The sequence below is a fragment of the Pinus tabuliformis genome, chromosome 1_1 (genome assembly GCF_031772625.1).
Source record: "Pinus tabuliformis cultivar Carrire ecotype Pingquan chromosome 1_1, CPIR1, whole genome shotgun sequence".
NCBI lineage: Eukaryota > Viridiplantae > Streptophyta > Pinopsida > Pinales > Pinaceae > Pinus > Pinus tabuliformis.
In genome coordinates, this window is record NC_142297.1 from 934,427,248 (window position 1) to 934,571,426 (window position 144,179).

Sequence of the window (144,179 nt, forward strand, 5' to 3'; positions counted from 1 at the left end):
TATTCTACAATCATTCATGACAAGACGACATCAAATCCATAAATAACCTATTCTACCATGATGCATTGTTTTTTGTTTTAGGGTGCAGGTGACCGAGAGAGAGGACAAGGCTCCAAAACAAAGTAGAGTAGATGTGAGGCCGTGATGCGAGGCTCTGGGGCACTTTCGGGGAAAAATATGCAGAGGTCATTGAGAGGCTCGGTTGAGAAGTCTGGGACAACAGTGACATATGCGGGAGATGGCTCAGCTGGGAGGCAGAGTTGCACAATTTTTCTGGGGAGGCAGTGAGGGCAGTAGGAAGCAGTGGTAGTGAAAACTGTGCAATTTTCAGCAGGAGATCGGGATAAGGGTGCGGGAACTTGCTTGTCAGAACTACAAAGATCTGGGAGGCAGTCAAGCAGGACATGTCTGTGCAGTTTCCGGTTTGAGCGGGGTGACGAGTGTTGAAGAATATAGGGCATGCATAATTGCATTGATTCTTCATAACATGATAACAATTTGTGAAGTATTTATTTATTTATTTTTTTATCTTAGCTTGTTGTTTACTTCATTATTGGTATGTGAATGTTAACTTCATGAAACTTATATGAAAACAAAAAAGACAAGTACACAACTAATTGGCTTTCTGCAAGGGCCAAAACCTCTCCTTCTTGGAGAGGAAAACCCATGTGTAAATTTTTCTTATAGAGATTCCATTTACGAATACCAAGACCATGACTCTTGACACACACTCTGCCTCTCCAAGACCAAGATATCAATCTTCCTTTCTATCGTTGTCAAGATCATCCTTATTGTTTATGTCATAATTATTTCTCTTCCAAGATCTTCATTGCTGCTGCAAAATTGTTGAGAACATTATGCAGAATGACTGCACCTTGATATGATTTGTTTCACCTTCCTTGAGATCTTGAATGCACTTCACTGCACTGTAAGATCAATCTCTTCATCTCTTACCTTTCACTAAACCAATTCTCTTTACTGTAGTGATCATAGTTCTTTTCATATTTGAGACTGCATCTGAGATATATGCTCACATTGAGATCACTAGAAGGCAGATCTAAGTACTGTGATATCATTGTGACTGTACATTGATTTTCACAAGTGTATATAGCAACATTGAGATTTATTTCATCATGATTATAATGTCGTCAAGGTCATTGCATTTTCTATTCTTGTTGTGACATAGACAAATCCATATACTAGGTCAAGAATGTAACTCTTGTCCCTCTTGATTATTGTTCTCATCATGCCAAGGCTGCAACATCACTTGGAGTTTTACCATTGTTGTTCCATACACCTAGAATGCTACAAGAGAGCCACCTAGATATGATGGTAGGACTACTCCTTCAATCTAAAGGTATGCCGAGAGGGTGACAAGCCTTGATCCTGTTGCTCCTTAACCCATTCGAGGAGGCAGCTTGATCCCTTAGACACACCTTTCCTCAATGCGGATCTGACTACAACTTCTCTCTCCATGACTGCGACTTCCCTCTTCATGACTGCGGCTCCATGCCTTGACTGCAGCTTCATGGCCTCATGATTGTGGCTTCAACTTCTCATGACTGTGACTCCATACCTTCACTGCGGCTTTATGTCCTTATGAATGTGGCTTCACCTTCTCATGATTGTGGCTCCATGCCTTGACTGCGGCTTCACCTCTATGCGAGTTTTGTCCTTGCTATTTGCGGATACCCCAACAGGGTATTTATAGTAGTTTTCATCATATATTTGAGCCGACGTGAACCACGAACCATTGTGACTATAGTTCCAAGACGACCTGTCGTATTTATGTATTTAATTCATTTATTTTGAGCCAACATAATCATCTCTCTCTTTCTTTGCTTGCATACTTCGAAAGGCTTGTTTTGAGGCATTGATATTGGTCTTGGAGGGTTGTTAGACAACTTTGAATACTTGTACATATTTACATAAACTCATGAAGAGTTTCTATACACATGACATGATTCTATGATATTTAAATAAATTCTAAAGACATCAAGAAGACGTCTTTCACCTAGTGACACTTCTTGCTCATGAAACCCATGTAGCAAGATTACAAAAATAATTTATTTCCTTTTATTATATCAAATACAAAGATCATGTCATTGTGAAAACTGAAACTAGTTACACTTTCTTCAACACTCCCTCTTAACTAGGGAGGTATTCATAATGGTACTTGGTCATCATCAATCTGAAGAATCTCTCATAAGAAGAATCGAATTTGCAATCCATTTGTTATAGCATCATTTCAACCAACAATGTTTCCCTTTAGCAAGGCCTTGACTAACATCTCTATCTCTCACTTAGATGAGAGCACATAATGTTGGTGACACCAATGATTGATAGACACACATCATCATTGTCTCTCTTAAGGTTATTACTAGGACTATTCTTATCTTGGGTTCCCAACCCTCAAGAATATCGGTCCTCTTGCCCACTCTTGTCTGTGATTCCCTACCACATCCTTAAAGAGTGTCAGAAGCTAGATGATTACACAATCCTCCATTCTTTCTTCCAAACTAAAGACAAGAATGTTGTGTCTAACTCTCGCTCTTAATCAAGGATGAGTTCCAAGTTTCTATTTTCTCATAAACTTGCTTGAGTTCCTTTGCTTCATAGAACCTTACTTGGGCAATGAATCTAAATATTCTCCTTTAATTTCGAAGACACCTCCTGAGGGCAAGTTGGGGTTTATTTTCCTCTTGGCACCACGAGACAATGTCCATTCAGCTTATGGTTCGACTCCCAATATTTGCAGGTGCAATCATCTTGCCCTGACTGGGGTTTCTCTTATTGGAAACTCGCAACATCCAGCTAGCTTGAGCTTAGCTTTATCACTTCCGTCAACTACATTTACCCATTTGTTGCATGGGAAAATACATTTTGAGGAACCTGGAACTCCAGGTGTCCTCTGTTGTAGTAGAACATAAAATAAAATTGTAACCCATAAGCACATTTTGATTTAATGTACGGAATGAAATTCTGGTTCTGTTTCTTGCAATACTTGTCCTTTAACAGCAATGAAATTATGGTTTGGAGGTCTTATACATGTTTCTTACTATCTATTGATATCTAAAAGAAGGCGACATTCTGTTTTAAAGTTAGCATTAGTCAAATTTTTCGGATTTTGTGATCTTTGTGTTTCATATCTAATTTTGTAGATAGTTCTCTGTTTGACCTTGCAGAACAGGCTTATATTTTACCGAAGATCCTTGACATGTCCCTTGAAATTTTGATTCGGCCCCATGATCTATTTTATGTGAGTGAGTCGAAATATTTAGATTGCTTTGCCACATATTCGTTCATGACCAAGCACTATACCACTAGTTCTAAGAAGCATGCACAATTACATTGATTCTTCGTAACATGATAACAATTTGTGAAGTATTTAATTTTTTTTAGCTTAGCTTGATGTTTACTTCATTATTAGCATGTGAATGTTAACTTCATCAAACCGCTATAAAAAAAAGAGACAAGAACACAAATGTTTGTCTTTCTTCCAGGGCCAAATCCTCTCCCTCTTGGAGAGGAAAACCCATGCGTAAATTCTTCTTATAGAGATTCCATTAATGAATACCAAGACCATGACCCTTGACACAAATTCTGCCTCTCCAAGACTAAGATATCAATCCTCCTTTCTCTCACTATAAAGATCATCCTTATTGTTGATGTGATCATTATTGCTCTTCTAAAATCTTCATTGTTGTTGGAAGATTGTTGAAAGCATTATGCATAATGACTGCACCTTGATATGATTTTCTTCACCTTCCTTGAGATCTTGACTGCACTTCACTGCACTATAAGATCAAGATCTTCATCTCTTACCTTTGATTGAACTAATTCTCTTTATTGTATTGATCACAACTCTTTTCATATTAGAGATTGCATATGAGATATATGCTCACATCAAGATCACTAGAAGGTAGATCTAAGTACTGTGATATCTTTGTGACTGTACATTGACTTTCACAAGTGTTTCTAGCACCACTTTCCTTACAGATAGTTATTTCATCATTATTATAATTTCATCAAGATCATTGAATTTTCTATTCTTGTTGTGACATAGACATATCCATATACTAGGTCAAGAATGTAACTCTTGTCACTCTTGATTATTGTTCTCATCATGCCAAGGCTGCAACATCACTTGGAGTTTTACCAATGTTGTTCCATACACCTAGATTGCTGTAAGAGATCCACCTAGATATGATATCAAGACAGCTCCTTCAATCTATAGGTATGCTGAGAGAGTGACAAGCCTTGATCCTGCTACTCCTTAACCCATCCGAGGAGGAAGCTTGATCCCTTAGACATACCCTACCTCAATGCGGATCTAACTGAAACTTTTGTCTCCATGACTGCGGCTTCCCTCTTCATGACCACAGCTCCTCTTCTATCTTACTGCGACTTCATGTCCTCACGACTGTGGCTTCACCTTCTCATGACTGTGACTCCATACCTTGACTATGGCTTTATGTCACTATGACTACGGCTTCACCTTCTCATGACTGTGGCTCCATGCCTTGATTGCGGCTTCACCTCTATGCGAGTTTAGTACTTGCTATTTGCGGATACCCTTATAGGGCATTTATAGTAGTTTTCATCATATATTTGAGTCGACATGAGCCACGAACTGTTGTGACTATAGTTCCAAGCTAACATGACTTATTTATGTATTTAATTCATTTATTTTGAGCTGACATGATCATTTCTCTCTTGCTTTCCTTGCAGACTTCAGAAGGCTTGTTTTGAGGCATTGATCTTGGACTTGGAGCGTTGTTAGACAAATTTGAAGACTTGTACATATTTACATAAACTCCTGAATATTTTCTATACACATGACATGAATCTTTGATATTTAAATAAATCCTACAGACATCAAGAAGAAGTCTTTCACTTAGTGACACTTCTTACTTATGAAACCCATGTAGCAAGACTACAAAAATAATTTATTTTCTTTTATTACAATAAATAAAAATATCATGTCATTATGAAGAGCGAACCTAGTTTCACTTTCTTCAACACCGAGCAACAGATGGACTGCTTGACAAAACTTCACAATTTTCAGGAGAAGGGGCAAGCAGGCCCATAGGGGGATTTCTTGACAAAACTGCACAACTTCTTGGTACAATACAGTGACAGGGAGTGGGTGCCTATCCCTCATGTCTACAAAATTTCCTCAAGGAGTGCAGGCAGGCAGGTGGACAATGTCTGTGCATTTTTGGGGATGAGTTCAGCCCTGGGTCACTGCTTAGTTCAAATTCTCTAGTTGACCAGTGGGAGGTTTTATGGATAGGTTTGCGGGAAGCATAGACTGAGATGGATTATTGGGTAACTTATGCGTTGTTCTGGGTGACAGTCAGCTAGGTTGATTCCATAATTATGCAATGCAGACTCCCTGGAGGATAGACTAAAGATCTACGATTTTCTGGGCAATAACATTTGGCCACTGAGGGCTGAGACTACACAGTGTAGCTCAATGGAGTTCCGGCGGATAGAGGGTGGTCTGTTCGACAAATTTTTGGAAAAATGGTTGTGTATGAGTGAGTGAAATCGTGTATGTATTACCGTGCAAATACACACTCAACAAGACTCAATGACAAGAACCTAAAACCAACAAGACAACATGTCTCAGCATGACCCTCTGCGTGACTGTCAAATGGTAAAAGCGACAAGTGGGACACCTGGGGTAGACCTTCGGATGATCATGATGACACTTGAGCGACAGTTCTTACAACATCATGTGTGAGTACGATAGATGTTTACATAGCGAAAAAAACTCAAACACACAAAGACAAACCTTCAACATCACGAGAACAAGGTCGCAAACATGACATAGAAATTAACATGATGAAGACAATAGTTGTTCAAACAACTAAAAAGGAAGCAAGACATGTAGAGGGAACACATGAAATTACTTTTGTTGTTTTCACACAAGCATGTTACTGTAGACAAGATGATATGACAATGAAAAGAAGTCCTGCAAACTAAACTAAGAGGTGTACTTTGAAAGGTGTTCTTTACTTACCATACTTACCCTTGAGATGATCATGCATCCAACAGAGTTTGCATGTAGTCCTGATCTTTTTCCATAACTTAGCCTTTTGGTACATCTCCTCAACTCCTTGGGAGTGATCTCAGCATGTCACCTTTTCCTGTAGTCACTGAGAGATAGATCAACACAGTTTCAATGGCCAGTGATTGTTGTCAGGATGAAGCCCTAGGAGGTCCATCTCCGCAGTTTCTGCATGCAAGATAGACATGACAACTTGGACAACACTGCACAGTTTTGAGGCATAGGACATTGTTATGGGTTTGGGTCCTGGGAGGACACCCCTGCACAGTTTCTGAGGGTAATGCAACCGGGGTAGCTAAGAGGCAATACTGTAGAGTTTCTGTGGCAGGTTCTCAGAACATCAAGTGGACAGTGGATTCACAACTGTGGGTTAGTCTTCCGAAATTGGTAGCGGTGGATGTATCACGCAGGGATATAACCCTAGACGCGACTTTCAGGTTGTTTCTTTTTGAGAGCTTAAAGGTTCTGTGCACATTGAATTATGGAGAGTAGTCACTGCGCTTGCGATGTTTGTGGTGATTGATGATGTGACTGTAATTGTTGATCTTGCGAGGGTAGAAGTTGCAATGCATGAAGGCAGTATCGAGTTCCGTTGGATCTTGTAGGGTTGTGTCGAGAGGGGTACAACCAGAAGCAACAAAGGTACATTTCCCTTTGCATGAATTTCTTAATATTACTTGTTCATAAGTGATCTTATTAAACAAAAATTCCCAATTTATAGGTCAGTAGGTCTCTTTTTGCCTTGCAGTACATTGCCCTTAGCATAAATTTTTCAACCTTACTTGTTCATAAGTGATCTCGTGAAACCAACATTCCCAATATATAGGTCAGTCGGTCTCATTTCGCCTTGCATTCTGCACAACTTTCTCAATTTAATTTTCCATGGATGATTCTGTGAAATCAATCATTGCTATTAGCTACACTTGTTAGTTGTGTGCATTTGGGGATTCAGTTCGCTTCAACACTTGTCCAATTACATGTTGAAAGGCTCAATCAGGCTGTCCACAAGTGAATTTTATGTGTTCTTCTATGGGCCATAGAAAATTTATTAGTCAATGTAGATGTTGCTAAAGTGTCCAATGCATATGTTGCCAAAGCCGTTGCTATGGAAGGGGGCATTAGCATTTTCATAGTCTTTTGTTAGGTCCCCTAATAGATGGGTTGTTGAGGAAGCTGTGGGGGACTGTCGAACCTGTCTGTAGGAGAAGAGCACAAGGTGTTGACTATATTCTCTTTGTTTATTTTTTAATCTAAAAACTAAAAGTTAAAAAGTGAATCTTTATTTTCCCCTTTATCAATCAACATGCCTTCATTGTGCATGTTGGTGGTGCTGCCTACTGATTATATGCATTGGAAGTGCAATGAAAATTATAGTTGTCATTATTGATGGGCAAAACTAGGATGTTTGACTAAATACTAAATTTTGGTATCATCCAAATAATAACAAGTTTTCTTCCTCCTCTCCAAATAACCCATGAAGCTCATGTTTTTTTTTTTTCTTTCTTTCGCTCAGGGTGCTATTGAAAAGGTAGGTGGCATAAGGAAATTGGTGGATCTTGTATTCAAATGGTCTTCTGGCAGGAAAAGGGTTATGGTGAGCTACAAACTTTGATTTCCAGAACTTGACACATAAAACTCTGAAACTAACAATGATTTGTATCTTTAAGAGTTCTCTTTTATGACAATAGAGTTGTGGTAAATCATTCTAGCACATAGATAGGTCTTTTTTTTTGTCTCTGCTTCGCACAAAAAGTGTGCAAATAAACCTCATAGTCTCGAATGATGTCTTGATGGAAGATGTATTTTCTCTACTTTTGTTTGAGAAACAAATATTACTTACTTTGTATAAGATTCAATCTCTAAATAGGTTTTGAAGAGAAATGAAAAGTAAGCCAGACTATTTGAATTCATTTTAGGGACACTCTTTGTAGAATGTGCCTATCATTACTCCTTTCAGGGTTTGAATCATTAAGGATTGGAGCAGGAAAAAATAGGAGCATGGAAAAATAGGGAAGAAAAACCTATGTAATGCAAGGAGAGAGTTAGCAGCTGGGGACTCGGTTGTACAAGGGTGGGAGCCTGGCCTTGCCTAGACAACATAAGGAGGGATACAAAAAAGCAGGTATCTATATATATATAACCACAGGTTAGTGTCGGAAACCTATAGAATATTTAGGGCAATAAACTCTCTTTGTTATCGTTGTCTTTGCGTGTTGCTATAGGCAAGGATTTTAGCAAAAAGTTTGTAACTAGTTCCCATGTTGTTGCATATCTTATGCCATTTGCACATCAAATTTCCTTGTCGTGGTACTGGATTCCCTGCAGTTGTGCTGTTTTGATAACGAATTTCCTTACTGTTGTACTGAACACTTGCTATTGCATATTTGTTACTATTTGCATAACCGATTCTGTGGGGTTAACTAACCTTATGCTACAACCTTTTACTGTTTTCATATCGGATTATGTGGGGGTAGATAACTCTTGGCCTCAAAAAATAGGATCCACCAAGAAAATTTCCATGCACAGGTATGTGCAAGGCTTCACAACATAGAAAGAATCATTCCAAACCATCCATGTCAAAATAGAAAGAGCTATGCCCACAAAAGCATAGCCCCCATTGGTAACGAGCTCTAAAATTTGAAGTGCATATAATGACAAATTTAATATCCAACCGAGGACCCAATACTTAATGCTTCGGGACTGAACTTCCCAACTGTACCTGTCGTGAGATCACAAAGGACTACATAAGTTCCAAAAATGCCAGAAAGGGAATATATAAGTTCAGAGAATTTATATTGTGGATATCACAGATAGGTGTCTAGTGTGTGAGAACACCTGGGATATACTCAGCTAACTTGTCCAGTGCTTCTATCCCTTGCTGATATTATGTGCCACTTACCCCAAATTTTTCCCCATATGCACTTAATTTATCATTAACAAACCTCATAAAGTGCATGGTTCAATGGATTGGTGTTGTGTTCTATGGTGGTCATTGTATTTCAGGATGTGTACTGAGGTATTTTTGTAGCATAGATTGTAAAGAAACATGGAATTCTTAAACGGGATGTTGTAAAGGAACATGGAATTCTTAAATGGGCTGAATTAAAGGGATAGACTGAACTATAAACTAGTACTGGTCTCGTGGTGGGGATAGAAAACCCGAGTAAAATTAGGGTGCAGACAACATATTTGGAATCCGTATTGCCTAGAGGGTGGAGACATTGATCTTTGGAATCCCTGTTGCCTAGAGGGTGGAGACATTGATCTTTGGAATCCCTGTTGCCTAAGGGGTGGAGACATTGATCTCTAGATCCCCTTTCTAATTAAAGGGTGGAGACATTTATCTCTGGAGTCCCTTACTGATTAATTGGTGGTGGCCATACATCCTTGGAGTCCCTCAACAACAATTGGGGGAGGAGATTGCCTCTAGAATCCCAGCAAGGGTCTAAAAAGCTGTATAGGGTGGAGGCAGTATAAACCTCTGGAATGCTTGGTTTGGTCCCAACCTTGAGGGTGGCAGCTGCATTATCTGCAGACTGTCAAAGGATGGGAGGAGAACTAGGGACATTATGCTCATGGAATCAAACAACTTAAGATCAAAGTCATGTTAAGACAAGTACTCTGCTATTGGGGGTTGGTTAAATTTTTATACTGGTAACTTGACAGAATTTATCTTCTGTTTTGGGTGATCTGGTAACACTTATATTATATGTTTACTGTGGGCTCTTGATAAATGGCCTTCTATACTTACAATTTGAAATTCTTTGCATATAGACAAGTAAGATAGCAAGTGAATCTTGCAACCTTAAAATTCTGCAGCCATCCACTTGTGTCACACGGTCTCTATATATAATCTGTGGATAAATTCCTATTGTAATAAGAATTTCACATGGGATGCTACTACCTCCCCTGTACCCATAGTCTCAACGTATGCTGGTCACTTACTGCTATGAAAGTGGCTACTGAACAAATGCTGCTCTTCCCTTATACTATATCTAGAACTACCAATTTGCGCTGTGCTCAATTCCTGTAGCAGTTGCAAAACAGTTAACCATGGTTGACTACATTTTGCTTGAGTTTCTCCTTGTATAGTGACAGAGCTTAAGAAAATGCCTTTGTACTGGTTAACAATCTCTAGAGTCACTTTGGGGAAGAAATTTGGAGTGTATAGTATGCGGTGTAAACATGCTATAGCTGTATGGGTGGACCATATTGTCCTCACTGTTATAGAGAGCTGAATTTTTGCATCTAGAATTCAGGGATTGAGGTGAGTGAACTGCAATATTGTGTGGTAGTCTCATAAGGTGAAGAAGAAAGAAAACACATCTAATGAGGGATTTCGACATCTGTTATCTGAGGGTACAACAATGTAATATTTCCCTTTTGGAAAAAACAATTCTCTGCCCCTCAATTTGCTGTGGTTCACTGTGTTTGTCTTTAATGAGTTTTGTTAAATAGTTTAGGAGCATATGGTTGTAGGTTCATTTTCTTCATTTATTACTAGAGCACTTGCAAGGCACTCCCACACTCTACCAAATAACAAAATAAGCTTCAGATTTAGACTTCAACAATGAGTACACATTCAATGGGTTACCATTCCATGCAAATTAGGCATTTTACACAGTGGAAAAGTTACACAGTGGTGAGTTTACGAACCAATGCAACACCCCAAATGTGTTGTAGGTGCTTCTTTAGTAATTCATTGCAAAACAAACCAATACCATGGATAAATGGGAAATAAAGAATTTCAACATGCTAATCTGATGTGTATTGATTTGGAGTTACATTATAGACTGATATCAAATTTGAGTAAAAATAAAGCTTGCATTTCACTTTATAACCATGCATAAATCGGAAATAAAGAATATCAACATGCTAATCTGATGTGTATTGATCTGTAGCTGCATTATAAACTGACATCAGATTTGAGTAAAAACAGATTTTGCATTTAACTTAGCCATATAGACACAATAAATGAGATAAAGGGAACCTAAAATACACGGCGAAATTCCAAGGTAGCAAGCAGTCTTGTTCTTTATGCAAACCCCTGTGTGAAAAGTGGAAGAATTCCTTCAATCTTCTGTCACTTCCTTGTGTAAATATCAGTTTTCCATTGAGATAGTTCCTACAATCCTATAGGGATGAATACGTTGCCCAGAACTCAGTTTCAATCCATGAAATGATGGCATACACAATCAGCAGTAGATGTACAAATAGTAGGGTGCTTGGCTTCCAATATTCACTGAAATATCCCCTTGGAATCTTTTTTCTTCTCCTTGTTTTTGCACAGGTCACACATCCAGCTAAATGGATGCCTCCAGCAAGGTAACAAGGTCACTAGAGGCCCCACACAGTTTTGAAACTCTTGCCTCTTGCCTGAAGATAATCTCTAAAGAATTTCTGATCTGGTCATGACTGTGAATGTGTGACAGTGAGGCCTTTCTTGAGGCAAATGCAACCCTTGAAATTACCCAAATAATTCCTCCACAACTTCAGTTTTTTGGCACACGCAATGTTTCTCTTAAGGAAGAATTACAACTGTTGATGTGAGATTTTGAGGTGAACTAAGCCGGGGACTTTCCACCTCAATACAAAATTTTGAAGTTCTCCATTTGAGAATTCTGCTAAAAATGTTGATGTGAACATCACATACAAGTCAGATCCCACCCAATGGGCCATTTAGTAAGGGGGCGGTGGTGCTTGTTGGTTTTTTAGAAGAGCCACTTGAGTATATGACCTTGTCTTCAACAATATTTACCACTTCTCTAGAACCTGATATTGGTCGTCCAATAGGTTTCCATCACTCTCATATTGAAGGCGAAGGTAGAAGTCACCAAGACAAATGCCCATAGTTGAGCACCTCCTTGCCTAAAGACTTATATAATAGGAAACCAATCAATGATATACCTCTTTTTACTTTGGTTCATTGTGGTCAACATGTTTGAATCTAGGGTTATTTCTTTATGAAGTCATTTACATTATCGAAATATCTAAATGCAATTTTTTTTAACAAAGTGTATAATTTTTAATACATGTAATTAAACATATAATTTTCAGACATTGCTCTTTTTATTATTTTCATTTCTAAAGACTGCTCTTGTTAGAATTGGCCATTTAGGAAGGGGGCGGTGGTGCTGGTTGGTTTTTTAGAAGAGCCACTTGAGTATATGACCTTGTCTTCAACAATATTTACCACTTCTCCAGAACCTGATATTGGTCGTCCATTAGGTTTCCATCACTCTCATATTGAAGGCCAAGGTAGAGGTCACCAAGACAAATGCCCATAGTTGAGCACCTCCTTGCCTAAAGACTTATATAATAGGAAACCAATCAATGATATACCTCTTTTTACTTTGGTTCATTGCGGTGAACATGTTTGATTCTAGGGTTATTTCTTTATGAAGTCATTTACATTATCGAAATATCTAAATGCAATTTTTTTTAACAAAGTGTATAATGTTTAATACATGTAATTAAACATATAATTTTCAGACATTGCTCTTTTTATTATTTTCATTTCTAAAGACTGCTCTTGTTAGAATTTCCATTTTCCAATTTGCATACAAGGAATTAACTTTTGTCAACTCTATTTCCAAATTTCCACATGAGGATGGTTTATCTTTAGATGGTGACAAATGGCATTGGGTGGTTGGAATTATGGTTTCAGTTACTTTTGTGAAGTTGTTCCTCGTAATGTATTGTCGAAGTTTTAGTAATGAGATTGTGAAGGCATATGGTCAAGATCATTTCTTTGGTGTGATCACCAACACAATTGGTCTAATTTCTGCTATTCTTGCAAGTACTTTGTACTGGTGGATAGATCCTACTAGAGCAATTGTGGTAGGCAGTTCTTTGACCTTTTGCTTTACAGTGCATAGTTTGCAACTTTTCACATGTTATGATTATCTATTTTGTTGAGTGTGTGCCATGGTTTCTTGGCATTGGCTACTGAAGAGTAGTTTGTCTTCCAATAAGTCATCCTCTCCTTTTTATAATCAAAGTCCACTTGTTTAATAAGAAAGTGTTGTTGTTTTTTCATTATCATGATATATCTTTGCATTTAGTAGCAACATAGATGACATTTTTAGCACATGTTCTCGGTCATCAGTACTCTTCACTATCATAAACAATGGCTGGTGTGGAACTCCCAAGCCATAGAGGGCCCTGAATAATTGTGGAGCTAGGATGGAGCCATGAATCTATCCTTCAGTGTGGTAATCTAAGCGTAAGCGTTAATAAACTTTCGGTAATATCCAGTATGACCCAACATTGCGTGCAACTACTTGACACTCTGTGGGGCCTCCAAATTGACTATCACTGTGATCTTGGCAGGGTCCACCATCAGCCCTTGCTTGCACACTACATGACCTAGTAGAATTCCAAAGGGGACACAAAATAGACATTTCTTCAGATTGAGCATGATCTGATATCATTGGCATGTATCCAACATTAAGCGTAGACTGGCTACATGGCACTTTACTAACCCAAACACTTTCCAGTCATCAAAATACACCTGCAAGAATTTTTTAATGAATTCTTTGAACACCGCGATGACTACGCGATAGAATATCATCGGTGCGTTCTTGAGTCCAAATGGCATTACCGTGTATTGGAAACAACCCCATTCTGTCGTGAAGGTCGTTTTCCTCCTATCTTCTAGTGCAATCTTGATCTGATGGTACCCAAAGAACCCATTAGTGAATTAATAGGCCCCCTTCCTTCCAACATTGTCCAATACTACATTTGTAAATGACGTTAGGAAAGGATCATGGATGCATGCATCATTAAGCTTTCTGGGATCTACGCAAATCCTTATCTTCCCCTTTTATTTATTTTCGTGAATCACCATTGGGCTCACCCAATGGGATTCCTCCACTGGTTCGATAATACCAGCCCCAAGCATCTTTTCCAATTCTAAGTGAAACTTTTCCTTATATTTGGGATTCAGGCGATACAATCTCTTCTTAATAGGCTTTGCGTTCGAATTTAAAGTTATCTTCATCACACCCAAATTGCCTATGATGCCTTTCAATTCTGAAAATTTTGAAAGAAAAAGAGCCTGGTACTCGCAGAGTAACTCACCAACTTTATCTACTGTGGCATCATCCTAGTAATCCCCGATTTTCTTAAATTTTGGCTCTGCATCAGTCCCAATGTTCACTTTCCTACTCTTCAATGCTGCTGTGATGTCCAAATTTTCTATTTGCGGACCTTCAACCTCACGATCGCCTTCTGCCTCTGGGATATTAATATTTTTGGGATCTTCGTCCTCCCCTTCAGCAGTCATATTATAGCATTCCAGCACATGGCACTGTTGGGTGCTCCAATCTGGTTGAACCAATTCCAAAGGGTCCTACGAAATCCTGAAGATCGCCTCCTTAATATCCTCAAAGCTGAATGTTAATAAGAAACCTTGCTGTAATATATACCACTCCATAGTGTCGTGGCAGAGCTCCATTTCTAGGTACAAATTCATAGGGATTATATCCAAAGTATGATAGAATAAGTGCACCCATTCCTGCTGTGGTTCTATCCCATAGGATTTAGTCCATTTTTCCAAATGATCGTGCGGATCATTCCTCCCATCATATTTCTCAGTTAATCACACTTTATGTTGACCAAATTGCAACCTCATCATACTCTTGTAATCATGCCATTCATCAAAACTGTCCTTGTGCGTACCCCACCATCGTGCGGGCATAGCGTGCAACGCAAAATCTAGTGCTTGAGAGTGATGATCCTCAGTGACTTATCTTTCAAAGGAATCCAAAAAATTGTTTACATCAGTTAAACCATCATAATAGGGTAAATTTCTTACCTTTGATGACACATATCATAGCAATTTAGTCATCATGTTACATCACAACGTAGATACTCCATGCAACCTATTATGCCAATGCTCCAATTCTTCATCTGAAACTGATGTACAGGAGCATTCACGGTCCCATGCAATCTGTCCATCACCTGTTGGGTTAATCTAGTCTTGATATTGCGTTGTTATTTTGTAAATATGATCCAAATCATCATCACTTTTTTCATAGTCACGGACCGGTTCAATATAACGCGGTCCTTCTAAAGGGTCCAATGGTACTACAATGTGGAGTGATTTTCTTTCAAATGACATGGTTCACTTCTTCAAGTTGATGAACCCGTTCATATCAATGGCCCAATCAATTCCTAGGAGCGCAGGGTATGGATTACTATCATCAATGTTATCTATTACTTCAAAGTCATCCAGTGCACTCGTACCATCTATATTTACGGCGACTCCCTCTAGTCATCCCATAAGGGTAATATTCTTTTGGTTTTCCATCCTCAGTTAAATCATAGACCATTCCAATGCAGGCCTCCCCATTCTCTCCCATTTCTATTTAGGAAAAGCATTCGCATCAGACCCTAGATCCAAGATAACTTGATCCATTTCATAGTCTCGTATCTGTGCGGTGAGCCTCATCTTGTGCCCTGTCCTTCTCTTATGTTTGCCAATATATCGGGCTACGCATTGTCCCTCCGTAGTATTTTCCTTATTAGTGCACTTGTTTATCAACTCCTGTAGCCCCTTCACAACCTGGCTATCGCGCAACAGTTTCATACAGGTCTCCAAGAATATTGTGAGTACAAAGGGATCAACCTTTGCCGGTGCACTGGTTTCTAATACTTTAAGCACTCAATAAAGAAATTCTAAAATTACGGAAAGCACCTAATGAATCCGATGAGCACTTTTACACGCACTTTCATAATCTTGCTTACCAATTTCTTGAAGATGAAATTGATTGGGAATTTCTTCATGGAATATTTAAGTATCTCCTTTTCATATATGAAAATCTAAAATTTTTAGAATCATTAAATACATCCGAGCAGACCTCGGTGTTAGACCTGCCAAATCTAAGACAGACAAGGTCATTGTAACAAGTGACTATCTATCCTCTTCTCACCAAACATCTCTAACTCTGCAGTATGAGGTGGGAGAAGGTGCTTGCACATCTGTTGATCTATAACATATTCCCACCCAACCCACTCTTAATGTTTGCGCATATTTGTCTTGCAAGCCTATTGGTTGTCACGTGGACTCGTTCTGCCAACATCCATCCCCGCATTCCATTGATCCTGAGGGGAAGGAAATCACCTGGGTTTTAGCAAGAAAATTAGAAGAATCTCAAAAGAAAATTTCCCAATAAGTCTGAGCGACAGAAATACCTACAACCTGCTTGTAAATACATTAACAATGAACAATAGTGTGAAAGGAAAATTTGGAGGGTTGAACAATATCTGAGAATGGGGAAACTTACAGTGGAGTATTTTGCTGAAATTACAGCCTACATGGTTATCTGCACAGTAGGGAAATCCCTTGAGCACCGAAACCCTAACTTGATTTGCAGAGCTAAACCTCCATATTGGAAAATGCAGACTGGCTCGGGAGTAGTGTCAGTAGAGGAGGAGGGTAGTTCATCTAACTACTACATCATTTGTGAGCCGTTGGTTCCAGAGAAACTCATGGAAGCCCTTGATCGAGCATCGCACTGGTCTTGAGGAGCCCTAATAGTTGTATACACAAGGGATTCGAGAGTATTTGTTATGTCGAGGGAAACTTGTGTACAAGATTTAATTTTATTAAGTATGCCAGATAAGAAAATCCAATCGACTTTTAACAGTCAAATCCATGCACACTTGATAAAATGCATAAATGATCTTCTCTTCATAGCTGTCCTATTTGATGATCCCCCTCATCAACAAAAGTCAACACATTAATTATGACCTATTCCTCTGAGATACTTATTTCTTACATCTTTCCTGTATTATATTTCAAAATGTGTATTCACTTGCAAAAGAAAATTTGTTTTACACGACTTGATTCTTGCCTGTAACAATTATTTACACCTACATTAATTACCCAGTCAATGTCATCCTCTGTTTCTTCTTCATCACCATCAGCATCATTGTCATTGTCATCTGCATCATCATCATATGTTTCTGTCCCATGGCCCCAACCTTCATTATCTGTATCTTCCTGGTCTTCTTCTTTTGTCTCTTCACTATCTTCTCGAGGATGTCCCTTCCGAGGATATTTTGATTCCACAATTGCTCTGGAACTGGTTTTCGTATTTAAATCAACAACTGCTACATTCAAAAACTTTCTATGAAGATTTGTTGCAGAACATGTCTTTGAATTAACCCGAAGTCTCCCTCGCCCGGACCTTGTCATGATGCCATGATGCTTGCTTGTGTCCGTAGGTTAGCCTTACATGAAACCATGTTTGGTTCTCGAGACAAGCTGGGAAAATCTAAGAGGACTTGTACAACTATCAACACTTGGTTATCTATTGTCCTCTCTCTTTATGAAGAGCTTGTTCTCTTCAATCGATGATGCCTTGATGGTAAATACATTATGTTCAGAATGAGTCTTTGTGAAAACACAACGCTTGCACTATTAACTGGTACTGCCTACTCTAATTGGTTCTTTTGGGTTAAACCTTGTCAGCTCAGTCAAGTAGAGTAAGGTGCAGGGGAAAACCTTAAAAAGTATGTTAGAGGTATATATGACATACTTCTCTAAAGGAACAACCTCTTCTTCTCTCAATAAGTCGGGATTCCTCTTCCGCCTCTGAAACAAATAAGTGCCTATGCATAGTTCTTCGAAAAATGAAAAAAATGAAAAATGAATATGGCAAAAGAAGAGAAAGGATTCTTGTACATAGAGATGATACAAGATCGAAGTACTGACTAGGTTCCCTAACCGTGGAGCGATTCTTATGTTCTTGCATGACTCTATCAGGGTACTATCCAGGCCTACTCGCAATGAAGAAACACTAGGGATGAAACTTACACTCTGATAGTTATATTACTTGTGCATCCATATACTCCTCATCCCCAATCGAAACAACTAAGTTGAATTGGCTTGGAATGTTTGTTGATCGATTAAGAGAAAGATAGGGACTGCATCTTTCACACAAGCTAGTGTGGAAGCCATCACAATCAAAGAATCGATCAATACTTCCCAAAGGGTTAGACTCGCTTTTCACGAAACAAGGTCCATATAGAGAGCTGGATTTCTAGTAGCGTGTCGTCAATGTTGTAGAAGCTACAACCATCCTCCAAAATTTTGGCTCGCATGCAAATTTCAGAGCCTACCTTACATCCTGCGATCGATCGTCCTTGGTCACTAGTTCATAAGCTAATGATCTCAAGCTTCCCCTCCTTGATCTTAAGAGTTGTTCATGTTCTCAGATTTATGCAACATGTGTCATATTTTGGCATAGGGATTATGGTTTATCATGCAAAGGGAATGTTGTTTCACTTCAAGGGAAATCTTGTGTGTAGGATTTATTTTCATTACGTAGACACGTTTCACATTCACTTCACGCACTATTATCACGAAGGTTGTTGCATCAAATAGAGTATGTTTTATACATTCTATATGGTCTACATTGTATCACTAAGTGTTTGTGTGTGATCATAGTCGAGTCCTATCACTTTTTACATCTATTTCACTGATCTCATAGTTAGCCAATTTCCCGAGCAATCTAGCCTCATCCAGCCTCGCAAAACTGTGCACTTTGCTTCTACAACCATCAAGTTGCCTCCTCGGATGGGTTAAGGAGCAACAGGATCAAGGCTTGTCACCCTCTCGGCATACCTGTAGATTGAAGGAGTAGTCCTAACATCATATCTAGGTGGCTCTCTTGTAGCATTCTAGGTGTATGGGACAACAATGGTAAAACTCCAAGTGATGTTGCAGCCTTGGCATGATGAGAACAATAATCAAGAGGGACAAGAGTTACATTCTTGACCTAGTATATGGATTTGTCTATGTCACAACAAGAATAGAAAATGCAATGACCTTGATGAAATTATAATCATGATGAAATAAATCGCAATGTTGCTATATAAACTTGTGAAAGTCAATGTACAGTCACAATGATATCACAGTACTTAGATCTGCCTTCTAGTGATCTCAATGTGAGCATATATCTCAGATGCAGTCTCAAATATGAAAAGAACTGTGATCACTACAATAAAGAGAATTGGTTTAGTCAAAGGTAGGAGATGAATATATTGATCTTACAGTGCAGTGAAGTGCATTCAAGATCTCAAGGAAGGTGAAACAAATCATATCAAGGTGCAGTCATTATGCATAATGTTCTAAAAAATCTTGTAGTAGCAATGAAGATCTTGGAAGAGAAATAATTATGACATAAACAATAAGGATGATCTTGACAGTGATAGAAAGGAGGATTGATATCTTGGTCTTGGAGAGGCAGAGTGTGTGTCAAGAGTCATTGTCTTGGTATTCGTAAATGGAATCTCTATAAGAAAAATTTACACATGGGGTTTCCTCTCCAAGAAGGAGAGGTTTTGGCCCTTGCAGAAAGCCAATTAGTTGTGTTCTTGTCTTTTTTGTTTTGATAGAAGTTTCATGAAGTTAACATTCACATGCCAATAATGAAGTAAACATCAAGCTAAGATAAAAAAAATAATAAATTACTTCACAAATTGTTATCATGTTATGAAGAATCAATGTAATTATGCATGCCTTAGATTCTTCAACACCCGACACTCCGCTCAAACCGGAAACTGCGCAGACATGTCCTACGTGACTACCTCCCAGATCTTTGTAGTTCTGACAAGCAAGTTCCCGCACCTTGATCCCGATCTCCTACTGAAAATTGCGCAGTTTTCACTACCACTGCTTCTTACTGCCCTCACTGCCTCCCCAGAAAAATTGTGCAACGCTGCCTCCCAGCGGAGCCATCTCCCGCATATGTCACTGTTGTCCCAGACTTCTGAACCAAGCCTCTCAGTGACCTCTGCATAGTTTTCCCTGATAGTGCCCCAAAGCCTCGCATCATGGCCTCACATCTGCTCTACTTTGTTTTAGATCCTTGTCCTCTCTCTTGGTCACCCGCACCCTGAAACGAAAAACAATGCATCATGGTAGAATAAGTTATTTATGGATTTGATGTCGTCTTGTCATGAATGATTGAAGAATAAGGTACATGGATGAGACATGGCGCGACGAAGAATGAGATGAATAAGGATTGCATGCTAGAAGAATTGCTCGTAGTTCGATGAACACACAAAGAATACCAAGCACAAAAATAAGGATACACATGCACATGCATGAAACATCAAGTGAACACCAAGACCATTGAAGACTCTCGACACTTTATCATGTGAAGGTGAAGCTATGATACACCATGAGAACACTCATCACTCAACAGTACACCAAGTCGACACGAACAACATAGCTAGCATGTGCATCCCGACAATGTCATGTCGAGTTGTGTGATGAGTTGCCTCGACCACATCACTACTTTGGGTCATAACTGTAATCAACGTACTGTCACGTGGAAGTCAAAGAGACCCACGAATGGAGTCAAAGAGTCATGTAAGTCGAACATTCATGAGGGAAGTCAAACAGTGACAAGGGTCAGTTTCAGCCTTGGCTATATATACCCCTCATTTGTACATGCAATGGACTTTTCCACCTTGAATCCTCCCACATAGCCTTAAGAATCTCTAGTCTTTTCTTTGAGGAGCAAGTAGTGGCTCCAATGCATTTTGACACAGGAGTGGTGCTATGGTACAGGTGTTGTCCTTGATGGCAACTCTCTTTGGTGACAGATCTCAGTTCAGGTGCTCAGAATGAAGGAAATCTTGTATACGCAAGTTCACCTTGCCAAACACGCGTATACACGCGGGTTATACGTTCAGAAGTCGCATATGCGTATACATGCACTTTTATGCACAGAAAAGCGCGTACATGGTGGGAAACTTATTTTTGGTCCATGGTTGTTAGTCCTTGGAATTTGAACCTATGGTTTTGGACCATGGTATCTCATCAGAAGTGTTGACCCCAGGTTTTGGGCCCTTGGTATTGGTTTACTATGGTTTTGGACTGTGGTATTGTGGAAGGCCTAAAACTATAAAAGAGGAAGGAGATCATGTGACAAGGGATCATCTGAATTATTATTGAATATCTGATAATGTATGAGATCTGGAATGTTGGTGATTGGGTTATGGTGCAGATCTAGATCTGAATGAAGGAGGAACCTGAGCGCAAGAAGGATACGGACTATTGATGGATCAAAATCTCAAGGCTTGAACATTGGTATCTCTGTATGATTTTGATCTGTTATATGTGGTGCACTCTTGATCTATAAATCTGGGTTAACTGATGTCTGAATGCTTAAAAGAATAAATTATCCTTTATAGATCTGTACGCAGGTTCAGTGAATTGCAGGTGCGTATACACACTTTTTCTGTGAATGAAAGAAGCGTATACGTAGGTTGGTTGTGGTACAGAGGCGTATACTCGCAGGTTGTTGAACAGTGAAGTAGCGTATATATCTTGATTTATGTTCTAGCTGCTTCTGTTTTATTACTGTAGTGTTCTGGGTTCAGAATTGGTGTTTGATTACAGTTACTGTGTTCTGGGTACAGCGATCAGAGAAGTGTTTATTTGGTTCAGCTTTTGATTGGTGAAAAGGAGTTTGGGTTATGCAGAAATTCCTGATGTTTGATTGATGTTACTTGTGGATCCAGTCTGAAAATTAATGAAACGAGGTCCCTGAAAGCAAAGAGAAGGTTGCAGCCTTCTGCAGGTAGGAGCCTGCATACTAGTATCTCAAGCTAGTACAAGAACTTAGGGGGTTGGAGCTCCCTTCCAGGAAAGCTGGAGAATGAGAGAGAGTTGTAGCTCTCTGCAGGTTGCAGCCTGCGTACTGGTAAAGACTGCACCAGTACAAAACATTGTAAAGAGAAGTTTCTAATTAAAAAGAAGATAGAGATGAATTGCAGCAGGGGGTTTTCACCCACATTGGGTTTCCTCCTTATATCTTGTGTTCTTGTGTGTGACTATCTTCTGCTCTATTTCTGGTACTGTTTATTTGCTTCTGATACACATATTAATAACTGACATCTGAAAGATAAATCAAATTATAAGTCTACTTTGTATACGCGGGTTTCTTTATCTGTAGTTACGTATATACGCGGTTTTTATTAACAGAAGTAGCGTATATCATCTGGAATTGAAAAGGAAATATTTGACTTGATAATACTGATTCACCCCCCCCTCTCAGTATTATTTCCAACAATTGGTATCAGAGCAGGTCCTTCAGAAGAAGCTTGATCGCTTGAAGGAAGATCATTCATCATGAGCAACTACGAGAGGGAAGCATCAATCAGGCCACCAGTTTTTGATGGGACAAACTTCGTATATTGGAAGGTAAGAGTTACTACCTATCTTCAATCATTGGGTACAGAAGTCTGGGATACCATAGATACAGGATATACTTTTCCAGCAGCAACTCCTACAGATCCGGCTGAGAAGAAGAAATATGAAACAAATGCAAAGGCGGTCAATACTCTATTGGGATGTCTATCTCAATCAGAATTCGTGAAAGTTATGCAGTTAAAATCAGCAAAAGAAATATGGGACAAGACTGTCCTAAGCTATGAAGGAAATGATCAGGTAAAACGAGCAAAACTTCAAACCCTCAGGATTCAGTATGAAAATCTCAAGATGTATAATGATGAAAGTGTGGCTAACTATTTTATTCATGTAGATGAGATTGTTAATTGTATGAAAAATTTGGGTGAAGAAATAAAAGAGGCTGTTGTGGTTGAAAAATTTCTAAGATCTTTGTCCCCTAGGTTTGAATCTAAAGTTTCTGCAATAGAAGAAAAAGAGAATCTACAAAGCCTTAAAATGTCACAGCTGCACGTAATTCTAACTGCTTATGAAATGAGGAAAGGAGGACCATCAGACAGGAGAGAAGTTGCCTTCAAGGCTTCAGGCAAAGGCGAGTACTATGAGTCAGGACACGTGTCAGAAGAAGAAGAAGAATCAAATTTTGTCAGTAATCTTCAACGGGGTACTGGACGGTTCCGAGGTAAGTTACCTTTCAAATGCTTTGCTTGTGGAAGAGTCAGTCACTATGCTGCCAAATGTCCTCACAAGGATAAGATTGACAAAGGGAAGGAACCTGTTAGATGGAACAAGAAACAGAATGCAAATAAGAAAAGATATTACACTCATGAAGATAGTGATGGACTTTCAAATAGTGACGAAGATGAATGAGGTAATAAGTATAAACTTTTAATGGATTTTGAAGATGATGACTACATGGATGCTATAGATGTAGAAGGTTATTATAAGGAGATATCTAATCTCAAAATTTGCTTAGAAGAGAAAAGTGCGATTATTGATTCTCTGCAATGTCAACTGGCTAAAAGGGAAAAACATCTTAAAAAATTGGAATGTGAAATTGTTGGTCTTAGAAAGGAGATTGAGAAAACAAAAGCTATTAATCTTAAATTTGTTAAAGGATCTGAGACTCTGGATGAGATTATCAATGTGCAGCGTTCTCCACTAATCAAGACAGGTCTGGGATATAATGAAGAAACTTCTCAAGCATCCACCTCCAAAAGTTATCTTGATGCAGCAAGGAGGAGCGAGCAAAGGCCTAATAGAAATCATCAGGTATATCAGGGACAGTTTACCTCAAGAACAAACAAAGACTATCAAGAAAATCGGGGGCAAGCTACCTTAAGGACAAATAGAAGCTACAATCAGCCTCAGGTAAAATCTTCCCAATTTGCCTCAAGAATGGATGTCAGTAGAAACTACAATCGGTTGGATGATAGATTTGATAATCGCAGGAGTTTCTTCAATGGCCAATGCTTCTCTTGCCATAACTTTGGTCACAAAGCAGCCCAATGTGTTGCCTATAAGACAATCATGACTAGAGAAGCTCAAAAACAAAGGAATATGACTGGGATCACGAAAAGGACTTATAACAACTTTTCAGCCCTTGAAAATGATGTTGAATGTTCTATTTGTAATAACTTTGGTCATAAAGATTCTGAATGCAGGAGCAGGTTTTCGAAGACAACTCAGAAGGAACAAACCTCAAGTGCCAGAACATGGAGAATGAAGGAACCACAACCAGAAAGATGTGGGATAGCCTTTTATGCAGAAGGACAAGAAAATCTATGGTATATCGACAGCGGATGTTCGAAGCATATGACAAGTGATAAAGAAAAACTTGAATCATATACTGCATTAGAAAAAGGAAAGAAGGTTTCTTTTGGAAACGATACCCCTGTAGCCATAAAAGGAAAAGGCACTGCTTAGTTGAAAGAAAAGGTCAAGGCTGGAAATGTTTTGTATGTTGATGGCTTGAAGCATAATCTACTGAGTGTTAGTTAGACGTACGATCAAGGAACTGAAATAATATTTCGATCAAATGGATGTAGTGTTCGTGATCTTGATACAGGAGAAACAGTGATCAAAGGCAGAAGAACTCCAAATAATCTATACATATTTGAAGAAGGACAACAACAATGCTATTTAAGCAAGGATGATGAACACTGGTTATGGCACCGGAGGTTGGGGCATCTAAGCTTTTCACAAATAAGGAAAGCATGCAAATACCAGGCAGTTCGTGGTCTTCCAGATATCAAAATTCCATACAACACTATATGCAAATCATGTCAGTTTGGTAAGCAAACCAGAACTAACTTTCCTGAGAAGGAAGGATCAGCTAGCAGGCCTCTTGAGCTAGTCCATACAGATTTATGTGGTCCATTTAGGACAAGGTCACCTCGAGGAGAAGAATACCTTATATTATTCATTGACAACTTCTCCAGGTTTGTTTGGTTAGGACTTATGAAGCACAAAGACGAAGCATTTGAAAAACTCAAATCCTTCAAAGCCTTGGCTGAAAATGAATCAGATTACAAAATTAAGTGCCTTAGGTCTGACAGAGGTGGGGAATTTACCTCAAATGAATTTTTTGATTTCTGTGAAGAACATGGAATAAGAAGGGAATTCTCTACAGCTAGGACTCCTCAGCAAAATGGAGTGGCGGAAAGGATGAACAGAACAATCCAACAAATGGCTCGTGCTATGCTTGATGAGTCTGGAACTCTCGCAACCTTATGGGGTGAAGCTGCATATTCTGCGGTTTTTATTCTCAACAAAACAAATGTCCGAGTGAACGGCACTCAAACTCCTCATGAGCTCTGTTATGGTGAGACTCCTTCGGAAAAGAATTTCAAAATTTTTGGGAGCAAATGCTATATTAAGAATACTGATGAGTAGCTTGGCAAACTTGAACCTAGAGCAGATGAAGGCATTCTCCTTGGTTATTCTCCCTATAGCAAAGCATATAAGTGTTACAATAAAAGACTTGGAAGAATTGTTGACAACATTGATGTAGTGGTTGATGAAAAAGGATACATCCCTAGGGAAGTGAATCATGAAAATATCAATGAGGATGAAGACTACTCTCCAAATCAGACAGATGATGAAGAAGAACCCCAAGAGGCACCAGAGGAACAGATAAGGATAGAAGAGAAGACTCCATCCAGGTACGTTCAGAGGAATCATCCAGAATCTCAAATTTTGGGGCAGAAAGAAGCAGGTATACAAACAAGAAGAACAATAGCAAAAGCTTCAAGCTATTGGCATTGCTCTCTTCCACTAAACCGAAAAATGTAAAAGAAGCATGCAAAGATGAGTGTTGGGTTAAGGAAATGGATGAAGAGCTTGAGCAGATCGAAAAGAATAACACTTGGGAGTTGGTTCCTGGACCAAAAGACAAAAATGTCATAGGAACAAAATGGATCTTCAAAAATAAGTTGAATGAAAATGGGGAAGTGATTAGAAACAAGGCCAGACTTGTTTGTAAAGGGTATGCTCAACAGGAAGGAATAGACTTTGAAGAAATTTTTGCTCCTGTTGCTAGACTTGAGGCCATCAGAATGTTCCTTGCTCTCTCTAGCTTCCAGAAGTTCAAAGTATTTCAAATGGACGTAAAATCAGCCTTTCTGAATGGAGACTTAGAAGAAGAAGTGTACATAGAGCAACCAGATGGCTTTATCCTTGGGAATGATCCAAATCTTGTATGCAGACTTAAAAAGGCTCTCTATGGCCTTAAACAAGCTCCAAGGGCTTGGTACTACCGCTTGGACAAATACCTTCATCAACAAGGTTTTTCAAAAGGATCAGCAGATAGCAATCTTTATATAAAAATTGAAAATGACAAATTGCTAATACTTGTTGTGTATGTAGATGATATTATCTTTGGCAACAACGAAGAAGGTATGAGTCAAAGCTTTGCCTTGGTGATGCAGAAAGAATTCGAAATGTCTTTTCTCTGAGAACTGACATACTTTCTTGGATTGCAAATCCAACAAAATGAAGGCGGTAGCTTCTTGTCTCAAATCAAGTACCTCAAGCAGATTCTGAAGAAGTATGGCATGGAAGATTCAGAACCAGTATGTAGCCCCATGGTTACAGGATGCAACCTCAGTGCAAATGATGAATCGGTGGCAGTGCATCAACCAACCTATAGATCCATGATTGGAAGTCTACTTTATTTGACAGGTACCTGATCAGGTGCTCATGTCCTAAGTGTCGTAAAAATGCTCAAAATTTAAAGTGCTCAGAACTGGTTCAAAGTTGAATGACTGGAAAGTGCTCGTCCTCCCGATTCCGACGCCGCAAACGGTTCGAAAAACGGTCGCCGTATGAGGAAGATATGGCAAAAAGAATAATTGGTCCATAACATTAGAAAATTTAATTTTAAAAAAAAAATAATTAAAAAAGGAATATTCCGCAGAATATTCCAGGGAATATTCTAGGGAATATTCCCTTTTCGGTCACCAATCAGAGGTTGTATTCTTGAAGAATGCAATAGTTTGAAACATGCTTTGCAAGAAGAAGGTGTGCATAAGCATGCACTTGAACAAGGGAGTGGTGAAAGCTCTAAAACCATTGAAGGGATTGATGGTGTTCCAAAAGGAGCTTCTTCTTCATTTGATTCACCTCGTGCAATTACTGCACATTTTATTGACACAGTTGAACTTGATGTGGTACCTTTTGATATAGCAGGAATTATTTTGGGAATTCCTTACTTGTTTGACAGGAAATCTATCTTTCATCGCCATGAAAACAAATATCATCTGTTCAAATATGGCAAGGAGTTCATTGTTAGAGCTCATCGCAGGAAGACAAATATAGCGATGGTGAATGCAGGACAGGTAAAAAGGCTGGTCAATTCAAGTAAGAATTTTGTTCTTATTATGATTAAACCCAAGGTTGATGTGAATCATGAGTCATTTGACAATTGTGATCCAAAACTTAAATCAGATCTGTATGATGTAGTTGATGCATATCATGAGATGTTTCAGGAGCCAACAAGTTTGCCTCCTAAGAGGGAGATTCAGCATGAAATCCATTTGCATCCAGATTGTCCTCTTCCAAACATAGGCATGTACCGCATGTCTGTTATGGAGAATGCTGAAATAAAGAAGCAAATCAAGGACTTGTTGGACAAGGGTTTCATAAGGCCAAGTACTTCGCCATGTGGATCACCGATTGTATTGATTCCAAAGAAAGATGGCACTTGGCGTATGTGTGTTGATTTCAGGGCCTTGAACAAGATAACAGTAAAGAATTGTTACCCACTCCCAAGGATAGATGATTTGCTAGACCAGCTAAAAGATGCTCGATATTTCACTAAGCTAGACTTGCGCAGTGGATATCATAAAGTAAGAATTGAAGAAAGTGACATTTGGAAGACAGCCTTTAAAACCAAACAAGGACTCTTTGAGTGGCTTGTGATGCCATTTGGTTTGTGCAATGCACCTGCAAATTTCATGCGGGTAATGGATGATGTCTTGCGTCCTTTTCTTGATGATTTCATTATTGTCTACTTAGATGACATCTTAATTTTCAGCAAGTCTAGAGAAGATCATGTCATGCATGTTAAGAAAGTACTTGATGTTTTGAAGAAGAATCAGTTATTTCTTAAAATGTCAAAGTGTGAATTTGGAAAGACTTCTTTGGTTTATTTGGGACACATAGTAGGAGGAGGTGCTTTGAGAATTGATCCTGCTAAGATTGAGGCTATTGTGAAGTGGCCTACTCCCAAATCCATAACAGAGGTAAGAAGTTTTTTGGGTGCAGCTCAATATTGGAGGAAGTTTATCTCTAACTTCTCTTCTATAGCAGCTCCTATGCATGCAGTGACAAGTGTGAAGCATGCTTTCCAATGGGGAGGCAAGCCGCAAAAAGCTTTCGAATCTTTGAAAGAGAAGATTAGTTTAGCTCCAGTCCTTGCATTACCGGATTTGAGACAGCCATTTGAGATACAAACCGATGCTAGTGATTATGCTATGGGTGCAGTTCTTCTACAGCATGGTAAGCCTATTGCTTTTCATTCTGAAACTTTTAATGGTGCTGTTGTAAATTATCCTACATATGATAAGGAGTTGTATGCATTGGTACAAAGCGTCAAAAAGTGGAAACACTATTTGATGGGCAAAGAAACTATTATACATACCGACCATCAGCCCTTACAGTACTTGCAATCACAAAGCAAGTTACAACAGTCACGACACTTCAGATGGATGGGCTTCTTGCAACAGTTCCATTTGGTAATAAGGTACAAGAAAGGTACTTTGAATAAGGTTGCTGATATGCTTTCAAGGCCTATTATTGGTGCTGTTACTTTACTTAAGAATGATTCCATTGTACATGATAGTTACATAGAACAATATGCATCTGATGATGACTTTAAAGATGTGTATGCTAACTTGAGTAAAGGGAATCATGTAGAGGAAAATGATTATCACATGCATAACAATTTGCTGTTTCATTTGGGCAAGTTGTGTATACCATAGGGGGAGAGGATAAATGTCATAAGAGAAGCTCATTCTTCTCTTATTGCTGGCCATTTTGGTGTGAGCAAAACAGTTGCACATCTACAGAGGTATTGCTATTGGCCTCGCATGGTAGATTCTGTTTCAAGGTTCATAAGAGGTTGTTCATTATGTGCTACAAGCAAGCCTAGCAATAGGAAGTTTGGTTTGTATACTCCTTTGCCGGTACCTTCTAGACCATGGGAGAGCATCTCTATGGATTTTGTAGGAGGTTTGCCAAAATCTCGAAAGCAGCGTGATTATTTGTATGTAGTAGTTGATCGTTTCAGCAAAATGTGTATACTTATGCCTTGTAAGAAAACTATAACTGCTGAACAAACTGCTGAATTATTTTTTCATCATGTATGGATTCACTTTGGTTTGCCTACTTCCATTATTAGTGACAGGGATTCCAGATTTGTGGGGAATTTTTGGTCCAACCTATGGGAGATGATGGACACAAAGTTGAAGAAAAATACTGCTTTCCATCCGCAAACAGATGGACAAACCGAAGTTGTGAACAGAACCATTGTGCACCTCTTGAGAGGTTATTGCAGCAAGCATCCCAAGCTTTGGGATGAACATTTGCACTACATACAACATGCTTACAACCGTGCCAAGCACTCTTCCACAAACACCTCACCGTTTGAAGCTTGTTTTGGTTACTTGCCAAAATCACCTCTTGATTTCATTCTTGAGAAAGATGTTGCCATTGAGGGACATAGTGATATTGACAAAGCTCGTTCATTCATTGAGAGAATTCAACAAATACATCAGCAAATTCAAGAACATCTTGAGAAGAGTCAAGGCAAGTACAAGGAAAGACACGACAAGCATAGAGTCGATCACAAGTTTCAAGAAGGGGATGAGGTATGGCTGTACATTAGTAAGGAAAGGATGCAAGGAGAAGGTAAAAAGCTGAAGCCTATTCGTTATGGTCCATTCAAAACCTCAAGAAGCTGCCATCTATAGAAGATTTCTCGCCAGAATTTTTAGATGAGCTGAAAGAAGATACAATCCTTCACAGAAGGACACGCACTTCAAGGAGGGGCAGTGTAGATTATGTTTGGGTTGGTTTCAAAGGCAGCAAACCGAACAAGGCAAAGTGGATGGAGGTGGACAGAGTGAGGGAGCTGTACCCTCACCTCTTTAACAGGTAGTTGAAGGCTTTTGGGGTCCAAAAGCTTCCCAATGGGGAGGCGTGATCAGGTGCTCATGTCCTAAGTGTCGTAAAAATGCTCAAAAATTAAATTGCTCAGAACTAGTTCAAAGTTGAACGACTGGAAAGTGCTCGTCCTCCCGATTCCAGCGCCACAAACGGTTCGAAAAACGGTCGCCGTATGAGGAAGATATGGCAAAAAGAATAATTGGTCCATAACATTAGAAAATTTAATTTAAAAAAAATAAAATTAAAAAAGGAATATTCCGTAGAATATTCCTTGGAATATTCCAGGGAATATTACCTTTTCAGCCACCAATCAGAGGCTGCCACGTGGCAGGCCTGGAGGGTGCCACGTGGCCCCAGATGACGTCAGCAAACCTTTTTTGGGCGCATTTTAAAAAAGTTTGGCATGGGCCGGGTTTGAACCCATGACCTCTACCTTGTCACTACAAAGGCTTACCAACGCGCCACCAACGGCTCATTTGTTCAATGGGCGGAGCAATATTGTAATAAAGTTTGAAATGGTAATGGGCGGGAAAATTAAGGGGGCCAGCCCCTAAGCGCCAGCCCCCGCACACCATATGACCGGGTGCCCAGAACCGTGGGCTAACCCCTAACCTCCGGCGCGAAATCCGATGTTAACCGCCACCCGAAATCTGTGGTCACATGCGCATTTATTAAACTGCAGTTACAGTTGGCGGATCAGTTGGCGGTGGCGCCAAATTTGGCGGCCGCTCCATATTTGGCGGGCCTAACTGGCCGTAACTAAAGTTAACTGGGGTTTTGTTAGGCCAAACTGGCAGTTGGGAGTAAATGGCCATAACTTTTGCTAGGAAAGTCGGTTTTGGACGTTTTTTTTTTTTGATTTTGGGTAATTTCGACCTTCTGAAGCCATGGGTGTAGGTCTTACAGCCATCAGAGGTCATTTGCAGACGTTTTGAAGCCGTGGAAGTTCTAGGAGCCACTAGGGCCTAGTATTGGGAAGACTGTACAGGGTTGCAGGTATCCATTGGAGGTGATCCAATAGTCAATCCTGAAGGATTAAAGTGTTCTGAATCCATTTCTACCATCTATTTCTCCTGTAGATGCTTCTATTCAGCTGTATTTTCAATTTGAGCATTTAATAAAAACAAGGACAAGCCCGGTTGGGAGCTTTGGACCCAGCAGACGTAGCCCTGGAGGGGGTGAACTGCTTTATCAACTTCTTTTGCATATGTGGTTGATTTATTTTGCAGAACAAATTCATTTTAATGTGTTAAACAGTAAAAGGAAATAACTCTGCTATGCTTGAATGGGTCATGAACAACTGAAAATTTCATGTGTTTTCTTTCTGCAAGACATGGAAATCTTTTAAACATGTTTAATTCTGAATTGAATACCTTGAAAACAAATTTCAAGTAGTTTCAAATTCAGATCAGTACCCGACCAGACATCATGCATGCAATGGGAATAGTTGGAAGATTTCAGGCAAATCCAAAGGAAACTCATCTTCAGGCAGTCAAGAGAATCTTCAAGTACTTTCAAGGAACTCAAAACTATGGCTTATGGTACCTTAGAGATACAGATCTCACACTTCATGCTTACACAGATGCAGATTGGGCTGGAAGCGTGGATGACAGGAAGAGCACAAGTGGTGGTGCATTCTTTATGGGTTCCAAATTAGTATCTTGGTTCAACAAGAAACATAGTTTGATTGCTTTATCTACAGCTGAAGCGGAATATGTGGCTGCTGCATCTTGTTGCACTCAACTTCTTTGGATGATGCAAACCTTGCAGGATTTTCAAATCACTTGTACTCCACCTGTCTCTATCTTATGTGATAATACAAGTGCAATAAGCATTTCAAAGAATCCTGTCATGCATTCAAAGATCAAGCACATACCTATCAAATATCGCTTTCTTCGGGAACAAGTTCTTGAGAAAAAAGTCAAGTTGGAGTATTTTCCTTCCAAGGAACAAATTGCTGATATCCTTACCAAACCACCGCCCAGGGAAACTTTTGAATATCTCAGATAGAATCTGGGAGTAGTTAATGCTTCATTCTGCTGTTGAAGCTTGTCTGTTTCAAAGAAAAGTTGGTGTACACGAGTTGGATGATGGGAATCCGCGTACATACGCAGATTTATGCAGGTGCAGTCGTGTATATGGAATTCTGAAGAAAATCAGCAAGAACAGTCTCTGGTTGAAGAGAGTCTGATATGGGTCTGTCAGAGACCATCAGGCACAAGTTCAGGGGGAGCAAATAATATTCTAACAAGGCATTGTCGGCATTACCTTAGAAGCTCTTGGTTCTAGTACTCAAGCTGTTTTTGTTTCAAGTGGATCAGCTGCAGAAAGGAGAACAGAAGAAGAACATGGTTGCTGATATATACAATGATTGTTAGATGTTGCTGATAGTAGTTATTGGTGATTTGCATAGTCTTGATATTTCGTTTCTATGTCATGTATATCTTTTTTATCAAGGTCATGTAACGGCCTATTTTGGTTTCCCCACTATGCCTGGGATGATTGATGCAATGTGATTGGTTGTCATATGTAAATTTCTGATGTATCCCCACTTGGTTGGGTGGATGATCCCCACTTGGTTGGGTGATGGATGTATGTATTGAGTCTTTTGGTGATAGGAAGGTCTTTCATAATGAATATGTATTGGTTCTTCTTGAAGAACATCCTTTGCAAATCTTGCCTACAGTCAGGGGGAGCATGCTTAGCATAGCAGAGAAAAAATATCTACATGTACTCAGGGGGAGCATAGCCCTTTGCCCTTGATGACAAAGGGGGAGAATGACTTTGAGGATCTTGGGGTTGCCATCAAGTCCAAAGGGGGAGATTGTTGGCATTTTGGCACAGGAGTGGTGCTATGGTACAGGTGTTGTCCTTGATGGCAACTCTCTTTGGTGACAGATCTCAGTTCAGGCACTCAGAATGAAGGAAATCTTGTATACGCAGGTTCACCTTGCCAAACACGCGTATACACGCGGGTTATACGTTCAGAAGTCGCGTATGCGTATACACGCACTTTTATGCACAGAAAAGCGCGTACATGGTGGGAAACTTATTTTTGGTCCATGGTTGTTAGTCCTTGGAATTTGAACCTATGGTTTTGGACCATGGTATCTCGTCAGAAGTGTTGACCCCAGGTTTTGGGCCCTTGGTATTGGTTTATTATGGTTTTGGACCGTGGTATTGTGGAAGGCCTAAAACTATAAAAGAGGAAGGAGATCATGTGACAAGGGATCATCTGAATTATTATTGAATATCTGATAATGTATGAGATCTGGAATACTGGTGATTGGGTTATGGTGCAGATCTAGATCTAAATGAAGGAGGAACCTGAGCGCAAGAAGGATAAGGACTATTGATGGATCAAAATCTCAAGGCTTGAACATTGGTATCTCTGTATGATTTTGATCTGTTATATGTGGCGCACTCTTGATCTATAAATCTGGGTTAACTGATGTCTGAATGCTTAAAAGAATAAATTATCCTTTATAGATCTGTACGCAGGTTCAGTGAATTGCAGGTGCGTATACACGCTTTTTCTGTGAATGAAAGAAGCGTATACGCAGGTTGGTTGTGGTACAGAGGCGTATACTCGCAGGTTGCTGAACAGTGAAGTAGCGTATATATCTTGATTTATGTTCTAGCTGCTTCTGTTTTATTACTGCAGTGTTCTGGGTTCAGAATTGGTGTTTGATTACAGTTACTGTGTTCTGGGTACAATGATCAGAGAAGTGTTTATTTGGTTCAACTTTTGATTGGTGAAAAGGAGTTTGGGTTATGCAGAAATTCCTGATGTTTGATTGATGTTACTTGTGGATCCAGTCTGAAAATTAATGAAACGAGGTCCCTGAAAGCAAAGAGAAGGTTGCAGCCTTCTGCAGGTAGGAGCCTGCATACTAGTATCTCAAGCTAGTACAATAACTTAGGGGGTTGGAGCTCCCTTCCAAGAAAGTTGAAGAACAAGAGAGAGTTGTAGCTCTCTGCAGGCTACAGCCTGCGTACTGGTAAAGACTGCACCAGTACAAAACATTGTAAAGAGAAGTTTCTAATTAAAAAGAAGATAGAGATGAATTGCAGCAGGGGGTTTTCACCCACATTGGGTTTCCTCCTTATATCTTGTGTTCTTGTGTGTGACTGTCTTCTGCTCTGTTTCTGGTACTGTTTATTTGCTTCTGATACGCAGATTAATAACTGACATCTGAAAGATAAATCAAATTATAAGTCTGCTTTGTATACACGGGTTTCTTTATCTGTAGTTGCGTATATACGCGGTTTTTATTAATAGAAGTAGCGTATATCATCTGGAATTGAAAAGGAAATATTTGACTTGATAATACTGATTCACCCCCCCTCTCAGTATTATTTCCAACAAGCTAGCATGTGCATCATGACAATGTCATGTCGAGTTGTGTGATGAGTCGCCTCGACCACATCACTACTTTGGGTCATAACTGTAATCAATGTACTGTCATGTGGAAGTCAAAGAGACCCACGGATGGAGTCAAAGAGTCATGTAAGTCAAACATTCATAAGGGAAGTCAAACAGTGACAAGGGTCAATTTCACCCTTGGCTATATACCCCTCATTTGTACATGCAATGGATTTTTCCACCTTGAATCCTCCCACATAGCCTTGAGAATCTCTAGTCTTTTCTTTGAGGAGCGAGTAGTGGCTCCAATGCCCCACTATTGGGGTTAGTGATGTATGGTGTAGGAATGTGTCTTGGAACTTTCACTTAATTCAGAAGCCTGTCATAGGCCATCACGTTTTCACACATGTATTTTATTCGTTTGTAAGACTATTCTTTGGACGCTTGTAACGCATGTTGCTTTAACTTGTCCTAAGATACTTGAACTATTTTGGTTGTTTTAGTGCATATGCTGTTGGAAATGTGTTATATCAGTTGTTATCATTGTCTCGCCCGTGTCGACTACTCCATCGGACACTAGATAGACTCATTCTTGTAAACTTGTTATAACCATCATCACACTCGTGTGGACTACTCTGTTGGGTGTTGTACGTGATATCTGTTCACTTTGTGTTTGTGACTGCCGCATCCGTGTAGACTACTCCAAGGGAAGTGGTGCAGATCCTATTATGTTGTGTGTCTCTAACTGAGTTAAGACTATTCCCTTTTGACTTGAGACTCACTCTCACCCTTCCGCTCTGCAGTGAAAGAAATTTGACACAAGCGACACTAAGCACTCACCAGGCACATGAACCTCACTGTTTGAAGACTAAGTATACCACTCTCATGTGCTGACAGGCAAGAGCTAAGGCATATCTTTAAGATAATGAAAACCATGCCATCATACCAGATGGGACTCCTACAACAAACGATGTGAGGACTAGTTGTGACTTCATACTGGGGAGATCACTTGAATGTTGGTGGATATATCATTGTCAACACCACCATAATTTAAGCAAGTATTTACATACAAAATGGATAAGAATAAGATGTAAAAAATATATTTACAAGAGTTACTTCCCGACATTATATATGTTTTCTTTAGCACTTATCTAGGCTTAAAATTGTAAATGTGTAGACTTACTAGTGGTTACTACCCACCAAAATTTATGCAAGTTCTTGTATTTGAGCCAACAATTTACTTATTGACTTGACATCTCATTTTATTAGTTACTACCAAAGCAAGATTGTAGAATGATTTATTTGTCAACCATTATTAATTTGGCATTGACCAGTGTACTAACTTGAATTGCACAAGCAAAGGTGCCCAGCAAAACAAAATTACAACATAACAAATTGAATTTTATTATTTTTGTTACTTTTGACTTTTTATTATTAATTTTGCTAAGATTTAAGTGTTTACACTACAAGATATCCACCATACTAAGATCTATATTAATTTTAATCTTTTATTATTTTTTAATTGAGCATACATATAAATGTTAAATGTTAATGTTAAAGGTTAAACATTTATGCCTACACATCTACTCCTATATTGAGTTGTAGAGCACCTCTCAACACAACAATGTAATTGCATGAACCAAGGTTTATAAACAATTATTTAAATATAGTGCACCACATTTAAACCAAATACAATGTATGTGGCAACCAAATTTCACAATATGCAATATTTAAAAGGGTGCGTGACCGACCCTTCCACCCCATTAGAGGTGAGGGTCCCATGACTATTCATATGATTTTTTACCAATGAATGTTTGGATATGTATATAAATATTACTACAAAGATTTTATAATATGAAAATGTGATCCACCTCATCGCCCACTGGGGGTCAATATCCCATGATTAAGTATACCTTTCTTACGAAGCCCCACCGGACGTATAAAGTGTGGGTGCACTTTGCGATGTGCTCTCGATTTAGCACCACCACAAACTTTATTCGGGTAAAAAGCCCTAGTGGACGTATAAAGTGTGGGAAGCCCTAGTGGATGTATAAAGTGTGGGTGCGCTTTGCGATGTGCTCACACAACCAATTTACCACCACCACGAACTTTATTTGGGTCTGTGTTAGTACATTTATATATATAGTGATGTACTGAAGGTGGATATGAAGGGAGAACGAATTTGGTGGTCTGCCCCTACCCTATTTTGGGTCTAGGGGTGGAAGTCTAGCGACAAAATAGATTTAACGTAACCTTGGTCTGCCGAATGTAAAAAGGCAACATGCAGTATAGGAGGGTATCACCCAATTTCCCATTGGGGTCCTAGGGTGGAGGTCGAGTGATAAAACGAATTAAATATATTCCCAATCGACAGGATTACGTAAAATCGAGGTGTTGCTCAACTCACCCTTTTAAATAAATCACTTGCGTTGATTATATTGATATCACAGGGTATATAGATATATCGTAAATCATATGTTAAACATACATATCCCACAAAATGTATATATACAACAAATTCATGTCGCAATTATGATTTCATGCTACATACATTATCAAATTTCGGCGATGCACATTAACATAGTTTTGTGTGTATATATATATATATATATATATATATATATATATATATCAGTTTTAGCCTATATATCTTAAATAAATGTACAAGAGACCTGGTTGAGTCTATAAATATTATAAACATGAAAATACCCAACCTCAATTAAAATAATCCATTTTAATTTATATGCCTATCCACAAGATGTTATTATTCTAGGAGAAGTGATATGTTTAGTTTAGTTTATGTGTATATATGTCGAATGAAATTTAGTTTATTATAGACTAGCTTCTAAGACACTTAACTATATTTATAGAAACTTAATTATATTTATTCAAATTAAAAATATATATATAATTTTAAAGTAATATATGATTATGTAAATAGTTTTAAAATAAAATAATTTATATTTTTTTATTAATTATAATATAGTTTAAATAATCTTTATGAAAATAAAATAATATTAAATATTTTTAAAATTATTTTGACATAGTAATTGAAGTGAAATATTTTATGAGAAAGAGATACACATATTAAAAAAGAAAGTTGGTTTTAAATTTCCTATATATTTGACATCTTTAACTAATCTGTATAAATATGTAACAAAAAAATTTAAAAGTATTTTCAATGTGGAAACATGGTTATTCCAAATGAAAATTTCCTATAAATAGTGGCTGAAACTTGTCAATAGTGAATAATCCTTTAGAACAACCCTAAAAGTGTGATAGGTGAATTGTAAAAAGGGTTACAACCTTTCTCAAATCATATAACTATCTACTCAAAGTTATGGAAATATCTTTTATGTCCAAATTTACCAAATAAAAATTTCAAAACACTCTTTAAGAATTGTATGAGATAAAAAAAATCCCACATAAAAAATAATTTAATTTTTTTTTTCAATATATTAAAAATTTAAATTATTTCAAAATAAGCAAGAAATTAACTTAATATTATTTTAGCTAAATTTATTTTTTAATATTTTAAAATTTTGAATTTTCAAAATGAGTAAAAATATTGAAAGGTTGCTAATATTATTTTAAACCATCTTTCATAGGTTTTAAATTACTTGAAGATATCTCGAAAAACTATGAACTACCTTGAAAATTGTGAAAAAGAATCATAGCTATTTTGTTATTATTTTAAACTATCTTTCACAGGTTTTAAATTACTTGAAGATATCTGGAAAAACTATGAACTACCTTGAAAATTGTGAAAAAGAATCATAGCTATTTTGTTATTATTTTAAACCATCCTTCACACGTTTTCTAAAAACTATGAACTACTTTGAAAATTGTGAAAAAGAATCATAGCTATTTTGTTATTATTTTAAACCATCTTTCACAGGTTTTAAATTACTTGAAGATACCTATAAAAGCTATGAACTACCTTGAAAATTGTGAAAAAGAATCATTGCTATTTTATTATTATTTTAAACCATCTTTCACAGGTTTTAAATTACATGAAGATATCTCGAAAAACTATGAACTACCTTGAAAATTGTAAAAAAGAATCATAGCTATTTTGTATTGCTGGGAGGAACATCCCTGAGATATTGGGCCATCCTTCCGAAGGTTCTCAGGAAGGAGGATATTTGTGAATGAGGTTGAAATCAATTTATTCCGCATCTTATAGATGGAACTATTTCCTATACTTGCTCCAGGGAGGAACTATTTCCTATGCTCGGGAAGGACCTAGGCACTGAACCTTAGCCCTACTTGTTACGTCACTAAGAAGCTTTCTTTTTAGTCGAAAATGAGTAGTCTAACTAGGTGGAGGAATTGCTCGGACGGCCAAAAGAGGTCGGAATCCGGGCAAATTTTTTTTCTAAAAATCTTGTAGAGGCAATGTTTGAATCATGTTTTTTGTTGTGGAAATGGATTCAACACCATCAAAAACATCTAGGACACTTAAAATTTTGAAGTTTAACAACTATAACTTGGATTTACAAAAATCCTTGCCGGATTTTCTCTAAATATGACCGGAATTTCCATAACTTTCTGGGCAACTCCTCTGCCTCATTAGACTATGTGGAAAACTGAGCCATATGAGCCACCTTGAAAATAGTGAAAATAAATAAAAAAGATTAGAATAACGATAATCAACCCCTGCTCCTAGATAGTCAAACATCACATCCTATAATGAATTAGTATATCGTGAAACTCTCGAACTCATCATAAGATAATTATGAAACCAAATCCAGTGTTTGACCAGCTCAATTCTGTCAAAAGCATTGACGCATTACAACATGAAAGGAGATAAATATAATAGTAAGGCATCGCCTTCGCCTTATTTTCACCTTGGTTCCATAATGCTCAATGAAAGATTACAACCTGCATAGTGGACTGACGCATTACAACATGAATGGAGATAAATATAATAGCAAGGCATCGCCTTCGCCTTATTTTCACCTTGGCTCCATAATGCTCAATCAAAGATTACCACCTGCATAGTGGACATTAGATGGTGCTGCTACTTCCAACGACGGAGTGTTGCTTGACATGTTGTTAGGGTATCGCATAGGAGTAGTTGTCGCATGTTCAGCTTGGTGGGGTGGGGCTAATACACTCTGCTCATCTACGAAAGTAGGGCTTGTGGGTGAAGGAATATGTTCTTCCCCACCTGTCAACATCGACACCACCTGTGACATTGAAGGCCTCAATGTTGCACTTGCTTGGGTGCATAGAAGACCAATTTTAATCACTCTATTCCTTTCTTCCCATGAGTAACTACCCTCCAATGTGGGATCCACAACTTCTAATGCTCTCTCTGCGTTATACAGTGTCCACGTCTGCTAGTTGACCAATATCCACAAAACCATAAAACATTGGTTAGCAAGGAATCATAGTTGTTGGACATTTTAGAAAATGTTTACTTTAAAGATGAGGTGAGGTCTACATGTGCCATACAGCTTCAGTGAGAAACTCCGTGTCTTGAGGTACACTGTAGTACTTCTTTCTTCCGCTGATAATCTCGAGGAGAAGCACTCCAAATCTGAATACATCTGCTTTCTCGGTCAACTGCTCGTGTAAGGCGTACTCAGGCACAATGTAACCACTGCACAATCAAATCTCCATCTCTTAACCCTCTTAAAATTATATGATCCTTTCTCTATTGTAATTGATTAATATCTCGTAATTTATTAAATAGAGTTTGGGACATCATGAGATTGAACTGTAGAGAGACTTCTTAGAAAGTTCCTGCATCCCTGGTGCTAACGTGGCTCTCATCTTCTGCAAATAGTCTGGCTAAGCCAAAGTCTGCTATTTTGGGTCGGTATTTATTGTCTAGTAAGATATTGCTTGCTTTGATATCTGTGTGGATGATTCGAATCTTAGACTCCTCGTGAAGATAGGTAAGCCTACGCATAGTTCCAACAATGATTTCATACCTCTCTCTCCAATTAAGTAAATGCCGTTTTGTTGTATCTACAATTATTGCGTCACATATAGTAAAGGAATTAGCAATGTACTACGCAAACTCGAACAATTCTAGGATTGAAGCAGAGATTAATTAGCAGTGAAAGAGCAAGCGAGAACAAACCAAATATAATCTTGTCGAGATTACTGTTGTGGAGGTATTCGTAAACTAGCAGCCTTTCTGATCTTTGAACAGAGAAACCAAGCAATCTCACTAGATCCCTGTGCTAAACACGAGTTATCAGATTTGCCTCATTCAGAAATTCGTTGTCTCCTTGCCTTGAACCTATATTCTGTCGTTTATTTGCAACCTCTCTCCCATCAGGTAGAACCCCCTGAAGATCAATGAATTCAAACTTATATTTTGTTCTCCATTATAATTGACTTGGACCTGCTACCAACTTGTATGTAATTCAATGGAAGGTAGTGATCCTAGGCCCTTACCTTGAAGATGGATCCAAACCCTCCTTCACCAAGTTTGTTTTCTGCTTTAAAATCAGAGATAGCCTGTCTTAGAGTATCGTATTTGAAAATGAGTTCCAGATTTGCTAAAGGAGGCGATAAGGTAACTTCTCCTTCCTCACCTGCGGAAGCAATTACAGGTGTCTATTTAAGTAATGAAATAGGTGAAGAGTTCACCATATAGAAGCTAATAAGATCCACACTAAATGATTGAGCAATTTAGGAATATCTGGTTCGTGAAATCTGTTCCCAAAGTTTTGGGCGAAAGCGAAAGAGACCCATGGCTGCAATTAACCCAACTGAAGTAGCCATTGTGCCCAGAGTTATCCCAAGCACATTATGTTTTTTGCCTTCTGCCAATTTTCACACAAAGCATCATGAATAAATTGGCCATCTTAAATTTCACCAAAATGTACAAAACTAGTTTATAACTTTATTCTTATCATTGTAAAATATTGGGCTTGTTAAATTTCACCACAATGTACGACTAGTTTGTAACTTATTGTTATCATTGTAAAATATGTGAAGGATGACACTGGATGATGTAGCGGGTGGTGAGGGGATAGGAGCTGTAACACGAAATGTAACCATTAAATTGGGCCTCATGTTTAATTTCACCAAAATGTACAAACATCATTATAGAATGTAAACGCTATGTGAAGGAACATACCGGATGATGGAGTCGAAGTCGATAAAAATGGATAAATCTCGTAACGCAGATCGCAGCCCATAGTATGGAATTGTGCTCCGACTGTTTCGTTTCGGCATGGCCATGGATTTGACTGATCAAAGTTTATACTTGAGAGAGAAGATAAGCAAGACTTGCAGCTCGCTCACAACAGATCTCTCCAACACTGGGCTAAGCTATAGATCAGCTGCGAAGGCGAAGACGCTGCTAGGAATGCATATGCAGCAAAAAGGCTAGCACTCCCCACGGTTGTTTCGCTAATATTCGAGAGCACGTTTAAAGCAGTAGACTCGAACTTCTCTGGCTGGTTAGTGCTATATTGTTGGTTGCATGCACAAGCATAAGGGTGGATACCCTCAGCACTATAACTGTAAAAATAATGATCGTCATAACTTATGAAGCAGCCATCTATTAGAATGAATCCAGAAGTACTGTTTTGACATTTATTAAGAAGTATTGCTTTTACTGTCGATGCGCAGTATTGGCAGTGAGAGGAAGTTAAATCTCCCCTGCACTGGAGAAGCCCATAAACAGAATCATTGTTGTTTTTCCCAGGCTCAACATTAGAGGTAGCGAATAGAGTTGTGGAAAAGTTGAGCACCAATGATTCCAAAACCTGGTTAAGATGATGCTGGAAGGAGATACCATTTGTATACTGGCTCTTGTTCCCACAACCATAGGCATCTAGAACAAATTGACGGACCAAGACATCCGGAACAAATTGACCGACCGAGAGGTGCAGACACGTACATAAGAGTGAAGATGAGTAGCATGCTTCTGCTTAATTGTTTAATATTAAGTCTTGCTTATTTGCTCTCTCAAGTATAAAATTTGATCAGTCAAATCCATGGCCATGCCGAAACGAAACAGTCGGAGCACAATTCCATACTATGGGTTGCGATCTGCATTACGAGATTTATCCATTTTTATCGACTCCAACTCCATCATCCGGTATGTTCCTTCACATAGCGTTTACATTCTACAATGATGTTTTGTACATTTTGGTGAAATTAAACATGAGGCCCAATTTAATTGTTACATTTCGTGTTACAGCTCCTATCCCCTCACCACCGGCTGCATCATCCGGTATCATCCTTCATATATTTTACAATGATAACAATAAGTTACAAACTAGTTTCGTACATTGTGGTGAAATTTAACATGCCCAATATTTTACAATGATAAGAATAAAGTTATAAACTAGTTTTGTACATTTTGGTGAAATTTAAGATGGCCAATTTATTCGTGATGCTTTGTGTGAAAATTGGCAGAAGGAAAAAAACATAATGTGCTTGGGATAACTCTAGGCAGAGTGGCTACTTCGGTTGGGTTAATTGCAGCCATGGGTCTCTTTCACTTTCGCCCAAAACTTTGGGAATGGATTTCGCGAACCAAAGATTCCTAAATTGCTCAATCATTCAGTGTGGATCTTATTAGCTTCTATATGGTGAACTCTTCGCCTATTTCATTACTTAAATAGACACCTGTAATTGCTTCCGCAGGTGAGGAAGGAGAAGTTACCTTATCGCCTCCTCTAGCAAATCTGGAACTCATTTTCAAATATGATACTCTAAGATAGGCTACCTCTGATTTTAAAGCAGAAAACAAACTTGGTGAAGGAGGGTTTGGATCCGTCTTCAAGGTAAGGGCCTAGGATCATTGCCTTCCATTGAATTACATACTAGTTGGTAGCAGGTCCAAGTCAGTTATAATGGAGAACAAAATATAATTTTGAATTCATTGATCTTCAGGGGGTTCTACCTCACGGGAGAGAGGTTGCAATTGAACGGCAGAATATATGTTCAAGGCAAGGAGACAACGAATTTCTGAATGAGGCAAATCTGATAACTCGTGTTTAGCACAGGAATCTAGTGAGATTGCTTGGTTGCTCTGTTCAAAGATCAGAAAGGCTACTAGTTTACGAATGCCCCCACAACAGTAATCTCGACAAGATTATATTTGGTTTGTTTTCGCTTGCTCTTTCACCGCTAATTAATCTCTGCTTCAATCCTGGAATTGTTCGAGTTTGTGTACGTACATTGCTAATTCCTTTACTGTCTGTGATGCAATAATTGTAGATACAACAAAACGACATTTACTTAATTGGAGAGAGGTATGAAATCATTGTTGGAACTGCGAGCAGGCTTGCCTATCTTCACGAGGAGTCTGAGATTCGAATCATCCATAGAGATATCAAACCAAGCAATATCTTACTAGACAATAAATACCGACCCAAAATAGCAGACTTTGGCTTAGCCAGATTATTTGCAGAAGATGAGAGCCACGTTAGCACCAGGGTTGCAGGAACTTTGTAAGAAGTCTCTCTACAGTTCAATCTCATGATGTCCCAAACTCTATTTAATAAATTACGGGATATTAATCAATTACAATAGAGAAAGGATCATATAATTTTAAGAGGGTTAAGAGATGGAGATTTGAATGTGCAGTGGTTACATTGCGCCCGAGTATGCCTTACGCGGACAATTGACAGAGAAAGAAGATGTATTCAGCTTTGGAGTGCTTCTCCTCGAGATTATCAGTGGAAGAAAGAAGTACTACAGTGTACCTTAGGACACGGAATTTCTCACTGAAGCTGTATGGCACATGTAGACCTCACCTCATCTTTAAAGTAAATATTTTCTAAAATGTCCAACAACTATGATTCCTTGCTAACCAATGTTTTATGGTTTTGTGGATATTGGTCAACTAGCAGACGTGGAGACTATATAACACAGAGAGAGCATTAGAAGTTGTGGATCCCACATTGGAGGGTAGTTACTCATGGGAAGAAGGGAACATAGTGATTAAAATTGGTCTTCTGTGCACCCAAGCAGGTGCAACATTGAGGCCTTCAATTTCACAGGTGGTGTCGATGTTGACAGGTGGGGAAGAACATATTCCTTCGCCCACAAGCCCTACTTTCGTAGATGAGTAGAGTGTATTAGCCCCACCCCACCAAGCTGAACATGCGACAACTACTCCTATGCGACACCCTAACAACATGTCAAGCAACACTTCGTCGTTGGAAGTAGCAGCACCATCTAATGTCCATTATGCAGGTGGTAATATTTCATTGAGCATTATGGAGCCAAGGTGAAAATAAGGTGAAGGCGATGCCTTGCTATTATATTTATCTCCATTCATGCTGTAATGCGTCAGTCCACTATGCAGGTTGTAATCTTTCATTGAGCATTATGGAGCGAAGGTGAAAATAAGGCGAAGGCGATGCCTTGCTATTATATTTATCTCCATTCATGCTTTAATGCGTCAGTGGTTTTGACAGAATTGAGTTGGTCAAACACTGGTTTTGGTTTTATAATTATCTTATGATGAGTTCGAGAGTTTCATGATACACTGAATCATTTTAGGATGTGATGTTTGACTATCTAGGAGCAGGTGTTGATTATCGTTATTCTAATATTTTTTATTTATTTTCACTATTTTCAAGGTGGCTCATATGGCTCATAGTTTTCTGCGTAGTCTAATGAGGTGGAGGAGTTGCCCGGAAAGTTATGGAAATTCTGGTCATATTTAGAGAAAATCCGGCAAGGATTCTTGTAAATCCAAGTTATAGTTGCTGAACTTCAAAATTTTAAGTGTCCTAGATGTTTTTAATGTTGCTGAATCCATTTCCACAGTCAAAAATATGATTCGAACACTGCCTCTACAAGATTTTTAGAAAATAATTTTCCCGGATTTCGACCTCTTTTGGCAGTGCGAGCAATTCCTCCACCTAGTTAGACTACTCATTTTCGACTAAAAAGAAAGCTTCTCAGTGACCTAACAAGTAGGGCTAAGGTTCAGTGCCTAGGTCCTTCCCGAGCATAGGAAATAGTTCCTCCCTGGAGCAAGTATAGGAAATAGTTCCATCTATAAGATGCGGAATAAATTGATTTCAACCTCATTCACAAATATCCTCCTTCCCGAGAACCTTCAGAAGGATGACCCAATATCTCAGGGATGTTCCTCCCAGCAATACAAAATAGCTATGATTCTTTTTCACAATTTTCAAGGTAGTTCATAGTCTTTCGAGATATCTTCAAGTAATTTAAAACCTGTGAAAGATGGTTTAAAATAATAATAAAATAGCTATGATTCTTTTTCACAATTTTCAAGGTAGTTCATAGCTTTTAGAGGTATCTTCAAGTAATTTAAAACGTGTGAAAGATGGTTTAAAATAATAACAAAATAGCTATGATTCCTTTTCAGAATTTTCAAGGTAGTTCATAGTTTTTAGAGATATCTTCAAGTAATTTAAAACCTGTGAAAGATGGTTTAAAATAATAACAAAATAGCTATGATTCTTTTTCACAATTTTCAAGGTAGTTCATAGTTTTTCCAGATATCTTCAAGTAATTTAAAACCTGTGAAAGATAGTTTAAAATAATAACAAAATAGCTATGATTCTTTTTCACAATTTTCAAGGTAGTTCATAGTTTTTGGAGATATCATCAAGTAATTTAAAACCTGTGAAAGATGGTTTAAAATAATATTAGCAACCTTTCAATATTTTTACTCATTTTGAAAATTCAAAGTTTTAAAATATTAAAAAATAAATTTAGCTAAAATAATATTAAGTTAATTTCTTGCTTATTTTGAAATAATTTAAATTTTTTAAATATTTAAAAATGATTTTAGATTATTTTTTATGTGGGATTTTTTTTTATCTCATACAATTCTTACGAGTGTTTTGAAAATTTTATTTGGTAAATTTGGACATAAGAGATATTTCCATAACTTTGAGTAGATAGTTATATGATTTGAGAAAGGTTGTAACCCTTTTTACAATTCACCTATCACACTTTTAGGGTTGTTCTAAAGGATTATTCACTATTGACAAGTTTCAGCCACTGTTTATAGGAAATTTTCATTTGGAATAACCATGTTTCCACATTGAAAAATACTTTTAAATTTTTTTGTTACATATTTATAAAGATTAGTTAAAGATGTCAAGTATATAGGAAATTTAAAACCAACTTTCTTTGTTAATATGTGTATCTCTTTCTCATAAAATTATTTCACTGCATTTACTATGTCAAAATAATTTTAAAAATATTTAATATTATTTTATTTATATAAAGATTATTTAAACTATAATATAATTAATAAAAAAATATAAATTATTTTATTTTAAAACTATTTACATAATGATATATTACTTTAAAATTATATATATTTTTTAATTTGAATAAATATAATTAAGTTTCTATAAATATAGTTAAGTGTCTTAGAAGCCAGTCTATAATAAACTAAATTTCATTCGACATATATACACATAAACTAAACTAAACATATCACTTCTCTTAGAATAATAACATCTCGTGGATAGACACATAAATTAAAATGGATTATTTTAATTGAGGTTGGGTATTTTCATGTTTATAATATTTGTACAATGTTTAATTAATGTAATTACATGCAAACGTATTTAGTTTTTATTTTTCTTTTTATTATAGCTTTGTGGGTTGGTTTAAATGATATATTAATTTTTAAATTTGGTATTCTAATTTGTATGTAATATGATTTGTAATACTTGTGTGTACAAGTATAAAACGGTCCAGGTCTCTTAGTTATATACTTTTATTAATTTGTGATTTAGAGTGATATTACGTGGTGAAACATGTATACACACAAGTGTGCAAGCTAATGAACTCGTCACTATGTATTCCAGTTATGACTATGTATTCCAGCTATGTGATATATGGGTTAAAAATGAATTGAGCTTTATCATTCAATTATGCAATATTTATATCATATTGGTGTATACATAGAAAGGTTGGCCTAGGTTTTATTCTTGTTATTCGTGAAATATATATACATGTACAAACTAGTGCATTTACAAAAACTATTCATATTACGTACAATACAATTGGTTGGTTGAGTTCTTGTTGTTAAAACACCTTTGCCATTGAGAGTTTATGAGTTGAATTCTCTAACATCTTTCAGGTCAAGCTCGGTAGCATTAATCCTATGTTAACATATATGTCAAACCAAGTTAACATATATAGGCTAAAATTGATATATGTATATATATATGTATATATATATATATATATATATATATATATATGTATGTATGTATGTATGTACGTATATATATATATATATATATATATATATATACATACATACATACATACATACATACATATATATATATATATATATATATATATATATATATATATATATATACATATATACATATATACATACATATATATATATATATATATATATACACACACACACACACACATAAAACTGTGTTTATGTGCATCGCCGAAATTTGATAATGTATGTAGCATGAAATCATAATTGCGACATGAATTTGTTGTATATACACATTTTGTGGGATATGTATGTTCAACATATGATTTACGATATATCTATATACCCTGTGATATCAATATAATCAACCCAAGCGATTTAAAGGGTGAGTTGAGCAAGACCTCGATTTTACGTAATCCTGTGGATTGGGACTATATTTAATTCGTTTTATCACTCGACCTCCACCCTACGACCCCAATGGGAAATTGGGTGAGACCCTCCTATACTGCGTCTTGCCTTATTCCATTCGGCAAACCAGGGTTACGTTAAATCCATTTTGTCACTAGACTTCCACCCCTAGACCCAAAACAGGGTAGGGGCAGACCACCTAATTCGTTCTCCCTTCATATCCACCTTTAGTACATCGCTATATATATAAACGTACTAACACAGACCCAAATGAAGTTTGTGGTGGTGGTAAATTGGTTATGTGAGCACATCGCAAAGCGCACCCACACTTTATACGTCCACTGGGGCTTTTTACCTGAATAAAGTTTGTGGTGGTGCTAAATCGGGAGCACATCGCAAAGTGCACCCACACTTTATACGTCCGGTGGGGCTTTGTAAGAAAGGTATACACAATCATGGGATACTGACCCCTAGTGGGCAATGGGGTGGATCAAATTTTCATATTATAACATCTTTGTAGTAATATTTATATACATATCCAAACATTCATTGGTAAAAAATCATATGAATAGTCATGGGACCCTCACCTCCGATGGGGTGGAAGGGTGGGTCACGCACCCTTGTAAATATTGCATATTGTGAAATTTGGTTGCCACATACATTGTGTTTGGTTTAAATGTGGTGCACTATGTTTAAAAAATTGTTTATAAACCTTGGTTGATGCAATTACATTGTTGTGTCGAGAGATGCTCTACGACTCAATATAGGAGTAGATGTGTAGGCGTAAATGTTTAACCTTTAACATTAACATTTAACATTTATATGTATGCTCAATTAAAAAATAATAAAAGATTAAAATTAATATAGATCTTAGTATGGTGGATATGTTGTTGTGTAAATAATTAAATCTTAGCAAAATTAATAATAAAAAGTTAAAAGTAACAAAAATAATAAAATTCAATTTGTTATGTTGTAATTTTGTTTTGCAGGGCACCTTCGCTTGTGCAATTCAAGTTAGTACACTGGTCAATGCTAAATTAATAATGGTTGATAAATAAATCATTCTACAATCTTGCTTTGGTAGTAACTAATAAAATGAGATGTCAAGTCAATAAGTAAATTGTTGGCTCAAATACAAGAACTTGCATAAATTTTGGTTGGTAGTAACTACTAGTAAGTCTACACATTTTCAATTTTAAGCCTAGGTAAGTGCTGAAGAAAACATATATAATGGCGGGAAGTAACTCTTGTAAGTATATTTTTTACATCTTATTCCTATCCATTTTGTATGTAAATACTTGCTTAAATTATGGTGGTGTCGACGATGATGGATCCACCAACATTCAGGTGATCTCCCTAGTATGAAGTCACAACTAGACCTCACATCGTTTGTTGTAGGAGTCCCATCTGGTATGATGGCCTGGTTTTCATTATCTTAAAGATATGCCTTAGCTCTTGCATGTCAGCACATGAGAGTGGTATACTTAGTCTTCAAACAGTGAGGTTCATGTGCTTGGTGAGTGCTTAGTGTCGCTTGTGTCAAATTTCTTTCACTGCAGAGCGGAAGGGTGAGAGTGAGTCTCAAGTCAAAAGGGAATAGTCCTAACTCAGTTAGAGACACACAACACAAATTTCTTTCACTGCAGAGCGGAAGGGTGAGAGTGAGTCTCAAGTCAAAAGGGTATAGTCCTAACTTAGTTAGAGACACACAACACAATAGGATTTGCGCCACTTCCCTTGGAGTAGTCTACATGGATGCGGCAGTCACAAACACAAAGTGAACAGATATCACGTACAACACCCAACGGAGTAGTCCACACGAGTGCGATGATGGTTATAACAAGTATACAAGAATGAGTCTGTCTAGTGTCCGACGGAGTAGTCGACACGGGCGAGACAACGATAACAACTGATACAACACATTTCCAACAGCATATGCACTAAAACAACCAAAATAGTTCTAGTATCTTAGTACAAGTTAAAGCAACATGCATTACAAGCGTCCAAAGAATAGTCTTACAAACGAATAAAATACATGTGTGAAAACGTGATGGCCTGTGACAGGCTTCTGAATTAAGTGAAAGTTCCAAGACACATTCGTACACCATACATCACTAACCCCAATAGTGGGGCATTCGAGCCACTACTCGCTCCTCAAAGAAAAGACTAGAAATTCTCAAGGCTATGTGGGAGGAGCCAAGGTGAAAAAGTCCATTGCATGTACAAATGAGGGGTGTATATATAGCCAAGGGTGAAATTGACCCTTGTCACTGTTTGACTTCCCTCATGAATGTTCGACTTACATGACTCTTTGACTCCATCCGTGGGTCTCTTTGACTTCCACGTGACAGTACATTGATTACACAGTTATGACCTAAATTAGTGATGTGGTCGAGGCGACTCATCACACAACTCGACATGACACTGTCAGGATGCACATGCTAGCTATGCTATTCGTGTCGAGTTGGTGTGCTGTTGAGTGATGAGTGTTCTCATGGTGTATCATAGCTTCACCTTCGCATGGTAAAGTGCCCTGAGCCTTCAATGGTCTTGGTGTTCACTTGATGTTTCATGCATGTGCATGTGTATCCTTATCTTTGTGCTTGGTATGCTTTGTGTGTTCATCGAACTACGAGCAATTCTTCTAGAATGTGATCCTTATTCATCTCATTCGTCGTCGCGCCATGTCTCATCCTTGTACCTTATTCTACAATCATTCATGACAAGACGACATCAAATCCATAAATAACATGTGTATCCTTATCTTTGTGCTTGGTATGCTTTGTGTGTTCATCGAACTACGAGGAATTCTTCTAGCATGCGATCCTTATTCATCTCATTCATCGTCGCGCCATGTCTCATCCATGTACCTTATTCTGCAATCATTCATGACAAGACGACATCAAATCCATAAATAACCTATTCTACCATGATGCATTGTTTTTTGTTTCAGGGTGCAGGTGACCAAGAGAGAGGACAAGGCTCCAAAACAAAGTAGAGTAGATGTGAGGCCGTGATGCGAGGCTCTGGGGCACTGTCGAGGAAAAATATGCAGAGGTCATTGAGAGGCTCGGTTGAGAAGTCTGGGACAACAGTGACATATGCGGGAGATGGCTCAGCTAGGAGGCAGAGTTGCACAATTTTTCTGGGGAGGCAGTGAGGGCAGTAGGAAGCAGTGGTAGTGAAAACTGCGCAATTTTCAGCAGGAGATCTGGATTAGGGTGCGGGAACTTGCTTATCAGAACTACAAAGATCTGGGAGGCAGTCAAGCAGGACATGTCTGCGCAGTTTCCAGTTTGAGCGGGGTGTCGGGTGTTGAAGAATCTAGGGCATGCATAATTGCATTTATTCTTCATAACATGATAACAATTTGTGAAGTATTTATTTATTTATTTTTTTATCTTAGCTTGTTGTTTACTTCATTATTGGTATGTGAATGTTAACTTCATGAAACTTTTATGAAAACAAAAAAGACAAGTACACAACTAATGGGCTTTTTGCAAGGGCCAAAACCTCTCCTTCTTGGAGAGGAAAACCCATGTGTAAATTTTTCTTATAGAGATTCCGTTTACGAATACCAAGACCATGACTCTTGACACACACTCTGCCTCTCCAAGACCAAGAAATCAATCCTCCTTTCTATCGCTGTCAAGATTATCCTTATTGTTTATGTCATAATTATTTCTCTTCCAAGATCTTCATTGCTGCTGCAAGATTGTTGAGAACATTATGCATAATGACTGCACCTTGATATGATTTGTTTCACCTTCCTTGAGATCTTGAATGCACTTCACTGCACTGTAAGATCAATCTCTTCATCTCTTACCTTTGACTAAACCAATTCTCTTTACTGTAGTGATCATAGTTATTTTCATATTTGAGACTGCATCTGAGATATATGCTCACATTGAGATCACTAGAAGGCAGATCTAAGTACTGTGATATCATTGTGACTGTACATTGACTTTCACAAGTGTATATAGCAACATTGAGATTTATTTCATCATGATTATAATGTCGTCAAAGTCATTGCATTTTCTATTCTTGTTGTGACATAGACAAATCCATATACTAGGTCAAGAATGTAACTCTTGTCCCTCTTGATTATTGTTCTCATCATGCCAAGGCTGCAACATCACTTGGATTTTTACCATTGTTTTCCCATACACCTAGAATGCTATAAGAGAGCCACCTAGATATGATGGTAGGACTACTCCTTCAATCTACAGGTACGCCGAGAGGGTGACAAGCCTTGATCTTGCTGCTCCTTAACCCATTCGAGGAGGCAGCTTGATCCCTTAGACACACCTTTCCTCAATGTGGATCTGACTACAACTTCTCTCTCCATGACTGCGACTTCCCTCTTCATGACTGCGGCTCCATGCCTTGACTGCAGCTTCATGGCCTCATGACTGTGGCTTCAACTTCTCATGACTGCGACTCCATACCTTCACTGCGGCTTTATGTCCTTATGAATGCGGCTTCACCTTCTCATGACTATGGCTCCATGCCTTGACTGCGGCTTCACCTCTATGCGAGTTTTGTCCTTGCTATTTGCGGATACCCCAACAGGGTATTTATAGTAGTTTTCATCATATATTTGAGCTGACGTGAACCACGAACCGTTGTGACTATAGTTCCAAGACGACCTGTCTTATTTATGTATTTAATTAATTTATTTTGAGCCGACATAATCATCTCTCTCTTTCTTTGCTTGCATACTTCGAAAGGCTTGTTTTGAGGCATTGATATTGGTCTTGGAGGGTTGTTATACAACTTTGAAGACTTGTACATATTTACATAAACTCATGAAGAGTTTCTATACACATGACATGATTCTATGATATTTAAATAAATCCTAAAGACATCAAGAAGATGTCTTTCACCTAGTGACACTTCTTGCTCATGAAACCCATGTACCAAGATTACAAAAATAATTTATTTCCTTTTATTATATCAAATACAAAGATCATGTCATTATGAAAACTGAAACTAGTTACACTTTCTTCAAAACTCCCTCTTAACTAGGGAGGTATTCATAATGGTACTTGGTCATCATCAATTTGAAGAATTTCTCATAAGAAGAATCGAATTTGCAATCCATTTTTTATAACATCATTTCAACCAACAGTGTTTCCCTTTAGCAAGGCCTTGACTAACATCTCTATCTCTCACTTAGATGAGAGCACATAATGTTGGTGACACCAATGATTGATAGACACACATCATCATTGTCTCTCTTAAGGTTATTACTAGGACTATTCTTATCTTGGGTTCCCAGCCCTCAAGAATATCGGTCCTCTTGCCCACTCTTGTCTGTGATTCCCTACCACATCCTTAAAGAGTGTCAAAAGCTAGATGATTACACAATCCTCCATTCTTTCTTCCAAACTAAAGACAAGAATGTCGTGTCTAACTCTCGCTCTTAATCAAGGATGAGTTCCATGTTTCTATTTTCTCATAAACTTGCTTGAGTTCCTTTGCTTCATAGAACCTTACTTGGGCAACGAATCTAAATATTCTCCTTTAATTTCGAAGACACCTCCCGAGGGCAAGTTGGGGTTTATTTTCCTCTTGGCACCACGAGACAATGTCTATTCAGCTTATGGTTCGACTCCCAAGATTTGCAGGTGCAATCATCTTGCCCTGACTGGGGTTTCTCTTATTGGAAACTCGCAACATCCAGCTAGCTTGAGCTTAGCTTTATCACTTCCGTCAGCTACATTTACCCATTTTTTTCATGGGAAAATACATTTTGAGGAACCTGGAACTCCAGGTGTCCTCTGTTGTAGTAGAACAGAAAATAAAATTGTAACCCATAAGCACATTTTGATTTAATGTATGGAATGATATTCTGGTTCTGTTTCTTGCAATACTTGTCCTTTAACAACAATGAAATTATGGTTTGGAGGTCTTATACATGTTTCTTACTATCTATTGATATCTGAAAGAAGGCGACATTCTTTTTTAAAGTTAGCATTAGTCAAATTTTTCGGATTTTGTGATCTTTGTGTTTCATATCTAATTTTATAGATAGTTATCTGTTTGACCTTGCAGAACAGGCTTATATTTTACCGGAGATCCTTGACATGTCCCTTGAAATTTTGATTCGGCCCCATGATCTATTTTATGCCAGTGATTCGAAAGATTTAGATTGCTTTGCCACATATTCATTCATGACCAAGCACTATACCACTAGTTCTAAGAAGCATGCACAATTACATTGATTCTTCGTAACATGATAACAATTTGTGAAGTATTTAATTTTTTTTATCTTAGCTTGATGTTTACTTCATTATTAGCATGTGAATGTTAACTTCATCAAACCGCTATAAAAAAAAGAGACAAGAACACAAATGTTTGTCTTTCTTCCAAGGCCAAATCCTCTCCCTCTTGGAGAGGAAAACCCATGCGTAAATACTTCTTATAGAGATTCCATTAATGAATACCAAGACCATGACCCTTGACACACATTCTGCCTCTCCAAGACTAAGATATCAATCCTCCTTTCTCTCACTGTCAAGATCATCCTTATTGTTGATGTGATCATTATTGCTCTTCTAAGATCTTCATTGTTGTTGGAAGATTGTTGAGAGCATTATGCATAATGACTGCACCTTGATATGATTTTCTTCAGCTTCCTTGAGATCTTGACTGCACTTGACTGCACTATAAGATCAAGATATTCATCTCTTACCTTTGATTGAACTAATTCTCTTTATTGTAGTGATCACAAATCTTTTCATATTAGAGATTGCATATGAGATATATGCGCACATCAAGATCACTAGAAGGTAGATCTAAGTACTGTGATATCTTTGTGACTGTACATTGACTTTCACAAGTGTTTCTAGCACCACTTTCCTTACAGATATTTATTTCATCATTATTATAATTTCATCAAGATCATTGAATTTTCTATTCTTGTTGTGACATAGACATATCCATATACTAGGTCAAGAATGTAACTCTTGTCACTCTTGATTATTGTTCTCATCATGCCAAGGCTGCAACATCACTTGGAGTTTTACCAGTGTTGTTCCCTACTCCTAGATTGCTATAAGAGATCCACCTAGATATGATATCAGAACAGCTCCTTCAATCTATAGGTATGCCGAGAGAGTGACAAGCCTTGATCCTGCTACTCCTTAACCCATTCGAGGAGGAAGCTTGATCCCTTAGACATACCCTACCTCAATGCGGATCTAACTGAAACTTCTCTCTCCATGACTACAGCTTCCCTCTTCATGACCACAATTCCTCTTCTTCCTTACTGTGACTTCATGTCCTCACGACTGTGGCTTCACCTTCTCATGACTACGACTCCATACCTTGACTGTGGCTTTATGTCACTATGACTACGGCTTCACCTTCTCATGACTGTGGCTCCATGCCTTGATTGCGGCTTCACCTTCTCATGACTATGGCTCCATGCCTTGATTGCGGCTTCACCTCTATGCGAGTTTAGTACTTGCTATTTGCGGATACCCTAATAGGGAATTTATAGTAGTTTTCATTATATATTTGATTCGACATGAGCCACGAACTATTGTGACTATAGTTCCAAGCTGACATGACTTATTTATGTATTTAAGTCATTTATTTTGAGCTGACATGATCATTTATCTCTTGCTTTCCTTGCAGACTTCAGAAGGCTTGTTTTGAGGCATTGATCTTGGTCTTGGAGCACTGTTAGACAAATTTGAAGACTTGTACATATTTACATAAACTCCTGAATATTTTCTATACACATGATATGAATCTTTGATATTTAAATAAATCCTACAGACATCAAGAAGAAGTCTTTCACTTAGTGACACTTCTTACTTATGAAACCCATGTAGCAAGATTACAAAAATAATTTATTTTCTTTTATTACAATAAATAAAAATATCATGTCATTATGAAGAGCGAACCTAGTTTCACTTTCTTCAACACCGAGCAACAGATGGACTGCTTGACAAAACTTCACAATTTTCAGGAGAAGTGGCAAGCAGGCCCACAGGGGGATTTCTTGACAAAACTGCGCAACTTCCTAGTACAATACAGTGACAGGGAGTGGGTGCCTATCCCTCATGTCTACAAAATTTCCTCAGGGAGTACAGGCAGGCAGGTGGAAAAGTCTGTGCATTTTTGGGGATGAGTTCAGCCTTGGGTCACTGCTGAGTTCAAATTCTCTAGTTGACCAGTGGGAGGTTTGATGGATAGGTTTGTGGGAAGCATAGACTGAGATGGATTATTGGGTAACTTATGTTGTTTTCTGGGTGACATTCAGCTAGGTTGATTCCATAATTATGCAATGCAGACTCCCTGGAGGATAGACTCAAGATCTACGATTTTTTGGGCAACAGCATTTGGCCACTGAGGGCTGAGACTATGCAGTGTAGCTCAATGGAGTTCCGGCGGATAGAGGGTGGTCTGTTCGACAAATTTTTGGAAAAATGGTTGTGTATGAGTGAGTGAAATCGTGTATGTATTACCGTGCAAATACACACTCAACAAGACGCAATGACAAGAACCTCAAACCAACAAGACAACATGTCTCAGCATGACCCTCTGTGTGACTGTCAAATGGTAAAAGTGACAAGTGGGATAGCTGGGGTAGACCTTCGGATGATCATGATGACACTTGAGCGACAGTTCTTACAACATCATGTGTGAGTACGATAGATGTTTACATAGCGAACAAAACTCAAACACACAAAGACAAACCTTCAACATCACGAGAACAAGGTCGCAAACATGACATAGAAATTAACATGATGAAGACAATAGTTGTTCAAACAACTAAAAAGAAAGCAAGACATGTAGAGGGAACACATGAAATGACTTTTGTTGTTTTCACACAGGCATGTTACTGTAGACAAGATGATATGACAATGAAAACAAGTCCTGCAAACTCAACTAAGAGGTGTACTTTGAAAGGTGTTCTTTACTTACCATACATACCCTCGGGATGATCATGCATCCAACAGAGTTTGCATGCAGTCCTGATCTTTTTCCATAACTTAGCCTTTTGGTACATCTCCTCAACTCCTTGGGAGTGATCTCAGCATGTCACCTTTTCCTGTAGTCTCTGAGAGATAGATCAACACAGTTTCAATGGCCAGTGACTGTTATTAGGATGAAGCCCTAGGAGGTCATCTCCGTAGTTTCTGCATGCAAGATAGACATGACAACTTGGACAACACTGCATAGTTTTGAGGCATAGGACACTGTTATGGGTTTGGGTACTGGGAGGACACCCCTGCACAGTTTCTGAGGGCAGTGCAACCAGGGTAGCTAAGAGGCAACACTGCAGAGTTTCTGTGGCAGGTTCTCAGAACATCAAGTGGACAGTGGATTCACAACTGTGGGTTAGTCTTCCGAAATTGGTAGCGGTGGATGTATCACGCAGGGATATAACCCTAGTTGCGACTTTCAGGTCGTTGCTTTTTGAGAGCTTAAAGGTTCTGTGTGCATTGAATTATGGAGAGCAGTCACTGTGCTTGCGATGTTTGTGGTGATTGATGATGTGACTGTAATTGTTGATCTTGCGAGGGTAGAAGTTGCAATGCATGAAGGCAGTATCGAGTTCCATTGGATCTTGTAGGGTCGTGTTGAGAGGGGTACAACCAGAAGCAACAAAGGTACATTGCCCTTTGCATGAATTTCTTAATATTACTTGTTCATAAGTGATCTTATTAAACAAAAATTCCCAATTTATAGGTCAGTAGGTCTCTTTTTGCCTTGCAGTACATTGCCCTTTGCATAAATTTTTCAATCTTACTTGTTCATAAGTGATCTCGTGAAACCAACATTCCCAATATATAGGTCAGGCGGTCTCGTTTTGCCTTGCATTCTGCACAACTTTCTCAATTTAACTTTCCATGGATGATTCTGTGAAATCAATCATTGTTATTAGCTACACTTGTTAGTTGTGTGCATTTGGAGAGTCAGTTCGCTTCAACACTTGTCCAATTACATGTTGAAAGGCTCAATCAGGCTATCCACAAGTGAATTTTATGTGTTCTTCTATGGGCCATAGAAAATTTATTAGTCAATGTAGATGTTGCTAAAGTGTCCAATGCATATGTTGCCAAAGCCATTGCTATGGAAGGGGGCATTAGCATTTTCATAGTCTTTTGTTAGGTCCCCTAATAGATGGGTTGTTGAGGAAGCTGTGGGGGACTGTCGAACCTATCTGTAGGAGAAGAGCACAAGGTGTTGACTATATTCTCTTTGTTTATTTTTTAATCTAAAAACTAAAAATTAAAAAGTGAATCTTTATTTTCCCCTTTATCAATCAACATGCCTTCATTGTGCATGTTGGTGGTGCTGCCTACTGATTATATGCATTAGAAGTGCAATGAAAATTATAGTTGTCATTATTGATGGGCAAAACTACGATGTTTGACTAAATACTGAATTTTGGTATCATCCAAATAATAACAAGTTTTCTTCCTCCTCTCCAAATAACCCATGAAGCTCATGTTTTTTTTTTCTTTCTTTCGCTCAGGGTGCTATTGAAAAGGTAGGTGGCATAAGGAAATTGGTGGATCTTGTATTCAAATGGTCTTCTAGCAGGAAAAGGGTTATGGTGAGCTACAAACTTTGATTTCCAGAACTTGACACATAAAACTCTAAAACTAACAATGATTTGTATCTTTAAGAGTTCTCTTTTATGATAATAGAGTTGTGGTAAATCATTCTAGCACATAGATAGGTCTTTTTTTTGTCTCTGCTTCGCACAAAAAGTGTGCAAATAAACCTCATAGTCTCGAATGATGTCTTGATGGAAGATGTATTTTCTCTACTTTTGTTTGAGAAACAAATATTACTTACTTTGTATAAGATTCAATCTCTAAATAGGTTTTGAAGAGAAATGAAAAGTAAGCCAGACTATTTGAATTCATTTTAGGGACAATCTTTGTAGAATGTGCCTATCATTACTCCTTTCAGGGTTTGAAGCATTAAGGATTGGAGCAGGAAAAAACAGGAGCATGGAAAAAAAGGGAAGAAAAACCTAGGTAATGCAAGGAGAGAGTTAGCAGCGGGGGAATCGGTTGTACAAGGGTGGGAGCCTGGCCTTGCCTAGACAACATAAGGAGGGATACAACAAAGCAGGTATCTATATATATATGGCCACAGGTTAGTGTCTAAAACCTATAGAAAATTTAGGGCAATAAACTCTCTTTGTTATTGTTTTTCTTTGCGTGTTGCTGTAGGCAAGGATTTTAGCAAAAAGTTTGTAACTAGTTCCCCTGTTGTTGCATATCTTATGCCATTTGCACATCAAATTTCCTTGTCGTGGTACTGGATTCCCTGCGGTCATGTTGTTTTGATAACGAATTTCCTTACTGCTGTATCGAACCCTTGCTATTGCATATCTGTTACTATTTGCATAACCGATTCTGTGGGGTTAACTAACCTTATGCTACAATCTTTTACTGTTTTCATATCGGATTGTGTGGGGGTAGATAACTCTTGGCCTCAACAAATAGGATGCACCAAGAAAATTTCCATGCACAGGTATGTGCAAGGCTTCACAACATAGAAAGAATCATTCCAAACCATCCATGTCAAAACAGAAAGAGCTGTGCCCACAAAAGCATAGCCCCCATTGGTAACGAGCTCTAAAATTTGAAGTGCATATAATGACAAATTTAATAGCCAACTGAGGACCCAATACTTAATGCTTCGGGACTGAACTTCCCAACTGGACCTGTCGTGAGATCACAAAGGACTACATAAGTTCCAAAAATGCTAGAAAGGGAATATATAAGTTTAGAGAATTTATATTGTGGATATCATAGATAGGTGTCTAGTGTGTGAGAACACCTGGGATGTACTCAGCTAACTTGTCCAGTGCTTCTATCCCTTGCTGATATTATGTGCCACTTACCCCAATTTTTTCCCCATATGCACTTAATTTATCATTAACAAACCTCATAAAGTGCATGGTTCAATGGATTGGTGTTGTGTTCTATGGTGGTCATTGTATTTCAGGCTGTGTACTGAGGTATTTTTGTAGCGTAGATTGTAAAGAAACATGGAATTCTTAAACGGGCTGTTGTAAAGGAACATGGAATTCTTAAATGGGCTGAATTAAAGGGATAGACTGAACTGTAAACTAGTACTGGTCTCGTGGTGGGGATAGAAAACTCGAGTAAACTTAGGGTGCAGACAACATATTTGGAATCCGTATTGCCTAGAGGGTGGAGACATTGATATTTGGAATCCCTGTTGCCTAGAGGGTGGAGACATTGATCTTTGGAATCCCTGTTGCCTAAGGGGTGCAGACATTGATCTCTGGATCCCCTTTCTGATTAAAGGGTGGAGACATTTATCTCTGGAGTCCCTTACTGATTAATTGGTGGTGGGCATACATCCTTGGATTCCCTCAACAACAATTGGGGGAGGAGATTGCCTCTAGAATCCCAGTAAGGGTCTAAAAAGCTGTATAGGGTGGAGGCAGTATAAACCTCTGGAATGCTTGGTTTGGTCCCAAGCTTGAGGGTGGCAGCTGCATTATCTGCAGACTATCAAAGGATGGGAGGAGAACTCGGGACATTATGCTCATGGAATCAAACAACTTAAGATCAAAGTCATGTTAAGACAAGTACTTTGCTATTGGGGGGTGGTTAAATTTTTATACTGGTAACTTGACAGAATTTATCTTCTGTTTTGGGTGATCTGGTAACGCTTATATTATATGTTTACTGTGGGCTCTTGATAAATGGCCTTCTATACTTACAATTTGAAATTCTTTGCATATAGACAAGTAAGATAGCAAGTGAATCTTGCAACCTTAAAATTTTGAAGCCATCCACTTGTGTCACACGGTCTCTATATATAATCTGTGGATGAATTCCTATTGTAATAAGAATTTCACATGGGATGCTACTACCTCCATTGTACCCATAGTCTCAACATATGCTGGTCACTTACTGCTATGAAAGTGGCTAATGAACAAATGCTGCTCTTCCCTTATACTATATCTAGAACTACCAATTTGCGCTGTGCTCAATTCCTGTAGCAGTTGCAAAACAATTCACCATGGTTGACTGCATTTTGCTTGAGTTTCTCCTTGTATAGTGACAGAGCTTAAGAAAATGCCTTTGTACTGGTTAATGATCTCTAGAGTCACTTTGGGGATGAAATTTGGAGTGTATAGTATGCGGTGTAAACATGCTATAGCTGTATGGGTGGACCATATTGTCCTCACTGTCATAGGAATTCCAGCATGGGTAAAGTTGCTCGATAAGCCTATATATGGTGGAGGCCATTACCTTCATTACTTTAGCGTCCTTGGACATAAGTTATACATCATTTGTAGATGATGAAAATTTGTTGACATGTAGTGTGACCCCCTCTTGTTGAGTTAGTGCAGCAAGTAATGTAAACGATGAGGACTTGAGTCCAAGAAAGACCTATCGGGTTTCTCCACTGCATGATTTTGAAATCTATTAACCATTGCACTCACCACAAAATTGCTTATAAAGACCTTATACTCTCGTGAAGACCAAATCGGGTCACATTGATAATGGTTCCTCAGAATGAGACCCTATGAATAAGATAGATAATACTTAATAATGCTTACATCTTAAGGGGGTCTATATTTGTAATGATTTAGGTGATGTATTTGTTCATTGATTAAAATGCTAGTGTTGTTAAACTCAGCTGAATACTAAACTCTAGGATCCCGTTGGTCTGAAAATGGATGGTGAGGGTCTGAACAATTTCTTGGCGGATTCCCGCGGTGACATGAAGACAATCTGTAACAAAGTCCTTGCAGCGCTGAGATATGCGGTGAACTCGACCAAGATGATTCTACAACCCTCAGGTTGTGTTTATGTGGACGATACTACCGATAAATGGTATACATACATTCGGGAGCTGAGACATGCTTGCCATTTTCTCTTGAATGACGTTCGTTTCATTTTATCCCTGTATAAGGTGTTGTCGGAGATGGAAAAAGACTCAGAATATTGCTCTACTGCATGGAAATCTAAACTCAAATTTGAGGTTGAATCCTAGATAAGTATTGTTGAGGCATGTGCATTCCTGCAGCTCTTGGTTTCTTACAGAATTTTGAAGGAATTTAAGGATGATGACCTTTGTGAGATAGTCTTTCACATTTTCTATCATCCGGAGTTTTTCGAGCTCTGCCATGCACTTCAAATCAGTCACAAAATACATTTTCTATGACCTGAAGTTTTTTGAGCTCTGCCATGCATTTTAAATCAGTCATAATATACTAGGTTGGTGGACATTTTTTTTTTTTTGGTTTCAGTCGACCTTTAGGTTCAGTTTAGTTTTTGTATTTGGGAAAGGTTTTCTTAAGATTCCATTGTTAGTTCTTGCTGTATAAAATTATGAAATTCACTATTTTGTGGGATTTCATGTGTTTTTCCCATTTTTCTTTCTATACTGGTTTGTTTGAGTCATTATTTGTTCTGAAAGCAATATTTGTTTTGTTTGCATTGAGGCTTATCAGTTTATAACATATTTTTAGATCTTGCACATTCTCGGATGTGGTAATTTTGTCTGCTGGTCAAATTGACACAACTATGTCTTTAGGGTGTTGAGTCAACTTGAGACCTCGGTGACATGTTAAAGTTCATTGGTTTGACCAAATGACTAAAACCCACTCGAGACCTTGTAATCTGGTATAGCTCACTACTACACATGACCTACAAAATAACCTGGGATTTTGACAAATCCCCGTGGATCTTTCCATTTGATGTTTTCGACTAGGAAGATATGGTAATCCTCTGGTTCGGGGTGGAACAATGTGCTTGAAGAAATGAAAATGATGGCTACCATTGAGACAGACAGTTGCTTCCGATAATAGGCATAACATATTAGCATGTTTCAGCGTTGTGTGTCATGGCACAGTGCTTGCATGATATGTTATGGAGATGGAGTGGTGAGGCAAATGGCTCGGCCTTGTGTACAATATCTTCTAAGGTTTTTGACCATATCTAGGGCTTCCTCTAAAATCTACAGTACTGCGCCAACTCGGCCTAACAGTCCTCAAACACCTATGCAAATCCTCCTCTAGAAGCCCTATACTCATGCGCTACAACTCGACCTTTATATCAGAGTTGTTCCAGGGTTGTGTTGCAATACACAAGATATTTCGGCCTGTTCACAGAGAGATTACACCTCAACACATGCACATAATCTGCCTCTCTAACTTGGCTTGGCCCAATCCAAACACAAGAAAGATGGGTCCATAGCTCTTTAAAACATTTTGGACCAGAACAATGCATCAAAATGAGTGGGCCCATAGCTCTTTAAAACACTGAAACAGAGGAGGGAGGGCAAATGATAGTCCATAGCAATGCTTCAAAACAAATGAGCCTGCTATTTTTGAAAACAATTGAAATAGAGGGAGGATGATGGTGGTGATATTAACATGTACATCTACTAAACGCACTTCACTTATATCAATCTTTGAGTTGAGACTTGAGAGGTTGTCTCGTTGGCATCCTTTGGATGAACTACACACAGAAACAGTTACACAATTTGGAAGAGTAGGTTCTTCTCACCAAAACATGTAATGATTTGGATGAGTAGTTGATCATAAAAGTACTAATTAATAAATCCTTTAAACTAGGCCTTTTAAAATGACCATATCAAATCATCAAAACTTAATAGGCATGAATGAGATAGAGAACATTCTGTTGGATATTTGAATTCATCCAATTATAACATTCTATGGGCGCTCTGAGGATGAAAGCAATCACAGATCATTCTCAGCAAATGTGTCTATCAGTTTTTTGTTCGAAAGGTAAATTAATGATGGATTAATGGAGCGAGTGGGGTCTAGGACTCGACCAAATTAGCTTTTAACTGCTTTCAGATACCTTTCTGGTGGTCATTCTGGTTCTCTCTGGGACTGGCACTGGCAGATCAGAGTGCTTTTGTTTGCTTCTGGTGTGTGTGAAAAGGGTATAAGGTTGGGGTTTGAGGTTTCGAGGCCTTATAATGCAAGTTCTAAAAGGTTGGGCACTATATAGATCTTTTGAGATAATTTAGATTACTACAAAACTAAAGATTTTGCGGTGTATAGAGAGCTGAATTTTTGCATCTAGAATTCAGGGATTGAGGTGAGTGGACTGCAATATTGTGCGGTAGTCTCATAAGGTGAAGAAGAAAGAAAACACATCTAATGAGGGATTTCGACATCTGTTATCTGAGGGTACAACAATGTAATATTTCCCTTTTGGAAAAAAACAATTCTCTGCCCCTCAATTTGCTGTGGTTCACTGTGTTTGTCTTTAATGAGTTTTGTTAAATATTTTAAGAGCATATGGCTGTGTAGGTTCATTTTCTTCATTTATTACTAGAGCACTTGCAAGGCACTCCCACACTCTACCAAATAGCAAAATAAGCTTCAGATTTAAACTTCAACAATGAGTACACATTCAATGGGTTACCATTCCATGCAAATTAGGCATTTTACACAGTGGAAAAGTTACACAGTGGTGAGTTTACGAACCAATACAACACCCCAAATGTGTTGTAGGTGCTTCCTTAGTAATTCATTGCCAAACAAACCAATACCATGGATAAATGGGAAATAAAGAATTTCAACATGCTAATCTGATGTGTATTGATCTGGAGTTGCATTATAGACTGATATCAAATTTGAGTAAAAATAAAGCTTGCATTTCACTTTATAACCATGCATAAATCGAAAATAAAGAATATCAACATGCTAATCTGATGTGTATTGATCTGGAGCTGCATTATAAACTGATATCAGATTTCAGTAAAAACAGAGTTTGCATTTAACTCAGCCATATAGACACAATAAATGAGATAAAGGGAACCTAAAATACACGGTGAAATTCCAAGGTAGCAAGCAGTCTTGTTCTTTATGCAAACCCCTGTGTGAAAAGTGGAAGAATTCCTTCAATCTTCTGTCACTTCCCTGTGTAAATATCAGTTTTCCATTGAGATAGTTCCTACAATCCTATAGGAATGATTACGTTGCCCAGAACTCAGTTTCAATCCATGAAATGATGGCATACACAATCAGCAGTAGATGTACAAAAAGTAGGGTGCTTGGCTTCCAATATTCACTGAAATATCCCCTTGGAATCTTGTTTCTGCTCCTTGTTTTTGCACAGGTCACACATCTAGCTAAATGAATGCCTCCAGCAAGGTAACAAGGTCACTAGAGGACCCACATAGTTGTGAAACTCTTGCCTCTTGCCTGAAGATAATCTCTAAAGAATTTCTGATCTAGTCATGACTGTAAATGTGTGACAGTGAGGCCTTTCTTGAGGCAAATGCAACCCTTGAAATTACCCAAATAATTCCTCCACAACTTCAGTTTTTTGGCACACGCAATGGTTCTCTTAAGGAAGAGTTACAACTGTTGATGTGAGATGTTGAGGTGAACTAAGACGGGGACTTTCCACCTCAATACAAAATTTTGAAGTTCTCCATTTGAGAATTTTGCTAAAAATGTTGATGTGAACATCACATACAAGTCATATCCCACCCAATGGGCCATTTAGGAAGGGGGCGGTGGTGCTTGTTGGTTTTTTAGAATAGCCACTTGAGTATATGACCTTGTCTTCAACAATATTTACCACTTCTCTAGAACCTGATATTGGTCGTCCATTAGGTTTCCATCACTCTCATGTTGAAGGCAAAGGTAGAAGTCACCAAGACAAATGCCCATAGTTGAGCACCTCCTTGCCTAAAGACTTATATAATAGGAAACCAATCAATGATATACCTCTTTTTACTTTGGTTCATTGCGGTGAACATGTTTGAATCTAGGGTTATTTCTTTATGGAGTCATATACATTATCGAAATATCTAAATGCAATTTTTTTTTAACAAAGTGTATAATGTTTAATACATGTAATTAAACATATAATTTTCAGACATTGCTCTTTTTATTATTTTCATTTCTAAAGACTGCTCTTGTTAGAATTGGCCATTTAGGAAGGGGGCGGTGGTGCTGGTTGGTTTTTTAGAAGAGCCACTTGAGTATATGACCTTGTCTTCAACAATATTTACCACTTCTCCAGAACCTGATATTGGTCGTCCATTAGGTTTCCATCACTCTCATATTGAAGGCGAAGGTAGAATTCACCAAGACAAATGCCCATAGTTGAGAACCTCCTTGCCTAAAGAATTATATAATAGGAAACCAATCAATGATATACCTCTTTTTACTTTGGTTCATTGCAGTGAACATGTTTGATTCTAGGGTTATTTCTTTATGAAGTCATTTACATTATCGAAATATCTAAATGCAATTTTTTTTTTAAGAAAGTGTATAATGTTTAATACATGTAATTAAACATATAATTTTCAGACATTGCTCTTTTTATTATTTTCATTTCTAAAGACTGCTCTTGTTAGAATTTCCATTTTCCAATTTACATACAAGGAATTAACTTTTGTCAACTCTATTTCCAAATTTGCACGAGGATGGTTTATCTTTAGATGGTGACAAATGGCATTGGGTGGTTGGAATTATGGTTTTAGTTACTTTTGTGAAGTTGTTCCTCGTAATGTATTGTCAAAGTTTTACTAATGAGATTGTGAAGGCATATGGTCAAGATCATTTCTTTGGTGTGATCACCAACACAATTGGTCTAATTTCTGCTATTCTTGCAAGTACTTTGTACTGGTGGATAGATCCTGCTGGAGCAATTGTGGTAGGCAGTTCTTTGACCTTTTGCTTTACAGTTCATAGTTTGCAACTTTTCACATGTTATGATTATCTATTTTGTTGAGTGTGTGCCATGGTTTCTTGGCATTGGCTACTGAAGAGTAGTTTGTCTTCCAATAAGTCATCCTATCCTTTTTATAATCAAAGTCCACTTGTTTAATAAGAAAGTGTTGTTGTTTTTTTCATTATCATGATATATCTTTGCATTTAGTAGCAACATAGATGACATTTTTAGCACATGTTCTCGGTCATCAGTACTCTTCACTGTCATAAACAATGGCTGGTGTGGAACTCCCAAGCCATAGAGGGCCCTGAATAATTGTGGAGCTAGGATGGAGCCATGAATCTATCCTTCGGCGTGGTAATCTAAGCGTAAGCCTTAATAAACTTTCGGTAATATCCAGTATGGCCCAACATTGCATGCAACTACTTGACACTCCGTGGGGCCTCCAAATTGACTATCACTGTGATCTTGGCAGGGTCCACCATCAGCCCTTGCTTGCACACTACATGACCCAGTAGAATTCCAAAGGGGACACAAAATAGACATTTCTTCAGATTGAGCATGTTCTGATATCGTTGGCATGTATCCAACATTAAGCGTAGACTGGCTACATGGCACTTTACTAACCCAAACACTTTCCAGTCATCAAAATACACCTGTAAGAATTTTTTAATGAATTCTTTGAACACCGCGATGACTGCGCGACAGAATATCATCGGTGTGTTCTTGAGTCCAAATGGCATTACCGTGTATTGGAAACAACCCCATTCTATCGTGAAGGTCGTTTTTCTCCTGTCTTCTAGTGCAATCTTGATCTGATGGTACCCAAAGAACCCATTAGTGAATTAGTAGGCCTCCTTCCTTCCAACATTGTCCAATACTTCATCTGTAAATGACGTTAGGAAAGGATCATGGATGCAGGCATCATTAAGCTTTCTGAGATCTACACAAATCCTTATCTCCCCCTTTTATTTATTTTCGTGAATCACCATTGGGCTCACCCAATGGGATTCCTCCACTGGTTCGATAATACCAGCCTCAAGCATCTTTTCCAATTCTAAGTGAAAATTTTCCTTATATTTGGGATTCAGGTGATACAATCTCTTCTTAATAGGCTTTGCATTCGAATTTAAAGTTATCTTCATCACACCCAAATTGCGTATGATGCCTTTCAATTCTGAAAATTTTGAAAGAAAAAGAGCCTGGTACTCGCGGAGTAACTCACCAACTTTATCTACTGTGGCATCATCCTAGTAATCCCCAATTTTCTTAAATTTTGGCTCTGCATCAGTCCCAATGTTCACTTTCCTACTCTTCAATGCCGCTGTGATGTCCAAATTTTCTATTTGCGAACCTTCAACCTCACGATCGCCTTCTGCCTCTGGGATATTAATATTTTTGGGATCTTCGTCCTCCCCTTCAGCAGTCATATTATAGCATTCCAGCACATGGCGCTATTGGGTGCTCCAATCTGGTTGAATCAATTCCAAAGGGTCCTATGAAATCCTGAAGATCGCTGCCTTAATATCCTCAAAGCTGAATGTTAATAAGAAACCTTGTTGTAATATATCCCACTCCGCAGTGTCGTGGCGGAGCTCCATTTCTAGGTACAAATTCATAGGGATTATATCGAAAGTATGATAGAATAAGTGCACCCATTCCTGTTGTGGTTCTATCCCATAGGATTTAGTCCATTTTTCCAAATGATCGTGCGGATCATTCCTCCCATCATATTTCTCAGTTAATCGCACTTTATGTTGACCAAATTGCAACCTCATCATACTCTTGTAATCGCGCCATTCATCAAAACTGTCCTTGTGCGTACCCCACCATCATGCGGGCATAGCGTGCAACGCAAAATCTAGTGCTTGAGATCGATGATCCTCAGTGACTTATCTTTCAAAGGAATCCAAAAAATTGTTTACATCAGTTAAACCATCATAATAGGGTAAATTTCTTACCTTTGATGACACATATCATAGCAATTTAGTCATCATATTACATCGCAACGTAGATACTTCATGCAAACTATTATGCCAATGCTCTAATTCTTCATCTGAAACTAATGTACAGGAGCATTCACAGTCCCATGCAATCTGTCCATCAGCTGTTGGGTTAATCTAGTCTTGATATTGCGTTGTTATTTTGTAAATATGATCCAAATCATCATCACTTTTTTCATAGTCACGGATTGGTTCAATATAGTGCGGTCCTTCTAAAGGGTCCAATGGTACTACAATGCGGAGTGATTTTCTTTTAAATGACATGGTTCACTTCTTCAAGTTGATGAACCCGTTCATATCAATGGCCCAATCAATTCGTAGGAGTGCAGGGTATGGATTACTATCATCAATGTTATCTATTACTTCAAAGTCATCCAACGCACTCGCACCATCTATATTTACGGCGACTCCCTCTAGTCATCCCATAAGGGTAATATTCTTTTGGTTTTCCATCCTTAGTTAAATTAGAGACCATTGCGGTAAGTAAAGAACACCTTTCAAAGTACACCTCTTAGTTGAGTTTGCAGGACTTCTTTTCATTGTCATATCATCTTGTCTACAGTAACATGCATGTGTGAAAGCAACAAAAGTCATTTCATGTGTTCCCTCTACATGTATTGCTTTCTTTTTAGTTGTTTGAACAACTATTGTCTTCATCATGTTGATTTCTATGTCATGTTTGTGACCTTGTTCTCGTGATGTTGAAGGTTTGTCTTTGTGTTTGAGTTTTGTTCGCTATGTAAACATCTATCGTACTCACACATGATGTTGTAAGAACTGTCGCGCAAGTGTCATCACGATCATCCGAAGGTCTACCCCATGTGTCCCACTTGTCGCTTTCACCATTTGACAGTCACGCAGAGGGTCATGCTGAGACATGTTGTCTTGTTGGTTTGAGGTTTCTTGTCATTGAGTCTTGTTGAGTGTGTATTTGCATGGAAATACATACACGATTTCACTCATTCATACACAACCATTTTTCCACAAAAATTTGTTGACCGGACCACCCTCTATCCGCCAGACCTCCATTGAGCTACACTGCGTAGTCTCAGACCTCAGTGGCCAAATGCTGTTGCCCAGAAAATCGTAGATCTTGAGTCTATCCTCCAGGGAGTCTGCATTGCATAATTATGGAGTCAACCTAGCTGACTGTCACCCAGAACAACGCATAAGTTACCCAATAATCCATCTCAGTCTATGCTTCCCGCAAACCTATCCATCAAGCCTCCCACTGGTCAACTGGAGAATTTGAACTGAGCAGTGACCCAGGGCTGAACTCATCCCCAAAAATGCACAGAAGCTATTCACCTGGCTGCCTACAGTCCCTGAGGAAATTTTGTAGACATGAGGGATAGGCACCCACTACCTGTCACTATATTGTACCAGGAAGTTGTGCAGTTTTGTCAGGAAATCCCCCTGTGGGCCTGCTTGCCAGTTCTCCTAAAAATTGTGAAGTTTTGTCAAGCAGTCCATCTGCTGCTTGGTGTTGAAGAAAGTGTAACTAGGTTCGCTCTTCATAATGACATGATATTTTTATTTATTGTAATAAAAGGAAATAAATTATTTTTGTAATCTTGCTACATGGGTTTCATAAGAAAGAAGTGTAACTAAGTGAAAGACTTCTTCTTGATGTCTGTAGGATTTATTTAAATATCAAAGATTCATGTCATGTGTATAGAAAATATTCTGGAGTTTATGTAAATATGTACATGTCTTCAAATTTGTCTAACAGCCCTCCAAGACCAAGATCAATGCCTCAAAACAAGCCTTCTAAAGTCTGCAAGGAAAGCAAGAGAGAAATGATCATGTCAACTCAAAATAAATGAATTAAATACATAAATAAGTCATGTCAGCTTGGAACTATAGTCACAACAGTTCGTGGCTCATGTCGGCTCAAATATATGATGAAAACTACTATAAATGCCCTATTAGGGTATCCGCAAATAGCAAGTACTAAACTCGCATAGAGGTGAAGCCGCAATCAAGGCATGGAGCCATAGTCATGAGAAGGTGAAGCCGTAGTCATAGTGACATAAAGCCACAGTCAAGGTATGGAGTCGCAGTCATGAGAAGGTGAAGCCACAGTCATGAGGACATGAAGTCACAATAAGGAAGAAGAGGAGCTGTGGTCATGAAGAGGGAAGTCGCAGTTATGGAGAGAGAAGTTTCAGTTAGATCCGCAATGAGGTAGGGTATGTCTAAGGGATCAAGCTTCCTCCTCAGATGGGTTAAGGAGTAGCAGGATCAAGGCTTGTCACTCTCTCGGCATACCTATAGATTAAAGGAGCAGTGGTGATATCAGATCTAGGTGGATCTCTTGCAGTAGCCTAGGTGTAGGGGACAACATTGGTAAAACTCCAAGTGATGTTGCAGCCTTGGCATGATGAGAACAATAATCAAGAGTGACAAGAGTTACATTCTTGACCTATTATATGGATATGTCTATGTCACAACAAGAATAGAAAATTCAATGATCTTAATGAAATTATAATAATGATGAAATAAATATCTGTAAGGAAAGTGGTGCTAGAAACACTTTTGAAAGTCAATGTACAATCACAATGATATCACAGTACTTAGATCTACCTTCTAGTGATCTTGATGTGAGCATATATCTCATATGCAATCTCAAATATGAAAAGAGTTGTGATCACTACAATAAAGAGAATTAGTTCAATCAAAGGTAAGAGATGAAGATCTTGATCTTATAGTGCAGTGAAGTGCAGTCAAGATCTCAAGGAAGGGGAAGAAAATCATATCAAGTTGCAGTCATTATGCATAATGCTCTCAACAATCTTCCAACAACAATGAAGATCTTAGAAGAGCAATAATGATCACATCAATAATAAGGATGATCTTGACAGTGATAGAAAGGAGGATTGATATCTTTGTCTTGGAGAGGCAGAGTGTGTGTCAAGGGTCATGGTCTTGGTATTCATTAATGGAATCTTTATAAGAATTTACGCATGGGTTTTCCTCTCCAAGAGGGAGAGGATTTGGCCCTGGAAGAAAGACAAACATTTGTGTTCTTGTCTCTTTTTTTTTATAGCAGCTTGATGAAGTTAACATTCACATGCTAATAATGAAGTAAACATCAAGCTAAGATAAAAAAAAAAAATACTTCACAAATTGTTATCATGTTACGAAGAATCAATGTAATTGTGCATGCGCTAGATTCTTCAACATGGTATCAAAGGGATTGGTTCAACAGTCAAGAAAAGGGGTAGAAAATAGGCCTTTAGAGGTCAAGGTAGCAATCTAGCTAAAGGATCCACAATCAAAGAACGATACCAAGATACAAGAATCAGTCTACACTAGCAAATCTACAACAAAGGGATTGAAGGACAACAGTCAAAGTATGAATCATTCATGGCAATGACTTTGGTGACTCTCACAGTTCTTACAACAATGATCTCAATGGTCTTGACAACTCGGACTGTCAAAAGCCTAATGTTCAAGGGCATACAAAATCGATCATCTACAACATTCAACCTCAATGCTGCAAGGACTAGATGTTCAAGTCAATTATTCTTGAAGGACTTGAAGTATATCTACCTCAACAACAACCAACATGATCAAGGTGAAGATCTTGTCTTCACGTATCAAGTAAGTGTCTTTTATTCTATAATCAAGTTTTGGTTTATTGACTTCATCAATGCAAGAAACTCTATGGGTTAGAAAAAGTTCTTGTAGTAGGATTGACATAATATTCATGAAGAAGTGAAGTTAGTATACCATGGTCCCCTTTGAAGTCATAAGGGTATACTCTTTGAAATTAAGTGCAAAAGGTGCCAAGGAATGAAGAGACACCTTCATGAGATCTCAATTGAGAGATTTAAGAAAATGATAAATAGATGATCATCATTGATAAGCAAGGTAACTGATGTCCATAAACAAGAAAGCTACCCCTATCAATAGTCTATGGTCTCTATTTCAGATAGAGAAAGTCAAGTTGAATAGGATACAAATAATTGTAGAGGAAAGGTTGAAAAGATAAGCACTAATAGATGGAGAAAGATGATGAAAGGATAAACGGAAAGAGGGAGTAATGGATCTCCACTACAGATGAGATGGTGCCCCTCTCAAAAGTATCCTATCAGAAATCCCTGCTAAAATGAACATAGTAAAAAGATGCATCGTGGCATCATGAAAGCAAGAGCTCGTATGGCAACATGAAGAACATAGCTCTTGGGAATCTCATTATATATTGAAGGAAAGGAAGAATTCATCCAGGACAAAGTAAGCATTTTCAAGATGGGACATACTAGATCCTAAAGGATCTCTGACATAAACTTTAGCGAAGGATCTCCTAGTTCGAGAAGGCAACAAATTTCTTGTCATAAATTCCAAATCTTGGAACTCATGAGATGGTGATTCAATGACATGGAGAATCAAGCAGATCAAGGGACCTAAAGGAAAAAAGAGATATGTATGATTGTATTTGTATTTGCATTTGATATTGTAATGTCATGATACATGGTTGCAGATAAAATGGATCAAGCATGATCAAAAGGGGATAGATCTCCTCCTCTGAAAGGATGCAGAAAGATATAAGTTAGACTAAATTAAATCAACATAATATGTCGTCATAATATAGTATGAGGTAGTTGGTGACCACTGAATAACTATGAGTGTTCCTGGGAACAAAAGACATGAGGATGGAAGAGATCGTGAAACATGCAACCATGACAAAGGCATCCAACATCCAGAGGATCTGGAAGTCTTGACCAGGAAACCTCCCAAAATGGTGTGAAGACTTTGATGGAAGTTTGAAAGATGAGGACCCTTGACAATAGATATCATTGGGAGATGTGTCAACATGAATGCAGGATGATTGATACCTACAAGAAGATGTCACTAGAAGATGGCCATCACCAGAAGGTAATATGTGATTTATTTTTTATGTTTGACCTCTTGGAAAAGTCTGGGTATGTGTGCAGGATCAAGGAAAGAAGAGTTGTGAAGGATGTCACAACTATGTACCTTGTGATCTAGAGTAATCACTGTTGAAGAAAAGTGAAGACAAATGAGCTTATGAAGAAATCCCCAGATGTAAAGCCAAGGAGGATACTTTCCGGGAAAGAAGGAATGACATGACGGAGGAAATTGATGGATGGTTGAACCCTCCATGTGAATAAATTGTTGACATCAAAGTCTTGGATCATTAGTCAACTAGAATACCCTATAAAGTACTGATGATAGAGTCCCTGGGTAAGAGGGAGCTCTGGGAATTTACTATGAAGCAAAGGAACTCGAGCAAGTTTGTGAGAAAATAGAAACTTGGAACTCATCCTTGATTAAGAGGGAGACTTAGATACGACATTCTTGTCTTCAATTTGGAAGAAAGAGTGTAGGATCGTGTAATCATCTAGCATTTGACACTCTTTAAGGATGTGGTAGGGAATCACAGACAAGAGTGGGCAAGAGGACCGATATTCTTGAGGGCTGGGAACCCAAGATAAGAATAGTCCTAGTAATAACCTTAAGAGAGACAATGATGATGTGTGTCTATCAGTCATTGGTGTGACCAACATTATGTGCTCTCATCTAAGTGAGAGATAGAGATGTTAGTCAAGGCCTCGCTAAATGGAAACAATGTTGGTTGAAATGATGCTATAACAAATGGATTGCAAATTCGATTCTTCTTATGAGAAATTCTTCAGATTGATGATGACCAAGTACCATTATGAATACCTCCCTAGTTAAGAGGCAGTGTTGAAGAAAGTGTAACTAGTTTCGGTTTTCATAATGACATGATATTTTTATTTGATATAATAAAAGGAAATAAATTATTTTTGTAATCTTGCTACATGGGTTTCATGAGCAAGAAGTGTCACTAGGTGAAAGACGTCTTCTTGATGTCTTTAGGATTTATTTAAATTTCATAGAATCATGTCATGTGTATAGAAACTCTTCATGAGTTTATGTAAATATGTACAAGTCTTCAAAGTTGTCTAACAACCCTCCAAGACCAATATCAATGCCTCAAAACAAGCCTTTTGAAGTATGCAAGGAAAGAAAGAGAGAAATGATTATGTCGGCTCAAAATAAATGAATTAAATACATAAATAAGTCATGTCGGCTTGGAACTATAGTCACAACGTTTCGTGGTTCACGTCGGCTAAAATATATGATGAAAACTACTATAAATACCCTATTGGGGTATCCGCAAATAGCAAGGACAAAACGCGCATAGAGGTGAAGCCGTAGTCAAGGCGTGGAGCCACAGTCATGAGAAGGTGAAGTCGCAGTCATAAGGACATAAAGCCGCAGTGAAGGTATGGAGTCACAGTCATGAGAAGTTGAAGCCACAGTCATGAGGCCATGAAGCTGCAGTCAAGGCATGGAGCTGCAGTCATGAAGAGGGAAGTCGCAGTCATGGAGAGAGAAGTTGTAGTCAGATCCGCATTGAGGTAAGGTGTGTCTAAGGGATCAAGCTGCGTCCTCGGATGGGTTAAGGAGCAGCAGGATCAAGGCATGTCACCCTCTCGGCATACCTTTAGATTGAAGGAGTAGTCCTAACATCATATCTACGTGGCTCTCTTGTAGCATTCTAGGTGTATGGGACAACAATGGTAAAACTCCAAGTGATGTTGCAACCTTGGCATGATGAGAACAATAATCAAGAGGGACAAGAGTTACATTCTTGACCTAGTATATGGATTTGTCTATGTCACAACAAGAATAGAAAATGCAATGACCTTGATGACATTATAATCATGATGAAATAAATCTCAATGTTGCTATATAAACTTGTGAAAGTCAATGTACAGTCACAATGATATCACAGTACTTAGATCTGCCTTCTAGTGATCTCAATGTGACCATATATCTCAGATGCAATCTCAAATATGAAAAGAACTGTGATCACTACAATAAAGAGAATTGGTTTAGTCAAAGGTAAGAAATGAAGATATTGATCTTACAGTGCAGTGAAGTGCATTCAAGATCTCAAGGAAGGTGAAACAAATCATATCAAGGTGCAGTCATTATGCATAATGTTCTCAACAATCTTGTAGCAGCAATGAAGGTCTTGGAAGAGAAATAATTATGACATAAACAATAAGGATGATCTTGACAACGATAGAAAGGAGGATTGATATCTTGGTCTTGGAGAGGCAGAGTGTGTGTCAAGAGTCATGGTCTACACATGGGTTTTCCTCTCCAAGAAGGAGAGGTTTTGGCCCTTGCAGAAAGCCAATTAGTTGTGTTCTTGTCTTTTTTGTTTTCATAGAAGTTTCATGAAGTTAACATTCACATGCCAATAATGAAGTAAACATCAAACTAAGATAAAAAAAAAATTAAATACTTCACAAATTGTTATCATGTTATGAAGAATCAATGTAATTATGCATGCCCTGGATTCTTCAACACCCAACACTCCGGTCAAACCAGAAACTGCGCAGACATGTCCTGCTTGACTACCTCCCGGATCTTTGTAGTTCTGACAAGCAAGTTCTTGCACCTTGATCCCGATCTCGTGCTGGAAATTGTGCAGTTTTCACTACCACTGCTTCCTACTGCCCTCACTGCCTCCCCAGAAAAATTGTGCAACTCTGCCTCCCAGCTGAGCCATCTCCCGCATATGTCACCATTGTCCCATACTTATCAACCGAGCCTCTCAGTGACCTCTGCATAGTTTTCCTCGATAGTGCCCCAGAGCCTTGTATCACGGCCTCACATCTGCTCTACTTTGTTTTAGATCCTTGTCCTCTCTCTTGGTCATCTGCACCCTGAAACGAAAAACAATGCATCATGGTAGAATAGGTTATTTATGGATTTGATGTCATCTTGTCATGAATGATTGCAGAATAAGGTACATGGATGAGACATGGCGCGACGACGAATGAGATGAATAAGGATCGCATGCTAGAAGAATTGCTCGTAGTTCGATGAACACACAAAGCATACCAAGCACAAAAATAAGGATACACATGCACAAGCATGAAACATCAAGTGAACACCAAGACCATTGAAGACTCTCGGCACTTTATCATGTGAAGGTGAAGCTATGATACACCATGAGAACACTCATCACTCAACAACACACCAAATCGACACGAACAACATAGCTAGCGTGTGCATCCTGACAGCGTCATGTCGAGTTGTGTGATGAGTCGCCTCGACCACATCACTACTTTGGGTCATAACCATGTAATCAATGTACTGTCACGTGGAAGTCAAAGAGACCCACGGATGGAGTCAAAGAGTCATGTAAGTCGAACATTCATGAGGGAAGTTAAACAGTGACAAGGGTCAGTTTCACCCTTGGCTATATATACCCCTCATTTATACATGCAATGGACTTTTCCACCTTGGCTCCTCCCACATAGCCTTGAGAATCTCTAGTATTTTCTTTGAGGAGCGAATAGTGTCTCCAATGCCCCACTATTGGGGTTAGTGATGTATGGTGTACGAATGTGTCTTGGAACTTTCCCTTAATTCAGAAGCATGTCACAGGCCATCACGTTTTCACACATGTATTTTATTCGTTGGTAAGACTATCCTTTGGATGATTGTAATGCATGTTGGTTGTTTTAGTGCATACGCTGTTGGAAATGTGTTGTATCAGTTGTTATCGTTGTCTCGCCCGTGTCGACTACTCCGTCGGACACTAGACAGACTCATTCTTCTAAACTTGTTATAACCATCATTGCACTCGTGTGGACTACTCCGTTGGGTGTTGTACGTGATATCTGTTCACTTTGTGTTTGTGACTGCCGCATCCGTGTAGACTACTCCACGGGAAGCGTTCTAGATCCTATTGTGTTGTGTGCCTCTAACTAAGTTAGGACTATTCCCTTTTGACTTGAGACTCACTCTCACCCTTCCGCTTTGCAGTGAAAGAAATTTGACACAAGCGACACTAAGCACTCACCAGGCACATGAATCTCACTGTTTGAAGACTAAGTATACCACTCTCATGTGCTGAAAGGCAAGAGCTAAGGCATATCTTTAAGATAATGAAAACTAGGCCATCATACCAGATGGGACTCCTACAACAAACGATGTGAGGTCTAGTTGTGACTTCATACTGGGGAGATCACCTGAATGTTGGTGGATCCATCATTGTCAACACCACCATAATTTAGGCAATTATTTACATACAAAATGGATAAGAATAAGATGTAAAAAATATACTTACAAGAGTTACTTCCCGACATTATATATGTTTTCTTTAGCACTTACCTAGGCTTAAAATTGTAAATGTGTAGACTTACTAGTGGTTACTACCCACCAAAATTTATGCAAGTTCTTGTATTTGAGCCAACAATTTACTTATTGACTTGACATCTCATTTTCTTAGTTACTACCAAAGCAAGATTGTAGAATGATTTATTTATCAACCATTATTAATTTAGCATTGACCAGTGTACTAACTTGAATTCCACAAGAAAAGGTGCCTTGCAAAACAAAATTACAACATAACAAATTGAATTTTATTATTTTTGTTACTTTTAACTTTTTATTATTAATTTTGCTAAAATTTAAATGTTTACACTACAACATATCCACCATACTAAGATCCATATTAATTTTAATATTTTAATATTTTTTAATTGAGCATACATATAAATGTTAAATGTTACTGTTAAAGGTTAAACATTTATGCCTACATATCTACTCCTATATTGAGTTGTAGAGCACCTCTCAACACAACAATGTAATTGCATGAACCAAGGTTTATAAACAATTATTTAAATATAGCGCACCACATCTAAACCAAACACAATGTATGTGGCAACCAAATTTCACAATATGCAATATTTACAAGACTGCGTGACCCACCCTTCCACCCCATTTGAGGTGAGGGTCCCATGACTATTGATATGATTTTTTACCAATGAATGTCTGGATATGTATATAAATATTACTACAAAGATGTTATAATATGAAAATGTGATCCACCCCATCGCCCACTGGGGGTCAGTATCCCATGATTGTGTATACCTTTCTCACAAAGCCCCACCAGACGTATAAAGTGTGGGTGCGCTTTGCGATGTGCTCTCGATTTAGCACCACCACAAACTTTATTCGGGTAAAAAGCCCCAGTGGACGTACAAAGTGTGGGTGCACTTTGCGATGTGCTCACATAACCAATTTACCACCACCACAAACTTTATTTGGGTCTGTGTTAGTACATTTATATATATAATGATGTACTGAAGGTGGATATGAAGGGAGAATGAATTTAGTGCTCTACCCCTACCCTGTTTTGGGTCTAGGGGTGGAAGTCTAGCGACAAAATGGATTTAACGTAACCCTGGTCTGCCGAATGGAATAAGGCAAGATGTAGTATATGAGGGTCTCACCCAATTTCCCATTAGGGTCCTAGGGTGGAGGTCGACTGATAAAACGAATTAAATATAGTTCCAATCCACAGGATTACGTAAAATCGAGGTGTTGCTCAACTCACCCTTTTAAATAAATCACTTGGGTTGATTATATTGATATCACAGGGTATATAGATATATTGTAAATCATATGTTGAACATACATATCCCACAAAATGTATATATACAACAAATTCATGTCGTAATTATGATTTCATGCTACATACATTATCAAATTTCGGCGATGCACATTAACACAGTGTTGTGTGTATATATATATATATATATATATATATATATATATATATATATATATATATATATATATATATATATATATATATCAGTTTTAGCCTATATATCTTAAATAAATGTACAAGAGACCTGGTAGAGTCTATATATATATATATATCAATTTTAGCCTATATATGTTAACTTGGTTTGACATATATGTTAACATAGGATTAATGCTACCGAGCTTGACCTGAAAGATGTTAGAGAATTCAACTCATAAACTCTCAATGGCAAAGGTGTTTTAACAACAAGAACTCAACCAATTGAGCTAACTGACCAATTGTATTGTAACCTCGCCAATTGTATTGTATGTAATATGAATAGTTTTTGTAACCGCACTAGTTTGTACATGTATATATATTTCACGAATAACAAGAATAAGACCTAGGCCAAACTTTCTATTTATACACCAATATGATATAAATATTGCATAATTGAATGATAAAGCTCAATTCATTTTTAACCCATATATCACATAGCTGGAATACATAGTCATAATTGGAATACATAGTGACGAGTTCATTAGCTTGCACACGTGTGTGTATACATGTTTCACCACGTAATATCACTCTAAACCACAAATTAATAAAAGTATATAACTAAGAGACTTGGACCATTTTATACTTGTACACACAAGTATTACAAATCATATTACATACAAATTAGAATACCAAATTTAAAAATTAATATATCATTTAAACCAACCCACAAAGCTATAATAAAAATAAAAACTAAATACATTTGCATGTAATTACATTAATTAAACATTGTACAAATATTATAAACATGAAAATACCCAACCTCAATTAAAATGATCCATTTTAATTTATATGCATATCCACCAGATGTTATTATTCTAGGAGAAGTGATATGTTTAGTTTAGTTTATGTGTATATATGTCGAATGAAATTTAGTTTATTATAGACTGGCTTCTAAGACACTTAACTATATTTATAGAAACTTAATTATATTTATTCAAATTAAAAAAAAATTATAATTTTAAAGTAATATATGATTATGTAAATAGTTTTAAAATAAAATAATTTATATATATTTTATTAATTATAATATAGTTTAAATAATCTTTATATAAATAAAAAAATATTAAATATTTTTAAAATTATTTTGACATAGTAATTGAAGTGAAATAATTTTATGAGAAAGAGATACACATATTAACAAAGAAAGTTGGTTTTAAATTTCCTATATACTTGACATCTTTAACTAATCTTTATAAATATGTAACAAAAAAAATTAAAATTATTTTTCAATGTGGAAACATGGTTATTCCAAATGAAAATTTCCTATAAACAGTGGCTGAAACTTGTCAATAGTGAATAATCCTTTAGAACAACCCTAAAAGTTTGATAGGTGAATTGTAAAAAGGGTTACAACCTTTCTCAAATCATATAATTATCTACTCAAAGTTATGGAAATATCTCTTATGTCCAAATTTACCAAATAAAATTTTCAAAACACTCTTTAAGAATTGTATGAGATAAAAAAAATCCCACATAAAAAATAATTTCAAATTATTTTTCAATATATTAAAAATTTAAATTATTTCAAAATAAGCAAGAAATTAACTTAATATTATTTTAGCTAAATTTATTTTTTAATATTTTAAAAATTTGAATTTTCAAAATGAGAAAATATATTGAAAGGTTGCTAATATTATTTTAAACCATCTTTCATAGGTTTTAAATTACTTGAAGATATCTCGAAAAACTATGAACTACCTTGAAAATTGTGAAAAAGGATCATAGCTATTTTGTTATTATTTTAAACTATCTTTCACAGGTTTTAAATTACTTGAAGATATTTGGAAAAACTATGAACTACCTTGAAAATTGTGAAAAAGAATCATATCTATTTTGTTATTAATTTAAACCATCTTTCACAAGTTTTAAATCACTTGAAGATATCTCTAAAAACTATGAACTACCTTGAAAATTGTGAAAAAGAATCATAGCTATTTTGTTATTATTTTAAACCATCTTTCACAGGTTTTAAATTACTTGAAGATACCTCTAAAAGCTATGAACTACCTTGAAAATTGTGAAAAAGAATCGTAGCTATTTTATTATTATTTTAAACCATCTTTCATAGGTTTTAAATTACTTAGAGATATCTCGAAAAACTATGAACTACCTTGAAAATTGTGAAAAAGAATCATAGCTCTTTTGTATTGCTGGGAGGAACATCCCTAAGATATTGGGCCATCCTTACGAAGGTTCTCGGGAAGGAGGATATTTTTGAATGAGGTTGAAATCAATTTATTCTGCATCTTATAGATGGAACTATTTCCTATACTTGCTCGAGGGAGGAACTATTTCCTATGCTCGGGAAGGACCTAGGCACTGAACCTTAGCCCTACTTGTTACATCATTGAGAAGCTTTCTTTTTAGTCGAAAATGAGTAGTCTAACTAGGCGGAGGAATTGCTCGCACTGCCAAAAGAGGTCGGAATCCGGGCAAATTATTTTCTAAAAATCTTGCAGAGGCAGTGTTTGAATCATATTTTTGATTGTGGAAATGGATTCAGCACCATCAAAAACATCTAGGACACTTAAAATTTTGAAGTTTAGCAACTATAACTTGGATTTACAAAAATCCTTGCCGGATTTTCTCTAAATATGACCGGAATTTCCATAACTTTTTGGGAAACTCCTCCACCTCATTAGACTACGCAGAAAACTATGAGCCATATGAGCCACCTTGAAAATAGTGAAAATAAATAAAAAGGATTAGAATAGCGATAATCATCCCCTGCTCCTAGATAGTCAAACAGCACATCCTATAATGAATCAGTGTATCATGAAACTCTCGAACTTATCATAAGATAATTATGAAACCAAATCCAGTGTTTGACCAGCTCAATTCTGTCAAAACCACTGACGCATTACAGCATGAATGGAGATAAATATAATAGCAAGGCATCGCCTTCGCCTTATTTTCACCTTGGCTCCATAATGCTCAATGAAAGATTACAACCTGCATAGTGGACTGATGCATTACAGTAGAAGTTAAAGTAAACATCAAGTGGAGGGTAGTTACTCATGGGAAGAAGGGAATAGAGTGATTAAAATTGGTCTTCTGTGCACCCAAGCAGGTGCAACATTGAGGCCTTCAATGTCACAGGTGGTGTCGATCTTGACAGGTGGGGAAGAACATATTCCTTCGCCCACGAGCCCTACTTTCGTAGATGAGCAGAGTGTATTAGCCCCACCCCACCAAGCTGAACGTGCGACAACTACTCCTATGCGACACCCTAACAACATGTCAAGCAACACTCCATCGTTGGAAGTAGCAGCACCATCTAATGTCCACTATGCAGGTGGTAATCTTTCATTGAGCATTATGGAGCCAAGGTGAAAATAAGGCGAAGGCGATGCCTTGCTATTATATTTATCTCCATTCATGCTGTAATGCGTCAGTCCACTATGTAGGTTGTAATCTTTCATTGAGCATTATGGAGCGAAGGTGAAACTAAGGCGAAGGCGATGCCTTGCTATTATATTTATCTCCATTCATGCTGTAATGTGTCAGTGGTTTTGACAGAATTGAGCTGGTCAAACGCTGGATTTGGTTTCATAATTATCTTATGATGAGTTCGAGAGTTTCATGATACACTGATTCATTATAGGATGTGATGTTTGACTATCTAGGAGCAGGGGTTGATTATTGTTATTCTAATCTTTTTTATTTATTTTCACTATTTTCAAGGTGGCTCATATGGCTCATAGTGCGTGGTCTAATGAGGTGGAGGAGTTCCCCGAAAAGTTATGGAAATTCCGGTCATATTTAGAGAAAATCCGGCAAGGATTTTTGTAAATCCAAGTTATAGTTGTTAAACTTCAAAATTTTAAGTGTCCTATATGTTTTTGATGGTGCTGAATCCATTTCCACAATCAAAAATATGATTCAAACACTGCCTCTACAAGATTTTTAGAAAAAAATTTGCTCGGATTCCGACCTCTTTTGGCAGTCCGAGCAATTCCTCCGCCTAGTTTTACTACTCATTTTCGACTAAAAAGAAAGCTTCTTAGTGACGTAACAAGTAGGGCTAAGGTTCAGTGCCTAGGTCCTTCCCGAGCATAGGAAATAGTTCCTCCCTGGAGCAAGCATAGGAAATAGTTCCATCTATAAGATGTGGAATAAATTGATTTCAACCTCATTCACAAATATCCTCCTTCCCAAGAACCTTTGGAAGGATGGCCCAATATCTCAAGGATGTTCCTCCCAGCAATACAAAATAGCTATGATTCTTTTTCACAATTTTCAAGGTAGTTCATAGTTTTTCGAGATATCTTCAAGTAATTTAAAACCTGTGAAAGATGGTTTAAAATAATAATAAAATAGCTATGATTCTTTTTCACAATTTTCAAGGTAGTTCATAGCGTTTAGAGGTATCTTCAAGTAATTTAAAACCCGTGAAAGATGGTTTAAAATAATAACAAAATAGCTATGATTCTTTTTCACAATTTTCAAGGTAGTTCATAGTTTTTAGAGATATCTTCAAGTAATTTAAAACCTGTGAAAGATGGTTTAAAATAATAACAAAATAGCTATGATTCTTTTTCACAATTTTCAAGGTAGTTCATAGTTTTTCCAGATATCTTCAAGTGATTTAAAACTTGTGAAAGATAGTTTAAAATAATAACAAAATAGCTATGATTCTTTTTCACAATTTTCAAGGTAGTTCATAGTTTTTCGAGATATCTTCAAGTAATTTAAAACCTGTGAAAGATGGTTTAAAATAATATTAGCAACCTTTCAATAGTTTTACTCATTTTGAAAATTCAAAGTTTTAAAATATTAAAAAATAAATTTAGCTAAAATAATATCAAGTTAATTTCTTGCTTATTTTGAAATAATTTAAATTTTTAATATATTGAAAAATAATTTTCAATTATTTTTTATGTCGGATTTTTTTTTTTTTTTATCTCATACAATTCTTAAGAGTGTTTTGAAAATTTTATTTGGTAAATTTGGACATAAGAGATATTTCCATAACTTTGAGTAGATAGTTATACGATTTGAGAAAGGTTGTAACCCTTTTTACAATTCACCTATCACATTTTTAGGGTTGTTCTAAAGGATTATTCACTATTGACAAGTTTGAGCCACTGTTTATAGGAAATTTTCATTTGGAATAACCATGTTTCCACATTGAAAAATACTTTTATATTTTTTTGTTACATATTTATAAAGATTAATTAAAGATGTCAAGTATATAGGAAATTTAAAACCAACTTTCTTTGTTAATATGTGTATCTCTTTCTCATAAAATTATTTCACTGCAATTACTATGTCAAAATAATTTTAAAAATATTTAATATTATTTTATTTATATAAAGATTATTTAAACTATATTATAATTAATAAAAAAATATAAATTATTTTATTTTAAGACTATTTACATAATCATATATTACTTTAAAATTATATTTTTTTTAATTTGAATAAATATAATTAAGTTTCTATAAATATAGTTAAGTGTCTTAGAAGCCAGTCTATAATAAACTAAATTTCATTCGACATATATACACATAAACTAAACTAAACATATCACTTCTCCTAGAATAATAACATCTGGTGGATAGGCATATAAATTAAAATGGATTATTTTAATTGAGGTTGGGTATTTTCATGTTTATAATATTTGTACAATGTTTAATTAATGTAATTACATGCAAACGTATTTAGTTTTTATTTTTATTTTTATTATAGCTTTGTGGGTTGGTTTAAATGATATATTAATTTTTAAATTTGGTATTCTAATTTGTATGTAATATGATTTGTAATACTTGTGTGTACAAGTATAAACGGTCCAGGTCTCTTAGTTATATACTTTTATTAATTTGTGATTTAGAGTGATATTACGTGGTGAAACATGTATACACACACGTGTGCAAGCTAATGAACTTGTCACTATGTATTCCAGTTATGACTATGTATTCCAGCTATGTGATATATGGGTTAAAAATGAATTGAGCTTTATCATTCAATTATGCAATATTTATATCATATTGGTGTATACATAGAATGTTTGGCCTAGGTTTTATTCTTGTTATTCGTGAAATATATATACATGTACAAACTAGTGTGGTTACAGAAACTATTCATATTACATACAATACAATTGGTTAGTTAGCTCAATTGGTTGAGTTCTTGTTGTTAAAACACCTTTGCCATTGAGAGTTTATGAGTTGAATTCTCTAACATCTTTCAGGTCAAGCTCGGTAGCATTAATCCTATGTTAACATATATGTCAAACCAAGTTAACATATATAGGCTAAAATTGTTATATATATATATATATATATATATATATATATATATATATATATATATATATATATATATATATATATATATATATATATATATATATATATATATATATATATATATATATATATATATATATACAAAACTGTGTTAATGTGCATCGCCGAAATTTGATAATGTATGTAGCATGAAATCATAATTGCGACATGAATTTGTTGTATATATGCATTTTGTGGGATTTGTATTTTCAACATATGATTTACGATATATCTATATACCCTGTGATATCAATATAATCAACCCAAGCGATTTATTTAAAAGGTTGAGTTGAGCAACACCTCGATTTTACGTAATCCTGTGGATTGGGACTATATTTAATTCGTTTTATCACTCGACCTCCACCCTAGGACCCCAATGGGAAATTGGGTGAGACCCTCCTATACTGCATCTTGCCTTATTCCATTCGGCAGACCAGGGTTACGTTAAATCCATTTTGTCGCTAGACTTCCACCCCTAGACCCAAAACAGGGTAGGGGTAGACCACCTAATTCGTTCTCCCTTCATATCCACCTTCTGTACATCACTATATATATAAATGTACTAACACAGACCCAAATAAAGTTTGTGGTGGTGGTAAATTGGTTACATGAGCACATCGCAAAGCGCACCCACACTTTATACGTCCATTGGGGCTTTTTACCCGAATAAATTTTGTGGTGGTGCTAAATCGGGAGCACATCGAAAAGTGCACCCACACTTTATACGTCTGGTGGGGCTTTGTAAGAAAGGTATACACAATCATGGGATACTGACCCCCAGTGGGCGATGGGGTGGATCACATTTTCATATTATAACATCTTTGTAGTAATATTTATATACATATCCAAACATTCATTGGTAAAAAATCATATGAATAGTCATGGGACCGTCACCTCCGATGGGGTGGAAGGGTGGGTCACGCACCCTTGTAAATATTGCATATTGTGAAATTTGGTTGCCACATACATTGTGTTTGGTTTAAATGTGGTGCGCTATGTTTAAATAATTGTTTATAAACCTTGGTTGATGCAATTACATTGTTGTGTCGAGAGGTGCTCTACAACTCAATATAGGAGTAGATGTGTAGGCGTAAATGTTTAACCTTTAACATTAACATTTAACATTTATATGTATGCTCAATTAAAAAATAATAAAAGATTAAAATTAATATAGATCTTAGTATGGTGGATATGTTGTAGTGTAAACATTTAAATCTTAGCAAAATTAATAATAAACAGTTAAAAGTAACAAAAATAATAAAATTCAATTTGTTATGTTGTAATTTTGTTTTGCAGGGCACCTTCACTTGTGCAATTCAAGTTAGTACATTGGTCAATGCTAAATTAATAATGGTTGATAAATAAATCATTCTACAATCTTGCTCTGGTAGTAACTAATAAAATGAGATGTCAAGTCAATAAGTAAATTGTTGGCTCAAATACAAGAACTTGCATAAATTTTGGTGGGTAGTAACTACTAGTAAGTCTACACATTTACAATTTTAAGCCTAGATAAGTGCTGAAGAAAACATATATAATGGCGGGAAGTAACTCTTGTAAGTATATTTTTTACATCTTATTCCTATCCATTTTGTATGTAAATACTTGCTTAAATTATGGTGGTGTTGACGATGAACTTGCATAAATTTTGGCGGGTAGTAACTACTAGTAAGTCTACACATTTACAATTTTAAGCCTAGATAAGTGCTGAAGAAAACATATATAATGGCGAGAAGTAACTCTTGTAAGTATATTTTTTACATCTTATTCCTATCCATTTTGTATGTAAATACTTGCTTAAATTATGGTGGTGTTGACGATGATGGATCCACCAACATTCAGGTGATCTCCCCGATATGAAGTCACAACTAGACCTCACATCGTTTGTTGTAGGAGTCCCATCTGGTATGATGGCCTGGTTGTCATTATCTTAAAGATATGCCTTAGCTCTTGCATGTTAGCACATGAGAGTGGTATACTTAGTCTTCAAACAATGAGGTTCATGTGCCTGGTGAGTGCTTAGTGTTGCTTGTGTCAAATTTCTTTCACTGCAGAGCGGAAGGGTGAGAGTGAGTCTCAAGTCAAAAGGGAATAGTCCTAACTCAGTTAGAGACACACAACATAATAGGATCTGAGCCGCTTCCTGTGGAGTAGTCTACACGGATGCGGCAGTCACAAACACAAAGTGAACAGATATCACGTACAACACCCAACGGAGTAGTCCACACGAGTGCGATGATGGTTATAACAAGTTTACAAGAATGAGTCTGTCTAGTGTACGACGGAGTAGTCGACACGGGAGAGACAACGATAACAACTGATATAACACATTTCCAACAGCATATGCACTAAAACAACCAAAATAGTTCAAGTATCTTAGTACAAGTTAAAGCAACATGCATTACAAGCATCCAAAGAATAGTCTTACAAACGAATAAAATACATGTGTGAAAACGTGATGGCCTGTGACAGGCTTCTGAATTAAGTGAAAGTTCCAAGACACATTTGTACAACATACATCACTAACCCCAATAGTGGGGCATTGGAGCCACTACTCGCTCCTCAAAGAAAAGACTAGAGATTCTCAAGGCTATGTGGGAGGAGCCAAGGTGAAAAAGTCCATTGCATGTACAAGTGAGGGGTATATATAGCCAAGGGTGAAATTGACCCTTGTCACTGTTTGACTTCCCTCATGAATGTTCGACTTACATGACTCTTTGACTCCATCCGTGGGTCTCTTTGACTTCCACATGACAGTACATTGATTACACAGTTATGACCCAAATTAGTGATGTGGTCGAGGCGACTCATCACACAACTCGACATGACAATGTCGGGATGCACATGCTAGCTATGCTGTTCGTGTCGAGTTGGTGTGCTGTTGAGTGATGAGTGTTCTCGTGGTGTATCATAGCTTCACCTTCAGATGGTAAAGTGCCCGGAGTCTTCAATGGTCTTGGTGTTCACTTGATGTTTCATGCATGTGCATGTGTATCCTTATCTTTGTGCTTGGTATGCTTTGTGTGTTCATCGAACTACGAGCAATTCTTCTAGCATGTGATCCTTATTAATCTCATTCGTTGTCGCGCCATGTCTCATCCATGTACCTTATTCTACAATCATTCATGACAAGACGACATCAAATCCATAAATAACCTATTCTACCATGATGCATTGTTTTTTGTTTCAGGGTGCAAGTGACCGAGAAAGAGGACAAGGCTCTAAAACAAAGTAGAGCAGATGTGAGGTCGGGATGCGAGGCTCTGGGGCATTGTCGGGGAAAAATATGCAGAGGTCATTAAGAGGCTCGGCTGAGAAGTCTGGGACAACAGTGACATATCTAGGAGATGGCTCAGTTGGGAGGTAGAGTTGAACAATTTTTCTGGGGAGGCAGTGAGGGCAGTAGGAAGCAGTGGTAGTGAAAACTGCACAATTTTCAACAGGAAATCGGGATAAGGGTGCGGGAACTTGCTTTTCAGAACTACAAAGATCTGGGAGTTAGTCAAGCAGGACATGTCTGCGCAGTTTCCGGTTTGGGCGGGGTGTCGGGTGTTGAAGAATCTAGGGCATGCATAATTGCATTGATTCTTCATAACATGATAACAATTTGTGAAGTATTTATTTATTTATTTATTTATCTTAGCTTGATGTTTACTTCATTATTGGTGTGTGAATGTTAACTTCATGAAACTTCTATGAAAACAAAAGAGACAAGTACACAACTAATTGGCTTTCTACAAGGGCCAAAACCTCTCCTTCTTGGAGAGGAAAACCCATATGTGTAAATTTTTCTTATAGAGATTCCATTTACGAATACCAAGACCATGACTCTTGACACACACTCTGCCTCTCCAAGACCAAGATATCAATCCTCCTTTCTATCGCTGTCAAGATCATCCTTATTGTTTATGTCATAATTATTTCTCTTCCAAGATCTTCATTGCTGCTGCAAGATTGTTGAGAACATTATGCATAATGACTGCACCTTGATATGATTTGTTTCACCTTCCTTGAGATCTTGAATGCACTTCACTGCACTGTAAGATCAATCTCTTCATCTCTTACCTTTGACTAAACCAATTCTCTTTACTGTAGTGATCATAGCTCTTTTCATATTTGAGACTGCATCTGAGATATATGCTCACATTGAGATCACTAGAAGGCAGATCTAAGTATTGTGATATCATTGTGACTGTACATTGACTATCACAAGTTTATATAGCAACATTGAGATTTATTTCATCATGATTATAATGTCATCAAGGTCATTGCACTTTCTATTCTTGTTGTGACATAGACAAATCCATATACTAGGTCAAGAATGTAACTCTTCTCCCTCTTGATTATTGTTCTCATCATGCCAAGGCTGCAACATCACTTGGAGTTTTACCATTGTTGTCCCATACACCTAGAATGCTACAAGAGAGCCACCTAGATATGATGGTAGGACTACTCCTTCAATCTACAGGTATGCCGAGAGGGTGACAAGCCTTGATCCTGCTGCTCCTTAACCCATCCGAGGAGGCAGCTTGATCCCTTAGACACACCTTACCTCAATGCGGATCTGACTACAACTTATCTCTCCATGACTGCGACTTCCCTCTTCATGACTGCGGCTCCATGCCTTGACTGTAGCTTCATGGCCTCATGACTGTGGCTTCAATTTCTCATGACTGCGACTCCATACCTTCATTGCAGCTTTATGTCCTTATGACTGCAGCTTCACCTTCTCATGACTGTGGCTCCATGCCTTGACTGTGGCTTCACCTCTATGCGAGTTTTGTCCTTGCTATTTGCGAATACCCCAACAGGGTATTTATAGTAGTTTTCATCATATATTTGAGCCAACGTGAACCACGAACCGTTTTGACTATAGTTCCAAGACGACATGACTTATTTATGTATTTAATTCATTTATTTTGAGCCGACATAATCATCTCTCTCTTTCTTTGCTTGCATACTTCGAAAGGCTTGTTTTGAGGCATTGATATTGGTCTTGGAGGGTTGTTAGACAACTTTGAAGACTTGTACATATTTACATAAACTCATGAAGAGTTTCTATACACATGACATGATTCTATGATATTTAAATAAATCCTAAAGACATCAAGAAGACGTCTTTCACCTAGTGACACTTCTTGCTCATGAAACCCATGTAGCAAGATTACAAAAATAATTTATTTCCTTTTATTATATCAAATACAAAGATCATGTCATTATGAAAACCGAAAATATTTACACTTTCTTCAACACTCCCTTTTAACTAGGGAGGTATTCATAATGGTACTTGGTCATCCTCAATCTGAAGAATTTCTCATAAGAAGAATCGAATTTGCAATCCATTTGTTATAGCATCATTTCAACCAACAGTGTTTCCGTTTAGCAAGGCCTTGACTAACATCTCTATCACTCACTTAGATGAGAGCACATAATGTTGGTGACACCAATGATTGATAGACACACATCATCATTGTCTCTCTTAAGGTTATTACTAGGACTATTCTTATCTTGGGTTCCCAGCCCTCAAGAATATCGGTCCTCTTGCCCACTCTTGTCTATGATTCCCTACCACATCCTTAAAGAGTGTCAGAAGCTAGATGATTACACAATCCTCCATTCTTTCTTCCAAACTAAAGACAAGAATGTCGTGTCTAACTCTCCCTCTTAATCAAGGATGAGTTCCAAGTTTCTATTTTCTCGTAAACTTGCTCGAGTTCCTTTGCTTCATAGAACCTTACTTGGGCAACGAATCTAATTATTCTCCTTTAATTTCGAAGACACCTCCTGAGGGCAAGTTGGGGTTTATTTTCCTCTTGGCACCACGAGACAATGTCTATTCAGCTTATGGTTCGACTCCCAAGATTTGCAGGTGCAATCATCTTGCCCTGACTGGGGTTTCTCTTATTGGAAACTCGCAACATCCAGCTAGGTTGAGCTTAGCTTTATCACTTCCGTCAGCTACATTTACCCATTTGTTGCATGGGCAGAAAATAAAATTGTAACCCATAGCCACATTTTGATTTAATGTACGGAATGAACTTCTGGTTCTGTTTATTGCAATACTTGTCCTTTAACAACAATGAAATTATGGTTTGGAGGTCTTATACATGTTTCTTACTATCTACTGATATCTGAAAGAAGGCGACATTCTGTTTTAAAGTTAGCGTTAGTCAAATTTTTCGGATTTTGTGATCTTTGTGTTTCATATCTAATTTTATAGATAGTTCTCTGTTTGACCTTGCAGAACAGGCTTATATTTTACCGGATATCCTTGACATGTCCCTTGAAATTTTGATTCGGCCCCATGATCTATTTTATGCCAGTGAGTCGAAAGATTTAGATTGCTTTGCCACATATTCATTCATGACCAAGCACTATACCACTAGTTCTAAGAATCTTGTGGTTACTATCACCACAATAAATGTATATTGTATTTTAGAGGAGACAAGAATTGCATATTGCCCTTTGGGACACTCCAAAAATATTTTCATGCACCCTATTTTTCTAACACTCTAGTCTGCTTTATGACCTTAATTCCCATTCCATGTTCATCCATGTGGATGCACTTTATGATGTTCTAGGACAACCTAATGTCCTTGTCAACTCCCTGTCATCTTCATTGTCATGTTTTTTAGGACTTGTGTATCCAACAAAAAATTTGGGAGATCAATGCCATCAAGGTAGAAAATCAAAGGGTTTTCAAGTCATTTATTTAGGGTTCCCACTAGCATAGTCCCACCATATGATCCACCCAATCCCTAAATTGGGGTCTAGTGCTATTTCAATTAATTATTAGATGGTCGTGGTGGGCCATAATTCCAAGTTAAATGTTACGACTCTTCATAGGATATTATTGGAGATACATGAGGAGACACCTCTTTGGCTTAAGGAAGGATTTTGACTTCAATATCGAACCATGAACCATATCCTCAACATTTTTCCCATCAACCATATCCTCAACATATCGAACCAACAATCAAGAAGACAGCTGAGGTGAAGCATGGGCACCCTCTCTTGCCCACCTTATTTAGGATATATATCAATCTATGAATGCCTCTACACTCTACCAACTGTTCATCAATAAAATTTTGGGAATTCCCACTGTCCACGAAGATGGATACACGTTGTCCCTACACTGTGCCTTTGATTGCCAAAATTACAAAATTTGGATTTTCGATGTCTGAAAATGCAAAATTGGGAATTAGAGCACTCAAGGGTAGCATTTTCTGTTGGATTATTTTAGACTTACACCCAAATTGCGCACAAACATCTTAAGGTAATCCTCATGAATAGAAAAATTAAACAGTAATCCTCATTAATTAATAAGGTTACCTTAACTATTGATGAGGACACTAAATGATTAAACAATCACACACATTATATCACTATAGATGAGGGTATTTTCAAACATTTTTTTAAGGCCAAATTGATATTTTGTCTTAAAATCCTAAATTATTATTTTAATTATTTTAATTTAAAAATTAAAACCATTTTAATTGTCGTAAGTTAGAAATTAAGACAATTCGTTCAATTAACTTATAAATTAAAACAATTCGTTCAAAGAGTAGTGGAAAAATTATGAAAAAGAAGAGGGAAGTAAACACAATGAGGGTTGGAGATAGGTAATTGTTACAAACAGGTCAAACGAGGAGCGGGAGGTTGACTAGTCGACTCTTCCGACGAAACAATTTTTGCATTGTTTCCCCTCTTGAATTACAGGGACAGGTCCAACCTCACCTCCTATTGCAGGGGTTTTTATAGGGCTAGCCTCGCCACCTTTTGCAAGGGTTGTGATAGGGCTAGCCTCGCCTCCATTTGTAGGGGTTTTTAGGTTCTTTGTCATGCATATGGACTCTACGACTGCATCTAACAAATTGAGTTGTGTAAGCTTCTAGGGAGATGGTTCCGGGAAAATGGTCATAAACCTGGAGGCATAAAAACTCCAGGAGATGAATGTGATGAATGCGAAGATGTGTTGTGACCCCATGTATGCATCGCTTTCCATGCTAGCAACCCTCCTCTAGGGTTCAAGAGCCTGCAGCTAGGGCCAGATTTATGCGAGAAAATTGTGAGTGATGTCATAAGATGTTGTGGCCCTCTATTGCCTGAGGCTTAAGCAACTCTGGATGTCAGGGCTGGGGGACGTGGATAGGGTTGCTGTCGGGGAACTTATTAAGCATTGTCGCAATATTTCAGAGCTTAGATCCTTTAATTGGATGAACGCTGATGAGACGACGCTATAAAATGTGACATCTCTTCGGTTTTTGTCTATGGTAGGTTCTTGGAACATCAAGTGGACAGTGGATTCACAATTGTGGGTTAGTCTTCCGAAATTGGTAGCGGTGGATGTATCATGCGGGGATATAACCCTAGATGCGACTTTCAGGTCGTTGCTTTTTGAGAGCTTAAAGGTTCTGTGCGCATTGAATTATGGAGAGCAGTCACTGCGCTTGCGATGTTTGTGGTGATTGATGATGCGACTGTAATTGTTGATCCCGCGAGGGTAGAAGTTGCAATGCATGAAGGCAGTGTTGAGTTTCGTTGGATCTTGTAGGGTCGTGTCGAGAGGGGTACAACAAGAAGCAACAAAGGTACATTGCCCTTTGCATGAATTTCTTAATATTACTTGTTCATAAGTGATCCTATTAAACAAAAATTCCCAATTTATAGGTCAGTAGGTCTCTTTTTGCCTTGCAGTACATTGCGCTTTGCATAAAATTTTCAATCTTACTTGTTCACAAGTGATCTCGTGAAACCAACATTCCCAATATATAGGTCAGTCGGTCTCGTTTTGCCTTGCATTCTGCACAATTTTCTCAATTTAATTTTCCATGGATGATTCTATGAAATCAATCATTGCTATTATCTACACTTGTCAGTTGTGTGCATTTGGAGAGTCAATTTGCTTCAACACTTGTCCAATTACATGTTGAAAGGCTCAATCAGGCTATCCACAAGTGAATTTTATGTGTTCTTCTATGGGCCATAGAAAATTTATTAGTCAATGTAGATGTTGCTAAAGTGTCCAATGCATATGTTGCCAAAGCCATTGCTATGGAAGGGGGCATTAGCATTTTCATAGTCTTTTGTTAGGTCCCCTAATAGATGGGTTGTTGAGGAGGCTATGGGGGACTGTCGAACCTGTCTGTAGGAGAAGAGCAGAAGGTGTTAACTATATTCTCTTTGTTTATTTTTTAATCTAAAAACTAAAAATTAAAAAGTGAATCTTTATTTTCCCCTATATTAATCAACATGCCTTCATTGTGCATGTTGGTGGTGCTGCCTACTGATTATATGCATTGGAAGTGCACTGAAAATTATAGTTGTCATTATTGATGGGCAAAACGAGCATGTTTGAATAAATACTAAATTTTGGTATCATCCAAATAATGACAAGTTTTCTTCCTCCTCTCCAAATAACCCATGAAGCTCATGTTTTTTCTTTTCTTTCGCTCAGGGTGCTATTGCAAAGGTAGGTGGCATAAGGAAATTGGTGGATCTTGTATTCAAATGGCCTTCTGGCAGGAAAAGGGTTATGGTGAGCTACAAACTTTGATTTCCAGAACTTGACACATAAAACTCTGAAACTAACAATGATTTGTATCTTTAAGATTTCTCTTTTGTGATAATAGAGTTGTGGTAAATCATTCTAGCACATAGATAGGTCTTTTTTTGTCTCTACTTCGCACAAAAAGTGTGCAAATAAACCTCATAGTCTCGAATGATGTCTTGATGGAAGATGTATTTTCTCTCCTTTTGTTTGAGAAACAAATATTACTTACTTTGTATAAGTTTCAATCTCTAAATAGGTTTTGAAGAGAAATGAAAAGTAAGCCAAACTATTTGAATTCATTTTAGGGACACTCTTTGTAGAATGTGCCTATCATTACCCCTTTCAGGGTTTGAATCATTAAGGATTGGAGCAGGAAAAAACAGGAGCATGGAAAAAAAGGGAAGAAAAACCTAGGTAATGCAAGGAGAGAGTTAGCTGCTGGGGAATCGGTTGTACAAGGGTGGGAGCCTAGCCTTGCCGAGACAACATAAGGAGGGATACAACAAAGCAGGTATATATATATATATATATATATATATATATATATATATATATATATATATATATATATATATAGCCACAGGTTAGTGTCGGAAACCTATAGAAAATTTAGGGCAATAAACTCTCTTTGTTATTGTTGTCTTTGCGTGTTGCTGTAGGCAAGGATTTTAGCAAAACGTTTGTAACTAGTTTCCCTGCTGTTGCATATCCTATGCCATTTGCACATCAAATTTCCTTGCCATGGTACTGGATCCCCTGCGATCGTGTTGTTTTGATAACGAATTTCCGTATTGTTGTATCGAACCCCTTGCTATTGCATATCTGTTACTATTTGCATAACCGATTCTGTGGGGTTAATTAACTTTATGCTACAATCTTTTACTGTTTTCATATTGGATTGTGTGGGGGTAGATAACTCTTGGCCTCAACAAATAGGATGCACCAAGAAAATTTTCATGCACAGGTATGTGCAAGGCTTCACAACATAGAAAGAATCATTCCAAACCATCCATGTCAAAACAGAAAGAGCTATGCCCACAAAAGCATAGCCCCCATTGGTAACGAGCTGTAAAATTTGAAGTACATATAATGACAAATTTAATAGCCAACCGAGGACCGAATACTCAATGCTTCGGGACTGAACTTCCCAACTGGACCTGTCGTGAGATCACAGAGGACTACATAAGTTCCAAAAATGCCAGAAAGTGAATATATAAGTTCAGAGAATTTATATTGTGGATACCATAGATAGGTGTCTAGTGTGTGAGGACACCTAGGATATACTCAGCTAACTTGTCCAGTGCTTCTATCCCTTGCTGATATTATGTGCCACTTACCCCAATTTTTTCCCCATATGCACTTAATTTATCATTAACAAACCTCATAAAGTGCATGGTTCAATGGATTGGTGTTGTGTTATATGGTGGTCTTTGTATTTCAGGCTGTGTACTGAGGTATTTTTGTAGCTTAGATTGTAAAGAAACATGGAATTCTTAAACGGGCTGTTGTAAAGGAACATGGAATTCTTAAATGGGTTGAATTAAAGGGATAGACTGAGCTCTAAACTAGTACTGGTCTCGTGGTGGGGATAGAAAACCCGAGTAAACTTAGGGTGCAGACAACATATTTGGAATCCCTATTGCCTAGAGGGTGGAGACATTGATCTTTGGAATCCCTGTTGCCTAGAGGGTGGAGACATTGATCTTTGGAATCCCTGTTGCCTAAGGGGTGGAGACATTGATCTCTGGAGCCCCTTTCTGATTAAAGGGTGGAGACATTTATCTTTGGAGTCCCGGACTGATTAATTGGTGGGGGCCATACATCCTTGGAGTCCCTCAACAACAATTGGGGGAGGAGATTGCCTCTAGAATCCCATTAAGGGTCTAAAAAGTTGTATAGGGTGGAGGCAATATAAACCTCTGGAATGCTTGGTTTGGTCCCAAGCTCGAGGGTGGCAGCTGCATTATCTGCAGACTGTCAAAGGATGGGAGGAGAAATAGGTACATTATGCTCATGGAATCAAACAACTTAAGATCAAGGTCATGTTAAGACAAGTACTCTGTTATTGGGGGGTGGTTAAATTTGTATACTGGTAACTTGACAGAATTTAACTTCTGTTTTGGGTGATCTGGTAACACTTATATTATATGTTTACTGTGGGCTCTTGATAAATGGCCTTCTATACTTACAATTTGAAATTCTTTGAATATAGTCAAGTAAGATAGCAAGTGAATCTCGCAGCCTTAAAATTTTGAAGCCATCCACTTGTGTCACACGGTCTCTATATATAATCTGTGGATGAATTCCTATTGTAATAAGAATTTCACATGGGATGTTGCTACCTCCCCTGTACCCATAGTCTCAACGTATGCTGGTCACTTGTTGCTATGAAAGTGGCTAATGAACAAATGCTGCTCTTCCCTTATACTATATCTAGAACTACCAATTTGGGCTGCGCTCAATTCCTGTAGCAGTTGCAAAATAGTTCACCATGGTTGACTGCATTTTTCTTGAGTTTCTCCTTGTATAGTGACAGAGCTTAAGAAAATGCCTTTGTACTGGTTAACGATCTCTAGAGTCACTTTGGGGATGAAATTTGGAGTGTATAGTATGCGGTGTAAACATGCTATAGCTGTATGGTGGACCATATTGTCCTCACTGTCATAGGAATTCCAGCATGGGTAAAGTTGCTCGATAAGCCTATATATGGTGGAGGCCATTACCTTCATTACTTTAGCGTCCTTGGACATAAGTTATACATTATTTGTAGATAATGAAAATTTGTTGACATGGAGTGTGACCTCTTTTGTTGAGTTAGTGCAGCAAGTAATGTAAACGATGAGCACTTGAGTCCAAGAAAGACCTATTGGGTTTTTCCACTGCATGATTTTGAAATCTATTAAACATTGCTCTCACCACAAAATTGCTTATAAAGACCTTATACTCTCGTGAAGACCAAATTGGGTCACACTGATAATGGTTCCTAAGAATGAGACCCTATGAATAAGATAGATAATACTTAATAATGCTTACATCTTAAGGGGGTCTATATTTGTAATTATTTAGGCGATGTATTTGTTCATTGATTAAAATGCTAGTGTTGTTAAACTCAGCTGAATACTAAACTCTAGGATCCTATTGGTCTGAAAATGGATGGTGAGGGTCTGAACAATTTCTTGGCGGATTCCCGCGGTGGCATGAAGACAATCTGTAACAAATTCCTTGCGGTGCTGAGATATGCGATGAACCCGGCCAAGATGATTCTACAGCCCTTAGGTTGCGTTTATGTGGACGATACTATCGATAAATGGTATACATGCATTCGGGAGCTGAGACATGCTTGCCATTTTCTCTTGAATGTCGTTCGTTTTGTTTTATCACTGTATAAGGTGTTATCGGAGATGGAAAAAGACTCAGAATATTGCTCTACTGCATGGAAATCTAAACTCGAACTTGAGGTTGAATCCTAGATAAGTATTGTTGAGGCATGTGGATTCCTGCAGCTCTTGGTTTCTTATGGAATTTTGAAGGAATTTAAGGATGATGACCTTTGTGAGATAGTTTTTCACATTTTCTATCATCTGGAGTTTTTCGAGCTCTGCCATGCACTTCAAATCAGTCACAAAATACATTTTCTATGACCCGAAGATTTTTGAGCTGTGCCATGCATTTTAAATCAGTCATAAGATACTAGGTTGGTGGACATTTCTTTTTTTTTTGGTTCCAGTCGACCTTTAGGTTCAGTTTAGTTTTTGTATTTAGGAAAGGTTTTCTTAAGATTCCATTGTCAGTTCTTGCTGTATAAAATTATGAAATTCACTATTTTGTGGGATTTCATGTGTTTTTCCCATTTTTCTTTCTGTACTAGTTTGTTTGAGTCATTATTTGTTCTGAAAGCAATATTTGTTTTTTTTGCATTGAGGCTTATCAGTTTATAGCATATTTTTAGATCTTGCACCTTCTCAGATGTGGTAATTTTGTCTGCTGGTCAAATTGACACAACTATGTCTTTAGGGTGTTGAGTCAACTTGAGACCTCGGTGACATGTTAAAGTTCATTGGTTTGACCAAATGACTAAAACCCACTCGAGACCTTGTAACTTGGTATAACTCACTACTACACATGATCTGCAAAATAACCTGGGATTTTGACAAATCCCCGTGGATCATTCCATTTGATGTTTTCAACTAGGAATATATGGTAATTCTCTGGTTCGGGGTGCAACAGTGTGCTCGAAGAAATGAAAATGATGGCTACTGGTGAGACAGACAGTTGCTTCCCATAATAGGCATAACATATTAGCATGTTGCAGTGTTGTGTGTCATGGCACAGTGCTTGCATGATATGTTATGGAGATGGAGTGGTGAGGCACATGGCTCTCATGTGAGGGCCCACATGGTCCACTGAGGTCATCTACTTTAAAAATTTTGATTTGATATCTGATTTTTCCTTTCATGAATAGATACAAGCTTTGGCTTCTTTAAAAACTTAGTTTCGAGCTAGTGGTTGTTCGCCCTTGACTAGGCTTTGATATGCATGCCCCACAGTAATTGTACAGAACTAGTAGCCATCTAGTGCCTTATAAGTAATGGAAGATCTACTTCAAATGTTGTCTAGTTGCTGCAACTGTCTAATATCTCCATCATCCCTGTGGACAACACTGTTGTAGGGTGACATCTTGGTTATACATTTCAGACAACACCCCATCGCTTCTCAATACAATACCGTGTCTACTCATCACACTAGGTTACACTTCATTTTAGGATCATCACTTATACCAGGTGATGTTCCAGCCATGGGATTAATTATCTTAGTTATCTTCTTCGATATGAAATCTAACTTCCCATAACTGTCTGTCAAACCATAGCCTTGTCTTTAATTTAGGATAAAGCCCACAGACTTTCATATCTATCATCAGAGCAGGTAGAGGTTGATCATAGTAATAGAAATCAAAACATTTCATCCATATTCTCTGTCCACAAATTGTGGGATAATTTTGAGGAACATATTTCTTATGGTACCCTCATGCAAACCAGGGAGTAACATCTTGCTCCTATTGGGCACACACGTCCTTCTTGGGATCACTTGAGAATCCCAAACTCTCAAGATAAAGCTGCCAAAGTGAAGTCCATAATCCAAAGTAACCAATTCATCATCTCCATATTGCAATATCCATTTCTGGTGTGTTTGATCATTGTTGAAAGTAGAGACACATTAAAATCCAAATAAAAATATTTTGGGATCCCCATCACCTCTGGACTGAATGGTCCATTTTCAACAACTCTCGTATTCCCAACAATTTCATCGTAAGTAACAACATCTTGAGAATGTCCATTTCTTCCATAGAGAAGAGAGATGGCAACCAAGATTTCAGGGTCTCTTTGAGGAACTTCAGTGGACTATTTGATTAAATAGTCTGCTCCTCACTAAAATTTCCAGTAATCTTTGTTGCCAAGCCATCTATGATATATGATAACTGAACATAAACAAATTCATCCCGTTCACCCTCTCCTTTTACCTTACAATTTGTTTTGAGAAAACCTTTCTCACAATTTCTAGAACAAGAAAAATCCTATCATTACATGTTGTACAGTGCTTTGAACTTCTGCAATTTCCCTGATTGAAGAAATTACATGCTGGTTGAAGAAATTGTCAAAGAAAAATGCTATTATTCTACAACATGAATAGCATGAACATGGTGAAGAATGTGAAGTCCATTGTCCACTTCCTCCCTCTCTACTGCTCCAAAGATGACCAGATGTTGCGAAATGCACCATTCCATTCCTAATATGATCAATGTAACCTTGTGAAATCCTTTTGCAATTATGGCAATACCATGACATCGCAGAGATTCAGAGAGGTTGATTTCATGTCGAGAAGAGAGTTTACCTAGGCATCCTCTAGATAAGGGCTTCACGAAAGTAATTAAAGGTGATCGTTACTTGCATTATTATATCTTGAACATAGCTATCGTTGTGACCCAGAAACATGACCTCCATAGAAATTACCATTTCAGCTTTTTGTCTGTGACAAAGATTAATAGACAGAACTATAAATTAGTTGAAAGGAATCCAATGGCAGTATGAGACCTCGTTATGGTGAGTGAAGTAATTATTTGATATGGCGATGGTAGTGGATCCCATAATTGCATCGATTAGGCCGTCGTTACAGTTGGAAAGAGAACAATGGTCTATCCAGATATAATGTCTCCAAAAATTGAAATGCCATTGCCATCTGTCAGCGTTCTCCAACCATAATGCTCAAGGGAATCCCTCACCAAGGCATTTCCTGTTTGAATGCGGTTGTGGATGCTGATACCATGAATGATGATGTTGGTCACATACTGTATCGTTATGCAGGCACCGTGGGCGTGGACATCGGCACATCTGCCATCAATGGTCTCGAAACTATTCATGATGAGCTCTTCTTTGTGCTGAATGACCATGTCACTCTCAAATATGATCCAGAGCGGCTCGTCTTGAATAATAGTGTAGCGGAGAGCACCAGGTTTGGGATTCAAAACATCGTTGTCACTGGAATAGGTTACTACATAGTATTGACCGCCCTTTCCTCCCATGGCATTCCAGCCAAAGCCAATAACACAATCTGCAAGCTTTTGCCTATTCATTTGCCAATTTGGTTCACAGTGCCAGCAATCATCTTTTGGATTACTTGTTCCACAGAACAAGTAGCTCAGCTCTCTTCGAGAATCATTGATACTTCTGCATCACATGCCACTCACATGCATAAAATCAGTAAAATTTTATAAGCAATACTCTGCATTTCAGATACTCAATTGAAATCAATTAGTATAGATGTCATTCTCATCGTTTTCAAATATATAGCTGGAGATTGAAAAAATTTAAATGGGGCACTTACTTATGGACCAATTTAACTACTTGTTCAGGACTCTGTACTGAAAAAAAAAAGAATTATGTTTCTGTTGTCGTGTCTGCCTTGTTGCTTGTATAGTGGGGTGCCCTCTAGGGAAACCCATGATGTTGTCCACAATTCAGTGAGTTTTTGTTGCGAACAATTTGGAGCCAGGATTTGAAGGCAGACTATTACTGCAAGTAGAAATAGAAAATATAACTGACTCTGGATAGTCATTTTCATCCTAGAAGCTCAGGAAATCATAGCTCTCAATGCAGAAAAATTCTTCACCATGTTTATCTCTGAGAAATAGTCCCACAAAGAAGTATCTTTCTTCTGAAGATTCTTGATCTACTTGCAGATCTGAAAATTAAAAACAGAGAATAACAGAACAGACTGTAGACACAAACACTGGAATAACACAGGTCTGCAAACAATACCACTACTTTATTATGAAGAAGAGATGAGCATTTTATAAACAATGCAATCATTCTCTTTATTACAAAAGATAAAATCAAACTGCATAATTAGATAAAGCCAATATATTTTAGATGTTTCCTTTTTTCCTAGTTTTTCAGATGTTTCCCTCTTTTCTATTCTTGGATGTTTCCAATGAAATAGTACGCTTTTTCTTGGTTGCCCAATCAATGAGATGTTGCTGATTTTTGTGTCCTTTCTGGTTGCCCAATTCCTCCCTCTTTAGATCAGGAAGCATCTCGGCTTCCTCCACCAACTGAGGGAAATTGCGTTGCAATGTTTCTGCATTGATCCATTTTGCCTGTGCTGGTGTGTGTCCCTTCCGACCAACCAAATATGAGAAGTATGGCTAATGTCGTGTATCCCGTTTCTTGAAGTCCAGAATTGTATCTTTGAGCAGAGGAGGATGAAAATCTGGAATATTATCAACCGGATGATGAATTGTAACAGATTCCTCAAGGAGAGGTGGTTCAAATAATTTGAGATTATTAACATTAAGAACATCGTGGATGCCAAGCTGGGAAGGCAAGTCCAAGCGATATGCATTTTGTCCAATGCGTTCCGGAACAGTATATGGGCCATATCTCAGAGGGTGCAGCTTATGATGCTGGCCCTTGAAGCGTTGCTTGTCCAACAAGAGCCACACACGATCTCCAGGTTGAAAAGACAAGTGTGTTCGCTACTTGTCATGTCTCTGTTTGGCACGATCTTGGGCTGCTTGCAAAGCAGCAGTTACTTGAGCTTGGCGTTGAGAAATGGAGTGTATAAAATGATGCGCTGATTTTTGTTCCTATAAATCATTTGCCATCTCTGCATATTCCTCATTCACAGCATGTACCACTGCATCAATCAGGCTTTGTTTGTTTTGCTGACTACGAACTGCAACATTTCCAAAGTCTACATATGCAATACGTCCATCACGCATGGCAAAAATGTTCCCAGGATGTGGATCTCCATGAAACAACCCAAATTCTAGCAGCTGTCTCAGAGCAGCACTCACACCAACAGTGAGAAAATTAGGTATGCGGATGCCAACTTCTTTAATAGCTTGTGGATCAGTGCAACGGATGCCATCAATCCATTCCATCACAAGAACCCGTGAACCAGAAAGTTCTTTGTATACTCGAGGAATCTTAACTGTTGGATCATCTTTGAAGTTCTCCAAGAAGTCCTCAATGTTACGTGCCTCAAGTGTATAGTCAAGCTCTTCAAGTAGCTTCTCGCCAAATTCATCAACAATAAGCTCCGCATTACAACCAAGTTTCTCAAGACTAATGCCATTCAAAAATGAAGCTAGAGTTCGAAAAAGGAAAAGATCCCTATATATGATAGGTTCAATTTCTGGCCTCTGTACCTTTATAGCAACCTCTTCGACTGAGCCACGAAGAGTGGCACGATAAACCTGTCCTAAACTTGCTGCTGCTATAGTCTGAGAAGATATTTTGCTAAATATCTGTTCAAGAGGTACACCGACCTCTTCTTCTATGATTGTAAAAGCAATCTTATTTGGAAACGAAGGAACATCATCTTGGAGAATGCAAAGTTCATTCATATAATCTTCACGAACAATATCAGATGTGTTTGCCAAAACCTGGCCAGCTTTGACAAAAGAAGGTCCCAAATCACATAGCAAATTCCGAAGTTGCTCTGCACGTAATGGAACTATCTCTAGACCCCTCCCAACAAGTCGATCATAGAAAAGGGTGATCCAATATAGCCCTAGTTTCGAGAGGATCTCTACTCCATGACCAAAAAGTGAGAATACTGCCCCTCTTGAGCCTAAAACTTTTTCCCTAACCATTTCTGGAGTATATTTTCGAAAAGGAAAGCAGACACCTCGTTCAAGATCGAGCACCTCCATAGCTTTGCTAGATTTTTCTTGTGAAAATCTCATCATAGAATTACCTTTTTCTCCTCTTTTCCGCAATGGTACCTTATTTCTTGATGCAACTTCTTGAGAACTAGAACTTGAATTGGATGCTGCATAAACCAGAATCTTTCTTTTTTGTCTTGCAGGTGCCAACTTTTCTGTCTTCTGACTGTAAGTGCTTGTTTTTACATCTAGATAGTTGTCAACAAATATTTGATAAAACAAGTTGCGAAGATGACTGTTGCTACTAGCAGAAGACCCATTGAAGTCCCTGTGCACAAACACTGCATACCTGTTGTCTGAATATGACGAGGATGACGTCTGAATATGACCGGATGTCAACAATTCTTCAATTTGGCGTTCTATCTCAGTTACCTCTCAAGGAGCAAGGCGATAAGATGGGGCATTGGGTAAGGAAGCGCCAGGAATAAGATCAATGTGGTGTTCAACAGAGCGTGCTGGAGGCAGCCCTGTGGGTTGGGTGAAGACATCTGCAAATTCATGGAGTAGAGGAGCCATTGAAGGAGGGACTGGATTGGTGAGGTTGTCTGGCTTGACGGGGTGAACCAAGCACAAAGAAACATCTTGGTTTAAATTGACTCTTAGAATGGGAGCTTTGCCAATGGAAGGTTGTGTTGATGTGCTAGCTGAGGATGTAAGCACATAGGTGCGCCCATCATGCTGCAAGTGGTATTGGTGATCTGTAGCATGATAAACAGCATGTCGAGCCTCTTGGTATGGAATTCCTAGCAATAAATCAGCACAATCTAGAGGAGAAACATCACATACAACAGTATCACGAAAAGGTCCAATAGCAAAGGTGACAGCACAACATTGTGAGATGGTAAGACGAGGACCGTCCTTTCTGACCCAACCGAGTTGATACGGGTGGGGGTGAGGAGTGGTGGGAAGGCAAAGGCGTTCAACTAAGTCTTGTGACACAAGATTCTTTTGACTCCCATTGTCAAGAATAAGCGTGGCCAAGTCATGTTTGATTTGACAATTATGGGTAAAAAAAGGCATAACAGAGGTGTTTGTTGCATTAGCAGTCATGAGGATGAGAGAGGGGTCCACTTCTATCGAATTTTCGAGAGAAACAGCTGGAAGTGGGGTAGTGGCCTTTGGTTGTTCGACCTCTGTAAAAAGAGTTTTCTGGGGGCGGAGATTTTTCAATACTCGACAATCTGCAGAAGCATGTGAGTTGGTCTTGTGAAATGTGCACCAGGGGGTGCGGTGAGGTGTGGGGGATGAGGCAGAGGCGACATTAGAAGAATCAAAGGAAGATGGACCATTTCTAGCTTGAGGATATCGGATTTGAGTACCCACTTTGCGTTCCACTGCCAGGGCCCGAATAAAGGCCTTGTCTAATGAAGCACTATCAAACAATTCAACTTCACGACGAAGAAGCATTAGCAAACTAGAATTAAATTTGATAATTAGTACCTCGTCTGGATCGGATATATGGAGTTGAATGCGCAACTTGCAGAAGACATCAATGTAGGCTTGCATTGATTGATTGGGTAGTTGTTGAAGCTGCAACCATTTGGCAAGGAGATTTTGTATATATCCTAGAGGATAGAAGCGTTCACGTAAGGCCTCGCAAAAGAGATTCCAAGATGTGATAGGCGTCGATTTGGTCTCGGCTTGTTCTCCAAGTTCCACAACCAAGAACATATTCTCAAGATGAGTATCCCACCATTTTTGTGCTAGGCCTTCCAATTGTAGACTGGCGATCTGAAGTTTCATCTCCTCGTCCATTGTTGGACAGGTTCTAAAATAGTTGGAGAGGCTGCGGATCCAAGAATCAACAGTCTCACCATTCATTTGCCCTGAGAATTTGGGCAGTTGAAAGCGTGTATCAAGCTGCATTTGCCCTGGAGGGCGTTGTCGTTGTTGCAGCGTAATTAGCTCTTGAAGAGCCCTAGCTAAATCATTCACTAGCGAGTTCATGATTTTCATCCACTGAATGGAGTGAAATGTATGACCCTTTAAAAAAAAAAAAAAAAAAAAAAATCTTCGAACAGGTGGATGGCTTCCAAGATCTTATGCTCTGATACCAATTGATCTACTTGCAGATCTGAAAATTAAAAACAAAGAATAACAGAACAGACTGTAGACACAAACACTGGAATAACACAGGTCTGCAAACAATACCACTACTTTATTATGAAGAAGAGATGAGCATTTTATAAACAATGCAATCATTCTCTTTATTACAAAAGATAAAATCAAACTGCATAATTAGATAAAGCTAATATATTTTAGATGTTTCCTTTTTTCCTAGTTTTCAGATGTTTCCCTCTTTTCTATTCTTGGATGTTTCCAATGAAATAGTACGCTTTTTCTTCGTTTCCCAATCAGTGAGATGTTGCTGATTTTTGTGTCCTTTCTGGTTGCCCAATTTTACACCCTGTTTATCTCTGAGAAATAATGCCACAAGGAAGTATCTTTCGTCTATACTCGCAGCAGTGCTCTAGGGCTACAACAACTGTGGATTTTGAAAACATGAAAATGGCTAGAGATTATAAAATGCTAGTGTTCTCCCAACGGGGGAGAGTCTGAAATTCAAGGATGTGTGCTACTGTAAGCGTGGAACAGTGTCCTTATCTACAATGCTGGTATACTGGTCTTGAATTGAGATTGGGATTTGGGATTTATGTTTCCTTTCATGATTTTCACAGAGCTCTGCAGATTAATTGTATTAAATGATGCTGATGTCTGGTCAGTCCGTAAGCCCATTAAATCAAAATGGAAAAAATTGATGCTAACAGAAAAAAGACCTAAAGTAGCATCCCAGAATTGTTTAATCAGCCAGAGGTTTATGCCCCCATAACTTTTTAATCCTTTCTGGCTTACTAAAGCTGGGACAAAGATGTTTCTCTCATAATACTGTAACCATTCTCTTGACACCCAGTAAGAAGAGCAGGGAAAGACCATTGTGGCAACTAATGCTCTGGGAAGAAATAACTATTCAGAGGAAAAGGTATCGCTTACTGGTTACTTCTTTAAAGTTTTCATTTGTAGGTTTCTTAGTATTCCAGTTAATAGTTCTAGCGCCGACTTGCCGATCTTTCAATCTTTCGGATGCTTGAATTGTATACGGAGGGACCAATATAGAGATAGAATAGCAGTTTCAGAGTTAGATAGGCCGCCTACAGAGTTTAGAGACACACTCATGCGATTATTCTTTAGGTCACAGAGAGGTCATGCAATTAATCTTTAGTTCACAGCGAGGTCATCGCCGATCTGATTCCGAGGCATCGAATTTGCATGCAATATATTTTATGTACAAGAAACATATAAGAAACGTTGTATCTATTTTTGGGTGCCCTTTTCTGTGAGAAATGGGTTCGTTTCCTCAATAAACATGATCCTTGATATGCAGGCACAAAGAAACCATGAAATGAAGACCAGACTTAGGGCTTGGAGCTGTCCTTTTATCTCTGATTTGGCCCACTGTCAAATCACAGAACTAGGGCCCAATAACTAGCCCTCTTGACTGCCCTTTTACTCCTCCAAAAGTCAATTCTTAGGGCATAAAATGTACAACCCTCTTATTGTGACAAATCTTGTTGGAATTTTGGCACAGGTGTGGCGCTATGGTACAGGTGTTGTCCTTGATGGCAACTCTCTTTGAAGACAGATCTCAGTCCAGACTACAAGAATGAAGAGAAATTTCATATACGCAGGTTCATTAAGCCCAAGTTGCGTATACACGCTGGTACGCTATATACTAAGTCGCGGATACGCAGGCTCGCTATATACGAAGTCGTGTATACACGCAGTTTCATGAACAGAAAAGAGCGTACATGTCGAGAAGCTTTCTTTTGGTCCGTGGTAGTTAGTCCTCGGTACTTGAGCCTATGTTTTTGGACCAAAGTATCTCGACAGTCGTGTTGATTCCGAGCTTTGAAGTTGATGGTATTGTGTTACTATGGTTTTGGACCGTGGTATTGTGAAGGGCCTAAGGCTATATAAGGAGAAGAAGATCATTAGGCAATTGTATCGAAAAGTCTTGAATATCTAATGAAGAAAGAGATCTAGTATGCAGGTTCTGGGTTAATGATACATTGCTTGATCTGAGCTAAGGAGAGATCACACCGGTTGATGTAAGACTAGATCTAAGGATAGATTGGGATCAAATTGTTTGAAATGAACTATCTTTATATGGTTGATTATGCATATTTTTAGATCTGCATACTGATGCAATGTTATGTTCTGGGTATGACTGATGTCTGGTACAGCTGCAAAGTTTTAAGAAAATACTTTTAGATCTGTACGCATGTTGGATTCGGTAAAAGCGCGTGTATACGCGGGTTTGTTTCATTGAAGTAGCGTATATCTTTTGAAGCTTAATTTTTGGGGTTGCAGTTGGGTCTGACTGTTATTGCAGAGTTCTGTAGTCTGCTCTGTGTTCTGGTGACTGGGTGTTGACAGGGTTTCAGTGGTTCAGTGATTCAAAGATTGATGATGCTAGTATTGGTTGTTTTATGCTTCAATGATTTGTGAATGAATCGTGGTATTCAGATTGTAATGTTGTGCTTCAGGAGTATCCAGTCTGAAAATTGATGAAAAGTGGTACCTGAAGGAAAGAAGATTGTAGGCCAGCACCTACGTACTAGTATCTTAGCTAGTACAAGAGCAAAGGGGGTTGGAGCTCCCTTCCAGGAGAGTCTGGAAAACGAGAGAAGGTTGTAGCCTTCTGCAGGTTGTAGCCTGTGTACTGGTATAAGGCTGCACCAGTACAAAAGATTGTAAACTGAAGTTTCTGATTAAAGAAAGATAGAGATGACTTGCAGCAGGTGGTTTTCACCCACATTGGGTTTCCACCTTATATCTTGGTGTTCATGTGTGTGGATTTTGTGTGATGATCTGTTCTGTTATACTGCACCTGTTTACTGTTAAAATGGTTAATAATGTTCTGATGCATTTACTGAAGATAAGCTAACTGAATCATAAGATTTCTGGATATACGCTAGTTGCTTTAGACACAGCAGCGTGTACACGCGGGTTCACTTAACTGAAGTAGCGTATATGTTTCTGAATATGAAGTTGAAAAAGTTTTATTGATCTGATAATACTGATTCACCCCCCCCTCTCAGTATTATTTCCAAGAAATCTGCCACTTGTCCACAACACTTAGGGCCACCTAAATAGCCACTAACAGTCTAATCATTGTACTTAGTCTGCTTTAGAACTTTCCAAAAACAAACCTACAAGCTATAGCAAAATATCAACATGAAAGACATACAACATACCTCTCTAGGACACCATCATCTACCCTCAAATACTTGGCCCTATGCACAATATATTCTAAGGTTTTTGGCCCTGTCAATGGCTTTCTGTAACAGCTACAGTGCTGCCCCAACTCGGTCTAATAGTCCTCAAAGACCTACGCAAATCCTCCTCCAAGAGTGCTAACCCTTAGGGTCTTAACCATTGTCTACTTTTTTCCTCTATACTACTCCAAAGATGAACAAACTTAGGGCTTGGAGCTGCCCTCTTGTCTCTGATTTGGCACACTGTGAATCACAAAACTAGGGCCCAATAACTAGCCCTCTTGACTACCCTTCTCCAAAATTCAATTCTTAGGGCATACGCTGTACAACCCTCTTGTTGTGACAAATATGCCACTTGTCCACAACACTTAGGGTTACCCAAACAACCACTAACTGTCCTCTAACCACTGTACTTAGGCTGCTTCAAAAATTTCCAAAAGTAGACCTACAATCCCTAGCAAAACATTAACATGAAAGACATACAAATACCTCTCTTGGACGTCATCATCTGCCCTAAAATACTCGGCCTTGTGTACAATATCTTCTAAGGTTTTTGACCCTATCTAGGGCTTCCTCTAAAATCTACAGTACTACCCCAACTCAGCCTAACAGTCTTCAAACACCTATGCAAATCCTCCTCTAGAAGCCCTATACTCATGCGCTACAACTCGGCCTTTATATCAGAGTTGTTCCAGGGTTGTGTTGCAATACACAAGATATTTCGGCCTGTTCACAGAGAGATTACACCTCAACACATGCACATAATCTGCCTCTCCAACTTGGCTAGGCCCAATCCAAACACAAGAAATATGGGTCCATAGCTCTTTAAAACATTTTGGACCAGAACAATGCATCAAAATGAGTGGGCCCATAGCTCTTTAAAACACTGAAACAGAGGAGGGAGGGAAAATGATAGTCCATAGCAATGCTTCAAAACAAATGAGCCTGCTATTTTTGAAAACAATTGAAATAGAGGGAGGATGATGGTGGTGATATTAACATGTGCATCCACTAAACGTACTTCACTTATATCAATCTTTTAGTTGAGACTTGAGAGGTTGTCTGGTTGGCATCCATTGGATGAACTACACACAGAAACAGTTACACAATTTGGAAGAGTAGGTTCTTCTCACCAAAACATGTAATGATTTGGATGAGTAGTCGATCATAAAAGTACTAATTCATAAATCCTTTAAACTAGGCCTTTTAAAATGACCATATCAAATCATCAAAATTTAATAGGCATGAATGAGATAGAGAACATTCTGTTCGATATTTGAGTTCATCCAATTATAACATTCTATGGGCGCTCTGAGGATGAAAGCAATCACATATCATTCTAAGCAAATGTGTCTATCAGTTTTTTGTTCGAAAGGTAAATTAATGATGGATTAATGGAGCGAGTGGGGTCTAGGACTCGACCAAATTAGCTTTTAATTGCTTTCAGATACCTTTCTGGTGGTCATTCTGGTTCTCTCTGGGACTGGCACTGGCAGATCAAAGTGCTTTTGTTTGCTTCTGGTGTGTGTGAAAAGGGTATAAGGTTGGGGTTTGAGGTTTTGAGGCCTTATACTGCAAGTTCTAAAAGGTTGGGCACTATATAGATCTTTTGAGATAATTTAGATTACTACAAAACTAAAGATTTTGCGGTGTATAGAGAGCTGAATTTTTGCATCTAGAATTCAGGGATTGAGGTGAGTGGACTGCAATATTGTGCTGTAGTCTCATAAGGTGAAAAAAAAAGAAAACACATCTAATGAGGGATTTCGGCATCTGTTATTTGAGGGTACAACAATGTAATATTTCCCTTTTGGAAAAAAACAATTCTCTGCCCCTCAATTTGCTGTGGCTCACTGTGTTTGTCTTTAATGAGTTTTGTTAAATAGTTTAGGAACATATGGTTGTAGGTTCATTTTCTTCATTTATTACTAGAGCACTTGCAAGGCACTCCCACACTCTACCAAATAGCAAAATAAGCTTCAGATTTAAACTTCAACAATGAGTACACATTCAATGGTTACCATTCCATGCAAATTAAGCATTTTACACAGTGGAAAAGTTACACAGTGGTGAGTTTACGAACCAATACAACCCCCCAAATGTGTTGTAGGTGCTTCTTTAGTAATTCATTGCCAAACAAACCAATACCATGGATAAATGGGAAATAAAGAATTTCAACATGCTAATCTGATGTGTATTGATCTGGAGTTGCATTATAGACTGATATCAAATTTGAGTAAAAATAAAGCTTGCATTTCACTTTATAACCATGCATAAATCGGAAATAAAGAATATCAACATGCTAATCTGATGTGTATTGATCTGGAGCTGCATTATAAACTGATATCAGATTTCAGTAAAAACAGAGTTTGCATTTAACTCAGCCATATAGACACAATAAATGAGATAAAGGGAACCTAAAATACACGGCGAAATTCCAAGGTAGCAAGCAGTCTTGTTCTTTATGCAAACCCCTGTGTGAAAAGTGGAAGAATTCCTTCAATCTTCTATCACTTCCCTGTGTAAATATCAGTCTGCCTTTGAGATAGTTCCTACAATATTATAAGAATGAATACGTTGCCCAGAACTCAGTTTCAATCCATGAAATGATGGCATACACAATCAGCAGTAGATGTACAAATAGTAGGGTGCTTGGCTTCCAATATTCACTAAAATATCCCCTTGGAATCTTGGTTCTGCTCCTTGTTTTTGCACAGGGCACACATCCAGCTAAATGGATGCCTCCAGCAAGGTAACAAGGTCACTAGAGGCCCCACACAGTTGTCAAACTCTTGCCTCTTGCCTCAAGATAATCTCTAAAGAATTTCTGATCTGGTCATGACTGTAAATGTGTGATAGTGAGGCCTTTCTTGAGGCAAATGCAACCCTTGAAATTACCCAAATAATTCCTCCACAACTTCAGTTTTTTGGCACACGCAATGGTTCTCTTAAGGAAGAATTACAACTGTTGATGTGAGATGTTGAGGTGAACTAAGCTGGGTACTTTCCACCTCAATACAAAATTTTGAAGTTCTCCATTTGAGAATTCTGCTAAAAATGTTGATGTGGACATCACATACAAGTCAGATCCCACCCAATGGGTCATTTAGGAAGGGGGCGGTGGTGCTTGTTGGTTTTTTAGAAGAGCCACTTGAGTATATGACCTTGTCTTCAACAATATTTACCACTTCTCCAGAACCTGATATTGGTCGTCCATTAGGTTTCCGTCACTCTCATATTGAAGGTGAAGGTAGAAGTCACCAAGACAAATGCCCATAGTTGAGCACCTCCTTGTCTAAAGACTTATATACTAGGAAACCAATCAATGATATACCTCTTTTTACTTTGGTTCATTGCGGTGAACATTTTTGAATCTAGGGTTATTTCTTTATGAAGTTATTTACATTATCGAAATATCTAAATGCAACTTTTTTTAAGAAAGTGTATAATGTTTAATACATGTAATTAAACATATAATTTTCAGACATTGCTCTTTTTATTATTTTCATTTCTAAAGACTGCTCTTGTTAGAATTTCCATTTTCCAATTTGCATACAAGGAATTAACTTTTGTCAACTCTATTTCCAAATTTCTACATGAGGATGGTTTATCTTTAGATGGTGACAAATGGCATTGGGTGGTTGGAATTATGGTTTCAGTTACTTTTGTGAAGTTTTCTCCTTGTAATGTATTGTCGAAGTTTTACTAATGAGATTGTGAAGGCATATGGTTAAGATCATTTCTTTGGTGTGATCACCAACACAATTGGTCTAATTTCTGCTATTCTTGCAAGTACTCTGTACTGGTGGATAGATCCTGCTGGAGCAATTGTGGTAAGCAGTCCTTTGACCTTTTGCTTTAGCGTTCATAGTTTGCAACTCTTCACATGTTATGATTATCTATTTTGTTGAGTGTGCGCCATGGTTTCTTGGCATTCGTTACTTAAGAGTAGTTTGTCTTCGAATATGTCATCCTCTTATTTTTATAATCAACGTCCACTTGTTTAATAAGAAAGTGTTGTTGTTCTTTTCATTATCATGATATATCTTTGCATTTAGTAGCAACATAGATGACATTTTTAGCACATGTTCTCGGTCATCAGTACTCTTCACTGTCATAAACAATGGTTGGTGTGGAACTCCCAAGCCATAGAGGGCCCTGAATAATTGTGGAGCTAGGATGGAGCCATGAATCTATCCAACTTAAAATTCAAAGGAAAAACATATTGCAGGTCTATTAACTTTTAAGTAGGGATAACTGATTGCAAAGGTGCAAGAGAATATATCCACTCCGTTTCATTTATTTTGCTTTGATAACGACTCAATCACAGATTTTGGATTAACAAATCATAATTCTGTGTTTTTTATGTTTGGAAATCGAGACATTTTGTTATAGAATTTTATATGGGTGCATATACACAATAACACACACATACATGTGTAGAGAAGGAGATGAAGAAAAATAGTTCTTAACATGAAATGAAATCCCAACACAGGGATATGCCACTGTAGCAAGATAGTATGTATACATGAACATTTCACTATATACTAACATAAGATTTCGGAATTTTTTGCTAGAGATATAATAGGCCTCTTTTTGCACCTTTTGGGGCAATTGTTAATTTTAGTAAATTAAAAATATGGTCTTCATGATTATAGTTTTTATAAAGATTATAGATCATGTGTCAGATTTTTGTTTGTTTGTTTGTTTGTTAAATCAATGGCTATAAATGTAGTTTTCAGGATTGCCATAACTCTTCACGTAATTGTTTAAAGTGTGCTAGCTCAATGGAAGAGCGCCTGCCTTACAAGCAGGAGGTTGGTGGTTTGATTCCACTGTGTGCTAACATGAATTAATCAACGATTTTGTAGTTTATTTTTAATTAAATGTTTTTTATATTGATTTATTTCAATGATGAGATATTTATGGATTCATTGTTTTATATTGTCTCTAGAGAGACAAAAGTGATCTTTAAATAAAAATTTTATTGTCTCTAGAGAGACAATAGCTAGTATTAAAAACATATTGTGTCTAATCCGAGTGTTGTCTCTAGAGAGACAAAAATGAGATTGTCTCAAGAGAGACAAAAATGAGATTGTCTCCTAAGAAACAATAATGCCTGTGTCATATATTGTTTTTATAGAGAATTTTTTAAGACAATAATCTTTAAGACAATATCTTTTAACACAATAATCTTTAAGACAATAATTTTGAAGACAATAATCTTTAAGACAATAATTTTTTAGACACCCGCTTAAAGACAATATTTAAGACAATATGCAAGTTTTTTTTTTGTCTCAAGTTAAGACAACTTACTCAAAAATTGTCTCAAATATTGTCTTAAAACCCCCCTTTATGTAGTAGTGTATGCATTCTATTATGAGGGTCCCAACCACATGTAGGGATTCCTACAGGTATAATATGGAGACTTTCAGTATGCTCTGCGTTTTTCCTTTTCTTTTCTTTTATATGTGTATTCCAGGATCTGTTAGTGTTATTGATATTCTTACATGATCTCTCTTTTGTCTTAGTGGAGGTTAACAACATGGGTTACGGTTAAGCTCTATTTCTATTACATGTCTCATCATTTCATAGATAAATTTCTTATAACTTCGGCTCCCACATGATTAAGGATTTTCATTCCAGATTACTCTCATTACTTCTCGTGGTGTACTTCAAAGGTTTTTATGTGAAGCCATTAGGTTTCCATATGTATATTACAGTTTTTAAAAAGTTGCGGGTTGACTCAACATACTTTCTAGAGGGTTTTCATATAATAGATATAAGATTATAGGGTTTTGAAGTTTCGTTTCTTCTTTGTTACTGTGAAACTCAAATTTAATTCTGGAATTCCAACCTCAAAGTGTCTATCAAGGGTTTATTTTTGTGTATGGTTTTTAATTACATTAGAAAGGGTTGGGTGCTCATATCATCATCATTTAACGATTTCTTTGACACTTTATTTTAGTTTATCTGCAACTATCATTGAATTAAGAGTTTTTGGTTAATTACTTAAAAAGGGCTTTTATGAGACATTTTGTAATTTCATTTATTCATAATTGTATGAATTTTTTGTCTTTATAGTTCAATGTTACTTAAAGATTTTAGTTCAAATGGTTATTCTTTAGAAGGAGATTCTTATAGACCTTAGAACTAAAACCCATTTTAGGTTTACACACAAACACCACCTAATTGTCTGTTGGGAACCCGAAACAGATTCAGGGTTGCTGACATCATTGGGTGGGCCCAAAATTTAAATGGGTCTCTTCAACTTCCTCAGATGACCCCGTCTTCCTTACCTAAATATCATTAATAGTCACTACACTTTATTTTTGGCATAAACTAATTAGGATTAAGGAAAAAAGTTATTGAGGTTTTTTTAGAACTTATTGTATCGTATTCAAAACTCTAAGCGCTTTATGTATTTGAAAACAATGATCTTATTTTTTTTTGTAACTTGGTTAGTTTGATTCACTTATGTAGTTACTGATTAATCTCAGGACCATTTTTACTATTCGATGGAAATCCATTCACTTGGATTTAGTTTATCAATTCGGGTTTATTCTCACACGGTTCCTAAAATACGAAATTATGTATTTTATGGTACCTCAGATTATCTTTTCTATTTTTCATAATGACAGATTAAATTTGTGCATATTATTTTATAACTCCATTTTTTATCAAGAACCTTTTGTGAGAAGAACCAAAACATTTTTCCTTCCATTATCACAATGCATTATAATACTGCATCTAGAAATTTTCTGATTCATAATCACATAATAAAATTTATTCTATCATGCTTCAAGAAAGAATTTATTCATAGGAAAGAAACACATTTCACAGAATTCACCTAGAATGGTGGCATACTTATCTAAAAATTCAAACAACCAACAAATTCAACCGAGAGAATGGCCTATCCTCCCAGCCATGAGAACGAAAATTACGTCTGATTCTCCCCCCTAAGATTTCAGCCTCCAGAGCAGTAGGTGAGACAGTGACCTCTAGGGTTTATTCACTAGCATCAAGGCCTCCAACCTAACCAAGAATATTATAATTAACTCAAGGTATCCACTCACTCATAGTCTAACTCAAGAGTACCTTATGGCAACATCTTTCCCAACAATTCTCTCTCTCCTCTCTCGAATGCCTCCAAATTTTGTTTTCTTTGGCTTTCTTTGGCCCCTTTTCCCCACTAAGATCCTTATCTCTAGGGAGAGGCAATAACTAACTGTCTTTAACTATTTGGTACTTGAAAATCTCATTTTTGGTCTTCTTCCTCATGAATTCCAAGGCTTCTCATTAATAAAAAATAAATTTAAATCATAATAATTTTAAACATCACAGTTCCATTCTGCTTCTTCATGAAGCCCATTATTTACCATGTTCATAAACTAAAAGTAAATATAAAATATTTACAGTATTTGGGGTTATTACATCTTCCCCCTGTTATGCCGAACATCGTCCTGGTGTTCAATCCTACCTTTTGAATAGACCTAGATATGGTTCTCGCATGAGGTTGTCATCTTCCCAAGTGGTCTCTTCCAGGCTAAAGGGCCTCCACCACACCTTAAATTTGGTGATAATGTTTCTCCTTGATCCAGAATGTGCAGAGGCTCTACTAGAAACTCGACGTCTGGTTTGAACTGCTCACAATCATGAATATGTCATTAGTTCTTACAATTGTTAACCGAGGACCATACTTATATACATATACATTTTTCTTAGAAAGAAAGTCCATCATTACACTTGCTTGCACCTCTTGAAAATTAATTATATGCTTGGGGTCATATACATATTTTTTTAGTAATGAAACATGAAATACATTATGAACTCGGATGTGACTAGGCAGTGTGAGTTTGTATGCCAATGATCTAATTCTTTCCAATATTTGGAAAGCACCATAATAATGGGGGCTAGCTTTGCACAACCACCCCACCTTAAGGTACTTCTTTGGGGCTTAACTCACACATAGACATGGTCTCCAAGCCAAAACTCTTTATAAGTTATTTTCCTGTCTGCATAGGCCTTATGTCAATCTTGGACAACCTTTAAGTTCTGTCGTACCATCTTAATGGTCTTCTCCATTTCTGCTAACATATCTAGCCCTAAGATTAACTTGTCTTTAGGGTTGGCCCAGTTGGTAAGTGTTATGCACCTTCATCCATCCAACACTTCAAAGGGACTCATTCTTAATGACTCATGGTAACTATTTTTTTATGAAAATTCAAACAGGTGAAGGTAATCCTGCTACTTGGTTCGTTACTGCATAACATACATTCTGAACAATCTTCAAGTACCTGGTTCACACATTCAGTCTGACCATCCATCTAAGAATGATAGGAGGTACTAAACTGAACTTGGGTACCCATACCAACAAAAAAATCCTTCCATAACATAGAAGTAAATTTCATATCTCTGTATGAGATGACAGGTATGCCATGTAACCGAAATATTTCTCTCATGAAAATTTCCACAATTTGGATACTTTTGTATGTGGATTGTACCAAAATGAAGTGGGTTTTTTTACTTAGCTTATCCACTTCTACCATAATGGAGTCATTGTTTATTTTTTATTTAGATATACGTGTTATAAATTCCAAGGTGATGACATCCCATTTCCATTCTGGAATGGTTAATGGATCCAACAACCCCACTAGGTGCCGATGTTTAGGCTTTACTAGCTCATATTCCAAGAAATTTTCTAAATAATCTGCAATACTCTTCCTCATTCTAGGCCAGAAATATTTTTTATTTATCACAGTAAACCATTTCTGATGTCTAGGGAGGGTCACCTAGGGGCTCTTATGAAATTCATCTAAAATTAATTGCTTGATAGCCAACTGGTTAGGAACATACATTCACCCCTTAAAAGTTAGTAAACCCTCCTTATTTATACTATATTCAGTCTAATTTCTTGAATCAGTTGCCAACTTAGATTTCTGCCCTAAAAACTCATATTCTAGATCCTTTTGGGAAACCATTTTAATTTGGTTAGTAAGAATAATCTCTACTCGAGTCTAGGTGACCTTGTATACACAATGTAATTATCTGTTTAGAGTGTTAGCCACACAATTTTATTCTCCTTTAAGATGATTTATGTCAAAGTCGAACTCACTCCAAAAGGCGGTCCACCTAGATTTTCGTGCTTTAAGATTGGGTTGCTTAAATAAACTTGTTAGATTATTGTGATCATTCATCAAAATATTTTTTTTACCTAACAAGTAGTGTCACCACACCTTTAAAGCATGAACTACAATAGTAAGTTGTAGATCGTATGCATGATATCTTTTCTCGTGATCTTTTAACTTTCAAGATTCATAAGTGATCACTCTGACCTGATGCATCAAATCCACACCTAATCCTTCTTGGCAGGAATTTGTGCAGACTAAAAATTCCTTTGCAGGGTCTGCAATTTTTAGTATAGGGGTTGTTGTCAATAAATTTTTTAATATATCAAAACTATGTTGACAATCCCCTGTCCACTTAAAATTTCTTCCTTTTTCTGCAAGGAAGTTATGGGATAAACAATTTTAGAGAATTATGCTATAAAACCATTGTAATATCCTGCCAGACCCATAAAAGATCCAATATCTACCACATTTTTGGGGACAGACCATTCCTTGATAGTCTTGATATTCTTAGGATCTACAACTATTCCTCTAGATGAGATTATGTGTCCTAATTATTTTATTTGATTTTTATAAAAATCACATTTGGTATACTTAGCATATAACTGATGTTCCTGCGAGGTTCACAACACTATTCGAAGATTTTCTTTATGATCTTTTAAATTCATGGAATAAATTAAAATACCTTCAACAAAAATTAGGGTGAATTTATCCAACTAATAATAAAACATGCCATGCATTAAGCTCATAAACATTGTTGGGGCATTGGTAAGCCCAAATGGAAAAGCAAAAAACTCATAATGTCGATTTCAAGTCCTAAATGTTTTCTTATAAATGTATTCTTCTTTTATTTTAATTGAATGAGATCGTAAATAAATCTTAGAGAATATGATGACACCCTTAACCTGGTAAACTAGATCGTCGATTCTTGGAAACAGGTATTTATTTTTAACTCTCAATTTATTTATTTTCCTATAACCGATACACAATCGTAGGGTGCCATTCTTCTTCGTTACGAATAGTACAGGCCCCATGGGCTCCACAAGGTGACACACTAGGATGAATGCACCCTTTATGAAGTAATTCCTGCAATTTGATTTTGAGTTCGGTTAAATCAGAAATACTCATCCGATATGGGGATTTTGACACTGGAACTGCTCCTAGATCTAATTCTATTGTGAAACCAACATTTCTCTTTAGGGGAAGCCCTCGAATTTCCTCTGGAAATATGTTAGAAAAATCCTAGACAACTAGTAAATTATCTAAGGTGGTTGGTTTATCCTTGGCGTTAGAGTAACCAACTTACCTAGCGTAAATCTAACACCCTTTTCTAAGGCATTTAACTAGTTGAGAGGTTTTAATAGGTTGTAACTTAATAGGCCTTTTGATCCTTTGAAGTTCTTTTCTATTACCCTCCTATGTGAGGAAGCTTATAGTGTTCTCCTTATAGTTCACCAAGGACCAATGTCCTTCTAACCAATCCATTCCAATTAATACATCATAAGATCTTAAAGGTAACATATTCACGTTCACCCTAATTTCTTGCTTTGCCACTTGAATCACAGAGTTGTCTATCTTAGCAGTCACCCTTCTATTAGCCACATTAGATAGTTGTACTAAGAAAAGGTTTTTAAATTCACTGGCCTATAACTGACATGATTCAAATATTTTTGGATTAATATAACTTGCCACTGGGTCAACTCAAATAGAAACAATATATTTATATTTTACATTCTAACTCTATCACTATAGGCTAGTACTCAGCCTAATGGTCCTCCAAAATAGCTTTAATCCTTGGTAGAATTCTTATCACCTCTCCTATAGTAGAAGCTCCTTAAATATTAACGGTTTGCTCCATTCTGGTGTGATTCGAACAATTCTTGTAATAATGGGGTTCCCCAGAACCCCAGCACCTAAGGGAGGTTTTTGGGTTTGGCTAGGTTCCAGTTTGCTTGAAGCTTCAGCTTACCTGGGTTCATTCTATAGCCTAAATGTCTGCTGATTTTTTCCAGATTTTCTGTTATGCTGACCCTTGGGTACACTCTTAGTACTCACATTTTTTGAATTTATGGAATTATGGAATTTTTTTTGGTCTTTTCTTATTCAATCAACATTTCCCACTTTCTCCCTTTTGCTTCATTTGCTGATAAAAAATTTGAGTCTTACGATTTGCCTCATCCATTGTCTTTGGATTTTCAGATTGCAACATTTCCTTCATAAATGTAGGTAAACTACCAATGAAATGCTACACCTTAGATTTCTCTTCTCGAATGTAGGGAACATATCACAATAAAGAGGTGAATTTAGTTACAAACTCAACCATGGACATTTATCCTAATTTCAAATCGTGAAATTCCCTAGCTTTTTCATCATAGAATCGTTAAGTTAAGTATTTGTCGTTGCAATATTTTTGGAAGCTATCCCAAGTCACCTCTTGTTCATTGATTCCATGAACCATCTTAATTTCTTCCCACCATAGGGTGGATTTGCCCTGCGATTGGTAAACTTCTAGCCCGACCTTTAGATTTTCACCATACTCATAGATATGGAAATATTTATTCATATTAATTAGTAAAGGTTTTGCAGTTTCTTCCATTTCTAATGCAAAAGCATCTCATATTTAAGTTTATGTAATTATTTAAAGAATCTAGGATTTTCTAGAATTAGTGAGTCATTCTAGAATTAATTACAACACGGGGAAGTTAGGACAAAATCCTAAAATTGAAAGGATAGCTCTCAACTTTCTCCAAATATCTAGGAGGAAGTTTCTCTAGAAGAGATTCGAGAGACTTGTCTCCTCTAAATAAATAGTCATGTAATATTTTGGAAAAATCAAGTTTGAGAGTTTTGATTCAATTAAACCTTTGGAGTGTGATTTAATTTAATGAAATTTTTTTTTGTGTGTTCAAGTTTGGGAGTGCTGCACTATTTTTGGTATCAGAGCGAATTTTACTACTGTCTTAAGGCTCAAGCAAGTGAAGGGACATGCTAGTATGCTTGAGTATATTGTTGAGTCAACGAGCTATAGAGTTCTATTTTGTGACAGTGGTTGGATCATATATATATATATATATATATATATATATAGTGTTTGATAAATAATTGTGGTGAGATGGAAGTCGTGTTGGTGTTGTTGAAGGGGTGTGTGATCTCCAGCAATCCAGAAAAGTTTGCATTAGTTGCACAAATACGTAGTCTTATGAGCCTGAAAATTGATTTCCTAGCGTTTGAAGTTTGGAGCTATTCCGCCAATTAAGTTCATAGAATTTGAAGGTTGTTCTGTGCAAGAATCACGTGGGAATAACGAGTGAGAAGAATCGATATCCATCGACCTATCCAACAGAAAGGAGCCAGAAATAGCGTTTCCTCCACAACGCTGCCATTACCACAATGTTTGCATATTGCAGTTTACACCTGGTAGCAAATATACACGGATCCTGGCAAATAAGTTTTGGCAAACTATTCGAGCTGCTACCATCACGTTCATGCAATAACTGTAAATGATTTAATTTGCAAGTTGAATTTATTATGTATGTTGATAAATGTGCGTGGGTATTTTTTTATGCTTCGCTATCATATGTGAATATTTAATTGAAATACTCATGCAACGTAACTCCATGAGAGTAGTGCGTTGTCTTTTTGGGTGGTATTTTATATTTAAAATTGTTTTTTCCATATTCCATATTTATGGATTATAAAAATGTTTTATATTAAGAGAAGAATTTAAGTAAGGAATTTGTAAAGATTATTATATTTCATTTTAATCAAGATGGCCCATAGAGTTAGAGGAGCTAGAGGATCTGGAATTGGTCAAGGAAGACCAGTTACAGATCAAGTCCTACTTTATGAAGTAAGACATATTAGAACTAGATTGGACGCATTAGAGACAACACATCAAAGAGATGTCGACATCAGTGATATCATTGAAGCGGAAGAAAGTTCATAAGAAGAAGCCAAAGAAGAAACTCCAGAAGAGAATATGGTCATGATGATCGAAGGAATAAGTACCAAGGCAAGATTGGATGTGCCTACGTATGAAGGCAGTTTAAATCGTGAAGAATTGATCGATTGGATCAGCACCATCGAAAAATATTTTGATTATCAAAGTGTAGCAGATGAGAAGATGGTTAAGTTCATAGTGACCATATTAGAGCGACATATTGTGTTATGGTGGGACAACGTACAAACTGAAAGGAGAAATCAAAATAAAGGAAATATCAATAGTTGGGATCGAATGGTGGCATGCCCTGTAGCCCCTAACATGCCTTGGAGCACCTTGCCGTGCATTGACATACATTATCACGTGGCACGCATTTGCATGTATTGGAATCTATTATTAGTGTGCCTAGCATGCCCCTTTTGAAAAAGATAATGTCCTGACTTATGAACCCTCTTATGTGTTCATTTACTTATATTTTAGTTTTGTTCTCCCTTTTGTTTCCTTGACACGCCTTGACACATGCTGGCACATACTAGTACCCTGCACATTGTAGCATGCTTTAGCACCTAACATGCCTTGGCACTATTTGGCACATGTTATCACACCCTAGAACTCCCTAACACACTTCGGCACTACTTAACATGCCCTGGTATTCCCTAGCATGTGTTACCACTACCTAGCGTACTTTGTCACTCCCTCCTTAGCATGCCTAATATTCATTGAAACTCCCTGACACACTCTCATACTCATTCATTTCCATACATTTTGGCCTATTTCTCCATTGTGTTTCCATGATACTCCCTAACACTCCTTGTTATGCATTGGCACTCTCTGGCACACCTTAGCACTCTTTGACATCTTTTTACACTCCATAGTATGGGTAACACTCCCTGACACACATTAGCACTTGGACAGTGTTAGCATGCATGTCTTGCATTGAGATGCCTTGGTATGATTTGGCGTGTGTTGGCATGGTTTGACATGGTTTAAGGTTAAAATTATTTGAGATCAATTATTGGAAAGTATGAGAGAAGTGTCAAAGGAATATTTGGAATTTAAAATGCACTAACACTTGACACTTTGCATGTATTGGAACCTACACTACTAAAAAAATTCCCTTTAAGGGTGATTTGACTTGTGGATGTCTTGCCAAAAACACCTTAGAAAGTATTTTTAGGGATTAGGATTATTTTTTGAAAAACCACCTGAAAGTCATGAAAATTTGAACTTTTTTGAGGGGTTTTATAACAATCGCATTCGAAAGTTTTTTTCTCATGACTTTTGCAAGGGATTTTTAAATTATTGCCCCTAAATATATTTTTCATGGTGGTTGTTTGAAACCCCCAAATAAAGTCATGAAAATTGAACCCTTTTTTTGGGGGGGAGGCGAGAGGGGAGGGGGTTTAAATGACTTCCCCTAAATATATTTTCTTGGCAGTTTTTAAAGCCCCTCTTGAAAGTCATGCAAATTGAACTTTCTTTTGTGGTAGGGGGTTTCTAAAAATCACCTCTAAAAGTGTTTTCTCATGACTTTTGTGTGTGGAAGGGGGTGAGGGGGTGGCGTGATGAGCCTCGGTATTGCAACCAAAATGCTACAACTTCCAAGGCTACCGACTTTAATTATTAACCCGAGGTTCGTACAAACTTAAGAGGTATCGACACTTTATGTGCGGCATACAATGTGTCCTTACTTTGTTGCCATGATGTAATGGAGTGCATGTATTGAAGCCAAACCCTAAACTAATTGCAAAGAATGAAATGTTCGAAATGGAACCTTAACCTATTGCAAGAAACAAAGTACAAGGAAAGAGATTGAAATCAAAAGCTAAAAAACACCATTTTCTAACTAATTTCTAAGAGGCTTTGCTTCAAAAGAATGCTAAGTTAACATGTATGAGATCCTATTGTCCTATGCATGAAAATTCAACCATCAAACCTTCTAATGTTGTGCATGTAAATGAATAAAATAAATATGTTTTTCCTTTTGTCTTTTTTTTTATGCAAAAGTGTGAAAACTAATCTCTTTTGGTGATGTGGCAGGTGGCTTAGGGATGTTGGTGGGTGGTTGGAAGGTTTGGGAGACCCTTAGGTGACCTTGTTTAGCTTCCTAGAGGCTTTCCCCTCAATTCGGCCTCAAAACAGTCCACTACAGGAAAACCTACAAGATGTCCTAAAAACCTACAAGATCCCCTCAAAACCTATAGGATACAACCGAGAGAAAAATCATGGGTGTTGAAGGTGATAGAAGGCTTAGGGAAGGTGGTTGTTGGGTGGAATGGAGTGAGAAAATGCCTAGGATCACACAGAACTCAAAACCAAGGTTGGGAGATGGTTGGAATTGTTCAACATGCTTGAAGAAGTTTTCTTGAAAAATGATGAAATTGGTGAGGGTCTTAGTGAAAACATGGAATGATCATGGAAAGATGAAGTTGGAAGGAGGTTGCTGACTACGAGATCTCTCTTTGCTTTTGAAACATCTGCACTACATCAAATAGTGATATTCACCCAAAAGTCATGTAAACAAGAATAATTTCAATTATCTAAAGGAAACAAAATTTTATGAGCTAGATGTTTACTTCATGCATGAGGAAAACTTTGTAGAATGATATAAACCATTGATGAGATCTAATGCAAGACTGAAGATAGAAGAAATGGAAATCAAATCCTACCCTTGAAAACTATAAAAATGCTAACTTGAGTGTGGAGAAAGAGGGTTAAAATGGTGTTGATGGCATGGAGGTCAAGTAGAGGCCTAATCCCAACTACAATGATGGTTTTTCACAATTCAGGGTCAAAATAGGCTTTCCTACAGGATGCTACAGTGATTTCTTACAAGATGTACAAATTTACTATAATTCATCGAATGACGAAGCAACTCAAATCCAAATTGGATGGGACAATTTTTTTTTATTAACTAGGATGTCTTAACTCACCACTCCAAGTGGAATGACTCAAAAAGACCTTTGTTAACCGATGCAAAAAAAATAGAAAAACATTACTAGTAGAAAATCTAGAAATTCGAGAACTAGTGAGCTAGTAAATTTAAAAAATGCCTAACCTAGTCAAGTGAAAATGCAGTGGGGTGATTTTTGTTATGGAATAGAATGTTTTTGTGATCTAATACAAGTAGAACCAAATCAATTGAAGCTTGTTATCATGCTCTAAAAAAAAGCAGAAATCTATTGTTCTTTGCAAAAAAGGAGGTCCAACAATCTAGATTTGGGAATGAGAAGACTAATCCAAGCAGCTCAATGATTTCTATGAACTTACAAAGATTTTCCAAGGATCAAATAATTCTTTTGATATTGCAAAATAACTTACATCAACCATTTAACTAAATCCTACAACAAGAAATCATTAATCCTAAATGTAGAAATAGGAAGAAATAAAAACAAGAGATGCATTTGAATAAGAATTGAAAAGAAGGAAAGAAAATGATACAAAAGGGCTCTGAGGCTCTTGGAATGGCCAAGCCCAATGAAAATTAGAGACCTATGGAGGAGAACAAGATTTAGAAGGTTAACATGACACCAATCTTCATTATTGTCATCAATAGAATTACATCCTTGCAAGAAAATACAATGGAGCTGCAAAAATACGAGTTCTCTCTACAAGAACACTAATGAAAATCTATCCCTAGAGGCAAATTTGACTTGGTACTTATACAAAATGATTAGAAATCATTCCCCATGAATGAAGGAAGCTTTCCCCACCAAAATCCCTTGATTAGTGGATCTGGTCCCCAATACTAGGAATCTGCATTAAATGGCAGGGAACACGTTCCTAGATTTTCTCAATCATTCCCTAGAGGAAAATTCGACTTGGTACATATAAAAAATGATTAGGAATCATTCCCCCTGAATGGAGGAAGCTTTCCCCACCAAAATCCCTTGATTAGTGGATCTGGTCCCCAATACTAGGAATCTGCATTAAATGGCGAGGAACACATTCCTATATTTTCTCAATCATTGGAGTTCCATAATTTGTGCCATAATTCCATTATATCTTGTTGATTTATTATTTATTATTGATCCTCCTGTAGTAGGGAGCAAGTCCCTAAATTATCTCCTCCTCCAAATATTCATAATCTGCCCAATATTCTCATAATATTCCACAATAATAAATAATATTAGGAACAAATATCCAATTATTCATAAACCTTCCTAACGAATATATTAAAGTTAAAAATAAATTATCTAATGTAGAAAGAGAGGTTTAACATGCTGAAGGATGGTCATAGGCCTTAAATTAATGTTTAATTTAGAGGTACGGGCATTAATTATGTCTAATTTAGAGGCCCATCATACCCACCTGCTGAAAGTGTTTCTCATCCTCTGAGAAACTTAGTGACCTCGTTGTGCCTCATCCATGGCCTTGGTGGCCTCTCTCTTGTGCATTAAGAATCTTTGTTGTAAGTTCTGCAAGGACAAGCCCAAAAACATATTTGTGCAAAGAAAAATCATTGTTTCTTGAGACCATTAGCTTTCCTTCTTCCCCTTATTCAGGATGGGTTCTTGAATATCTTTTAGTTTGGCAAGGTCTTCCACACCCTTATCAACCTTATTCTACCTTGTTCCGCCATTTGGACACCTCTAACACCTTCAAAAAGCATTTAGGACATCCTGTAGTAATTCCTGTCAAAACTAATGGAAACCTATAGGAAACCCTTTTTTGAGCATAAATGATATTTTGAGCCTTGGACAAGCCCTCAACTTGACTCCCATACCTTTTTTCCATTTTTAGGCCTTGGACAAAAGTTAAAAAGGGATTGGAGACCTCTTGGAAAACATCTTTTCATCACTGTAGTTTGAGTTTTGTTTTAATGGTGAATGCCCCATTTCCTTCTGTTTCCTTCTTCTTCTCTCTTGTTGCCTAGATGACTACCTAATGGCCTTGGAGTTCTATGTTTTGATGTCATCTTGGGGTTTAACATAATTTTTTCATTCCTTCTTTCTTGTAGCAACATTTTGCCTTCCTGTAGTAGTCATTCCTCCCCTTTCAGGGTCTTCTAACTATATGGGAGTGATGATAAATGATGAAGAGGGATTGGATGATGATGCTAGGGCTCAAAGCGAGTAGTGTAGGTTTGTGAAAATGGAGAGGATGCTCTGTTTTTCTTTTTTCAAGAATGAAATGGGATGGAGGAATGATGAGCAGATAGTGAATATGAAGTGGATGGAGGGCTTAGAGTGATGTGGTGACTTGGCCTTTGCAAAAATTTCTTCGTTTAACTATTGTCCTCATTCCTTGAAATCATCACCCTTCATAATTTGACTTTTCAACATTGTATGAGTGAAGGAGTGAGATGCAATTAACTAATTGAAGAAGGCTGAGATTGCTGACCCATCCTTAGCTTATAAAACCTCATATCTCATGCATTGACAACAAATTTCTAACTATAATATGCTCAAGGGAAGAGGTCAAGAATATTGCATATGAGTACCTACCTGATGGTTGTTGGAGAGACACGCATGTTGTTGCTAAGTTGATGTTAATGTGCAGGTGGTGATGCTGATGATGCTGATGTTGCTGCTAACCTCTGGAGGAGCTTCTTTGACCTCTAAATCTCCATGATGAAGCTGACTACAAATCTCTGGCTACTTCATCATCATATCCCCTCAATTTTTCAAAGAAACCCATCCAATTGTGCCTTGTGAATATCTCTAGTATAGGAGGGTGCTGATGAATTCCCATTGTGTTGATGGTTTCCAACCGTTAATTTTTTATGATGGATGGAGGTTTGTATATGTCTGATACCAAATTTAAAAATTCTCTTATATAATTCCCTTATGCTGCAATCACTTTCAACAAAGTAGAAGGGTTTTTTTGTTCCTTTCACTTGGAAGAATGTGGGGAAATATAGAGCCTACCTCCTTAACACTGCTTGATGAAGCCAACCTCTATTTTTCCCTTTTAAAACTGCTCACTGCCAATCTTGTAGGTGATGTTTTGTATCTCGTAGGATCTCAGGGAATCTTGTAGGTTTTTACGACAATGACTTGTTTTGTCCACATCTCCCAAATGGTAGAATGGATTGAGCTGAAACTTTTTGAGCATGTTTCCATTATCATTATGCACCTCCCCATAAACACATTTTGGTCAATGGATGCACAGATATCAAGAAAAACTAAAAATGGCTGAAGGTGAGGGAGGCTGATTTCTTGGAAATCGTGCACTGTAATTTGCCAAAATTGCTTGGGTGTGTTAACATCATCCACATGCATCTCGCCATGAAACAACTTTATTAAATGGATGCACAGCTATTGAGAAAATGCAAAAAAAAGTTGTAGGTGATGGAGGCTGATTTCTCGAAAACTGTGAAATGGAATTTTTTGAAATTTCTTGAGCGTGTTACCATCATCCATATGCATCTCCTCCTGAAACAACTTGGCAAATGGATGCATGGTTTTCAAGTTATGGCAAAAACAAATTTCTGCTGTATATTTTTTTGTATCGTGTAGTAAAACACAACATCCTATAGTTTTTTAGGACAACAAGCAAACTGAATGGTAGAAGCTTGAAAATGATGGGTGGATGGTGAAAATAGACGAGGGTGATGGATTGGCATGGCCTTGGCCTTGGCCTTGTTGGAGCATTTGAGCAAAGGAAGAGAAATTCAAAATTTGACTTCTTTTGACTAGGCTTGACCAATTTTCCTTTTGGTACTTGAACTTGTTTTTGTTGCTTATAGATGTTGGAGAGTACATGCATTCATCAAAGAGATGCATGAAGCAAGGATTTATTTTATTTATTTTTTCTCTTTCTTCTTCTAGGCCTACTAGCCGCCTCAATGAGGTTTTCAACTAGTAGGTTTGCCTAGGCGCCTCAAAGGAGGTTTTCACCTAGGATCTTTTCTTTTTTCCGTTTTTTTCTTTTTCCAACCCATTGACTGCCTCATGGAGGTTTTCAATCAATGAGAAAATCTGAGGCGCCTCCAAGGAGGTTTTCACCTGAGATTTTTTTTCTTTTTTCTACCCTACCCTACTTGAAAAGAAAAATCACTTTCAAGTATAAGAATACTTCCAATGGAGCCATTTGCACATCAAGATGACAGACAAAATGATGTGTAGGCTTGAAATGTATGCTTTGACATGTACCTGGATTTCAGAGACAAAATGACTTGACCTTGAAAGAATCAAGCATAGTTGAAGAAGAGAGTGATGCTCCATCTTGTTGATTTTCTGGAACCAAGCCTCAATATAACTTTGATGTCCTTGGTTTTCTTGCTTGTCTGGATTATTCTTCATGTCTTCTTCTACCATGACCTTCAAATGTTCCCCTTTTTGTTGATTGTTCTCTTGAATACATGGAGGATTTTATGGTAACCATGAGGGAGCTCTCTCGATCTCTGATTTTGATGTCTGCTCTTCATCAATTGCAACCCATGATTAAGTGGTCTTCTCATTTGAATCTTCTTCTTCTGGATGTGGTCCTTCAATGATATCAAGATAGTTTGTTTTTTGCAATAATTTTCCTGATCTATGGTGAATACCATTGATCTCAAGAGGAGATGTTTGGAAGTGTTGTACCTCAACATTGTAAGTGGGTTGAGGTACTTCAATGTGTGGGTTTGGAAATGGTGGTACAAGTAGTTGAGTGGGAGTGTATATTTGAGATGGATGTGGATGGGGTTGTGGTTGTGGTGGAGGTGAATAGTAGCCATAACATGGAGTTGGGTATGGAGGGCATTGAGGAAAATAATAAGGATATTGTGGATGGCTCCCATAATTTCCTTGCTAACCTGTTGCCAAGATTGGTTTTGGGATTGAGATGATCAATGTTTCCAAGGAAAGGGTGTGTTCCAATTACTTTGAGCTAGATATGCATAACTTTGAAATTGAGAATTACGATCTTGCATCATATCAGGCTGAATAGGCTTCCATGGTCATCTTGGAGCTACATAACAGTGTTGCATTGGCAATTGACTTGCTCCATTGTCCTCTTGGTGAACTTCCTTCAACCTTGGTAATGATGGACAATTTTTAACATCATGTGGTTCTACAACATAAATATCAACATTTTCTTTTCCTTCATCTTGCATTCTTAACATTTCTAAGAATTTCCATTTTAAAATCATCAAACAAATTTCCAAGTTTATCTTCACTTACCGACCTTGACACTGATTTACCTACTCTTGCTTTTGATCTTGATATGTGTTTGCATGTTTCACAAATTTCCTCAAATGATAATTGACATACATCACCTCTACTTCTGAGATCAAGAATATCAATCCACTCATCCGTAATTGTTCTATGTAATAGGGTTTTTAGTGTGTCAGATCCAAAATGATGTAGTTTTCCCCTCTTAACTTTATACATGAACCTCTCTATTAGATCCTCTATACTCTCATCATCTCTTTGATTCATTATAAATATTTCTTCTTTAAGATCATGATCTTTATATTTTTCTATAAATATCTTTTGCATATCATTATATGATCTTATTGAATTAGTCCCTAAACTCATGAACCATTTACGAGCTCTATCCTTCAATGTTTCCGGAAACAATATCAATTTTTGAGGTTTTAATAAGTAACCATAAGATCTACAAATAATTTCAAATTAAAAGAGAAAGGTTTTTGGATCCTCTAACCTTAGACCATGAAATTTTGGAAGAAAATATGGAGGGATGTTCTTCATGTGCACATTGATATCAGTATCTTGAATGGGAAATCCAAGAGGATCTGCCTCATTGTCATCATCTCCATCCATTTATTCTGCATTCTTTTCCATCTTCTTCTACCTGCAAAAGTGAATGGTGATGTGGCTCTTATTGCATCACGTGATCAAATGGGCGGTGGGAAGGGGGGCGGGGGTTGGTGTTGGAGATTTTTGTTTTGTTTTTATGATTGAATGAAAACACTAATTCAATGTAATTTTTCTACTTTTGAAATTAAATATGCCTAATGCATTTTTTTTGTTTTTGCAAAAAGTAAAAAGAAATTAATCAACTAGGGAAGAAAACAATGCATACTTTGACACTTACTCAGCAACGATGCCAAAAGGTGATGAGCCTTGGTATTGCAACAATAATGTTGCAACTCCCAAGGATATCATTGTAATTATCAACCACGGGTTCGTACAAACTTAAGAGGTATCAACACTATATCTGCGACATACAATGTGTCATTCCTTTGCTGTTATGACGTAATGGATTGCATGTATTGAAGAAAAATCCTAAACTAATTGCAGAGAATGAAATGTTCGAAATGGAACCTTAACCTATTGCAAGAAAGAAAGTACAAGGAAAGAGATTGAAATCAAATGCTAAAACACACCATTTTCTATCTAACTTCTAAGAGGCTTTGCTTCAAAAGAATGCTAAGTTAACATGTATACAATCTTACTATCCTAAGCATGTAGATTCAAACCATCAAACCTTCTTTTACTGTGCATGTAAATGAATAAAATAAATCGGTTTTTCCTTTTGTCTTTTTTTTGTTATGGAAAAGTGTGAAAGCTAATCTCTTTTTGTGATGTGGCAGGTGGCTTAGGAATGCTGGTGGATGGTTGGAAGGTTTGGGAGACCCTTAGGTGACCTTGTCTAGCTTCCTAGATGTGTTTCCCTCTATATGGCCTCAAAACATGCCACTATAGGAAAACCTACAGGATGTCCTAAAAACATACAGGATCCCCTCAAAACCTATAGGATACAACCGAGAGAAAAATGATGGGTGCTCAAGGATATGGAAGGCTTAGGGCAGGCGGTTGGTGGGTGGAATGCAGTGAGAAAATGCCTAGGATCACTCAAAACTCAAAACCGAGGTTCGGAGATGGTTGGATTTGCTCAACATGCTTGGAGAAGTTTCCTTGAAAAATGATGAAATTGGTGAGGGTCTTAGTGAAAACATGGAATGCTCATCGAAGGATGAATTTGCATGGAGGTTGCTCACTATGAGATCTCTCTTGGCTTCTGAAACACTTGCACTACATCAAACACTGATATTTACCCAAAAATCATGTAAACAAGAAGAATTTCAGTTATCTAAAGGAAACATAATTTCATGAGCTAGATGTCTACTTCATGCATGAGGAAAACTGTATAGAATGGTATAAAACATTGGTGAGAACTAATGGAAGACTGAAGATAGAAGAAATGGAAATCAAATCCTACCCTTGAAAATTAGCAAAATGCTGACCTAAGTGTGGAGAAAGAGGGTTAAAATGGTCTTGATGGCATGGAGGTCAAGTAGAGGCCTAATCCCAGCTTCAATGATGGTTTTTCTCAATTCGTGCTCAAAACAGGCTTTCCTACAGGATGCTACAGTGATTTCCTATAGGATGTATAGATTTACTATAATTCATCGAATGACCAAGCAACTAAAATCCAAATTGGATGGGACAATTTTTATTATTAGCTAGGATGTCTTAGGTCCCTATTCCAAGTGAAATCACTCTAAAGACCTCGATTAACCCATGCAAAGAAAATAGAAAAACATTACTAGTCGAAAATCTAGAAATTCGAGAACTAGGGAGCTAGTAAATATTAAAAATGCCTAACCTAGTCAAGTGAAAATGTAGTGGGGTAATTGTTTTTATGAACTAGAATGCTTCTGTGATATAATGCAAGTGGAACCAACTCAATTGAAGCTTGTTATCATGCTCTAAAAAATAGTAGAAATTTACTGTTCTTTGCTAAAAAGGAGGTCCAACAATCTAGATTTGGGAATGAGAAGACTAATCCAAGCAGCTCAATGATTTCTATAAACTTCCAAAGATTTTCCAATGATCAAATAATTCTTGTGATCTTGCAAAAGTAATTACGTCAACCATTTAACTCAATCCTACAACAAGAAATCATTAATCCTAAATGCAGAAATAGAAAGAAATAAAAACAAGAGATGCATGTGAATAAGAAGTGAAAAGAGGGAATGAAAATGATACAAAAGGTCTCTGAGGCTCCTAGGATGGCCAAGCCCAAGAAAAATCAGAGACCTATGAAGGAGAACAAGATTTAGAAGGGGAACATGACACCAATCTTCATTATTTTCATCAATAGAATTATGTCCCTGCAAGAAAATACAATGGAGCTGCAAAAATACGAGTTCTCTCCACAAGAACACTAATGAAAATCTATTCCTAGAGGAAAATTTGACTTGGTACTTATAAAAAATGATTAGGAATAATTTCCCATGAATGAAGGAAGCTTTCCCCACCAAAATTCCTTGATTAGTTGATCTGTTCCCCAATACTAGGAATCTGCATTAAATGGTAGGGAACACATTCTTAGATTTTCTCAATCATTCCCTAGAGGAAAATTCGATTTCGTACTTATAAAAAATGATTAGGAATCATTCCACATGAATGGAGGAAGCTTTCCCCACAAAAATCTCTTGATTAGTGGATCTGGTCCCCAATACTAGGAATTTGCATTAAATGGCGAGGAACACATTCCTAGATTTTCTCAATCATTGGAGTTCCACAATCCGTGGCATAATTCCATTATATCTTGTTGATTTATTATTTATTATTGATCCTCATATGGTAAGGAGCAAGTCCCTAAATTATCTCCACCTCCAAATCTTGATAATCTGCCCAAGATTCTCATAATATTCCACAAAAATAAATAATATTAGGCACAAATATCCAATTATTCATAAACCTTCTTAATGAATATATGAAAGTTAAAAATAAATTATCTAATGCAAAAAGAGAGGTTTAATGTGTAGAGTGTTAAAAAAAATTAAAAACAAACAAACTAGATCCATTTTAAATATGAATTTATTAAGCACATAAAAATAAATTCTTGCTATACAAATTCCATATAAAATTATCCCACAAGGTGTACTCGATTCAAAAATGTTGAGATACGAGTTCCTATGTAAATAAGGAGACTCAAAGTTCAAATCCTCATGTGTCAAAGAAAAAAAATTAAAAAATCCATACAAAATTAAATGATTAAAAAATTTATATATAAGAAATTTAATTCCTCTCAATACTTGATTAATCCAAATTTAAGATAAATTTAAACTTATGAAAAATATGAAATTATATTCTAATTTCCTAAAAATTAAATAATTAAAAAAATATACATATATTCCCTAAAAAATAAATAATTAAAAAATGCATAAATACAAAATTTAACCCCGCTCACAATTTATAAATAATAAACTTTTTTACTTCAATCCCTTCAAATTTAAAGCTAAGTTTTGAAGGTGGGTATTCTAGTATTATTAGGGTAGAGGGAAACAAACCTCTAAGGGAATTTGTGAATGTTCCAATTTCTTTTGTACAAGTTGGTTTCTCACTATTATTGGATTTTGGCAAGAGCTATTTTCAGAATACAAGGGACTTTCCCAACCCTTCCAAGGAAAAAAAACTATTATTAAATAGGTAAGGGCAGGCTTACGAGATCAAAGGCACAATGAGAAGTCAATGAGGATGGATAGAGTCAGATGTAGAGGAATTTCATGGGCGAAGATGTGCGATCACTAAGGAAACAAGCAATAGGGGATTTGGACAAGGCCTAAATAACTAGCTTTTCACGTGAAGGTTTCAGGTCTTGTCATGGAAGGTTTCAAGACAACAATTTGGAAGGTTTGTGATGGAGTGGGAAGTGAAATTTGCAAATGGAATTGTAGGTTGCAAGTGATGGAATTTATGTGTTTTCAAATATATTAGGTGGTTAAATATCTCTTGTTTAAGTGATTATTGGTCCTCTGAAGGAATTTTTCTCCCCTGACACATTTGTTTTATCTCTGGTGTCCAATTTTATATTGGAAGCCTCTCTATAAAGCTTTGTTATAGCTACCGCAGATTCAGTGGCGAAGACTACGAGAAAGTGTTGACTATGCATCGATATGGGATAAGGGAGGTTATCATACAAAGTAGAGGGTCTTATTAGCTAAAGGGATGAAAAATAAGATCAAGTATGAATCATGGTGCTTTGAAGATCTTTTAGATCATGCTCACCCATATTGGAGGAAGCTTCTATTGTTTATGGGCCTTATTGAGATGCAGTCTCTAGGTATGCTACATTAGGTTCTGGGGGATTTACTCTCTCTTGGTCTTATGTTTATATCCTTATATTATGGTTATGAGGAATTATGGTTTGCTATAGGAAGTGGATTAGGGTTTCATCTATGTATCTGCCCTATGGTTCAAATATTATTCTTCAGGTCTAGCAGAGCTCAATTTTTCCTTCTGGTAGTTATTTTTATCTAGGGTGGTAGATATTTTGGTGGTTCAACATTTATGACTAATTTATTGGTACTCGAGTGATATTTTTTTTTTTTTCATGTCCTTTTTCATTACTACAGGAGTTGGCATATTAACTATTTATGACAACCTTCATGGGGTTCTAATTAATTCTATCTATTTTGAAGATTGTTTGGTCGCGTCCTCAAGATTTTCTCGTATCTCATTTTAGATTTTTCGGATAAATTTTGCCATGTAGGGGCCACACAAGATTTTATACTTCACATATTTCTATTGTCAAAGTCTTGCATGGTGGCTTTGGGTTTGGCACCACATTGGTAGAGGAGGTCGTGGTTTGTGACATAATGTTCATGTATATCAAGGCTACAAATGGAGGGTAGCATGCATTTTACATTTGGAGGTTTGGCTCACGATAGGTGGATGGTCAGTCTTCTCTTTTTTGATGGGTCGGGAGGTGGCGACAGTTGGGGGAGGTGAGAATATTTTGGTCTTCAATAATCAATTTGGGTTATAGTTTAGCGGAAAGGCTTTTTGTGAGTGGGGATTGCGAGGTCAGAGTTTGGGTCAACCTTGGGTCCCTTGACTTGGCACACTCTTCAGATCTCCTTTGATATTTATTGTCAGGAGAGAAAGGCTCTTGGAGGTCACTATCTAGGAAAAAAACAATGCTCATAGGTTTTTGAGGAGTTGTGATAATGTTTCTTCACATGTCAAAGGAATGGTAGAGGGCTCTTATGTTGAGATCATCTGTGAAGGGGGAAGGCAAGTTATTGATGGTTTAAATTAAAAATTACAGAAGTCCTGATCTTGTAAGAAAATGTTAAGATTGCGACACAGGTATAAAGTTTGGATCTAGGGGTGGACATGTTCTAAGACAAAGTGGAAAGCCTCAAGCATTGGGATCTAGTTGGCAAGTGGGAGTTCACTAAGGTTTCTAGGGAATATTTTAAGGGATGGGTTGATAAAATTTGGGCACCAATTCTCAAATATTTTCGAAAGGATAGTATCTTACTCAATGGATGGTTTTTATTTCATTTTCTCAGTACGAAGGACACAGAGAAAATATACATCTTCCTTGGGTCAGGGACCATGGGTTTCTATCTCTCAAGAGGTGGAGTGCATGTTTTAATCCCCTAAAGGATGTCTCGCATCATAAGATCTTATGTATGAAGCTTCTCGGACTTCCTTTGGAACTCTAGCCTAATAAGGATATAATGGAAATTGATAACAAGATTGGAATTTTTTTTCATAGGGGAGGGGAGTTTGGGGATGTTGGGAAAGAGGGCAGGTTGGGAATTGGTTGAAGTGGACTTTCATAGAGGTATGTTGACTGAGATATAATTATCTCGGGGGCCATTTTCCTTCAGATAGGACAACAATTTCTAGGGTATCCCTTTATATGCTCGGGGTGTCATGAAACTAGTCATCTGATCGAAGTTTGCCCAAAGAAGTTTGGGGCCGGTAGAAAATTTGGGTCGAGGAACTATGAGTGACCTAGACTCCATCAATTTCATACAAAAACGAAAGCTTAGCACTTAGGAATCCTGTGTCCCAATAATTTCAGGTACTCAATTATATGATCATCCCCTCTGTTGAACATAATTCTAAAAAGCATAATGATGCATGTGGTTATGATGTCTTGGATTCACATAAATACAATGTTTCATTAGATCATGGAGATGACAACCTTCTTGAGACATTTATTAATGTTTTTTCAACCTATCTATTAGGGGTCCTCCTTGACCTCCTCTATTCCCCATCCTCACATTCTGGTCATCTTTGAATCAGCTACCATTTACAAAGGATCTCCTTCCATCGTCTTGGTCCTAGGAAGGAAGGATAGAATCTCTAGTACTTCAGGTCATCCTTGATCCCCTACCATCATATTTGGGTCTTTTATAGGTAACCCATATTCTCTAGTATTGAAAGACCTTGAGATGTTGTTATTGGCACTTAAAGAATCTATCGGCCATGATACACTATTTATAAAAGACTCTTTCTTCGTGGAGGATGATTTTATTGTTAGCCCGAACTCTTAGAAGAATGTCACTATGAGGAAGAAGATAAGTACTAAATTCAAGAAGGTTTCAAAATTTGCATCAATATCCTTCATGAATCCTTTCAAGTTGCCATGGAGGTTTCTCCATCAACTACATTAGAAGTCCTATATCCCTATTTATCTATGGGGGATTACAAACTCATTGTTTCTCGGGTCCTTAGAGAGCCTATACCCGACCACCTACAATCTTTATGATCTTATGTATCTCAATATTAGGGGGTTTGGATTTGCCCCAAAAATAAGCTCTACGTATAGTACTATAACTATGAAAAATATTGCATTAGTCCTTTTTCAGGAGACTATGTTAGATAATGAGAAGGCATGGAAATTTTTAGTGGAAATATGCCTCGAGTGGACTTTCTGTGCTACGAGTCTGAGCTCAAATCTATGAGGTGGACAAGATTCTAATAAAAGAAGGATTAAAATATCCAGGGTTTTTTTGAACCTCATAAATATGAAATAAGGGACTGGGAATGGTTGATAAGAAAATTTGAGTATAAGATGTTTCAATGGTCAAATAAGTGGATATCGTTGGGAGAAAGGTTGATTATGATCAAAGAAACCCTTAAGAATATTTCTATATATAGTATGCATCTCTTCTATCTTCCTAAAGATATAATTAAAAGAATTTATGCTATTATAGCTAGGTACCTTTGGGCTAGGCCTAAATCAACAAATAAGATACTTTTGGTCTATTTAGAGGTGCTTGCGAGACATCAAAAGGATTGAGGGTGGGGTATAAAGGACATATAATGTTTTAGTAAGGCTTTAATTGTCAAGCAATTGTTGGCTTGGTGGGTCATGACCCAGGTTCAGATTTAATTGTGTCAAATGAAACCCTACACTAATGGCCCTTTCAACATCAACCTGTGCAGTGCGGATTGAAGTATCACCTGAATTAGTATGGGGGGATCCTGGAACCAAGTTTTTGCATCCAGAGATTAGTGTGATGTCTTTTTATGCTCTAGATATGCCTCTGGGAAGATCTGCAAGCCCTTAGGGATTGTCACTGTAACTTCCTTTGAACAGCCCCTAGACCTCCGCGAAGTTCTATAGTTAACTTTTGCGGACCCTGAACAAGTGAATATATCCAGATCTACCTAAGTGCTCAATACCACATAATAGAATTTAGTATGATCTTCATGTAATTACTTAACATTAATTACATTTAGTTAATACGGCATATCCAATAATGTCACACAATTAATAGATCAATAATTCCTAAAATCACTATTTCATCACAACATATATTGCAAACATAAATAACATAAGTAAAGAGATAATACACAGGAATTTCCACAACAGTCTTCTTTATTGATCTTCAGTATAAGGTTACAGACTCAAAACTTCCCTATGCACACAGCTACATGGGTCCGCGCACTCAGCTACAGACACTACTCTAGGCTTCTGTGCACTCAGCTGCAGAGCGTTTCCCTCCTCCAAGACTTACTTCTCTAGACTCTTTCTGTCATACCCATAGACAAAGACATCTATCTCTATCTATCTCCCTTACACTCTTTAAGACATACCTATTTATACAATCCCATGGTCTAAGGACCATGGGTAGACCTCCAAAACTGACGCAAGTTTAAATATGCGAGGGTAAAATCCCTTTTTGACTCTTAACTAACTACACGCTCTTCATCCACAATTTGCGGAGAATTTACATCTTTTCACAACAAAATTTGAGATTTTAACCCAAAACTGAACCAGGGGACCCAATTGCAATAGCCCCCCAACACAAAGGGCGTGAATCACCCTCGAGTCACTTAGCTGGCACAGTGATCTTGCTGTGAAGATCCCCTAGTTCCACCTGCATAACTACTACCTCAACAATGCTCTGCGTAGCTACCTACTTTACTTGTTCAACAAGATGCTCTGTAGCTGGTCCTTCGTTGGCCAGCTTAATATTTTGTTGTGTGAGCTGCAAGTTCGTCAACTTCTCCTGGATGTTGGTGGATACTTGGTAGGCTTCTTCCAACCAAGGACCCAACCTGGCCTTAAGAAATTATTCCTTTCATTACGCAACTTCCACCTGTGTGAGGAGTTGCTTCCCCTCCTGTAATTTGGTGAGGCGTTGCATTGTAGCAACTGAGCGCGCTATCGCCCTCACTTCGTCATACTGCCGCTGAAGCTCATGGATATCTGTATTCAATCTCTACAAGGTTGGGTCTTCCTGTAGGGTCATCACCAACTCCATCGCATGTTCAAACAAAGTTGTGCAATCAACGACTACGACATCCACAATAGCCATCCCTTCCTTGATGGCAGCTCAACACTATTCTTTGAGCTTAGGCGGAGTTGAAGGCTATGACTTGAGCTACATCTCCATGATTTTCATGTTGAGTTAAAATTGAACTCTTTCCAACTTAGCCTTTGCATCGTAGACACCCACAACCAGTTTCTGGATCTTGGCCTCTGGTGGTACGTCGTTAGGTATTTGCAACTCTAGCATTGTTCGGCACGCTTCTGCAACCGCGTCTGCCAGCTAGGTGCTTTGTGCCTAGATCGTATCCCTCTCCTTCAGGGCCTGTGTCTTCTCGATGAACATTTTCCCCTTGTTCACCTGGTACTTGCTTATTAGACTGATAGCATGTTGCTCCCACGCTCTCAATTCCGCTATCACACTTGTCTGCACCACATGAAGAAAATCACTAGGGATGCTGCAATATTGAGGCCGGTGTTCTTCAAGGTGCTTATGAGGATCTTGTCATTGGCTGATTCCATTCTTAGGGACCCTTCTAGTAGAGCAATTGTCCAAAGGTCCACTCTCCTTACCAGTTCTGCAGCCTGACTTGTTCCTGGTACCAAGCTCAGTTGTGTGGTGCTCACTTGACATGCGCCCACCTGTACTCTGCAAGTTTGGATCTACAACTCACTCATATCCTTCTGAACATTCCCTAATGACTGCATGTACTGTTGCTCGAATTGCTACAACAGTTCAGTGGTAGTGTCACGCATTTTGTCCCCAATCTCATTGAGATCTCCCTGCGTTAGCATGATGGGATCCAACTATGTTTTAGCTGACTTTGTCGTCTTCTAGGAACCCTCTTGCCACTATTATTTGTGCCTCTTTATCTAGAATTGGGTGCTCTGCCTCGCATCACTGCCGTCGCACTATGCACACTGCTCTTCCTCCTTTGTTTTAGGTGAAGCGGATGTACCGCTTTGCTAAGAGTCACGTTGTTCCTCGTTAGCCTATTCCTTTGTAGTGCACTCATGTTCCCTTCGAGCCTTCTCTTTGGATTCCTTCTTTCGTTGCACAACCAACTTTTGTGCTGCCTGTTTCACTACATCCTTCTGCTTCTTTTCTGCTAAGCTCCCCGCGCCTTTACTGGTACCTATATCTAAGTAGGATGGGGAGTGGCAATTTGTTAGCCAGCACCTGATCACTTCTTGTATAGCATCATTGGTGACCAAATACAACAGATCGAACCATTACTGTTGTGTGTCCTTCCATGCCCAAATGTAAACGCGGTGGAAGTCTGCCTTGAACTCAGCAAATGCGAACAACTCCTCATACAAGGTTGGGGAAAACCATGGGCACTGGTTGATGGCCATTCAAAAACTCGACTCGATTAATACCAAGAAAATATTAGTTTCAGTGACCCGTGTGGGGTCCTTCATGGCCTAGAGGGAGGAAAATTGCGCAGCCTCTAGTAATCCTGCCTGCAATGGAAGAAACTAGTTGTCCTCTGATAACTCCCAAGCAACCAACACAATGGAGAGGAGAAACAATGTGTAGTGGAAGGGCTTGCTCTCATCTTGTGCCTCGCAAAAATTCATAAGGAACTCACAACATAAGTACCACTACTAGTTAAACTTCATGCCCTCCCCGCATTATGCACCTAACAAGATCACAGGTGCTGAAACCTTGTCCATGTGGCACTTCCTCATAACCTTTCTAGATAGTACCTGGTTGGAAATATTCACCGTTGGATCATTGATGGATGTTATGGAGTAGCCACGCGGCTTCTTGATGAGCTCAAATTTATTTTTCATCTTCTCTGCCAAGTCTCTCTCACTTGTCTTTCCACCAAACTCCTTGGCTAGATTCAAGCCCTCATGTGGAAGGTGCATGATCCTGTGAATGAGCATATTCGTGATGGGGATATGCGTGCCAAGCCGTAAGCACCCATCATGCACCAGAGTAAACAACTTTCGTATACAAATGGTGTTAATATTAGAGCGGTGGTAGTGGGGAACCCACAACAGGTTCAACAACCCGGATTGCTCTACTCCACGAATCCATTCAACTATCTCCAACTCAGTGACAGTTGAGTCTTTGTAATACACTCGCCTCATGTAATTTTTTGTGGTGATGTGGGGGAACCTCTCATTGTCATCGAGGTCCAAGTATTCCATATTTGACAGAGGGATTCACGCCCAAGAGCGGACCTTCGAACGTTATCTTTTCTGGCAATAGGGGCATGTGAACGACGAAATTACCTGAATATGGGTCCTTCGTGACCTTCACGTTCCCTTTACATGGAGGGATATATTCCAACAACTTGGTGATGGGCTCTGCACCCTCGACATTGATATCCTCATCGCCCTCTTTAGCCTCCAAATCTACAACCTTCTCATGCTTCTTGTCCTTCCTCAATGTTTGGTTAGCAGAATAGCTTCCTAGATGACTTGCGAATTGGCACTGACTTGTTCTACTTAGTTTTCTTTGGATTTTGGGTCTCTCGCACAGGTGAAGGCTTCGGCCTAGGTGACCTCGGCGTTGTAGGCACAAGAGCCAGAGCCTCCATGCTCACCACCTTTCGAGTAGCTCCTTTAGATACAAAGTCTCCCCCGATGCTCATAGTCTTAGCAGGGCTTGGACCCAAAATTTTCTCCAAGATAAATTTATGGTTTAGCTCAGGAAAATTGGCAAAAGTAGGTCTTGAGACCAAATCATCAAAGAAAGATCGACTCATCAACAACAGACAGCACAACTAAAAAGTTCTCAGGTGCAAATTGTTCTCTGGTGGACCGAAACGCATAACTTATAGGAGAATTTGAATTCAAATCCAACCGTCCCCTCGAAAATTTGTTCATTAATGTTGATTTAGTGGCAGGTCTCCAAATATTTTAGCCTTAAATGCTGACTTCCCACTCCTCTTAACCATCTCTCAGTTGTCATATAATGAACATTGACTCTAACGATCGCTTTTTAGTTGTGCTGCACAGTATCTCCCTTAATAGCGTAAGTCCTTTCGCGAGGATTTTGATACTGTGACATCACCCTTTTACATGCAGATCCCCTGCCGCATAGTCCCCATAACCTGACAGTGTGATTTATAGTCTCGCACTCCCTCACAGCTACTTGGAGCACTAAGACTATCCTGCCATCATATAGTCATTGAGCCGGATCTCCTATATATGACTTCAATTAGCTTCCATTTATGTTTCCTGAAAAAGGTTCTCCATTCAGCTTTGTGAGCTGAACCACACCCCCATCTATGATCTCTTTGATGACATATGGTCCTAACCAGCACATCTGAAATTTTCCTAGAAACTTAGTGAACTTACTATCATATAATTATACCAAATCATTTACCTTGAATTTTCGTAGCTTGATGTGCCAATCGTGCGAAGATTTTTCATGTTCCTTTTGGACTTTATAATGGAATCCAACCAAGAACCTGTCTTCTTCAAGCTCCATTAACTCTACGAGCACTCTTCCAAGGCTCCACAGTCTGCCTTTCAAGTGAGAGATGCTATGCATAGACTAGGCATGATATATTCCATAGGCATCACAACTTCTACACCATAGACCAATCGGAAAGGTGTCTGACTCGTTAGCTTTTTGCAAGTAGTCATATATGCCCATAGTACTACCGGTATACACACATCCTAATCATTTTGTTGCGTGTTGCAAATCTTTCTCAGTGCATTCTCCAATATTTTATTGAAGGACTCAACAGTTCCATTAGTCTAAGGATGATATGGTGTACTCTTCTGATGGTAAACCTGGAACTCTTTAGTCAACATACTAATTGTTTTGTTGAGGAAGTGCGTACTTTGATCACTCATCAATACTTTTGGGCAACCAAATCTGGTCAACACATATTCAAACAAGAATTTTTCTATTGTGGCTCCTGTACAATACTTAACTGGTTGTGCCTTCACCCATCTGGTCAGATACTCCATCGTGGTGATGATATACCACACCTATCTTCTTTCCTGGAGGCTGGATTGGCCCCACAAAGTCAATTTCCCATTTTTCAAATGGCTACAATGACACTTGAGGGTTTAGTATGAGCTCATCCCTCCACGATGGTATGCTCGTTTTTGACATG

The 144,179-nt window shown here is 37.6% G+C and overlaps 1 pseudogene; it reads right to left on the reverse strand.

Annotated features, from left to right (window-relative positions):
- Positions 1-39,302: 39,302 nt before the first annotated feature.
- LOC149217527 (putative pectate lyase 5) lies at positions 39,303-102,694 on the reverse strand (annotated as a pseudogene).
- Between the last annotated feature and the right edge of the window lie 41,485 nt (positions 102,695-144,179).